The sequence below is a fragment of the Macaca thibetana genome, chromosome X, assembly GCF_024542745.1.
Source record: "Macaca thibetana thibetana isolate TM-01 chromosome X, ASM2454274v1, whole genome shotgun sequence".
NCBI lineage: Eukaryota > Metazoa > Chordata > Mammalia > Primates > Cercopithecidae > Macaca > Macaca thibetana.
This window is the reverse complement of record NC_065598.1, coordinates 113,452,288-113,596,466: the sequence shown is the minus strand read 5'-3', so window position 1 is coordinate 113,596,466 and position 144,179 is coordinate 113,452,288. Positions and strand designations below refer to the sequence as shown.

The following is a 144,179-nucleotide window of genomic DNA, read 5'->3' as shown; positions in this document are numbered from 1 at the left end:
ACAGGCTGGAGTGCAATGGCGTGATCTCAGCTCACTGCAACCTCTGCGTCCCGGGTTCAAGCGATTCTCCTGCCTCAGCCACCCAAGTAGCTGGGACTACAGATGCCTGCCACCATGCCCATCTAAATTTTGTATTTTCAGTAGAGACGGGGTTTCACCATGTTGGCCAGGATGGTTTCGAACTCCTGACCTCAGGTGATTCACCCGCCTCAGCATCCCAGAGTGCTGGGATTACAGGCATGAGTCACCATGCCGGGCTATTTATTTATTTAAGAGATGTGGTGGCAGGGGGGGCCTCCCTATGTTGCCCAGGCTGGTCTTGAACTCTTAGGCTCAAGCAATCCACCCACCTTGGCCTCCCAAAGTGGTGGGGATACAGGCATGAGCCATTGCGCCCAGCCCTGCCCTGGTTGTCTACTTTCATTCAAATGAGCATTATATCTTGAGTTCCTGGTGGAACTCCAGTCACATACGATAATTTTAAAGGTTCCTTGGTCAAATACATGTGGGAAATGCTCCTTAGTGTATTATTCTGTGGAAACTATTTCATCTTCTCAGTTCTTTACTTCATTTTCTGGACTTCCTCCAGCTCAGTGACTTCACGTCATCATTTGCTCTTTCCCTGACTTGTGCATGCAACAAAAAAGATCTCCACCTCGAGGGCTTTGCCATTGCATTGCTTTTACGCTAGTAGTTAGGGAGCAATTTTTAATGTTTCCCTCTTAAAGGGTTTGTTTCTTTTTGTTTGTTTGTTTGTTTTTGCATCTTATCCTTAAGGGCTATTGACTTTGGTTTCATCTTTCTCTTGAAATGGCTGAAAATGTCTCCTGAGCGGGTATATTTTTGACTTCTTTCCCCCTCACAGTACTCCAGGCGAGAAGCTTTCTGAGATTTTCATTTTCCACACTCATGAATGGTAGTCCATTTAAAAACTCTGTGGTGGAGATCATCCTAAATGCTTAGTTCTTTCCCGGTTCCCTCTTCACACAAGGTAAAACTGTACAAAGGCATAATATACATATCTATCATTAAGTATACATCATATTTGTGCATATATATATTTGCTCACTGTGACAGATTTTGAAGTTTATGAATTGGTGTTTGTGAATGAATAAAATATGTTCCATTATGCATTTTTTTTTTTTTTGAGACAGGGTCTCACTCTGTTGTCCAAGCTGGAGTGCAGTGGGGTGATCTCAGCTCACTGCGACCTCAACCTCCCAAGCTCAAGCCATCCTCCCACAACCTCCTGAGTAGCTGGGACTATAGCTGCATGCCACCATGCCCAGCAATTTTTTTTTTTTTTAAATTTCGTAGTGATGGGGTTTCAACATGTTGTTCAGGCTGGTCTCGAACTTCTGGGCTGAAGTGATCTGCCTGCCTTAACCTCCTAAGATGTTGGGATTACAGGTGAAAGCCACGGCACCCAGCCTAAGTATACATTTCATACACACATGCATGTGTGCAAATGTGCATGCATGTATGTGTATACACATACATCCATGTACATTTACATATGAAGTCAGTGTCTGTACTTCCCATTGCTGGTTTTTATACTCTTACTACCTGTATATTTATTCATAAATACTGTACAGTAGCTCCTTTCCCTTTCATTGTTCATCTTGTAAAATGAATATTCTACCACTGCTTCCCCTCCTTTCGCTACTCACTTGATCCTTTGCTGACTGCCACTTGGCCTCTCATAACTGCTTGACAAAAATCTTCTCATCTGAAGTCAGAAGCGTTGGATCACGCCTGTAATCCTAGCACTTTGGAAGACTGAGGTTGGAGGATTGCTTGAGCCCAGGAATTAGAGACCAGCCCTGGCAACATAGCAAGACCATGTGTCTACAAAAAAATAATTTTAAGAAAATTATAAAAATTGAAAAAAAATTAGCTGGGAGTGTGCACCAGTAATCCCAGCTAGTCAGGAGGCTGTGGTGAAAGGATCCTTTGAGCCCAACAGGTTGAGGCTACAGTGAGCTATAATGGTGGCACTGTACTCCAGCCTTGGTGACAGAGTGAGACCCCATCTCTAAACAACAGCAAAAAATCTTCTCATCTGAAAGTCATCACCATACTCAGTAACCTTTCCTTGGTCCTCATTACCTGACTTCTTCATTGTTCCTCCTCCTCTCCTTCTTGGATCTCTTTTGAGATGGAGTCTCACCTGGCCTCCCCAGTTCAAGTGATTCTCCTGCCTCGGCCTCCTGATTACAGGTGTGCACCATCATCCCCAGCTAATTTTTTTTTTTGTATGGGGGTTCACCATGTTGGCCAAGCTGGTCTTGAACTCCTGACCTCAAATGATCTGCCCGCCTCAGCCTCCAAAATTGCTGGGATTACAGGCGTGAGCCACCGCGCCCAGCCCTTCTTGGATCTCTTAATGAAATACTCTTTAATGTTGAAAGGGCTGGCGCCTATGAAGAGGTGAAAGGGTGGGGCTCAGGGCTAATGTCCTGCTTCGCCACTCCGTCTTGACAGGGCTGTTTTCTCTCCCTACCCCCAGCTTCACACAGCCTCATGTACATTTCCAGAGGGATGTTCTGCTGTTTCCTTCAGCTTCACTTGTCTGAAATATAACTCATCATCTTCCACAAAGCCAGTTTCCGTAGCTTCTCTTTTTCTGTCACTAACGTCAGCACCAGACATAAAACCTGAGTCATCTTTGACTCCTCTCTTGACTTCACACCCACGTTCTATCCATCACCTAGTTGTGTTGATTTTTTTAAATGTTTTGAACTTTTGAAATATTTCAAAAACACAGAAAACTACAGAGAATAAATGATTTCATCACTGCTTAGATTTGACAAATCTTTATATTTTGTCATATGGACTTCAGAGTTTTTCAAGAAATAAAACAGTACATTTGAAGTCCCTCTACACCTTTCCTCAATCCTGTCCTCTACTCCCTTAGAAGTTATCACTACCTAAAGTCTATGTACTCCAAAAGCAATGTTATATACTTTTCCTACATATGCATTTATCCCTAAATAATATATAGGCCAGGCACAGTGGCTGATGCTTGTAATCCCAGCACTCTGGGAGGCCAAGGTGGGAGGTTCACTTGAGCCTGGGAGTTTGAGACCAGCCTAGGCAACATGGTGAGGCCCTATCTCTATGAAACATTAAAAAATTAGCAAGGCATGGTGGCATACACCTGTAGTCCCAGCTACTTGGGAGGCTGAGGTGGCAAGATCACTTGACCCCAGGAATTCGAGGCTGCTGTGAGCTACGATCATGCTACTGCACTCCAGCCTGGGTGGCAGAGTGAGACCCTGTCTCAAAAACAAGAATTATCAACAACAGCAACAACAACAACAATATTTTATTATAACAAAAGATTTATTTTAGAGAAAATCAAAATTATGAGAGAAATTATTCTTATTTTTTCATCTAGTTGTCTACATCTATGTAGATGTAGGTCATCTTGTTCCCAAAGATGTAATCTCATCATCATTTGAGTCACATGAATGTCAGGTATAGTTCTCAGGAGTAAACAGAGATATGTGTGTGTGTGTGTGTGTGTGTGTGTGTTTAAGAGATGGGGTCTCACTCTGTTTCCCAGGCGGGAGTGCAGTGACAAGATCATAGTGTATCCAGAGTTGGTTCCTTCTGGTGGGTTCTTGGTCTTGCTGACTTCAAGAATGAAGCCACAGACCTTCGCAGTGAGTGTTACAGCTCTTAAAGGTGGCACGGACCCAAAAAGTGAGCAGCAGCAAGATTTAGAGCAAAAGAACAAAGCTTCCACAGCATGGAAGTGAACCTGAGTGGGTTGCTGCTGCTGGCTGGGTTGGCCAGCTTTTATTCCCTTATTTGTCCATTTTACAGAGCACTGATTGGCCCATTTTACAGAGTGCTGATTGGTGCATTTACTATCCTTTAGCTAGACACAGAGCACTGATTGGTGCATTTTTACAGAGTGCTGATTGGTGCGTTTACAATCCTTTAGCTAGACACAGAGTGCTGATTGATGCATTTACAATCCTCTAGCTAGACACAGAGTGCTGATTGATGTGTTTTTACAGAGTGCTGATTGGTGCATTTACAATCCTCTAGCTAGACACAGAGTGCTGATTGGTGCATTTACAATCCTTTAGCTAGACACAGAGAGCTGATTGGTGCACTTACAATCCTTTAGTTAGACACAGAGTGCTGATTGGTGCATTTTTACAGAGTGCTGATTGGTGCATTTACAATCCTTTAGCTAGATGCAGAGTGCTGGTTGGTGCATTTACAATCCTCTAGCTAGACACAGAGAATTGCTGATTGGTGTGTTTTTACAGAGTGCTGATTAGTGCGTTTACAATCCTTTAGCTAGACACAGAGTGCTGATTGGTGCATTTACAATCCTCTAGCTAGACACAGAGCGCTGATTGGTGCGTTTTTACAGAGTGCTGATTGGTGCGTTTACAATCCTTTAGCTAGACACAGAGTGCTGATTGGTGCATTTGCAATCCTTTAGCTAGACACAGAGCGCTGATTGGTGCGTTTTTACAGAGTGCTGATTAGTGCATTTACAATCCTCTAGCTAGACACAGAGTGCTGATTGGTGCATTTTCACAGGGTGCTGATTGGTGCATTTACAATCCTTTAGCTAGACACAGAGCGCTTATTAGTGCATGTTTACAGAGTGCTGATTGGTGTGTTTCCAATCCTCTAGCTAGACAGAAAAGTTCTCCAAGTCCCCACTCGACCCAGGAAGTCCAGCTGGCTTCACCTCTCAATAGCTCATACTCCTGGGCTCAAGCTACCCTCCCACCTCAGCCTCTCAAGAAGCTGGGAATACAGGCATGTGCCACTGCACCTGGCTAAGAGAGAGCTTCTGAATGTCTTTGCTTATGAATCTAAATGTATAAAGTGAGTAAATATTATGGAGTCCAAATGAGATTTATGTTACTATTGGTAGGGTCATAGGAATATGCTAAAAGAAGGAATTGTAAGGGCTCAGTGCTATTAGGTAATGAAAGAGAGAAACTCACTATGTTGACAAGTGTTTTGAAAAAGATACCCCTTGGTTTGTTCAATAAACCCTACTAGGATAATTTGTTAGCTAACGATTAGGAAAAGGCCTCTTTAATCATTACCCAACCTCCATGCACATTAAAAAGTAAAATAAAGGCTGAGCGTGGTGGCTCATGCTTGTAATCCCAGCACTTTGGGAGGTCGAGGTGGGTGGATCATAAGGTCAGCAGTTCAAGACCAGCCTGGCCAACATAATGAAACTCCGTCTCTACTAAAAATACAAAAAATTAGCCGGGCATGGTGGTACATGGCTGTAATCCTAGCTACTTGGGAGGCTAAGGCAGGAGAATTGCTTGAACCCAGTAAGTGGAGGTTGCAGTGAGCCAAGATCACTCCACTGCACTCCGGCTTGGGCAACAGAGTAAGACTTCGTCTAAAAAAAAATAATAAAATGAAAATATCAATCATACATAGAAAACTGAAATAAATAAACATTTATCCAATCTCTAGGTAAAATTATTCTAAACGTGGGGGGAACAGCAAGAAACTTGATCATACAAAACCTTTGTGTGGCTGGGCACAGTGGCTCATGCCTGTAATTTCAGCACTTTGGGAGGCTGAAGCAGGAGGGCTGATTGAGACCAGGAGTTTGAGACCAGCCTGGGCAACAGAGTGAGATGCTCCATCTCTATTCAAAATATTTTTAAAAAATAGGCCGGGCATGGTGGTTCATGCCTGTAATCCCAGCACTTTGGGAGGCTGAGGCAAACGGATCACCTGAGCTCAGGAACTCAAGACCAGCCTGGCCAGGAGGTCATACACACACACACACACACACACACACACACGCACGCACACACATATACACACATATATATATAATATAAATATATATATTTAAAAGTAAAATAAAACTTCTGTAAAAAAAAAGGATCATGAATTAAAAGATAGACAATAAACTGTGTAAAGGGATAATATATTTATTGTAAGGGGGCTAATGCTGTCTCTGATAATTAAAACAGAAAGACTCCAATAGACCAATGTATATCACATGAAAGATCTCTTCACCAAGAGGGAGATAAAAATAATGAAGATTGGAAAAACTGTTCCGCCTCACTAAAAATCAAAGAAAGGTAAATGAAAATAAATATTACTATCAGTTATTGCCTATCAAATTAGCAAATATTTTTTCTTTTTGAGACAGAGTCTCTCTCTGTCACCCAGGCTTGAGTGCAATGGCACAATCTCAACTCACTGCAGCCTTTGCCTCCTAGGTTCAAGTGATTCTCCTGGCTCAGCCTCCCGAGTAGCTGAGACTATACGTTGTGCCTGCCACCACACCCAGCTAATTTTTGTATTGGGGTTTCACCACGTTGCCCAGGCTGGTCTCGAACTCCTGGCCTCAAGTGATCTGCCCATCTCAGCCTTCCAAAATGCTGGAATTACATGCGTGAGCCACCACACCCGGCCAGCAAACTTTTTTTTAAAGACTATTAGTGAATTAGAAACTTCTGTTCATTTTTGGTGCTTCATTTAGCTAAAGCAATACGATAGCGTAGTGGATGTTTGAAATATTCCTGCACAGCTGACCATAATCTTTTGAATAGCATTTCAATTAGGGTTGCCAGATTTAGCAAATAGGAACATGGATGCTTGGTTAAGTCTGAATTTCAAATAAACAAGAAATAATTTTTTACTATACGTCCCATAAATGTTTGGGATGCACTTATATTAAAAATTATTACTTGTTTATCTGAAATTCAGATTTAACCAGATATCCTGTATTTTATCTGGCAAACTTATTTCCTATATTTGTGGAAATTCCAAGTTTATAATGCTCATATCGAATTCTTAGTGTCCTTTTCAGCTAGCCTGCAAGCATGTGGTCTCGGCTTTGCTTTCAGGAAACTTATATTAGGCAGTGATGATGATGATTAAACCAGGCTCTGCATGGAGCTTCCTTTTGTGCTGACAGAGGTAATGAAAGGAGGGAGCCATCTATTTTGGGTGCTGGCAGCAGTGCCAGTGGGTTTTTTTTAGAGTGGGGTTCAGGGCTACCACATATGTATAAGTCTAGGGAGTGCTATTTACATATCTGTCGCCCAGGCCAGAGTGCAGTGGCGCGATCTCGGCTCATTGCAACCTCTGCCTCCCGGGTTAAAGCAATTCTCCTGCCTCAGTCTCCTGAGTAGCTGGGATTACAGGTGCCTGCCACCATGCCCGGCTAATTTTTTGTATTTTTAGTAGAGATGGGGTTTTACCACATTGGCCAGGCTGGTCTCGATCTCTTGACCTCAGGTGATCTGCCAGCCTCAGCCTCACAAAGTGCTGGGATTACAGGCTATAGTATCTTTTCCATCAGCTTATTCTGTGGCCTGATTTGGGGTATTTCTGGCAGCTTAGCCTTGATTATCCAGTCCCTCCAACAATTCTGTGAAAGACTCAATACCCTTTAGTAAACAACTTCTCTGCTCGGTCTCCCAGAGTCAGCTTCTGTTACTTGTGACTAAAAACCCTAATAGACAATTGTATCAAGAGTCTTAAAAATGTGCAAATCGGCTGGGCACAGTGGCTCCCAACACTTTAGGAGGCCAAGGCCGGTGGATTGCTTGAGCCCAGGAGTTTGAGATTGGCCTGGGCAACATACTGAGACCCTGTCTCTACAAAAAAAAAAATTTTTTTAAAGAAAATTAGCTAGGTATGGTGGTGTGAGTCTATAGTCCCAGCTACTCTGGAGGCTGAGGAAGGAGGATCACTTGAGCCTGGGAGGCAAAGGTTGTAATGAGCCGAGATCATGCTACTGCACTTCAGTCTGGGTGACAGAGCAAGACCCTGTCTCTAAAAAAAAATGTGCAAATCCTTTGAGTCTTCAGTCTTAGATATTTACCTAAGTGTGCACTCTATAGTGCAGACAAAATTTTGTACACAAAGATGTTCATCCAGGTGTTATTTAGTTTCTGAGATGGAGTCTTGCTCTGTCACCCAGACTGGACTGCAGTGGCACAATCTCGGCTCAGTGCAGCCTCCACCTCCCGGGTTCAAACGATTCTCCTGCTTCAGCCTCCCGAGTAGCTGAGATTACAGACACATGCCACCATGCCCAACTAATTTTTGTATTTTTAGTAGAGACAGGGTTTCACCATGTTGGCCAGGCTGGTCTTGAACTCCTGACCTCAAGTGATCCACCCACCTTGGCCTCCCAAAGTAATAGGATTATAGGTGTGAGCCACCGCACCTGGCCCAGGTGTTATTTATTTATTGATTGATTTTTGAAACGGAGTCTCACCCTGTCACCCAGGCTGGAGTGCAGTTGTACAATCTCGGCTCACTGCAACCTCTACCTCCCGGGTTCAAGCAAGTCTCCTGCCTCAGCCTCCTGTGTAGCTGGGATTATAGTCGCATGTCACCATGCCCAGCTATTTTTTGTGTTTTTAGTAGAGACGGGGTTTTGTCATGTTGGCCAGGCTGGTTTCGAACTCCTGACCTCAGGTGATCCGCCCACCTTGGCCTCCCAAAGTGCTGGGATTATAGACATGAGCCACCTCACCTGGCCGGTGTTATTAATAGAAAACTGAAAAACTAGAAATAATTTAAACCTCTAACATTAAGAGAATGGTTGAGTAAATTATGATACAGCTAGATATCAGGAAACTGAATAGTCTTTAAACAGAATCATTAGAGAAGCATTTAAGGATATGGGAAATGCTGTAATATTAAAAGTGGCAATACCAAGATAAAAATTTACTTGTGTCAGCCAGGTGTCGTGGCTCACACCTGTAATCCCAGCACTTTCAGAGGCCGAGGTGGGAGGATTGCTTGAGGCCAAGAGTTTGAGACCAGCCTGGGCAATGTGGAGAAACCCAGTCTTCACCAAATACAAAAATAAGCTGGGTGTGGTGACAAGTGCCTGTGGTCCCAGCTACTCAGGAGACTGAGGTAGGAGGATTGCTTGAGCCCAGGAGGTCAAGGCTGCAGTGAGCCCTGATGATGCCACTGCCCTCCAACCTGGGTGACAGAGTGAGGACTTGCCCCCACCAAAAAAAAAAAATTATATGTATGGTACAATCGCTATTATCCTGGGAAAAAAAAAAAAAAAAAAAAAAGCAGAAAAAAGCCGGGCACGGTGGCTCAAGCCTGTAATCCCAGCACTTTGGGAGGCTGAGACGGGTGGATCACAAGGTCAGGAGATCGAGACCATCCTGGCTAACACGGTGAAACCCCGTCTCTACTAAAAAATACAAAAAACTAGCCGGGCGAGGTGGCGGGCGCCTGTGGTCCCAGCTACTCCGGAGGCTGAGGCAGGAGAATGGCGTGAACCCGGGAGGCGGAGCTTGCAGTGAGCTGAGATCCGGCCACTGCACTCCAGCCTGGGCGACAGAGCCAGACTCAGTCTCAAAAAAAAAAAAAAAAAAAAAAAAAAAGAAAAAAAGCTGGAAGAAAATATGCCAAAAAGGGATTTGGGTCACCAGCTTATTTTTTTTCCTGCCTTTTTATACTTTTAAATTTGTTATACAATGAATAAAAATTACTCTTGTAGTCAGAAAAAGAAGCCTCTTCTCTAATCCTATTGGATGACCTATACTCCACTGGCCAATATTTCTATTGCACAAACAGGCTGGGTGATTTATGTAGGGGTGGGGATTCCAGAAGCATAAGGTTTTAGAGTGATCGCCCAAGTTAGGCCACAGGGGCAGAATAGCAAAAGAGTTTCTAGAGAAATACTGAAATCCCTTTGGGGCAGTCTCATTCTCATTGATTCTATTTTGGTTTTCACTTGCAAAAGAGCCCCTTGATTCCCTTCTGACATCACCTTTGGAAATCTTTCCTGTATAAGGTGGCAAAATCTAGCCAGGCTGATTTAAATATTATAATACGGTTAACAGCTTCAACACAATGATAAAAAGGTCTGTTTCTCAAACAGAGGTAAGTAAACCTGGGGAAGAGAACAGGCTGGGAAAGGGGGTCGTGTGTAAAGCAACAAGGTGCATCTTCCTGGAGTTTCCATTTTACTAGACAATGAGTAATTTTATTATTATTATTATTATTATTATTTTTGAGACAGAGTATCACTGTGTTCCCCAGGCTGGAGTGCAGTGGTGTGATCTTAGCTCACTGCAACCTTCACCTCCTGGGCTTAAGCGATTCACCCACCTTAGCCTCCCGAGTAGCTGGGATTACAGGTGCATGCCACCACACTCAGATAATTTTTGTATTTTTAGTAGAGATGGGGTTTCACTATGCTGGCCAGGATGGTCTCGAATTCCTGACCTTAAGTGATACACCCATCTTGGCCTCCCAAAGTGCTAGGGTTACAGGCATGAGCCACCTTGCCTGGCTGATAATGAGTAATTTTAAATAGTATTTTTATATTAAAACGCATTTGGGTATGTTATGGAGCAGGAAGCAAACTTTGCATGGATTTTTGGAATAATACCTGTGAGTTCAACAAAATTGTGTGCTTACTGCATTCATACATTTGTGCTTTGGGATACTTCTGTGGAAAGATGTGGAAAGTGCAGAAGGGCATCCCTTTGCTTCTTTGTTAGGTAGGCATTTGATTCCTCCCAGTATCTGAATGATTGGGTTATTCCCAGAATATCTCTTTCCAATTGCTCAGGGGACCCCAGGGGGGTTAACTGAGAATAAGATCCGTTTTATTTAACAACTCAAGATTTATTCACCGTGACTAAGTAAATGGGCAGTAATAATTTATTTTTTCCTCTCAAAGCTCATGTAATCCGTTTTTCTCCTTTGCCTACTTGGTTTGTGTCCTAGAGTTTTTGTGCAAGACTGGATGATGTATTTCTATTCAACTTTATTTGATGATGCCAGAATCAAGTGTCATTAGGGAGATCTTTCTTATCAAGGCTTTCCAGATACCATCTATGATTTTAGAGTCACACCTAAATTCTAGCGTGTAGGTGCCTCTTCCCGAATCTCTTAAAAAACTTTTGTCCTTTTGTAATATTTTGTGCCAAACCCTAGTGTGACCTCTGTTCTCCAAAGTGATTGCAGGACATTTCCTTTTCCTTGTTTTTTTTTTTTTTTTTTCTTCAGGCTGGAGTGCAGTGGCACGATCTCGGCTCACTGCAACCTCTGCCTCCCAGGTTCAAACGAGTCTCCTGATTGCAGGACATTTTTGACAAAACTGTGAAATGCTCTGAGATTCTCGAAAGAGAGATGAGTCATGTAATACTCTAACAGAAACAGGGATCCATTTATTCATCCATGATTTCAACAACATTTATTGAATGCCTGCTACATACTAGGCACCGTCCTAGATGCAGGGGATTCAATGATGAGCAAAATCTGACACTATCCCAGCCCTCAAGGAGCTCATATCCAGTACAAGAGATAGGTCTTAAATCAGTTAGCCACAAATGCATGAATAATTATAATCAGAATAACGTAAACAGGACTTCACAGCCACCTCAACTCTACTCTGGTGTATGGACAAGAGTTCTAGAATATTGGATTCTTATTCTCATTTCTTCCTTCTCCCTAGGGAATTATCCATCTGCACTCTCTGTTATGCAACTTTGTAGTACATGCCACCCAGCAGAGTTGGTGGAGTATATTTCCCCATTCCAGGAATTTGGGGCTTGGCCAGGTGTCCTATTTTGACCAATGGGCCAAAGTGGTAGCGTATCAGTTCTGAGCAGAGGCTTTAAGAAGCATCTTGTATTCCTGCTATCCACTAAAAGACAAGCATGCCACAGGTACCTACTTCCTTTTTGGCATGGGTCCTGAAATGAGAGATGGCATGGGTCCTGAAATGGAGCAGACCTGAACTTGAGCCTAAGAAACCAGGCTGGCCAGGCGCAGTGGCTCATGCCTGTAATCCCAGCACTTTGGGAGGCCAAGGCAGGCAGATTGCTTGAGCCCAGAAGTTTGAGACCAGCCTGGGCAACATGGTGAAATCTTGTCTCTACAAAAAAGCAAAATATTAGCCAGGCGTGCTGGTGTGTGCCTTTAGTCCCAGCTACTCAGGAAGCTGAGGTGGGAGCATCACTTGGGAGGCCGAGGCTGCAGTGAGCTGAGATCGCACCACTGCACTTCAGCCTGGGACATAGAGTGAGATCCTGTCTCAAAAAATAAAATTGAAGAAAAGAAAAGAAGAGGGCCGGACGCAGTGGCTCACCCCTGTAATCCCAGCACTTTGGGAGACCGAGGCAGGTGGATCACCTGAGGGCAGGAGTTCAAGACCAGCCTGTCCAACATGGCGAAACCGCATCTCTGGTAAAAATACACAAGATTAGTCTGGTGTGGTGGCAGGTGCCTGTAATCCCAGCTACTCGGGAGGCTGAGGCAGGAGAATCACTTGAACCCCAGAGGCGGAGGTTGCAGTGAGCTGAGTTTGCACCACTGCACTCCAGCCTGAGCAACAGAGGGAGACTCCGTCTCAAAAAACAAACAAAACAAACAAACAAACAAAAACAGTACGAAGAACTCCATATACTCTCTTTACTCAGATTCAGCTATTATTACCATTATGGCTCATTTGAGCATGCTCTCTCTCTCTGTATCCATCTATTTGAGATTAAGTTTCATAATTTATGACCCCTAAAGACTTAAGTCGCCCAGGCTGGTGTGCAGTGGTGCAAACATGGCTCACTGCAGCTTTGACCTCCTGAACTCAAGCGATCCTCCTGCCTGTATATTTTGAAGACTAGCAATATTATTTTACATAACCACAGTACAGTTAACTTCAATTTAATATTGATATAATAATTTTTTCTTATCTACTGTCCATATTTCCATTTTATCAGTTGATCCAATGATGTCCTTTATAGCATCATCTCCCCCCTCCAAGATCCAATCTAGGATCTGGTATGCATTATCTGTCATGTTGCTTTAATCTCCTTAAATCTGGACACATTTCTACAGTCTTTGTCTTTTTGTTGTTGTTGTTTTTTGAAATGGGGTCTTAGCTGGAGTGCAGTGGTGCAATCATGGCTCACTGCAACTTTGACCTCCCAGGTTCAACTGATCCTCCTGCCTCAACATTGTGAGTAGCTGGGACCACAAGTGCGCACCACCATGCCTGGCTAATTTTTAAATTATTTGTAGAAGTCTTGCTATGTTGCCCAGGGTGGTCTCAAACTCCTGGGCTCAAGTAATCCTCCCACCTTGGCCTCCCAAAGTGCTGGGAGTACAACTATGAGCCATCATGCCCGGGCTTTGTCTTTTTTAAAATTTATTTTTAATATTATTATTATTATTATTATTATTATTGTAGATTAGGAATCCTGCTATGTTGTCCAGGCTGCTCCTGAACTCCTGGCCTCAAGTGATCGTCTCGCTTCAGCCTCCCAAAGGGCTAGAATTACAGGCGTAAGGCACTCCACCAGGACAGCTTTGTCTTTTATAACATCACTGTTTTTTAAGAATATAGGCCAGGCACAGTGACTCACGCCTGTAATCCCAGCACTTTGGGAGGCCGAGGTGGATCACCTGAGGTCAGGAGTTCAAGATCCGCCTGGTTAACATGACAAAGCCCCATCTCTACTAAAAATACAAAAATTAGCTGGGCGCGGTGGCGGGTGCCTGTAATCGCAGCTACTCAGGAGGCTGAGGCAGGAGAATCACTTGAACCCAGGAGGCAGAGGTTGCAAGATGGCACCATTGCACTTCAGCCTAGGTGACAGAGTGAGACTCCATCTAAAAAAAAGAGAGAGAGAAAGAGAGATAGAATATAGTCCTCTTTTTTTTTTTTTTTTTAAAAAAAATAGTGTTTCTTACTTGGAGTTTCTTTGGTGTTTCCTCCTGATTAGATTCAGGTGATGCATTCTCAGCTAGAATACTACACAAATGTTTCTGGGTCTTTCTCAGGGTGTCAAACCAGAGGCACATATTATCCATCTGTCCCACTGGTGATATTAATTTCGATCACTTGGTCAAGGTGACGTCCAGTTTCTTGACTGTATAGTTATTCCTTTTGCTATGCAATTAACAAGAAGTCAGTGGGGTAATACCTTTTTTTTTTTTTTTTTTTTGAGACAGAGTTTCGCTCTTGTTGCCCAGGCTGGAGTGCAATGGCGTGATCTCAGCTCATTGCAACCCCTGCCTGCCCAGTTGAAGTGATACTCCTGCCTCAGCCTCCTGAGTAGCTGGGATTACAGGCACCCGCCACCACGCCTGGCCAATTTTTGTATTTTTTAGTAGAGACAGGGTTTCACCATGTTGACCAGGCTGGTCTTGAACTCCTGACCTCAGTTGATCCACCCGCCTCGGCCTCCTAAAGTGCTGGGATTACAGGCGTGAGCCACCATGCCTGGCCAGTGGGGTAATACTTTAAGAACATGCAAATAGCCTACTTCTCATCTAAATCCATTGATGACTCTTGTCGGAACCAATATTTACTATGATGGTTGCAAAATATTGATTTTCCAACTCTAGCGCTTCTTCCACATTCACAATTGAATTCTACTGTAAAGTTCTCTCCCTTCTTCATTTTATTTATTTAGCTATTTTTAAATCTATTATTGGTATGAACTTATATCTTTACTATTTTTTTAACATGTCCTAATTCATTACTGTATTTAATTATTTTGAATCTCAATTTTCCCAGATTTGGCCCATGGTCCCTTCACGGTGGTACCTGTCCTTGTGACATACCACCATCATTTATTTTGAGCACTTCCTTAATTTCTTTTCTTTTTTTTTTTTTTTTTGAGACGGAGTCTCGCTTTGTCGCCCAGGCTGGAGTGCAGTGGCCGGATCTCAGCTCACTGCAAGCTCCGCCTCCCGGGTTCACGCCATTCTCCTGCCTCAGCCTCCCGAGTAGCTGGGACTACAGGTGCCCACCGCCTTGCCCGGCTAGTTTTTTGTATTTTTTAGTAGAGACGGGGTTTCACTGGGTTAGCCAGGATGGTCTCGATCTCCTGACCTCGTGATCCGCCGGTCTCGGCCTCCCAAAGTGCTGGGATTACAGGCTTGAGCCACCGCGCCCGGCCGAGCACTTCCTTAATTTCTGGCATAAAAATATGCTCCAGGCTCACCTTGTGCTTACCTTGCCCAGCCCTGGAATCAGCCATTCTCTAACAAGCTCTGGTACACTAAGATCTTTCAACTCCAGCTTACAGCTGTATCATGACACGGTAGGTCAGCCCTGAAAACACCAAGGCTACGTTTGTGGGATCTTCATGAAAAGCTGTCTTTTGGGTACAGGATATTTTCTGGGAAGTAACGGGAAACAAAATTGGTCAGAAAGTTGGTCAGAGAGCTAGAATTTTCTGTGGCAAGCAAATCGGAATCAGTGAAGGTTCCTGATCAGAATTCTTGACTGGAAATTCTAGTACAAAGAATGGGAAAAGGGTGTGCTCGAAGATTGATTTGGTAGAGACTGGATGTATTAGTTGGGGACATACAGTCTGGAGGAGGCAAGTATATACAGTTGTCCCTCGGTATCCAAAGGGAATTGTTTCCAGGACCCTCATGGGCACCAAAATGCGTGGATGCTCGTGTCTCGTATATAAAATGGTGTAGTATTTGTATAACGTATGTACATCTTCCTGTATATGTATTTTTTCCGAGGCACAGTCTCATTCTATTACCCAAGCTGGAGTGCAGTGGAATGATCTCAGCTCACTGCAACCTCTATCTTCCGGGTTCAAGCACTTCTCCTCCCTCGGCCTTCCAAGTAGCTGGGATCACAGGTGCGTACCACCACGCCCGACTAATTTTTGTATTTTTAGTAGAGACAGGGTTTCAACACGTTGGCCAGGCTGGTCTCAAAGTCCTGGCTTCAAGTGATCTGCCCACCTTGGCCTCCCAGAGTGCTGGGATTACAGGCGTGAGCCACCGGACCCGGCCTTCCTGTATACTTTAAATCATCACTACTTATAATACCTAATACAATGTAAATGCTATGTAGATACACTCTATTGTTAAACATTTGTATTACTTTTTATTATTTATTGTCATTTTTTCCTTTTATTTTAGAATGTTTTTGATCTGAGGTTGGTTTAATCCATGGATGCAGAACCTGAGGATATGGATGGTCAACTGTGCTTGATCTCCTTATATTAATTAAAAAGAAAATTCTGTAAAACACCTCTCTCATAATTCCTATGTATAACATAGGAGCATAACAGCTAAGACAAATGAAACCAACTGAAATCCCAGTTTTATTCTTGTCCATGTAGTATCAATTTCTTCTGCCAACGTTATTTTTTGTGTTTTGCCAGCAAAGAATACAAATAGCTGGTTTGAGCCTCATCTCCTTTCCCTGGCCACCCTCTAGTGGAGGTGAAATGAAATTATACAATGGCCTACACACAGCAAGCCTAGAGGGAAAAAGAAACAGCTATAGGTAAATTAGGTGGTGAAATCACCACAGTTAGAGTTGGAGGGATTGAAATATCTTTGTGTCCAATCCCTTATTTTGCAGATAGGGAAACTGAGGCCCAGGGAGGGGGAAGCTATTTGCCCAAAGTCATAAAGCTAATGGCAGAGCCAGAACACACTCTACTCCCTGATATGCAGCATCATTTTAAAGAAATTTTTAAAAACTTTTCTATTAAAAAGCCCATTTTAATTCATAAGAATTGACTTAATTTTTGTAATATTTTTTCACCTTATATATATTTTATATATAAAGATATTTACATATATTATATATATATATTTCAGAACTTTACTTTCAGGAATAGGGATGGACAGTTAGTAGTTATTTCAAAATATCATACATCTCACTCCATTCCCAATTATTTTCAAAATTGTTGAAAGAAAAAGTGATCAACAAAAAACTGTCATCCAAAGAAATGGAAGTTGAGGGGGATAGACTTGATCCAAATGATGGTTCTGTGACTTCAAATGAATTTTTATGCAGTTCTGAATGTGGGACAGGGTTATAAGAGATAATTGCTTAACGCAGTGGTCCCTAACCTTTTTGGCACCAGGCACCAGTTTTGTGGAAGACAATTCTTCCATGGATGGTAGGGTGGGGTGGGGTGGGGTGGGGAATGATTTTGAGATGAAATTGTTCCACCTCAGATCATCAGGCATTAGATTCTCATAAGGAGTGTGCAACCTAGGTCCCTCAAATGCACAGTTCGCAATAGGGTTAATGCCCCTATGAGAACCTAATTCCACTGTTGATCTGACAGGAGGTAGCGCTCAGGCGGTAAAATGCTCACCAGCCTGCTGCTCACCTCCTGCTGTGCGGTTGGTTCCTAATGGGCCATGGACATTACCAGTCCGTGGCCCAGCAGTTGGGGAGCCCCAGCTTAAGGTCTACAATACACAGGCCCTCTAGGTGTAAATTCAGAAGTTACTGTCCTAAGTAGTGTACACCAGTTTAAATAAAATACCTGAAATGTCTTTTTACCTGCTGATGTGATGGAGCTGGGAGGATTTTGGTACCTTTTTTTTTTTTTTTCTTTTTTTTTTTTGTGAGACAGAGTCGCACTCTGTCGCCCAGGCTTGAGTGCAGTGGCACAATCTCAGCTCACTGCAAGCTCTGCCTCCCAGGTTTACGCCATTCTCTTGCCTCAGCCTTCCGAGTAGCTGGGACTACAGGCGCCCGCCACCACGCCCAGCTAATTTTTTTGTATTTTTTTAGTGGAGACGGGGTTTCACCATGTTAGCCAGGATAGTCTCGATCTCCTGACCTCGTGATCCTCCCGCCTCGGCCTCCCAAACTGCTGGGATTACAGGCGTGAGTCACCATGCCGGGCCGGCCGGTACCTTTTTAATGAATAATGACGACCTTCCAAATGATGTACTGCATTGTTGTTAGTGTATCTGACAGCTATCTTGTTGATTTGCAATTTGGTTTAGCAATATAAGCTGTCATATTGCTTTATGAGGTTTGTATTTAATAACAGCACTAGCAATTTCCAGTTGTGTCCCACTCAATCCTTTTCATACTCAAGATTTTATCCTCAAACTAATCCTGGGAAGGAATTGTCCTCCAACTTCTACCACTCTGGTCCAGGACACTATCATTTCTTGCGTGGATTACTGCCCATTTTCCTAGCTGCTTGCTCAGCCTCTGGTCTTACCCATTCTTGACACCCTCTGCCCACCCCACTCTTCACATGAGAGCAGCCCATTGCTCTCAGAACAATACATGAAGGCTGAGTGTGGTGGCTCACGCCTGTAATAATCCCTGCACTTTGGGAGGCCAAGGCGGGCAGATCGCCTGAGGTCAGGAGTTCGAGACCAGCCTGGCCAACATGGTGAAATCCCGTCTCTACTAAAAATACAAAAATTAGCCGGGTGTGGTGGCGGGAGTCTGTAATCCCAGCTACACGGGAGGCTGAGGCAGGAGAATCGCTTGAACCTGGGAGGCGGAGGTTGCAGTGAGCCGAGATTGTGCCACTGCATTCCAGCCTAGGTGACAGAACGAGACTCCTTCTCAAAAAAAAAAAAAAAAAAAAAAAAAAAAAAAAAAGGAGAACAATGCGTGAAAGCTCAAAGGACCCAGACCCAGCTTACCTTATGCCAGTCCTCCTCGTCCTTCATATTCTACCCCAGTGGTCTTCAACGTTTGTTGCTCAACATAATTCCTGACATGTTTTAAAATTGACATCTAAACTTTTACATCATAAATTAAAATACTGGAGAGAATGCAATTGTGGCATTTTGTAAATATTTTAGAAGAAATCCTACATTACTTTTGGAATCTTACTGCCCTAGGAGTTTTCTTTTTAAAAATAACAACTTCATTAAGATATATTTATCATACCATAGGGCTCATATCATATCAATTTGACAGCATAATTCCTCTAAAAAACATGAAGACAAGCTCCTTAACAGTTGGAGGCTATACATCATTCCCTTTTCTTTTTGAACATGTAAGTCCATTCCTCTTCCTCCACAGATTTTTATTCTAATATTTTGTATTCTGAAAGTGATTATATAGATCATCTTGTCATACTTCCTTGCAGCAAATAATCAGATACACATGTTAAACTTGAAATGATTTTTAATTTTGTCACCACAATGCTCTAAAATGTTAACACTTTTCTTCTGAATTAAAATAGCTTTACAGATGGTTTGTTTATAAGTTATATTATTAGACAATCAACAAAAATGTAACTTTTTTTTTTGAGATGGAGTCTCGCTCTGTTGCCCAGGCTGGAGTGCAGTGACGCGATCTCAGCTCACCGCAACCTCTGCCTCGTAGGTTCAAGCGATCTCCTGCTTTAGCCTCCCAAGTAGCTGGGATTACAGGTGCATATCACCACACCTGGCTAATTTTTGTATTCTTAGTAGAGACAGGGTTTCACCATGTTGGCCAGGCTGGTCTCGAACTGCTGACCTCAAGTGGTCCGCCTGCCTTGGCCTCCCAAAGTGCTGGGATTATAGGCATGAGCCACTGTACCTGGCCACAGCAATTTTAATCAATAATTATTAAGCATGAGGAGTACATTTTTATTGGAAACACAGCTCTAAAGTGTATGGGGCCATTTTTAGTTCATGTTTCTGTGGATTACTTTTACTGCTGGAAGACAGGGTTCGACATCAACTTTGTTCCTATTTTTCTTTTCTTTTATAGATATAAGCATTGAGGAACCTCATTCACAAATTTAAATAGATGAGAATGGAATTTTTTTATAGCAATGCCACCCATTTCTTTGAACCCTTTCCAAGTTACATATAAAAAAGTATTCTATGATCAAAGTTATTTTTAATGATTAGCTGGCAATTAAGTCCTCCTTCAATGTTACTGAAAGCAATGAATTAGAAACCACTTGACTGGGAAAAAGACATGCTATCCCATTATCAGAGTATCACTAATTTTCTCAGCACCAACACCAATATGTTGGATTGTCCTTCTATTTATATCTCTGGAGGTTCTCACACCCTGTGGCAATGCTCCATACTAACTTTTGGGATGGGCGAGAAGTATGGTTTTCTTTATTGACGGTAGAGATAGGCAATCATGAAAGGGGAGGTAGGAAAGATTCTGCAGGTTGCCACTTCGTCAGGCAGATGGATTTTGGGAATCTGAGTACATATGAAAGTGAATGATCTGGAAATTGATTCCTTTAAAACTATCTGTGCCTACATATGCCTTGAAAAATCTTCATACACCCTCAGGGGTACGTATACTTACTTATCTTTAACTACAGCTGCTTCAACCCAGGAGTTCTTGAATTTTAGTGCTCATCAGACTTGCTTGGTGTGTTTCTAAATATGCAAATTCCAGATCAGGCTCCCAGACATTCTGATTCCGGAGGTCTGGGGTGGGGCCCGAGACTTTTTTTTTTTTTTTTGAGACATAGCCTTGCTCTGTCGCTCACGCTGGAGGGCAGTGGCGCGATCTTGGCTCACTGCAACCTCCACCCCACAGATTCAAGTGATTCTCCTGCCTCAGTCTCCTGAGTAGCAGGGACTACAGGCACGTGCCACCACGTCCAGCTAATTTTTTGTATTTTTAGTAAAGACAGGATTTTTTTTTTTTTTTTTTGAGACGGAGTCTCGCTCTGTCACCCAGGCTGGAGTGCAGTGGCGCAATCTCGGTTCATTGCAACCTCTGCCTCCCGGGTTCACACCATTCTCCTGCCTCAGCCTCCCGAGTAGCTGGGACTACAGGTGCCCGCCACCACGCCCGGCTAATTTTTTGTATTTTTAGTAGAGACAGGGTTTCACCATGTTACTCAGGATGGTCTCAATCTCCTGACCTCATGATCCGCCCACCTCAGCCTCTCAAAGTGCTGGGATTACAGGCGTGACTCTAGGGCAAGCCTCTGAATGAGGAGGCTAAGCTGCCTACTTGGTTCTGTGTGGCCACACAGGCCCCAGGGGAATGAACACAATAACAGCTCTTCCTGATTGTTGATTACTGGCCAAATCCATCCCTAAACAATGCCTCCCCTAACACTTCTCCTTCCTCACTTGATACATGGCAGGTTCTCTAAGCTTGCTCACGTGGGTGCTATGATGAGTCCACAGGCCAAAGGAGGGATGTGTGTCTTTTTCAAGAATGTTTTCAGGTAATGGTGAGAGGTGATCAATAAAATTTGCAAGCCATTTGTTAAATACATCCATAATTAAAATCAGTATTACAATGAAGTTATAATAAAGATACAGGTAAAAATTACTAAAAAGTCATCACTTCCTGATTATCATACTATGTTGTACTACCATTTATGATCTTGAGATTATTTATTGTTATCTTTATGGTGCAAATACTATGTAACAGTGCTACAGTGCACCATGTTAGGTGATGTCACATTGTTAGCTTAAAAATTGGCCACCGTGGGAGTATTTATACCATGGAAATTAGCAAATATTACAAATTTGTTTTTTTTTTGGAGGGTGGACTGTGAAACATTTACTAGTACACCACTGGCTGTAGGCCTTGGGCAATTCATGTCCCTACTGTCTGTCTCTTGGCCTTTACCTGAATGAGTTAGCTGCTTAAACTTCTATTCCTAGTTCAGGGATTCTTAGTTGTTGAAAACAGATTCCTGCATCCCTTCTCCAACAGACTATGATTCAGTGCACGTTAAACTAATTCCCAGGTGCTTCTGAGGAAGGCATAGCAGACCACAATTTTAGAAGTCCCCATGGGGTTGAAAGGAGATGACCTGGAAAGAGGAAAAACGAAATATCCTGCTCTTGACATTAGTGCACAAGAGTGAAAGCTTTCATAGAATTGCTTATAAGCTTAAAATAACTCATTTCCCTAATGATGATGCATGGAAGCTTGGCTGACTCAATGGTTTATCTAATGGTTTATTCCACTGATAAGTGAATGACTATGTTAAGGCAAAAACTGACCCAAGGAAGTCAGTTTCCAACATCTCTTCAATTACTCTTTTACATATTGTTGTATGCACTGCAGTAGACTCAATTCAGATCAAATATTTGTTGAACATTACTTACAAGGACCTGTGATTGACTTTCATACATATTCTATGGGTGAAATCAACCATAATAATCAATAAAGTGGAATGATTCTCTTCTGCATCTGCTTCAACTTCATCCCCTGTGAGTTTTGAGGCTTCCCACCACCTTCCACTCATTGCCACCTCTGTCTGTCCCAGCTGCTGCTGCCTCTCCAGTGGTCTGTACCTCTCGCCACCATACCACTTCACCATTCCTGCTCTTGCCACACACAGAGCTTCATTATGACCAAGTGTGCCTTTCTTTTTTGCCTCATGCAAAACTCACTCTAGAGAAGACTGTCCTAATTAAGGACTCTGACTTAACAAGGGTAGGTTCAATTTAAGTTCACTTTGGCCATACTTAAAATAGTTGAGTTTTTTTTTTCCCCCCAGAGACAGAGTCTCACTCTGTCGCCCAGGCTGGAGTGCAGTGGCACCATCTCGGCTCACTGCACCCTCCAGAGGCCTCCTGGGTTCAAGCAATTCTCCTGCCTCAGCCTCCTGAGAAGCTGGGATTGCAGGCGCATGCCACCATGCCCAGCTGATTTTTGTATTTTTAGTAGAGACGGGTTTCACCATGTTGGACCATGGCCAACAGCCAGACTGGTCTCGAACTCATGACTTCAGGTGATCCACCTGCCTCAGCCTCCCAAAGTGCTGGGATTAAGGGTGTAAGCCACAGTGTCCAGCCAATAGTTGAGTTTTACTAATGTTCAACAGGCTTAGAAAACAGATTCAGTTCTAGTTTGCACTGCTTCACTTTGTTTTGTAAACAACTTAGGTTAGTTTAATGGTTCACTGAAAACTTAATATTTGAAATCTGCTCAGAGGTTCAATAGAATAGTATAATTCTTTGTTGCTTCTTGGTCCCTTTTCTGTTTGGTTCTGGTCCTAAGAGAAGCAAAGCACTGACATCTGTTGCAATGTTCTTCCCCCTCTCCAAGTAGGGATGGTGAAAATCTAAGGCATTTCTCCTAGCAATTTTAAATTATGCCTTTGGTCTTCTTATCCAAATAATACACACTGCAATATTTTAAATGTTGGGTACCATCTAGAGGAGACAGTGTATACTGATCCAGTTGATGAACATATTTTGAGAAAAAAAAATCAGGAAAAATGCTTCTCAATATACTGATCTTGTAATTAGATACTGTAGTAGAACTCAAGTCACTGATTGTGCCATTCTGATGCCACAGAAGATCACAAGTTATAATGTCAGCAGGAATTTGAATAAATGAATGAGAAAGTGAGGAAATCCTCAGCTGCACTGTTTCTGAAGGACTGCCGGCAAGCACATAGACCATCAGAGTTAGAAATCTTAGTCCAAAGACTTCATTTTAATAGACTTGCAGAGAACTACTTATATTTCCTGAAGTCACAAGGCCACCACAACCAGGATTACAAATTGGGGTTCCCAATTTCTATGCAGGAACTTCTTGTAATTCATACATTGTTTATTCTTTTTTTCTTTTTTTTTTTTTGAGACAGGGTCTCACTCTGTTGTTCAGGCTAGAGCACAGTGGCGTGAACATGGCTCACTGCAGCCTTGACCCCCTGGGCTCAAGCCATTCTCCTGCTTCAGCCTCCCAATTTGCTGGGACCACAGGCATGTATCACCATGTCTGGTTATTTTTTTTTTCTTTTTTTGTAGAGACGGAGTCTCACCATGTTGCCCAGGCTGGTGCTTACTGTTAAGAGTTCATGCTTTGTACTTTCATTTTAAGGACCACCTTCGATCAATAATTGGAAATTCTGACAAGATATATATTTCTCTATCTCCTATTGTTATTCACAGTAATAAATAACAGGTACAACCTGAATGTTTGATGGATTGCTTAAATTGTGCCCATAGGATGGACACTACCTCAGCCAGGTGTAAGAACGTACCCTCGATGTGATGTAATGAAAAGAGCAATTCACTTCCTGAAAGTCCACAACCCCAGTTGAATCATAAGAAAAACATTAGACAAACCCAACGTGAGGTACATTCAACAAAATACTTGACCAGTACTCCTCAAAACTATCAGGGTCATCAAAAGCATGGAAAGTCTGAGAAGTTGTCATAGCTAAGAGGGGTCTGAGGACACATGATGACCAAATATGGGTAAAAACTAGTGAAATCTGATTCAAAGTGTGGAGTTAATAATAATATACCAATATTGGTTCTTTAATTGAAAAATATAACATGGTATCGTAAGAAAAATAAGGGAATATAACTTCTTGTTTCAAAAGTTAAGTTTATTCACTTTAATAGACTATTGGTTGCTCTAAGATTATATGATAGTGCTTGGCCTACGTTTTTAGCATTAAAATGTCTTCTCTTTTATTGGGGATAGTAGATGATGTCTGTTAAAAATGTTAAAAAATGTCGGTGCCCTATGTCAATCCCTAAAATTCTGTGTGTCCATGAAATCCCTATGTCTAGAAAGTGTTTCTTGCCGGGTGCAGTGGCTAACGCCTGTAATCCCAGCACTTTGGGAGGCTGAGGCAGGTGGATCACCTGAGGTCGGGAGTTCCAGACTAGCCTGACCAACATGGAGAAACCCCACCTCTACTAAAAATACAAAATTAGCTGGGCATAGTGGCGCATACCTGTAATCCCAGCTACTCGGGAGGCTGAGGCAGGAGAATCACTTGAACCCGGGAGGCAGAGGTTGTGGTGAGCCGAGATCACGCCATTACATCCTAGCCTGGGCAACAAGAGCGAAACTCCATCTCAAAAAGAAAACGTTTCCATATATCATATTATGTTTTTTTTTTGGTCTGGGAGAGTACTCAGGGATTTGTGACAGGCAGTAAGAAATGTACATCTGTTGAGTTTACCTACTGGTTAGGCACCAAGCTTTACACATACATGATTTCTTAGCAAATCTTTGCACTTTAAGTTAGGTATTCCCATATTACAGATAAGGAAGTAGTAGTAATGTAGGATAAATAACTTGCCCAAGGAATGTGCTAACGGGAAGGAAGCAAATCCAAGTTTACCTGACTCTAGAACCTGTGCTCCTTTTTTTTTTATAATACCATATCACTTATTATAGAGAATATCTAATGCTCATTTTAAAGAGAAATAGTGTTCAACTTTTTTGTATATACTTTGATGCTACCTTTTCAAATTCAGTGTATTCATATAGCAATAACAAGTGTCGGTATTATGCTTTTTTTTCTTTTTGAGACAGAGTTTCGCTCTTGTTGCCCAGGCTGGAGTGCAATGGCGCGATCTTGATTCACCGCAACCTCCGCCTCCTGGGTCCAAGCGATTGTCCTGCCTCAGCCTCCCGAGTAGCTGGGATTACAGCTGCTCGCCACCACGCCCAGCTAATTTTTTGTATTCTTAGTAGAGATGGGGTTTCACCATGTTGGCCAGGCTGGTCTTGAACTCCTGACCTCAGGTGATCTACCTGCCTCGGCCTCCCAAAGTGCTGGGATTATAGGCATGAGCCACCATGTCCAGCCAGCATTATGCTTTTAAGCTTGCAACCCAACTCGTTTTATCTTTTTGGTCAAGTAACCATACAAAACCTATCAGGAGATAAGTCATATAATAATACCCTGATTATATGCAGTTAAAACAATCAACACCACAGCCGACTACAAGTTCTCAGGCAGAAGTTAGTGAAAGCCAAGCTGCCTCAAAGAGCTGAAGACATCAAGTTTAAAAAAGAAACACTGGATCAATCACAATGCCACCCAGACCTTGAGACTAAACAAACTGTGCCTGGTTTTTAGAAAGCCAATAGCGTAACAATTCAGTAAGGGAGAGTACAAGAGAGTGAGGGGGCCAAAGTAACCAAAGAGAGATGAGGAGAGGGGAGGGGGAAAGGGAGAGGGAGAGAGCACAGTACTGGCAAGAAGAAAGCAACAAACAATATGTAATTTACTAGAAAGCCTAGAACACTCTAAGACCATGCTAATCAACAAGGATATGTCCGTGGCTCCCCAACTTCTCACTTACATGCTGAAAACAAATGCAGTAAAGAACACATAAGCATACAGATGAATTATTAGCAGTGTTCAATTTAAAGCTAGAATTAAAACAATTTTAAAGGCATGTAACTAATGCATTATAATTTAGGGATCTAAAATCTGGTCTTCTGTTGCTAAAATTTAAATGATTAAAACAAGAGTTTATTTTTCTTGCATTCCTTGATTTACTGAAGTCAATTAAAAATAAAGCCATGTTTAAACAAGTGTTGGAGACCAACTTTTAATAATACATATTTAATTTCAGAAACATATGCTAACCATCAACAACATGATCAGGGTTTCATTGCCCCAGATGTTATTTCATTGGTACATTATATTGATATTTACAAAGGCTTTCAAATTCAACAACACAAAACAAAACAGCTTAATTTTTAAAAACTACAATGCTTTAAAAAAATGTAAACAGTTTCATTTTTACATTATTGTAAAAAAGAAGACTCACTCCTTAATGTGGCTTAATTTTTTTTTAAGTGAGCAAAGCCTGGTGCTCATGGATAAAGAATGAAAATAATTCTTTACATAGAAACATTGTGCTCCAGTGTGGCAAAGAAAAAAAATTATATGTACATATATAAAGAAAAGAATCTTAAGCCCACAATTTAGACCACAAAAAAATCTTGTCCCCAAATTGAGAAATTTATAAAAACCATTTACACATGGTTATTGACCTATTGGAAACCTATATAACATTTTCAAAACAATAACTCAGTCAAAAGATACTACTTTTCTTAAAAATGAAATCTTGTGCAAAAAAAAATTGTTTAAGCTAGAAACAAGACTATTCCCCCTAGTAAGAGGCCAAAAGAGCCACTGAAATAATTTAACTCTGTTAGATTTAATGCATGTAACCAAAAGGCACATACACGTGATTAATATATTAATATATTTTCATGCAGAAACTTGTGCATGTTCATAATTATACAACGAAAACACAAACATAACAAAACAATAAAGCCTAATGTTTGGCAATGTTATTCTAGCCATATTCCTTTCTACTCTATCGGCCTGGGGTTTCCTAGATTATTAACACTGCCTCTCAAAAAATATATTATATTTGAACAACTTTCAATAAAAATTTAAAAAGTATGTTAGCTTGGAACACTATATTTTTTCAGTTCTGATACATATAGAAACTTATTGATATGTTTATTTTAAATGCCATTTCAAATTAAGATACATTTTTTCTTTTATTAACAAACACTTTGATTGCTCCAGTGAAGTCAGCAGAGAGAAGAACTTCTGTGTTATCTGTCTTCATAATACCTTAAAAGCATAAAAAATAGTTTTAAGTTGATTTTTAAAGGAATATGAAGCCTGCTGCCACAATTATCACATGCCCATGACCCTCCACCTTCAGGGGAGAATATCATCTCCCGACCTTTTCAGTCTCCTTTTCTGGCTGGCTCCTGTAATTCTTTCATTCTGCTGAATCTCTCCTCTGCTCTGAGACTCACTTCCACTTACCTTGTCTTGGCTGGTCTTTCCCTGGCTTGAGGATATTACAGTCTCCTGGGGCCTGGATGCTTGGACTTATTCCTAGGCAGCCCAGGCATCTAAGTCATCTAATGCTTCATTGCATGGCAAGAAGCTAGTGTGTCATTCAACCTCAGGACTGCAGTGCTGGCAGAATGGGATCAGCTGGGCAAGTCTGTTGCTAACAGGGGTATCTAGCGAGGTTGCCAGTAAGGGTTATTGTATAGCAGACATACTGAAAGTGCCATGAAATGAAGTACACATTTGCTGTGTGAATGCTGACAGCACCTTTTGCCATATGGTCCTTACTGAAAAGCTATATAACTATGCTGAATGGCATAAATGCTTACCTCTTACATTTGCCAGTTGCATAAAAGCATTTAATAAAAAAATTCAGTGTTAACTAACTCTATTATACATAGGTGAAAATTGAGATTTTGAGATTTAAAAAAGAAGAAAATAATCCAAACTTTAACTGGAAAGTTGTGGACAGGATGAGTCACACAAAATGGTTTCCCTTAGATGTGCTAAAAACATATCCTAAGTCTTTGAACATTCCTTTACCACCCTTTTGGCATATCTCATAGCAGTACTGTGCAGTGGTAGTAGCAGCAGCAGCAAAGGACTTAGGAATATGAGAAAGGATAGAGAATAATTCACCATACATATAAAATGCTTTGTAAGACACAATAATAATGAAAATAATAATAATGAAAATGATAACAATAATGCCTACTACATGCGAGGCATTTTGCTAAGCACTTTTACGCATACAAGTATATATATATATTTAGATAGAGCCTCACTCTGTTGTGCAGGCAGGAATGCAGTGGCACCATCGTAGCTCACTTGGAACCTCACACTCCTGGGCTCAAAGGATCCTTCCACCTCAGCCTCCCTACAGGCATGTGCCACTGTGCCCGGCTAATTATTTAATATTTTGTGGAAACAGGGTCTTGCTATGTTGTCCAGGCTGGTTTCAAACTCCTGGCCTCAAGTGATCCTCCCGCCCTGGCCTCCCAAAAGGTTGGGGTTACAGTCATGAGCCACCATGCCCAGCCTATACATGTCATATCTAATTCTTATTGAAACTCTATAAACTAGGTTATCATGATTATTTTACGCATAAGGAAAATTGAGGCTCAAACTGCCAAACACGTCAGGAACAAAGAGAGAGGGCAATTGGATATATTTTGTGATCCTCCATTTCGGGTTTAAGAGAGTTTATTCTTAGACTACACCTACATGGGTACAAAATGACAAACACAAATCTGAGTACAACCCACTAAAATTTGTGCCTCTTAAAAAAGGACCCAGTTAGTTAAGTGAGCCTTGTTAATGTGGTACATTTTTGAGAAGTTAAAAAAAAACCCCTGTACCTTTTGCTTTTCCTCAAATTGTTTTAAAAGCTAGAATTTCCTGTGGAATATGCAGGGGAAGTATATAGAATGTAAAAAGGTAGTACTGGGGAAAAAAGAAAAGAAAAAAAAAAAAAGGCCAGGTGTGATGTCTCATGCCTGTAATCCCAGCACTTGGGCCAAAGTAGAAGGACTAACCTTTTTGAGGCCAGAAGTTTGAGACCAGCCTGCGAAACATAAGGAGAACTCATTTCTACCAAAAAGAAAAAAAAAAAAATTAGCCAGGCATGGTAGTACGTGTAGTACTAGCTACTTGGGATGCTGAGGCAGGAAGATTGCTTGAGCACAGAGTTCAAGGTTGCAGTGAGCTATGACTGTACCACCGCACTCCAGCCAGGGAAACAGAGTGACACCATGTCATTCATTCATTCATTCATTCATAAGTAAAAAAAAAAAAAAAAAAAAAAAAAAAAAACGTAAATGACCTAAGTTAGAAGAGAGAAGCTGGATTTGATTCTGAGAAGGAAAGAAAAAGAAAACAGAAAACAGTTAAACAGGCATTTAGTAAAGGTATAATCATTCTAACTTGGTTTATTTTTGTATCTTGTACTGAAAGAAATGCTAGACTCAAGTTCATCTTTGTTACCAAAATTTTTCTTCACAGACAGAAGGAATAGTGTGTAGTGAGTGGAGTAGATAGTGCAAATAATAGTACAAAAATTACTTGAGATTAAACTATTGATAACTTTTTAGCATTCAAATACGTTAGAAGCACTCTTTGTACATTGTATCTATTCCTGTGGCTTTATGACCTGTTTGTAATCTGTAGCATGAGACAATACAGTCAATAAACTATTATGCAATCAATTTAAAAATTAAAAAAAAAAAAAAAAATATATATATTTTTTGAGTTGGGTGTCCTTCTATGTTGTCTGGGCTGGTCTCGAGCTCCTGAGTTCAAACAATCCTCCTGCCTCAGCCTCCCAAGTACCCGGGATTACAGGTACACACCACAACGCCTGGCATAACTTTTTTTTTTTTAGACAGAGTCTTGCTGTGTCACCTGGACTGGAGTGCAGTGGCGCGATCTCCACCCACTGAAACCTCCACCTTCCCGAGTTCAAGTACTTCTCCTGCCTCAGCCTTCCAGGATTACAGGCATGCACCACCATACCTGGCTACGTTTTGTATTTTTAGTAGAGACAGGGTTTCAACATGTTGGCCAGGCTGGTCTTGAACTCCTGACCTCAAGCAATCTGCTCACCTTGGTCTTCCAAAGTGCTAGGATTATAGGTGTGAGCCACCACACTCAGCCACAACTGGTTTTAATAATACAAACTTGTTTTCACTAATAATTGATCCAAATCTGCATGGTCTTACCATACTCTTAAGGACGAGCAGGACTAGTTACAGATTTTTTTTTTTTTTTTTTGAGATGGAATCTCACCCTGTTGCTAGGCAGGAGTGCAGTGGCGCGATCTCAGCTCACTGCAACCTCCGCCTCCCTGGTTCAAGCGATTCTGCCTCAGCCTCCTGAGTAGCTGGGACTACAGGTGCGCACCACCATGCCCAGCTAATTTGTGCAGTTTAGTAGAGATGGGGTTTCACTACGTTGGCTAGGATGATCTCGAACTCTTGACCTCATGATCCGCCCGCCTTGGTCTCCCAAAGTGCTGGGATTTCAGGCGTGAGCCACCACAGCTGGCCCAGATTTTTATATAACTGATTGGCACTCGATATTACTTGTTGACAGTTTGTTCTCCCTTCCTAATATGAGCACTTTATATAACCGGAATTAATACTCATTCTCAAAGCATATATGCTACAAATGGCAAGAAATTACAAACTTGTAAATAGCCATCTATCTCAAGAAGCTGTTAACTTGTGGCAACTAGAAAAATTAGCTCTGCTTCATTTAATTCATTCAGTCGGCAAATGTTCATTAAGTGCCTACTATATGAAGGTAAGCACTGTGTGAGACACTGGCAATACAGCAATAAATAAGACATGAAAAGTCTCTGTCTTCTAGAGATTACAGACTAGTAGGAGAGAGACAGATAATAAAGAAGTTTTATATTTGTATATATTGTTTGCACTTCTCTAAAGAGAATGGTTACCTATAGTTATGAACATCTAAATTTCTCTTTTTTTTTTTTTTTTTGAGATGGAGTCTCGCTCTGTCACCCAGGCTGGAGTGCAGTGGCGCGATCTTGGCTCACTGCAACCTCCGCCTCCCGGGTTCATGCCATTCTCCTGTCTCAGCCTCCCGAGTAGCTGGGATTACAGGCGACTGCCACCACATCCGGCTAATTTTTGTATTTTTAGTAGAGATGGGGTTTCACCGTGTTAGCCAGGATGGTCTCGATCTCCTGACCTCATGATCTGCCCGCCTTGGCCTTCCAAAGTGCTGGGATTACAGGCGTGAGCCACCGCGCCTGGCCCAAATTTCTCATTTTTAATTCTCAGGTGAATTTAAAACAGGTAAAACTTTGAGGAAATATATTACTGAAAAGTTCAGAAATGGGGGCCGGGCGCGGTGGCTCAAGCCTGTAATCCCAGCACTTTGGGAGGCCGAGATGGGCGGATCACGAGGTCAGGAGATCGAGACCATGCTGGCTAACACGGTGAAACCCCGTCTCTACTAAAAATACAAAAAATTAGCCGGGTGAGGTGGCGGGCGCCTGTAGTCCCAGCTACTTGGGAGGCTGAGGCAGGAGAATGGCGTGAACCCAGGAGGCGGAGCTTGCAGTGAGCTGAGATCCGGCCACTGCACTCCAGCCTGGGCGACAGAGCGAGACTCCGTCTCAAAAAAAAAAAAAAAAAAAAAAAAAAAAAAGAAATGGGTATCTGACAACCATTAAGTTGCAAACAAGAAATATTCTTTGGTGGCTCACACCTGTAATCCCAGTGCTTTGGGAGGCTGAGGTGGGTGGATTGCTTGAGCCTAGAAGTTTGAGACCAGCCTGGGCAACATGGTGAAATTCCATCTCTATAAAAGTTCAAAAAATTAGCCTGGCGTGGTGGCGGGTGCCTGTAGTCCCAGCTACTCAGGAGGCTGAGGCAGGAGAATGGCGTGAACCCAGGAGGCGGAGCTTGCAGTGAGACAAGATCGTACCACTGCACTCCAGCCTGGGCGACAGAGCGAGACTCCGTCACAAAAAAAAAAAAAAATTAGCTGGGCATGGTGGTGTAGGCCTGTAGTCCCAGCTACTCAGGAGGCTGAGGTGGAAGGATCACCTGAGTCCAGGGTGGTTGAGGCTGCAGTGAGCTGTGACTGCATCATTGCATTCCAGCCTGGGTGACAGAGCAAGACTCTGTCTTAAGAAAAAAAAAAAAGGAATATTCTTTATACTAGTGAAAACCTCATTATACTCATATGAGACAAATGAGGTTACTAAATGCTGACTAGAAAAAAATATAGGACAAATAAAGATTTACCAGAATGTGTGAGATCCAAAAAGTCAGCATCTTCACTTTTCTCGTTCCCTTCTGAGTTTTCAGATGGCACATCCAAAGATAACATCAAACTTGGGTTTGGTGCAAAGATGGCTGATGTAACAACTGCATTGTGGGCTGCAGAAAAAATTTACTTCAGGATAACTGACAAATTGGATACCAAGACAAACACGATAGTGTATGTTATATGCCAAATATCCTTAAAAACTAACACAGAAGTAACTAAGAGTGATTTAAAACCCAAAAATTTTTCTAAGAAACATTACATATAAGTTCTGAAATTCCCTGACTTCTCAAATTTTAGACCAAAGTTCTTCCTTAGTACAGATAAAACAAGTAAAGCCAAATGCAAAGCAGTTTATCAGTGTCAAACTGCCTCTCTTAAAATAATGCCTACATGAATTTACTTCTTCTTTTTTTTTTTTTTTTTTTTGAGACGGAGTCTCGCTCTGTCGCCCAGGCTGGAGTGCAGTGGCCGGATCTCAGCTCACTGCAAGCTCCGCCTCCCGGGTTCACGCCATTCTCCTGCCTCAGTCTCCCGAGTAGCTGGGACTACAGGCGCCCGCCACCTCGCCCGGCTAGTTTTTTGTATTTTTTAGTAGAGATGGGGTTTCACCGTGTTAGCCAGGATGGTCTCGATCTCCTGACCTCGTGATCCGCCCGTCTCGGCCTCCCAAAGTGCTGGGATTACAGGCTTGAGCCACCGCGCCCGGCCTACTTCTTCTTTTTTTTTTTAGACGGAGTCTCACTCTACCACCCAGGCTAGAGTGCAGTGGCGCGATCTCGGATCACTGCAACCTTCGCCTCCTGGGTTCCAGCAATTCTACTGCCTCAGCCTCCTGAGTAGCTGGGACTACAGGTGCGTGCCACCACGTCCAGTTACTTTTTTTTTGTATTTTTAGTAGAGACAGGGTTTCACCGTGTTAGCCAGGATGGTCTCGATCTCCTGACCTCGTGATACGCCAGTCTCGGCCTCCCAAAGTGCCAGGATTACAGGCGTGAGCCACTGTGCCCGGCTATGAATTTACTTCTAGCACATACCCACTTTAACTTGATTCTCTTATAAGACACACAAAAGCAAGTATTTACTTACCTTTAATACCTTCCCAGAAGTCATTACGATCTCTCCTGACTGAAGTAAACTTGCTTAGGTCATGGTAAGTACTCCAGATATAAACATACTTATCTTCTGAACCACTAACGAGGTAAGTAAAATCATGGCTGAATTTGGGGAAGAAAGGAAAAGCAAATAAAATGTGTGTGTATATGTTTAACGGTTTCCTTTATCAGTGCTTCCTACTTTGTGATACCTAAAATAACACCTGAAGGAGCTTGTTGAATATGTAGACTCAAAGTCTCACTCTAGATGTTCTAAATGTGTAGGTGTGATGTAGTGGCCTGGCACTTGTATTTGCATCAAAGCTCTAAGTAACTGTGACATTAGTTAATCCATGTTGGGAGGAATGATGATTTAAGGTGTGAAAGACAGGAGCAGAATACTTTACCAATTGAGTTAATTACTGTATAATTCAAGAAAAAAGAACTGGTAAGAAAAGGACTGAAAGAAGAGGGCTAGAAGGAAGAAAAGGTAGCTAACCTTCAGGAGAGTGTCCGGAACCCAAATTAGAAATTTAAATAATAATGATATGTAAAGTTTTGAATACAAGACACTGTGCTGTGGGGTGTTAAAATGCTTTCTTAAGAGTCCTAAAAGGTTCCTTCCTTTCCTAAAAGGTTCAAGGCAATGGGGCGGGGATGGGGGTGGTGGGATGAGCCATAAGCCCCTTCTTAAAAGGGTAAACAAAGGTACAAAAGCAAAAACTCTAGAGATGAGAGTCTTCTAATCCCAGCTCTACAACTATGACTTTAGGCCAATCACTTAACTTTCTGAGTCTTGGTTTCTTCATCTGCAGAATAGGGGCAATTCGAATTCTATATACTAGATAGGTGGACAAGGTAAGTATCGCATGATAAAATACTAGTTGCAAAAGTGAAAAGAACCCCATTAAACATAAGGCATAGACCAATGGAAAAATGGAAGTAGGGGAGAAATGTTCTGATCTCTTTTGGGAATATCTCATTGCCAATTTACCTGAAACTTGCTTTGATCTGGCTGCTGCTATTGACGTAACCCTTATACTTCATGGACAGTGACAAATCTCTCAAATCATATAGTCTGATTCTGGAGTCATTTGAGGTTACCAATATCTAAAAGCAGATCAAATGAAAAGTTAAAAATATCATGTTTTAGTACAAGCTAAGTTACAACCCAAAAGGGTGCTACACACATACAAACAAATATACCTCAAAACCAGAAGAAAAGTGGTATTCCACAAGAAAGAGAATACATTTTTTTTTTGCCAAGATATTAAGAACTTCCAAGAATCTACATATAGTATGGAGAGAGATGGTTTTGAATACTGTAGTACCTTATTTTCTCCAGGTAAAGGCTCAATGCCAGTAATTTTTCTTCCAACCTTGTTACGCCCTCTAGTAGATCGTACATGTATTTGTGTATGGTATTTCAAATGCTAAAAATAAATCATACATTTAACATATTAGAATTAGGAGCATGTGTGGTGGCTTGTATCTGTAATTCTAGCTACTCCGGCGGCTGAGGCACGAGGATTGCTTGAGCCCAAGAGTTCGAGGCTGTAGTGAGCAACAATAATTATACCACTATGCTCTAACTTGGGTGACAGAGTGAGGCTTTGTCTCTATAAAAAAATTCTTTTTGCTTGGGCATGGTGGCTCACGCCTGTAATCCCAGCACGTTGGGAGGCTGAGGCAGGTGAATCACTTGAAGTCAGGAGTTAGAGACCAGCCTGGCCAACATGGTAAAATCCCATCTCTACCAAAAAATACAAAAATTAGCCGAGTGTGGTGGCACATGCCTGTAGTCCCAGCTACTCAGGAGGCTGAGGCACAAGAATCACTTGAATCCAGGAGGCGGAGGTTGTAGTGAGCCGAGATCACTCCACTGCACGCCATCCTGGGCAACAGAGTGAGACTCCATCTCAAAAAAATTTTTTTAAAAATTAGAATGAGAAGACATCTTAAAAGTCATCTGCATCTGTTCCAACTCTTAAGACAGACATGGTATTATTTGTCCCTATTTAGAGAAAATGCAGTTAAAGCCCAGAGGGGATAAACAACTTGTCCAAAACCATGAAAGTGTTTACTAAGTATATAATTATATAATTTACAAAAAACAATCATTTACCTCTGTATCATAGAAAATACATCTGCCATCATATGTCCCAATCACTGCATATTTGCCATTCTGACAGAAGTTTGCAGCTGTGATCAATTTCGTCTGACCATCTACTTCATTCCACAAAGCCACTTTTTTGTCAGGTATGTTCCAAAGGCGGAGCTTTCCATCCAAAGACCCACTTAGAAAATACCTGTCATCCTAAAAAGGTGGCAAAAGAGAAAGCTTTCATTTTACCACATCAAGAAAAAACTCATTAGCAAATCAAATCAGTAAGTCTACTAGAATAGTTTAAAAATGTAGATTTCAGGGCTGGGTGCAGTGGCTCACACCTGTAGTCCTAGCACTTTGGGAGGCCAAGGCAGTGGATCACAAGGTCAAGAGATCGACACTATCCTGGCCAACATGGTGAAATCCTGTCTCTAGTAAAAACATAAAAATTAGCTGGGCATGGTGGTGTGCGGCTGTAGTCCCAGCTACTCGGAAGGCTGAAGCAGGAGAATCGCTTGAACCCGGTAGGCGGAGGTTGCAGTGAGCCAAGATCGCACCACTGTACTCCAGCCTGGCGACAGAGTGAGACTCCGTCTCAAAAAAAAAAAAAAAGATTTCATTTAAAAATTTTTATTCTTTAAGCAAGCATTATTTTATGCACTGAAAGCAGTAACAACAATTAGAAACCTCACTATTCACTTTGAGAAATAAAATTCTAATTATCATATCCTTAAACTGCCCTTTTGCAAGATAGGGATGTTAATAGATAACGTGTTTGAGTGTGTATTAAATGGAAGAAGGTTCTGTGGTCAAGTAAGTTTGAGAAATTCTGGGTTACAGAAAGTTAAACTCGATTCTCAGTTAACCTGCATTTTGAATCTCCAAAGAGAGGATAAAACAGGTAGCATTTTTCAACATATTTAACCACAGACTTTTTTGGGGGGGCGTGTTTAGGGGAGATGCTAGACCTTTCAGGAACATGCTATGAGAAACACTATCCTATATCATACCTTCCTCTGGGATACATGTAACACTTGGATAAAGAGAAATATCAGTTAGTGGCCCCCCAAACCAGTCATTTTTGGAACCCTAGCACCATGCCAACAGAGAATTACTTCATTATTCAAATTCTGCTCTCAGATCAGGGATTCTCAAACTGCAGCAATTTGACCCCAAAGGGGACATCTAGCATTATCTGGAGACATTTTGGTTGTCGAAACTGGTGGGAGGATCAGGATGCTACCAGTATCTAGTGGGGAGAGGCCAGGGATGCTGCTAAATATCCTATAATGCACAGCCTTCTCTCCCCCGTGTAACAAAGAATATCAACAGTACTAGGCTTGAGAAACCTGCCTTAAACTAAATCAGTCCTACCACTAAGCTGGTTTTGTTTTTGGCAACATAAGAATTTTTCTTTCTTTATTTTTATTTTTTGGTGATGGGGTCTCAGTTTGTTGCCCAGGCTGGAGTACAGACGTTCGATCACAGCTTACTGCAGCCTCGATCTCCTGGGCTCAAGTGATCCTCTCACCTCAGCCTCCCAAGTAGTTGGGATCACAGAAGCACACCACCATACCTGGCTAACTTTAAAATTTTTTATAAAAATGGGGTCTCCCTATGTTGCCCAGGCTGGTCTCGAACTCCTGGCCTCAAGTGATCCTCCTGCCTCAAACTCCCAAAGTGCTGGGATTATAGGAGGGAGCCACCATACCCAGCCAAGATGATGATTCTTCTTTTTTTTTTTTCCTTCCCCACCCCCCCGCCCCCGCCCTAAGGGTTTCTGTTCCTTGCCAAAAATTATTATTCTTACCCATCTCTGAAACCTGTCAAAGACAATCTACAAATGATGGACATCTTCATGGCTATGGTATAGTAGGGTCACTCAATGTGTACCAGTAGAAGAGCTGAACAAGTAAAAACTTAGTAATTGTCACATACGTACATCTATGTGTGTGTATCTCCATTTTGTTGTTATTTTTATTTTTTATTTTTGAGATGGAATCTCACTCTGTCACCCAGGCTAGGGTACAGTGGCACAATCTTGGTTCACTGCAACCTCCACCTCCCGGGCTCAAGCAATTCTCCTGCCTCAGCTTCCTGAGTAGCTGGGATTATAGGCATGCACCATGACGGCCGGCTAATTTTTGCATTTTTATTAGAGATGGGTTTTCACCATGTTGGCCAGGCTGGTCTTGAACTCCTGACCTCAGGTGATCTACCCACCTTGGCCTCCCAAAGTGCTGGGATTACAGACATGAGCCACCAAGCCCGGCCCATTTTACTATTTCTTTTCTAACTCTGCTACCTTTCTTCCTTTAACATTATAATAAAAGTCATATTTCCTAAAAAAAAAAAAACCAAAAAAACCCAAGTCATCACTACCCTATTCTTTCCTAGCCCCTTAAAAACACTCCAGGTCAGTACGATTTTTAGAAATAGGGCTTTATAGTTTCCAAAATAAAACCAAATAAAAGCACTATAAAAAAATCATTGGCTGGGCCAGGCGCAGTAGCTCACGTCTGTAATTCCAGCACTTTGTGAGGCCAAGGCAGGCAGATCACTTGAGGTCAGGAGTTAGAGACCAGCCTGGCCAACATGGTGAAACTCCATCTCTACTAAAAATACGAAAATTAGCTGGATGTGGTGGTACATGTCTGTAATCCCAGCTATTTGGGAGGCTGAGGCAGAATTACTTGAACCTGGGAGGTGGAGGTTGCAGTGAGCTGAGATTGTGCCACTGCACTCCAGCCTGGAGACTGTCTCAAAAAAAAAGAAAAAAAAATTCATGGCTGAACAGAAAGTTTAGTAAATAATAAAATACCACATGGAAAACAATCGGATGGGTGCAGTGGCTCATGCTTTTAATCCCAGCACTTTGGGAGGCCGAGGTGGGCAGATCACTTTGAGCCCAGGAGTTTGAGACCAGCCTGGGCAACATGGCAATACCCTGTCTCTACTAAAAATACAAAAATTAGCCAGGAATAGTGCAGGCACAGTGGTGCATGCCTGTAGTCCCAGCTACCTGGGGAGCTGAGGCAGGAGAATCACCTGAGCCAGGGAAGTTGAGGCTGCAGTAAGCCGAGACTGCACTACTGCACTACAGCCTGGGTGACAAAGTGAGATCCTGTCTCAAAAACAAAAAACAAAAAACAAAAAAAAAAAAGAAAGAAAAGAAAAGAAAAACAATGAGAAAGAAAACAATCACAACTAAGTATCTCTTTCCAACCTGATACTTTATAGCTAAAACAGAGTTATGGAAAGATTCATGTATGGAAAGATTTTGCTCACAGTTGCTGATGGGGTAAATCCATCCTTTTGTTGTGTGTATAGGGGACGGGGTGGGGGTGTTATTCAAAAAGAAGACTCTAATGACTTGATCATCAAAACTGGTAAGAATTAACATAGTTTTACTGTTTGTGATAGAGGTGGAGTCTCACTGTGTTGCCCAGGCTGGTCTTGAACTCCTAGCCTCAAGCCATCCTCCCACTTAGCCTCCCAAAGTGCTGGGATTATAGGCGTGAGCCACCAAAATTCTTAACCAGGTCTTCTTCTTTTTTTTTTTTTTTTTGAGACAGTCTCGCTCTATTGCCCAGGCTGGTGCAATCTCGGCTCACTGCAGCCTCTGCCTCCTGGATTCAAGTGATTCTCCTGTCTCAGCCTCCCGAGTAGCTGGGACTACAGGCACCTGCCACCACACCTGTCTAATGTTTGTATTTTTAGTAGAAACAATGTTTCACCATGTTGGCCAGGTTGGTCTCCATCTGTTGACTTCATGATCTGCCTGCCCTGGCATCCCAAAGTGCTGGGATTATAGGCATGAGCCACCGCGCCTGGCCCTTAACCAAGTCTTCAACGGTTTGGAATTATCACTGCTTATGTTATAAGCCTGCTCAGGAAAGGAAAGTATATTGAAAACAAGTCAGTCTTCTCCTTAATTTGGGGGAGATGAAGAAATGTGAATATGATTAAAATGTTACATTAAAAAGATAATGGGTGTTAAACATATAAAGATGAGGACACCACTGGAAATGTAATTATAACACCAACATAGGTAAGGGAAACTTGTTGCTAGGGTCAGCTCAAGTCCTCTGCTTAATTGAGCTAGTGCAGTCAGCACCGACATGTGATTTCCCTTTTGCTTACAGTTGTAAAAATCTGTAACTAATTTAGCCTTAAGCATTTGGTGGCCCTATCCTCTAGGGGCATACAATAGGTCTGCAATTCTATGATAGCAGATTTTTCTCATTTGGCTGAAATCATATGAAATACTTTCTTTCTGGGGGAAAGATATGAAAGGATTTTCTATACTGAAAAGGAATAAAGAAGGGATATCAAGACTAACAATACAAATTCAGTATATCTTGTAATGAATTTTCATCTTTGCCTCTTTCAGTCTTTTTCTCTGTCTCTTCCCTCCCCAATCTCACTATTTCTGTCTAGGTACTTCCCTTTCTCATTTATCCATCTGCTTCCTCTTCTTCCTCCATCTCCAATATCTGTCATCTTTAATAGGATAGTTTATTTCATTTATTTATACCTTGCATGTCTTAATAAAGATTTGAGATATAACATCCCCAGTTTTTCTAATGCAGATCAGCAGAATATTTCCTTTCTCATTTCTAAAGCAAAATGAAACACAAAATTAAATTGCTCATAACTATGTAGCTGTTAATAACTTTTTTCCTGTAGTCCAATTGCCCTCCAGAGAAACCAGGTTCTCTCACCTTCCTTAGAGGTTAACAAAAACATGTATAAATAGTTACTTACTCTTGGATGAAAAGCTATGGCAGTGACAAAATCTATATGTTGAAAACAGCAAAGGCATTCTCTTCGAGAAATGTGCCATAATCTGACTGTTTTATCCATTGAAGAAGAAAGAAGAAAGTAGTTCTACGGAGAAAATGACATTGACTATGTTATCACTATAAGAAAAAGAACCCTATTTATACAATAAAAGTGAACTTTTGGTTTTTGTATTCCAACAGTTTTGTTATTGTTAAATGCAGCACTGGAAAGAACAAAAGATTATCAAATTTACTTGGAAGATCCTATTTTCCCCTAAACAGTTAAATACCGTATTTCATTGATTCTAAAACTTTTTGACATTACCTGTTCTGAAATTCGGATGAATCTTATCAATGTCTAAAGAAATCTGCCAGGCACCAGCAGAGAACTAACGTGTGCCTTGGTTGTTATCACCTGCACATATGGGAACTTAGCTATCAGTATAAGGTATTTATTCATTTTATTGTCACTTCAGTTATTTTCACACTGATAACACTGGTGAATTTTAACTCACATAGATCTCTAATTGTCATTTAAAATGTCTTCAAAAAGATTACCCTATAATGCAGCATGGAAATGAAAAGTTATTGTGCACCTGTCATACTCTAGGCAAGAAAATTAGAGAACAAAAATTGTCAAATCTTTCAGAATAGACCACAGAATGTTCAAGGCTAGAACATGGTAGTGTAACTGACTTAGGCACTGTGATGGCCCCATCGCCCAGGAACCAAACATTTCTGTCAAAAGCTTTCAGCTGGCAGAAGCTCATTAATTCCTAAACATAATCTATTTAAGGAGGAGAACTATGAGTTATACTGAAGGAGAAAACTCAAATGACACCTCTGTATTCTTTGGTGTGCCTAAAGGTGCTAAACAAATCAAGGCAATGATGATATTTATCGCATACTTCTTTTTTTTTTTTTTGAGACTGAGTCTGGCTCTGTCGCCCAGGCTGGAGTGCAGTGGCCGGATCTCAGCTCACTGCAAGCTCCGCCTCCCGGGTTTACGCCATTCTCCTGCCTCAGCCTCCCGAGTAGCTGGGATCACAGGCGCCCGCCACTTCGCCCGGCTAGTTTTTTGTATTTTTTAGTAGAGACGGGGTTTCACCGGGTTAGCCAGGATGGTCTCGATCTCCTGACCTCGTGATCCACCCGTCTCGGCCTCCCAAAGTGCTGGGATTACAGGCTTGAGCCACCGCGCCCAGCCATTTATCGCATACTTCTATGTGTTAAGCATGGTTCTTTGCATAATATAGCAACACTATGAGGTAGGTACACTGCGGTATATCTGTTTTCAAATAGATGGTATACTTTATGATTAAAAGTAAAGAATTAAAAAACAGAATTTGGAAGATTTACAATAATCTTTGAAATATCTAACAACAATCATTTTTATTTTCAAGATCCACTCAGTTCCAGAAAAGTTTTGAAGAGTACATGCAGTTTGCATTATAATTTCCTGTTGATTAATAACTACTGTATAAAAACTTAACCTATGGCACACCATGAACCTATGTTCATTAAAACTGACTTTATTTGGCTGGGCACAGTGGCCCATGTCTGTAATTCCAGCACTTTGGGAGGCTGAGGCAGGTGGATCATTTGAGGTCAGGAGTTCGCGATCAGCCTGGCCACCATGGTGAAATCCCGTCTCTATTAAAAATACAAAAAAATTAGCTGGGCGTGGTGGCCCATGCCTGTAATCCCAGCTACTCGGGGAGGCTGAGGCCAGAGAATCGCTTGAACCTGGGAGATGGATGTTGCAGTGAGCTGAGATCATGCCACTGCACTCCAGCCTTGGGACAGAGCAATACTCCGTCTCAAAAAATCACAAAGCAAAACAAAACAAAAAAACCCCAAAAAACAGAAACTGACTGTATTCAATTCCTGCAATAGTTCTTTGCTTTGAGCATATGAAAGAGGTATGAAGACATCCCTAAAATATTAAGTGAAGGTGCTGAAGACATGTTAAGATTTCTTCCAAATAAGTATTCTTTAAGAAAGGCTTGTTCTTTTATAAGTATTTAATAAGTACTTCTTATTAAATAAATGAAATTAAATAACTTTCTTAAACTAAGCACTGATCTTGGAAGTCAGATAAATTAGATTAAAATCTAAGTTCTACCCATAACTAATTTTGTGATTTTAGATAGGTCACAGGGGCTCAATCTCTTCATCGAGACAAAATCAGATTGTCTACCTCACAGGGTTGTTATTGTAAGAATTAACAGGGTAATTCTTGTTACTGGCACAAAATACATCTTCAACAAATAGAAAACTCACTATACGCACTGTGAAAGACATTAAAGAGAAACAATATCTGGTTTGAGTTGGTGTTAATAATATCTGGTTCCTACCCTGGAGAGGCTTAGAATCTTGTTGCAGAAATTTTGTTGCTTTCCTCTGGATGGAGGTGGGGTGGAGGGATTGGGGTATGAGGATAGACCTTTAGGAACCATTCCTGTATGGGGCAGCACCTCACTGAAATAACTCATCTAGAGACTAGTGCTTCTCAGACTATTTCTGGTGAAGGACTGTTTTTGTTTTTTAAATTTCCAGTGAGTTGTGGACTGAAACTATTTTAAAACACAGAAAACATTTACTAGAAAAATGAAATAAAAATAAAAGGCATATAAAATATAAGCCCCATTTTGTATTATTATACAAAATAGAAGCCCAGGTTTTAAAAGACTAAACAGGTACAAACTTAATGTGAAAACTGCCATAAACACTTCTAAATAGTTTACTCTTGGTTTCTGCACTTATCTCTTCACAGACTGATATTCTATATTCATATTGTCAGGGACCAGGAAGACCAGGTGGTTTATAGGCTAGCACTAGTCCTTAAAAATGCACATTACTCACTTGAGACAATTAGGTAGCTGGATAGATACTAAATCATATTACTGCTGCCTCCTAAGAGATAGAATGGAAATAAAGTATAAAATGGAAAGAAAGTATAAAAAATTCATGATTTCTTAAATCTTTCAATGTGTCCAACATTTGTTATTTTTGTCATCCTGTTTCCTTGTAGTGATTAGCTATTGTGACACTGGAATGGGCTAGAGAGTAATGCTCCAAAGTCATGGGGTTTGAACCTAAACTCCCGTAACTCCCTAGCTATACGCCTTTAGGCATGTTCTTTAACACATATGACCCTTGTTTTTTAAAATCCTTGATAAAGAAATGTCAACAATCTCATAAGGTTGTTTTGAGGGTATGAACAGAGCACATGTAAAGTACTTAACTTTTGTCTGTGTCCCCAGTGGCTAAAATGCTACTTGGCAGATAGTGATGATGATAATGATGATGACTGCTAATATTAATTGGGCATTATTATGTTCTAGGCAAGCGTTTTATATTTACTAACTCAGTTAATCATTATCATCATTGCTAATATTAATTGAGCACTTATTATGTTCTAGGCAAGTGTTTTATATTTACTAGCTCAGTTAATCTTTCCCTATTATAACCCTATGAGGGTTTTTCAAAAATATATTTTATATTTTTTTATATTATATATTTTTATATTTTTATTATGTCTATTTTGCAGATGAGGCATGGTGAGGTTAAATAACTTGCCCAAGGTCACACAACATAAGGGGCAGACTAGGAAGAATATATACCTTGGGAGTCTGGCTCCAGAGGTCATTTCTTAACCAGGTGGTAAAATGATCAACGGATATGTTTTGAGTGAATGAAAAGTACTCGGTACATAGCAGGTATAGTTGCACAGGTTCTCAATTTTTTTTTAACTATTAAATATTTCCTCCATGAAGCAAACAAGGGAATAGTCAGTGAGATAGGAAGTGAATCTAGAACATACAGTGCTCCAAAATCAAGTAGTTCAAGAAAGATCAATAGCATCAAATCATCAAATGCCAGAGAAAGGTTAAGGAGAATGAGTTCAAAGAAAAGGTATTAATTCTGGTAAGAAGGTGGTTATAACAGTTAATTTTATGTATCAACTTAGCTAGTACTAAATTATTTAATTATTAAGCTAGTACTCAATTATTTAATCAAACACCAATCTCGTTGTTGCTGTGAAGGTATTCTGCACATGTAATTAATCCACACTCAGTTGATTTTAAGTAAAGGAGATCACCCTTGACTATGTGGGTGGGCCTCATCCAATCAGTTGAGGTTTCCCAGAGAAGAAATTCTGCTTTAAGACTATAGTATCAGCTCCTTACACACAGAATTAATATATGATTCAAATAAGAATTTCTTACTTTAGACCATGAAAGATCAAGGAGATCAGCAGTATGCCCTTTATATTTGCAAAATGGCCGTTGCCGAAAGGGTGCGTTTTTATCATCAGGGTCTTCATCAGTTCCACTGCATACCTATTCGGATATAAAGATAAACTCTGAAACTGCAATGTAAAATTAGTTTCACATTCTTCCCACCCCATCTGTTCTCTCACCATTTTGTATGATGCCTGCTTGAAATCTTGAGTCACCAAAAGCAAGCTCCCCTTTACGCTGATTTACTAGTTAGTACCTCTTCATCTTCTTGCCCTAACAAACCAGGGTCATCCCTGAAGACATTGTGCTATCACAATCTTTTCCTTCCTTAACAGAGCCCCCACTTTGTCCTTTTTCTAAGCAACTGTTCCTTCAGGAGAGGTGAGGGCCAGTACCGGGGTGAATCATGATTGGTCTAAGTTAATGAAGATTAGCTGATTTCCGTTCCCAGTGATGACTTGTTAGGCCTGTGGTACAATTTCCATTAATTAGACATTGGGCAAAGTTTATGGGGCGGGGATGAGGGGAGGCTTCTAGAGATATTTTCTCACCCTTAAAAAGGGGCATACTAATAGGACTCCTCCTTTCCTGCATCTGAACATTGCTGTCTTCATGTGACAACTAAGACTGTAGCAGCCATCTTAAGACCATGAGCATAAAAAGCCGAATGGAACAAAACAAAGAGTACAAAGCAAGGAGATAGTAGGATGATGCTACTGAGCTGCTGAATTAACCAACCCTGGAACCGCCTTACCTCCAGAGTTGCTTCCTCATTGTTTAAGCCATTTTCAGTTGGATTTCTGTTATTTGAAGTCAAAAGCATACTGACAGAGGTAGGTAGAAAATAATGCTATACATGTGTACTGTGCATCTAGTTACAACATGCTTTCATATTCATTATCTGAATAAATTCTACAACTCTGTGAGGTAGGTGTTAACATTATAAAGATAAAGAAATTAGTATAAACAAACAAACAAAACACAAAAAAAACCCCTGAGGATCAAAGAGGTTAAAATAATATTTTAAAGGCCACACAGCCACCTGTGAACAGCAGAATCAAAGCAGTAATATAAGTCATCTAACTGTACGTCCAAAGTTTGTCCTTCAAATGTTTTACATGACGTAGCATGAGCAAGAACAGAGGGTTAGCTAAGCCTTGCATATTTAGGGAAAGGTAGTTAGGATGATGAGGACAGAGAAAACAGTATATGGAGATGTAGTTGGAAATTAGGGTAGAAAGGTACTTTGAGATCACGTTTAAAAAGGCCTTGGTGGCCGGGCGCGGTGGCTCAAGCCTGTAATCCCAGCACCTTGGGAGGCCGAGACGGGCGGATCACGAGGTCAGGAGATCGAGACCATCCTGGCTAACACGGTGAAACCCCGTCTCTACTAAAAAATACAAAAAAACTAGCCGGGCGAGGTGGCGGGCGCCTGTAGTCCCAGCTACTCGGGAGGCTGAGGCAGGAGAATGGCGTAAACCCAGGAGGCGGAGCTTGTAGTGAGGCGAGATCCGGCCACTGCACTCCAGCCTGGGCAACAGAGCGAGACTCCGTCTCAAAAAAAAAAAAAAAAAAAAGGCCTCGGCCAGGCACGGTGGCTCAGGCCTGTAATCCCAGCATTTTGGGAGGCCGAGACAGGCAGATCACCTGAGGTTGGTAGTTTGAGACCAGCCTGACCAACATGGAGAAACCCCGTCTCTACTGAAAACACAATATTAGCTGGGTATGGTGGCACATGCCTGTAATCCCAGCCACTTGGGAGGCTAAAGCACGAGAATCGCTTGAACCTGGGAGGCGGAGGTTGCTGTGAGCTGAGATTACGCCATTGCACTCCAGCATGGGCAACAAGAACGAAACTCTGTCTCCAAAAATAAATAAATAGATAAATAAATAAAATAATAAAAAGGCCTCAAATTTGTGGCTTAAAAGTTCAGACATGGAGAGCCAACACAGGTTTCTGAAAGGAAAAAAAACACCACCATCTTACCGGTGCTTCAGAAAAAGAACTCTGGGCAGTAACGTAAAAGATGGTTTGGAGAGAGCATGGAGGCAGGAAAAGTAGTGAATAAGTTTAAGTAAGAATAATGAGGGCCTGAATTAGGACAGTGGCATGGGAATAGATTAAAAACTACCACTATTATTCATGTAGAACTTTATAGTTTATAAAAATCTTCACATCAACCATGGAGGTAGACCACCAACACAGACTCCTGTAACCTTTGCCAAGCACTTCTAATGCTAGATGACTACCATCCCCGCCCCCCTCAATTTTGCTACCAGACTAGTGAGCACTGCGGGAGACATACAGCTAAATAGGCTTCCCTCATTACATACAAATCAGATTTGGAGTTTCACTCTTGTTGCCCAGGCTGGCGAGCAATGGCATGATCTTGGCTCAATGCAACCTCTGCCTCCCAGGTTCAAGCCATTCTACTGCCTCAGCTTCCCAAGTAGCTGAGGTAACAGGCACATGCCACCACGCCTGGCTAATTTTTTATATTTTTGGTAGACACAGGGTTTCACCATGTTGGCTAGGCTGGTCTTGAACTCCTGACCTCAGGTGATCCACCCGCCTCGGCCTCCCAAAGTGCTGGGATTACAGGTGTGAGCCACCACGACCAGACTAAAGTTTTGTTGTTTTTTTTTTTTCCAGACGGGGTCTCACTCTGTCGCCCAGGCCCAGGCTGGAGTGCAGCGGTGCGATCTTGGCTAACTGAACCTCCTCACCCCTGGGTTCAAGCGATTCTCCTGTCTCAGCCTCCCGAGTAGCTGGGACTACAGGAGCCCACCACCGTGCCCGGCTAATTTTTGTATTTTTAGTAGAGACGGGGTTTCACCATCTTGGCCAGGCTGGTCTCGAACTCCTGACCTCATGATCCACCCGCCTCGGCCTCCCAAAGTGCTGGGATTACAGGAGTGAGCCACCGCACCCGGCCTAAATTTTTTAAATTATAAAGTAATACATGATCAGCGTAGACAATTCGGAAAACAAAAAACAGAAAAATTAAAATCACCCCAAACCTGCTAACATTTTGTCTCTCTCTTCAACTTTTCATTTTTAAATGTATTTGAAATCATATTAAACATGAAATTTACCAACCTTCCCATTATACCATGAGCATTTTCTGTATTTCATGCTTTGAAAACATTTAGTAGCTGCATAATATGGATGCATCACGATTAATTATTCTTCCTTTGTTGGTCACTTAGATATTTCCAACTTTTCTGCTAGTAAAAACAGTAATTTGGCCAGGCGTGGTGGCTCATGCCTGGGATAATCCCAGCACTTTGGGAGGCTGAGGCAGCCAGATCACCTGAGGTCAGGAGTTGGAGACCAGCCTGGCCAACATGGTGAAACTCCATCTCCACTAAAAATACAAAAATTAGCCGGGCGTGGTGTGCACCTGTAATCCCAGCTACTAGGGAGGCTGAGGCAAGAGAATCACTAGAACCCGAGCCAGACTCCACCTCAAAAACAGAAAACAAACAAACAAACAAATAAAACCCAGCAATTCAATGAATGCCCTGGAACATGAATCTTTATCCATATTTGACTATTTCCTTATTATTATCATTATTATTATTATTATTATTTTGAGACTGAGTCTTGCTCTGTTGCCCAGGCTGGAGTGCAGTGGCACGATCTTGGCTCATTGCAACCTCCGCCTCCTGGGTTCAAGCAATCCTCCTGCCTCAGCCTCCCAAGAATCTGGGATTATAGGCACACGGCACCACGTCTGTCTAATTTTTGTATTTTTAGTAGAGACAGGGTTTCACTATGTTGGCCAGGCTGGTCTTGAACTCCTGATCTCAAGTGATCCACCTGCCTCAGCCTCCCAAAGTGCTGGGATTACAGGCGTGAGCCAGTGCTCCTGGCCTATTTCTTTATCTTTATATTAGGGTTATTACTGGGTCATAAAGTTCAAACCTGAAACTTTTATAGTCTCTGTTTTTTTTTTTAATGTTTAGCGTATTTCCTTAAAGTCTTTTATCTATGAATATTTATAGGGCCAGGCATGGTAGTTTGTCCCTGTAATCCCAGTGCTTTGGGAGGCTGAGGCAGGAGCATTGCTTGAGGCCAGGAGTTTGAGACCAGCCTGGACAACATAGTGAGACTGTCTCTACAAAAATAATAATAATAATAATTTTTTTTTTTGAGATGGAGTCTTGCTCTGTCACTCAGGCTGGAGTGCAGTGGTACAATCTTGGCTCTCTGCAACCTCTGCCTCCTGGGTTCAAGCAATTCTCATCCCTCAGTCTCCTAAGCAGCTGAGATTACAGGTGGCTGTCACCATACCTGGCTACATTTTGTATTTTTAGTAGAGACGGGGTTTCACGATGTTGGCCAGGCTGGTCTTGAACTCCTGATCTCAAGTGATCCACCCACCTAGACTTCCGAAGTGCTAGGATTACAAGTGTAAGCCACCGTGCCTAGCCCAAAAATTATTTTTTAATAAAAAATAGGCCAGGCACGGTGGCTCACGCTTGTAATCCCGGCACTTTGGGAGGCCGAGGTGGGTGGATCACGAAGTCAGGAGAGGGAGACCATCCTGGCTAACATGGTGAAACCCCGTCTCTACTAAAAATACAAAAAAATTAGCCGGGCGTGGTGGCGGGCGCCTGTAGTCCCAGCTACTCGGGAGGCTGAGGCGGGAGAATGACCTGAACCCGGGAGGCGGAGCTTGCAGTGAGCCAAGATTGCGCCACTGCACGTCAGCCTGGGTTACAAAGCAAGACTCCATCTCAAAAAAAGAAAAAAAAAAAAAAAAAGCTTCCTGCCCTCCTGGAGCTTACTTCATGGTGGAGAGGATGTACTGAGATGGCTCGAGCAGTTTCTGTCAATAATATGAACTAATGAGTTAGTTACAGATGTCTGCCCATTTTGCCAGGCGTGGTGGCTTATGCCTGTAATTCCAGCACTTGGGAGGCCGAGGCGGGCGGATCACGAGGTCAGGAGATCGAGAGCATCCTGGCTAACAAGGTGAAATCCTGTCTCTACTAAAAATACAAAAAATTAGCCGGGCGTGGTGGCAGGCGCCTGTAGTCCCAGCTACTCAGGAGGCTGAAGCAGGAGAATGGCGTGAACCCGGGAGGTGGAGCTTGTAGCGTCACTGCACTCCAGCCTGGGGGACAGAGAGAGACCCCGTCTCAAAAAAAAAAAAAAAAAAAAAGTCAGGCATGGTGGTGCTTGCCTATAGCACAAGCTACCCAGGAGACTGAGGTGGGAGGTGCGAGGATTGCTTGAACCCAGAAGTTTGAGGTCACAATGTGCTATGACGGTACCACAGCACTCCAGCATGGGTGACAGAGGGAGATTCTTACCCCTTAAAAAATATATGTATATTTATAGGTGCTTTTTAGTCAAAATTGTGATAATATTGTATCCAATTTTACATTCTGCTTTTTTCACTTTATGTTTTATTGTGACCATTTTTAACATCATTAAATAGTCTTTGAAAACAATTTAAGGACTGCATGTATTTTACTGCATGGGTTATACCAGTTTTTATTTTCCAACTGTTAGAAATTAAAGTTGTTGCCGGGTGTGGTGGCTCACGCCTGCAATCCCAGCACTTTGGGAGGCCGAGGCAGGTGGATCACCTGAGGTCGGGAGTTCAAGACCAGCCTGACCAACATGGAGAAACCCCGTCTCTACTAAAGATACAAAATTAGCCAGGGTGGTGGCGCATGCCTGTAATCCCAGCTACTCGGGAGGCTGAGGCAGGAGAATTGCTTGAACCCGGGAGGCGGAGGTTGTGGTGAGCCGAGATAGCGCCACTGCACTCCAGCCTGCGCAAAAACAGTGAAACTCTGTCTCAAGAAAGAAAGAAATTAAAGTTGTTCAAATTTTAGCTATTATGAGATGAGAATCTTTTTACTTATCTTTCAGAATATCTAATAATTTTTTGGTTTCTTTTTGTTTTTTGTTCCATTTTTTGGTATTTATTTTTTCTTGATTATTCCTTTATGATAAATTATTAAAGGTAGAATTACCAAGTAAAATGTTATATACATATATTTTTCTAGTTTTCTTTCTTTCTTTTTTTTTTTTGAGATAGGGTCTTGTTCTGTTGCCCAGGCTAGAGTGCAGTGGCATGGCTTCGGCTCACTGTAACCTCCGCCTCCTGGGCTCCAGCGATCCTTTCACCCCAGCCTCCTGAGTAGCTGGGACCACAGGCATGTGCCACCACACTCAGCTAATTTTTTGTGTTTGTTTGTAGAGACAGGGTCTCTCTTTGTTGCATGGGCTGGTCTTGAACTCCTGGGCTCAAGTGATCCTCCTGCCTTTGCCTCTCAAAGTGCTGGGATTACAGGGATGAGCCACCATGCCCGGCCATTGTCTATTTTTTATTATGGGCATTTTAAATATATACAAAAGTAGATGGAAGAGTATAATGAACTCCATATAATATAATGAACCCCATGCATCCATCACCTGCTTTGATAATTATCAAAATTTTACCTACTTTATCAATCTTCCCATTTTTGTTTAGTTTTGCTGCAGCATTGAAAGCAAGATCTAGACACTAATAATTTTATCAGTAGACACTTCTATATATACCACCAAATGATAACCCTTCTTTTAAATATGATTACCATGCCATTCTGAGGCCTAAAAAATACCATTTATATCATCTAGTATCTAATCCATACTCAAATTTTCTAATTATCTAAAGATTTTCTTTTTGAGACAGTCTCGCTCTGTTGCCCAGGCTGGAGTGCAGTGGCGCCATCTCAGCTCACTGCAACCTCCGCCTCCCGGGTTCAAGTGATTCTCCTGCCTCAGCCTCTGGAGTAGCTGGGTCTACAGGCACACGCCACCACTCCCAGCTAATTTTTTTGTATTTTTAGTAGAGACGGGGTTTCACCATGTTGGCCAGGCTGGTCTCTAACTCCTGACCTGAGGTGATCCATCTGCCTCGGCCTCCCAAAGTGCTGGGATTACAGGCGTGGGCCACCACACCTGGCCTATCTAAAGATATTATAAAGTTGGGTTGCTATGGAAAATTATAAGGCTTTTGACATTCATTAGCACACACAATATGTAGCAGATATATTGTATTGCTTATTTGGAACACCAGAATGAACAACACATTTCTTAACTTTTTTTTTTGAGATGGAGTCTTGCTCTGTTGTCTAGGTTGGAGTGCAGTGGCACGATCTTGGCTCACTGCAACCTCCACCTCCCAGGTTCAAGTGGTTCTCCTGTCTCAGCCTCCCGAGGAGCTGGGAATACAGGTGCCTGCCACCACACCCGGCTAATTTTTGTATTTTTAGTAGAGACGGGGGTTTCACCTTGTTGGTCAGGCTGGTCTCGAACTCCTGACCTCAGGTGATCTGCCCACCTTGGCCTCCCAAAGTGCTGGGATTACAGGCATAAGCCACCATGCCTGGCCCTCATCATGTAAGGCCTGAAGCTGTAAAACTCCTAGAAGAAAACAGGAAAAAAGCTTCTTGACATTGGCCTTGGCAATGATTTCTTGGATATGACACCACAAGCACCAGCAACAAAAGTAAAAATAGACAAAGGGGACTGTATCAAACTAAAAAGCTTCTGCACAATAAAAGAAACAACCAACAACATGAAAAGGCAACTTACAGAATGGGAGAAAATATTTGCAAACCATATCTAATGAATGGTTAATATCTAAAATATATAAGAAACTCCTACAACTGAATGTCAAAAACCCCAAAATTCAAACAACCCAATTTTTAAAATAGGCAAAGGACCTAAATAGACATTTCTCCAAAGAAGACATACAAATGGCCAATGAGTATATGAAAAGGTGCTCAACATCACCAATTAATCAGGTGATTTGACTTCCAAATCAAAATAGGCAAAGGACCTAAATAGACATTTCTCCAAAGAAGACATACAAATGGCCTAATGAAATTAAGCATCACAAATACTACGTAATGCCACTTATATGATGAACCTAGAAACATCAAACTCATAGAAGCAGAGTAGAACAGTGATTGCGAGGCCCTGGGGCTGGGGAAACAGGTATATGAAAAGGTGCTCACACACAATCACCAATTAATGAGAATAAACTTTTATAGGTAACAAAAAAAACCTTATAAAATTTACTTATTTTAATTTTCTGTCTTATTTCACTAGAATGCATGCTCCATTCTATTTTTGTCTCTTGTTCACGGATATTTTTGTCTCTTTTGTTCACTTACTATATCTCTAGCTCCTAGAACAGTGATTAATAAAAATAGTAGGCACTTAATAAACATCTGTAGACTGAATGAAGACATAGTCCCAGACCTCAAGATGTCAACTACTGGAGCATAATGGTTAAAAACATAAGCTCTAGAGACAGAGCAGGGTTCTAATTCTGATGCTATGACTGTGTGAAATTGTTGAGTTACTTAACAGCTCTAAACCTTCATTTGTAAAGTGAGGTTATGAATAGTACCAAGAAAAATCTGTATCAAATGCTGCGTACCTACATTTCACAAAAATTCTCTCTCACTCCCTTATAGTTAACTTTCTTTACCCAAGTTCTAGATTCTAATGATATACTCTCAGAATTTTTTTTTTTTTTTGAGACAGAGTTTTGCTCTTGTCACCCACGCTGGAGTGCAATGGCATGATCTTGGCTCACTGCAACCTCCGCCTCCCGGGTTCAAGCGATTCTCCTGCCCCAGTCTCCTGAGTAGCTGGGATTATAGGTACATACCACCATGCCCAGCTAATTTTTGCATTTTTAGTAGAGACAGGGTTTCACCATGTTGGCCAAGCTGGTCTTGAATACTTGCCCTCAGGTGATCCGCCTACCTCAGCCTCTCAAAGTGCTAGGATTACAGGCATGAGCCACTGTGCCTGGCCCCAAAAAATTTATTTGAGACAGGGTCTTGCTCTGTTGCCCAGGCTGGACTGCAGTGGTGATCACAGCTCACTATAACCTCAAACTCCTGAGCTCAGGTGATCCTCCTGCCTCAGCCTCCCAAGTAGCTGGGACTACAGGTACATGCCACCACGCTTGGCTTTTTTTTTTTTTTTTAAATGGAGACATAGTCTTGTTACGTTACCCAGGCTAGTCTCAAACTCCTGGACTCAAGCGATCCTCCTGCCTGGGCCTCCCAAAGTGCTGGGATTATAAGCATGAGCCACTGCACCTGGCCTATTCTCAAAAATTTTAAGCAGCAGTTAAATGCTATAACACCTATGCTAATGTTCCCCTAATCATGCACATTAAACATAAATTTGCAAGAAAAACATTAATTTCTAGGTAAATAGCATACTTGCAGCTTCTAGTATCAAAAAGAAATTTTATACTTATTAAAATGGATACAGTATATTCATATTTGCAATCTGACGCAATTATCAATTCTTAGAAACCATGAGGTCTAACAGTCTCTGCAAAAGCCAACTACTAAAAAAATCCCTACTTTATAAATCTCTAAGATAATGGAGTATATTAAACACGTACCTCTACCTCTTCCTGACTTTCTTACATTTGTTGAGCTAATTTTGAAAATCAACAGAAACAGAAAATAGCCAGAATTCTAGGCTTGGCATTACCAATGCATAGGTGAGCGATCTTGGGTACATCCCTCTGTATGTTCAACTGTACAATACTTTTATATATTATATTTCACACAGATGCTAAGACAAAAGACTGAAAAGTACTTCAAAAGAGATGAAAAAGATATCACCATCATAAGAAAAAAAAGAATACACACATCAGGAACATAAATTCCATTGTGTTTACTGTGCCTCACTGTGGCTAGCACTAGGTTAAAAGATAATTCCTGGTGTCAAACTCTAATGGCATATGAAATAGAAGCCTCTTTTAACTGTCCCCAAATAAAATGACAGAAGGGAAACAAACCCCAAATGATCTCTTCCCGAAAACAATGGATATAAATGTTATTTCTCATGTAAAAAGGCTTTGTATTCAATAAAATTTGAGTTACTAAGGTTTGTTTGGGGTTAGATGGATGTACTTAAGGATCTATAAGTAGGATTGCTGAAATAAGCACAATAAAAGATACTACAGATAGTCTCTATTTTTAATAGTAATCAATGCCTGGAAACTGTATGGTAAATTAAACTAATAAAAGCAAGTCTTTTTCCCTAAAGCAAAGCAGTTAAAATTATCACTGCCACATTAGTCAGTGAGGCTTTATGGAGGAAGTGGGCCATGAAGAATGGGCATGCTTTGAATAGAAAGACGATCAAGGCATCCAAATAAGGGGAACAATAGGAATAAAGGTCCACAGGCAGGAATTCAACATGATTACAGGCCTACTACAGTCAGGAACGGAATTAGATTCCAAGGATACTAAAATCTGTGAAGTACAGTTCTTTGCCTTCAATCAGCCCAGAGCCTACCCAGGGAGACTAATAAGAAAGATGTGGTAATATCGGTATAAAAGTACCTATGATGTACTATTAGAATACAAATGAAGAACAATTTTACCTGCTGGATTCAGGGAAAATAATAAGATATTTGAGCTGAATCTTGAAGGATAAGTAGGGCTTTGCCCTGTGAAGGAAACAGAGGGCATCTGTGGCAAAGCAAACAGCAGGGACAGAGACATGAAGGTGAAAGTGTTTAGTGTACAGACCTGTATCAGGCATGGCTGGTAGGATGTACAGGCACTAGGGAATTGGAACTGAGTCAAAAGTTAAGATTAGGCAATATAGGGAAGAATCTTATTGTGAAGGCGATAAAGGGCCGTCAAAAGATTTTAAACCACAAAGCCGGGCGTGGTGGCTCATGCCTGTAATCCCAGCACTTTGGGGGGCCGAGGTGGGAGGATCACTTGAGGTCAGGAGTTTAAGACCAGCCTGGCCAACATGGTGAAACCCTATCTCTACTAAAAACACAAAAATTAGCTGGGTGTGGTGGTGAGTGCCTGTAATCCCAGTTACTTGGGAGGCTGAGGCAGGAGAACCCCTTGAACCGGGGAGGCGGAGCTTGCAAGTGAGCCGAGATCATGCCACTGCACTCCAGCCTTGGCAACAGAGCGAGACTCTGTCTCAAAAAAAAGAAAAAAAAAAAAAATTAAACCACAAAATGGCACAGTTAATTTGTTTCGAAAAACCTGGCTGGCTGGTGGCAGTGTAGAAACTGAATTGGGTAGAGACCAGAGGCAGAAAAAACAATTAGGAGACTATGGCAAGCATTTAAATGAGCGTTAAAGTCCTAGATGATATGTGTGACAATTAGGGATGAGGGGGTAAGTTCCACAGGTATTTGTGAGTGGGGGTAGAGTGGCTAGGAATTTGTTACTAATTTGATATGTGGGTAAGGAAGAAAAAGTAATGGAGTATTTTTGATTGAGTTGAAAAGGTAACTTGTAGATAGATGTTGATGCCACTAAATAAGGTTCAGAAGTGAGGAGAAGCAGGTTTGTGGGTGAATGATGAAAATATTTCAATGAATGATCATAAAGATGACAGATTTGTTTAAAGTAGCAATAATTATATTAAGTTTAAATGGTATAAATGTACCAATTAAAAAACAGAAACTGGCAGAGTGGGTAAAAAAACATGATCTAACTTTATGCTATCTATAAGAAACATTTTAAACATAATGGGATGCCATCATGGCAGACAGGAGACAGGACTAGATTGCAGCTCCTACTCAGATGGACAGAGCAGCATGTGGAGGCTCACACCATGAATTTTAGCTGCAGATCGACTGCAAGAAAGAACCAGGAATCCCAAGAGAACCCACAGACCCTCTGAAGGAAGCAGAATGCTCCTGCAGGACCCAGGAGATACCCCGAATACTGTGAGTGCCCAAACTGCATAACTAGGAAAGGGAGATCCTCCTCTCCTGAACACACACCCCCACTGGGGAAACTGAAGGGCTGTTTGCAGAAGTTTCTGACCTTACCTGGAGCTGAGTCAATTTAGAGAGCCCAGCGAAATATAGAAGTAGAGGAAGCAGCAGGAAAGCCCTGGGAGCTCGCCGGGTCTTCAAGCAGGCCATTCCTGTCTGGCACCACAGGGTTCCTTCGGGAGGGCACCAGAGGAGCAGGGAGGGGAAACACTATAGGGAGAAGGAAGTCTCCAGCTGAACTCTGTAACAATTTGAACTGGCAAGAAGCCTCCTGGCCAGAAGGGGGAGGGCACAAATCTGGTGTGCAGACTCCATAGGTGGGGGAAGAACCAAGCCCTTTTCTTTAGCAGCTGGGAAGTGGGTAGCCTGGGGCAAGTTCTCAGGCCGGATCCCACACTGCCTGGAAACAGACTTGGGGCTGTTGAGGAAGCATGCTGGGAGTAAGACTGGCCCTTCGGTTTGCATGGGGGCTGGGTGAGGCCTGTGACTGCCAGCTTTCCCCCACTTCCCTGACAACCTGCATGACTCAGCAGAGGTGGCCATAATCCTTCTAGGTACGCAACTTCATTGACCTGGGAACATCACATCCATCCCCCACAGCAGCCTCAGCAAAACCCAACCAAGGAGATTCTGAGCTCAGACACACCTAGCCCTGTCCCCACCTGATGGGCCTTCCTTATCCACCCTGGTAGCTGAAGACAAAGGGCATATACTCTTGAGAGTTCTAGGGCCCCACCCCCCGCCATTTCCACTCCATGCTACCATAGCTTGATGCTCTTTGGAAAGCGCCACCTCCCAGCAGGAGGCCAACCAGCACAAAAATAGAACATTAAACCACCAAAGCTAAGAACCCTCACAGAGTCCATTTCACCCCCCTGCCACTTTCACCAGTACAGGTGCTGGTGTCCATGGCTGAGAGACCCATAGACAGTAAACATCACAGGACTCTCTGCAGACAACCTCCAGTACCAGCTCAGAGCTGTGTAGACTTGCTGGGTGGTTAGACCCAGAAGAGACATAACAATAACTGCAGCTCGGCTCACAGGAAGCCACATCCATAGGAAAAGGGGGAGAGTACTGCATCAAGGGAATACCCTGTGGGACAAAAGAATGTGAACAACAGCCTTCAGCCCTAGACTCTGACAGAGCCTACCCAAATGAGAAGGAACCGGAAAACCAACTCTGGTAATATGACAAAACAAGGCTCTTTAACACCTCCCAAAAAATCACACTAGTTCATCAGCAATGGATCCAAACCAATAAGAAATCCCTGATTTAACTGAAAAAGAATTCAGGAGGTTAGTTATTAAGTTAATCAGGGAGGCACCAGAGAAAGGCATAGCCCAATGCAGGGAAATCCAAAAAACAATACAAGAAGTGAAGGGAGAAATATTCAAAGAAATGGACAGCATAAAGAAAAAAACAATAAGAACTTCAGGAAACACTGTATACACTTATAGAAATGCAAAATGCTCTGGAAAGTTTCAGCAATAGAATTGAACAAGTAGAAGAAAGGAATTCAGAGCTCGAAGACAAGGTCTTCAAATTAACCCAATACAACAAAGACAGAAAAAAGAATAAGAGAATATGAACAAAGCCTCTACGAGGTCTGGGATTATGTTAAACAACCAAACCTAAGAATAATTGATGTTTCTGAGGAAGAAGAGATGTCTGAAAGTTTGAAAAACATATTTGGGGGAATAATCAAGGGAAATTTCCCCGGCCTTGCTCGAGACGTAGACATTCAAATACAAGAAGCACAATGAACACCTGGGAAATTCATCACAAAACGATCATCGCCTAGGCACACTGTCATCAGGTTATCTAAAGTTAAGACAAAGGAAAGAATCTTAAGAGCTGTGAGACAAAAGCACCAGGTAATGTATAAAGGAAAACCTATCAGATTAACAGCAGATTTCTCAGCAGAAACCCTACAATCTAGAAGGGATTGGGGCCCTGTCTTCAGCCTCCTCAGACAAAACAATTATCAGCTAAGAATTCTGTATCCAGTAAAACTAAGTATCATATGTGAAGGAAAGATACAGTCGTTTTCAGACAAACAAATGCTGAGAGAATTTGCCACTACCAAGCCACCACTAAAAGAACTGCTAAAAGGAGCTCTAAATCTTGAAACAAATCCTGGAAACACATCAAAACAGAATCTCTTTAAAACGTAAATCACACAGAACCTATAAAACAAAAACAAAAGCAAAAACAAAACAAAACAAAAAAACAAGGTACACAGGAAACAAATAATACTATGAGGTATCTCACATCTCAATACTAACACTGAATGTAAGTGGTCTAAATGCTCCACTTAAAAGATACAGAGACACAGAATGGATAAGAACTCACCAACCATCTGCTGTCTTCAGGAGACATAAGGACTCAAATAAACTTAAAGTAAAGGGGTGGTAAAAGGTGCTTCATGCAAATGGACACCAAAAACGAGCAAGGGTAGCTATTCTTATATCAGACAAAACAAACTTTAAAGCAACAGCATTTAAAAGAGACAAAGAGGAACATGATATAACGGTAAAAGGCCTTGTCCAACAGGAAAATATCACAATCCTAAACATTTATGCACCTAAGACTGGAGCTCCCAAATTTATAAACCAATTACTAACAGACCTAAGAAATGAGATAGACAGCAACACAATAATAGTGGGGGAATTCAATACTCCACTGACAGCACTAGACAGGTCATCAAGGCAGAAAGTCAACAAAGAAACAGTGAATTTACACTATACCTTGGAACAAATAGACTTAACAGATATATATACAGAACATTCCATCCAACTGCAGAATACACATTCTATTCAACAGCACATGGAACTTTCTCCAAGACAGACCATATGACAGGCTATAAAATGAGCCTCAATAAATTTAAGAAAACTGAAATTATATCAAGCACTCAGACTACAGTGGAATACAACTGGAAATCAACTCCGAAAGGAACCTTCGAAACCATGCAAATACATGGAAATAAAATAACCAACTCCTGAATGACCACTGGGTCAAAAATGAAATCAAGATGGAAATTTAAAAATTCTTTGAACTGAATGACAATAATGAAACAACCTATCAAAACCTTTGGGATACAGCAAAGGTGGTGCTAAGAGGAAAGTTCATAGCCCTATAAATGCTTACATCAAAAAGACTCAAAGAGCACAAACTGACATTCTAAGGTCACACCTCAAGGAACTAGAGAAACAAGAACAAATCAAACCCAAAGCCAGCAGAAGAAAGGAAATTACCAAGATCAGAGCAGAATTAAATGAAATTGAAACAAACAAACAAAAAATACAAAAGATAAATGAAACACAAAGCGGGTTCTTTGAAAAAATAAATAAAATTGACAGACTGTTAGCAAGATTAACCAAGAAAATAAGAGAGAAAATACAAATAACCTCATTAAGAAGAGAAACAGGAGATATTATAACTGACATCACTGAAATACAAAAGATCATTCAAGGCTACTATGAACACCTTTATGCACATAAACTAGAAAACCTAGAAGAGATGGATAAATTCCTGGAAAAACACAACCCTCCCAGCTTAAATGAGGAAGAATTAGATACCCTGAACAGACCAATGACAAGCAGCAAGACTGAAATGGTAATTTAAAAATTATCAACAAAAAAAAAGTCCAGGACTGGCCGGGTGCAGTGGATCACGCCTGTAATCCCAGCACTTGGGGAGGCCAAGGCAGGCAGATCACCTGAGGCCAGGAATTCAAGACTAGCATGGCCAACATGTTGAAACCGCATCTCTACTAAAAATACAAAAATTAGCCGGACATGGGGGTGTGCGCCTGTAATCCCAGCTACCAGGAAGGCTGAGGCAGGAGAATCGCTGGAACCCAGGAGGCACAGGCTGCAGTGAGCCGAGATCGCGCCACTGCACTCCAGCCTGGGCGACAAGGTGAGACTCCATCTCAAAAAAAGTCCAGGACCAGATGGATTCACAGCAGAATTCTACCAGACATTCAAAGAAGAATTGGTAACAATTATTTTGACACTATTCCACAAGACAGAAAAAGAGGGAATCCTCCCTAATTTATTCTATGAAGCCAGCATCACCCACTAATACCAAAACCAGGAAAGGACACAACCAAAAAAGAAAACTACAGACCAATATCCCTGATGAACAAAGATGCTAAAATCCTTAACAACACACTAGCTAACCCAAACCAACAACATATTGAAAAGATAGTCCACCAAGATCAAGTGGGTTTTACAGCAGGGATGCAGGGATGGTTTAACATATGCAAGTCAATAAATGTGATACACCACATAAACAGAATTAAAAACAAAAATCACACTATCATCTCAATAGATGCAGAAAAAGCATTCAACAAAATCCAGCATCCTTTATGATTAAAACTCTCAGCAAAATCAGCATACAGGGGACATACCTCAGTGTAATAAAAGCCATCTATGACAAACCCACAGCCAACATAATACTGAATGGGGAAAAATTGAAAGCATTCTCTCTGAGAACTGGAACAAGACAAGGATGCCCACTCTTACCACTCCTCCTCAACATAGTGTTGGAAGTCCTAGCCAGAGCAATCAGAGAAGAGAAAGAAATACAGGGCATCCAAATCGGTAAAGAGAAAGTCAAACTGTCACTATTTGCTGACGATATGATAGTTTACCTCGAAAACCCTAAAGACTCCTCCAGAAAGCTCCTAGAACTGATAAAAGAATTCAACAAAGTTTCCAGATACAAGATTAATGTACACAAATCAGTAGTATACACCAACAGCAACCAAACGAAGAATCAAATCAACAACTCAATCACTTTTATAATAGCTGCAAAAAAAAAAAAAAAAAAAAAAAAAGAATATACCTAACCAAGGAGGTGAAAGACATCTACAAGGAAAACTACAAAAGGCTGCTAAAAGAAATCATAGATGACACAAACAAATGGAAGCACATCCCATGCTCATGGATGGTTAGTCAATATTGTGAAAATGACCATACTTCAGAAAGCAATCTACAAGTTCAATGCAATCCCCATCAAAATACCAACATCATTCTTCACAGAATTAGAAAAAACAATTCTAAAATTCATATGGAACCAAAAAAGAGCCCACATAGCCAAAGCAAGACTAAGCAAAATAACAAATATGGAGGTGTCACACTTCCTGATTTCAAACTATAAGGCCATAGTCACCAAGACAGCATGGTACTGGTATAAACATAGGCACATAGACCAATGGAAAACAATAGAGAACCCAGAAATAAACCCAAATACTTACAGCCAACTGATCTTTGACAAAGCAAACAAAAAAAAATAAAAAGTGGGGAAAGGACACCCTTTTCAACAAATGGTGCTGGGATAATTGGCTAGCCACTAGCCACGTGTATGATAATGAAACTGGATCCTCATCTCTCACCTTATACAAAAATCAACTCAAGAGGGATTAAGGACTCAAATCTAAGACCTGAAAGCATAAAAATTCTAGAAGATAACATTGGAAAAATCCTTCTAGACATTGGCTTAGGCAAGGATTTTATGACCAAGAACCCAAAAGGAAATGCAATAAAAATAAATAGTTGGGACTTAATTAAACTAAAGAGCTTTTGGACAGCAAAAGGAACAGTCAACAGAGTAAACAGACAACCCACAGAGTGGGAGAAAATCTTCACAATCTATATATCCAGCTAAGGACTAACTAATAACCAGAATCAACAACAAACTCAAACAAATCAGTAAGAAAAAAACAGTCCATCAAAAAGTGGGCTATGGACATAAATAGACAATTCTCAAAAAAATATATACAAATGGCCAACAAACATATGAAAAAATGCTCAATATCACTAATAATCAGGGAAATGCAAATCAAAACCACAATGTGATACCACCTTACTCCTGCAAGAATGACCATAATAAAAAATCAAAAACAGATGTTGGTGCGGATGCAGTGGTCAGGGAACACTTCTACACTGCCTGTGGGAATGTAAACTAGTACAGCCACTATGGAAAACAGTGTGGAGATTCCTTAAAGAATTAAAAGTAGAACTACCATTTGATCCATCAATCCCACTATTGGGTATCTACCCAGAGGAAAATAAGTCATTATTGGAAAAAAGATACTTGCACACACACCTTTATAGCAGCACAATTCACAACTGCAAAAACATCGAACCAACCCAAATGCCCATCAATCAACGAGCGGATAAAGAAACTGGTATATATACACGATGGAATACTACTCAGGCATAAAAAGGAATGAATTAACAGAATTTGCAGCAACCTGGATTAGACTGGAGACTATGATTCTGAGAGAAGTAACTCAGGAATGGAAAACCAAACATCGTATGTTCTCACTGATATGTGGGAGCTAAACTATGAGGACGCAAAGAGGTAAGAATGATACAACGGACTTTGGGGACTTGGGAGGAAGAGTGGGAGGGGGGCGAGGAATAAAAGACTACAAATAGGTGCAGCATATACTGCTTGGGTGATGGGTGCACCAAAATCACTAAAGAACTTATGTAACTGAATACCACCTGTATCCCAATAACTTATGGAAAAATTAAAATAAAAAAATATTTCTATGAATGACCATTACCATCTAGCTAACTACTCAAGCCAGATACCTGTGATTTATCCTAGGCTACTCACTTTTACTACCCCAGCTAGTCAGTCACCAAGTCCTACAAATTAGACTTATTTTACATCTCTCAATTCAGCTTATCTTTACAGTTTCTAGATCTTCTGCTATCATAATCATCATATTTGGAAGTAACCATTTCTCTGGGTTAACAGCCTCTTACATGGTCTCCCTGTCTCTAACCTGAAGCCCCCGCCTCGTCTATCCTTCACATTACTACCAGAATACTCTTTCTAAAACAAAAATCTGAACATGGTAATTACGCCTCTAAGTGAAATCCTTCAAAACCCCACCCTGCTCCCAGTAGTTTGCAGGATAAAATTCCAATGTCTTCGTTTAACACAGAAAGTCATTTAAAATCCCACTCCTGCCTACCTCTCCCACCAATCTCACACATGCACCTTTCCCAGCCATGTGTAATTCCTTGTAGTACCTTTAACATACTAGCCTCCATGCCTTTGCACTTGCTATTCCCTGTGTCTGATATGCTCCTTCCTTTCTTCTCTCATATAGCTAAATCCTAGCTCAAATAACAAGCTTCCAGGAAACTATTCCTAATACTGTGATTTATAAGGCTAACCTATTCTTGTGTAGTACCTTCTGTAGAATATCACCATCTAATACTGTAATTGTGAGTTTACCCATTTCACTAGTCCACAAGATCCCTGAGGACAGAATATGTCTCATTTGATTTTATAGCATGTAGCAGTGTCTGCCACATATGGCAGGCACTCAGAAGACATTTGTCGAAGGAGTTTAGTTTTGGACCTATTAGTTGATGTGGCTGAATTACATGTAGGTGGAGAGATCCTATATATTGCTATGTGAAAAGGCAGCAAGCACAATAATGTTCTTGTTTAAAAATCATAAAGTTACTGAAAGTAAACAAAGAATTACAGATCTAAAGTCAGTTCAGAACTAGAAGTGCATAAATATGTCTATTGAAAATGGCCAAGAACAGACCCTGATAAACAGTAAATGTAAGGAGGTGGAAGAAGAAACAGTGGGAGTATAAAAGAATACGGGAAAACAGAACCATGGAGAGCCACGAGAAGGGGAAAAGGTAGTGTCAAATATTGGAGCCAATGAAATCTCAGGAAAATACTGTTGCGCAGGTAGACATTTTAGGTTCTCTTGTTTATATCACCCTTACCTAATGCAATACACAAAAAGCACAGGTGACAACTTAGTACAATATTGTATATTCTGCTTTTTTAGGTTTAAAATTGGTTATATTTAACCTTCCAGCTCTAAAACCAAATGAAAATCATTAAGATACCTTATCTGAAACTGTTATAAAGTGTTTATTAAACTAAGGAGATTAGAAAATTAAAATACTTAAATATCTTTTTTCTTTCCTTAATTATCTCTTATTTGGGTATCTACTATCATTATTTAAAAAATATCTAACATGGATTTGAGGGGAGGGGCTTTTGTATTATTTAAGTTTACATTAGTGGTATAGTACCCTGAGGAATAGTATTCACTGTCTGGCAACATTTAAACATCAAAAATTTTCATTTGCTAATTGATTCTAATTGAAGAAACTCCTGTTTGTAATGATACATCTTAATTTTAATTAAGTGTCTTCATGCAACTGTAATTTCTGATACATAAAAATACTTTATGGTAAACAAATTAAATCATACCATTTCACATAGTAACCATAAAACAATAAGCATACCCCCGTATCTGTATCCGATTTTGATGAACTTAGACTTTCCTGAGAGGGTGATGGAGACACACGTCCTAAAAACAACATAATAATTATAAAAAAGGGATGTATGTACACACACAGACCCACCAAAATACAACATTCAGAAGTAATGACACAGCAATGTCTAATAGTTAGAGAATATAGTATTCTAGAAAAACACTAACAATTGAGGCATAACCCGATAAGAGCCAAAATATTTGTTTTAATCATTTTTACATAAAAACTTCATAAAATGGCTTAACCATTTCCCTACTTTAGTAAACAAAATACCATTAAATCCTCAGTATTCAAATAGAACACATTCTTATTAATCGTGACAAGTAGCAAGAGGAACAATAAAGGAGCAGAAAGAGTCAGGGCTGCAGTTAGTCTCAAGGGCCACTGAAAATAGTCTTTTCGCTTAAGGCAGGGCAGTAAAAGAAATGACAAACAGCGAGGACTAGAAAAACTCACCATATAGTAAACACAGTTTAATTTCTTGTCAAATTATTGTCATCTTCAACTAAGTATTGAAACATAATGCAAGCAATACTCACAGGATGTACTCAAGTATATGAGGCCTAGCTTGCCAGTTTAGTGAATCTCCCTAGACTTCTATGTTCCTCAAATTGGTGCTTTGACTATTCACTCTCACCCATGGCCACCTTTTTTCTCCTTCCTCCTATGCTTTACTTCTTGTTTGCAGCCTTACTTGATGGCAGGGAGGGTGTGGAAAAAACTTATTACACAGTTAAATAGTTATTAGAGAAGAATCCCATAAACTTAAAAGCCCAAATTTACATCAACTCTACATACATGTACATAGTTGAAATCAGTGTGAACATAATGTTCTGAGGCTTCTCTTTTCAACATTTTTTTCATATATCCCTTGATGTATTGACAATTCACATTCATTTTCCATGACTCTTTCCTTAATCTTTTTTACTTACTGGAGAGAGAGATATATATATGATTTTCATTCTTTTTCTAGTTAATTAGCAATTCTATTTTAACCTAGGATAGAACTGAAGGTTGCCAGAGGAAACCAAATAACATGTTCTCAATAGTTGATGAAATTAACTACACACTACACCTGGAAAGGGATAAATCAAAAGCTTTGTGGCAGCTCTTTTCATTGGGTTTAGAGACTTTTTACCACTGACGTCTGTCTTACTTTCAAGTTTTTGGCTATTATCATAAATAGTGGTTGCTGCAAATGACTGCCAGAAAAGTAGGGCATCAGTATACCTAAAATGTAAAAACTTCAGGTTTCTGTAGATTTTTAAATACATGAAAAATACCTTCAGTATTGTATTTCATTCGCATATTGTTGAAATAGTCAAAAGCATTTTTTAAAGCCCATATTCTCACTACATTGTCTTGTCCAGCTGAGGCAAGTAATCGGCCACAGTGAGAAAATTTCATGGTCCAAACAGCTCCCTATGAAAACAAAAGAAGGTTCAAAGTTAATACTTTACAACTTTAGAGACTTTACTTTTGGCCGGGCACGGTGGCTCACATCTGTAATCTCAGCACTTTGGGAGGCTGAGGCAGGTGGATCACCTAAGGTCAGGAGTTCGAGACCATTCTGGCCAACATGGTAAAACCCCATCTCTACTAAAAATACAAAAATTAGCTAGGCATGTGGTGGGCACCTATAATCCCAGCCACTTGGGAGGCTAAGGCAGGAGGATCACTTGAACCTGGGAGGTGAAGGGTGCAGTGAGCTGAGACCGTGCCATTGCACTCCAGCCTGGGCAACAAAAGCGCAACTCCATTTAAAAATAATAATAAATAAAATAAAATTTAGAGACAAGACTTTAAAGCCAAAGTTTAAAATTATGCCAAATAATGTATACTAAAATAATCCTCACGTTGCTAACACTACTTAAGTCCAAAAGTTCAATGGTGCTTTAATACCACAAAAGTAGACTTTCAGAAGAAAGGTAGGGTAAGATAGTTGTGGTGTTCCATAATCCAAACTAACAACTTCAAGAACTCAAACCCTGTCCACATATTAACAGAAATGGGAGTTCTAAAGTGGTCAGAAATCTTCATTGGAAAAGCACAAATCCTAGTTGGGGATCTCAGTCCCCTAGCTGAACGTAAAGACGGGTGGCAGAGCCCTCAGCATAGCACTAACAACTGAGCAGGATTGAGGAAGACTAAAGCCCACCTTGGCAGTGACCCTCATAGCACCAGGTACTTAGAAGTATTACAGTTTTGGAATGGGCTGGGCATGGTGGCACGTGCTTGCAATCCCAGCACTTTGGGAGGTCCAGGTGGGTGGATCACTTGAGTTCAGGAGTTCGAGACTAGCCTGGGCAACATGGTGAAACCCCATCTCTACAAAAACCACAAAAAATTAGCCAGGCATGGTGGTGCGCACCTGTGGTCCCAGCTACTCAGGAGGCTGAGGAGGGAGGACTGCTTGAGCTCAGGAGGCAGAGGCTGCAGTAAGCAGAGATCCCGCCCCTGCACTCCAGCTGGGTGACAGAGCAAGACTTTGCCACAAAAAGGAAAAAAAAAAGGTAGTAGTATTAGAATGGTGCATCCTACTTTTTTCTCTAGAAACAAGGTTTCAAAGTATATGGCCAGAATCTCTAGACACTGAAAACAGTAGGAAAGTATGTGTGTGTGGTGGGGGTAGAGGAGAAGGGAGAAAGAACACGAACCTCTTAAGTTGGAAAGACCAAATATTATTACAAGAAATACTATTATATACACATTCAGATGTATCAAAAAGATTATGCCACAGCCCATTTATTGAAATAACCATTCACTTCTACAAAATTCAAGTGTATTAAAAATGAGTCATTTGGAGCCTACTACAATGAGATTTTATTTAAAACAGGAAACAAGGAGTCAATACAGTACTAGGAAATTTATCAATTTCCTTAAGGAAAATACTAAAATCAACTCAAACATTTTATCTGTAGATTGTAAGCATCAAAATTTAAATTTGAATTTGGTTGCCATCCAATATATTTATGGTTGCTTCCTTCCAGTTAAGCCAACTTTTAGACTTAAAATGTAAACAAATTCCCTAATCAAGGGTACAACATTATTCAGTTCTAAATTTTATCACTGCCTTCCTTGTGTTCCTAGCATTTTCAGGGGTTAACTGCAATACAGTTTGTGCAATTGCATCTACATTGGTACTTTTGAACTCTAAAGGAGCACTTGAACTTTTACCTCTCTCCTTGTTTTAGCTGAATATCTCACTTTACAACATATATTGAGCTTCTGATGTATTTTGTAAATTATTTAAAATATGGTTGGGAACATTTTAAACATTTTTCAAAGTTACAGACCACCCTCTAATTTAACTGCTTTAAAGTTTGGTGCCTTTGCATAGGTTTCTTAGTGATACAGGCTGAGAGTTTACTTATTCAATAACTCATTTTTTTCTTTTTCTTTTCTTTTTTCTTTTTTTTTCGAGACGGAGTCTTTTACTCTGTAGCCCAGGCTGCAGTGCAGTGGTACGATCTCGACTCACCACAACCTCTGCCTCCCGGATTCAAGCAATTCTCCTGCCTCAGCCTCTCAAGTAGCTGGGATTACAGGCACCCACCACCATGCTCGGCTAATTTTTATATTTTTCATAGAGACAGGGTTTCGTCATATTGGTCAGGCTGTCTCGAACTCCTGAACTCAAGTGATTCGCCTGTCTTGGCCTCCCAAAGTGCTGGGATTACAGGCGTGAGCCACCACACCTGGCCGATAAGTCACTTCTGGAATACTTCAGAGACAGACTCTGTATTACCTATTCATTAAATCATGTTAACATAAATTCACCGTTCTTGAGTCAGGCTAGCAAAGTTACATACATAGAGATAGTTTTGTAGAAGCCAAAGTATTTCTCTTAACAAAAACAGTATCAATCCTAAAAAATGAAAAAGTTGCTTACCATATGTTCACCACTAAGATCTTGCACCACTTTGATCTGATCAAAATCATAAGGTCCTTTGAAACCGTGTGCTGCTTTGAATTTAACTGGTCTTGTGTATGGCATTCCTTCATCATCACTTGATGAAGGATCATCTTGATCAGTATGAAACACTGAACAGAAAAGCAATAGAAATCACTACTAGCTAATATAGATATTGCTACTATCATAGTTTCATATTTCCTGCATACCAAGAAAATTCATTAAATGGAGGAGCAAAATTTATTTATTATGTAACATACTGGTTAAAAACATGGAGTCTAATGCCAGACTGCCAGGTTCAAATCCAGCTCTGTCATTTATTATCTGTGTGACCACAGGCAAGTTACTCAACTTTGGATGCCTCTTAGTTTTCTCATCTATCAAATGGGGATATGATGGTACTTACCTCATAGGGTTTCTATGGGATTAAATGAATTAATACAGGTAAAAGTGCTTAGTACAGTCCCAGGCACTGAATAAGTACTATGTAAGTTTCATTAAATAAAACAAATGAGTACAATAATGACAAAGGCATAGGAGGTCAAGATATTTGCAAATTTAGAAAATTTACCTAATTAAAAAAAATTTATTTATTTATTTTTATACAGACGGGGGTCTCACTATGTTGCCCAAGCTGGTCTCCAACTCCTGGGCTTAAGTGATCCTCCTGCCTTAGCCTTCCAAAGTGTTGGGATTACAGATATGAGCCACCATATCCAGACCTACCTAATTTTGAAAATACAGTTATTCCCCAGTATCCATGGCAAGACCTGCTATGGGTATCAAAATCTGCAAATGCTCAAATCCCTTAACATAAAATGGCACGGTATTTGCATATAACCTATGCACATCCTTTCATGTACTTTCTTTCTTTTTTAAAGACAGGGTTTCAGGTTGGAGCGCAGTGGTGCAATCATAGGTCACTACAGCCCTGAACTCTTGGGCTCAAGCAATCCTATTCCTCAGCCTTCTGAGTAGCTGGGACTGTAGGCACACTTCACTACACCAAGCTAATTTTTATTTTTTAGTAGAGACAGGGTCTCACTATGTTTGACCAGGCTAGTCTCAAACTCCTGGCCTCAAGCAGTTCTCCTGTCTTGGCCTCTCAAAGTACTGGGATTATAGGCATGAGCCACCAGGCCTCGCCCTACTGTATACTTTAATCTCTAGATTACTTATAATATCTACTGCAACATAAATGCTATATAAATAGTTGTTATTTTTTCTATTGTTTTATTTTTTACGTTTTATTTATTTATTTATTTTTATTTTATATATATTTTTATTTTAAAAATAAAAATATTTTAAATTTTTTTATATTTTATTTTAATAAATTTTTATTTATTTATTATTTATTTATTTATTTTGTATTGTTATTTTTTATGTTTTTTAATATTTTTCTATCTGTGGTTGTTTGAATCCCTCCATGTGGAACCCATGGATACAGAGAACTGGCAGTATTTGTAAAAACCAAATAGTTGGCCAACTGCGGTGGCTCACGCTTGTAATCCCAGAGCTTTGAGAGGCTGAGGCAGGCAGATCACCTGAGGTCATGAGTTCAAGACCAGCTTGGGCAATATGGTAAAACCCTGTCTCTACTAAAAATACAAAAATTAGCCAGGTGTGGTGGCAGGTGCCAGTAATCCCAGCTACTCAGAGGCTGAGGCAGGATAATTGCTTGAACCCAGGAGGCAGAGTTTGAAGTGAGCCAAGATCATGCCACTGCACTCCAGCCTGGGTGACAGAGCGAGACTCCATCTCCAAAAAAAAAAAAAAGAAAAAAAAAAAGAAAAAATTAGCATTGGCCGGGCGTGGTGGCTCATGCCTGTAATTCCAGCACGTTGGGAGGTAGAAGTGGGCGGATCACCTGAGGTCAGGAGTTCGAAACCAGCCTGGTCAACATGGCGAAACCCCGTCTCTGCTAAAAATACAAAAATCAGCCAGGTGTGGTGGTGTGTGCCTATAATCCCAGCTACTTGGTAAGCTGAGGCAGGAAAATGGCTTAAACCCAGGAGACAGAGGTTGCAGTGAGCCAAGATCATGCCATTCCACTCCAGTCTGGGTGACAGAGCGAGACTGTTTCAAAAAAAAAAAAACCCAAAACCAAATAGCCTTAAAAAACTAACTTATGGCTGGGGGCAGTGGCTCACGCCTGTAATCCCAACATTTTGGGAGGCCAAGGTGGGCAGATCACGAGGTCATGAGATGGAGACCATCCTGGCTAACACGGTGAAACCCCATCTCTACTAAAAACACAAAAAATTAGCTGGGCATGGTGGCGGGCACCTGTACTCCCAGCTACTTGGGAGGCTGAGGCAGGAGAATGGTGTGAACCTGGGAGGCGGAGCTTGCAGTGAGCTGAGATCATGCCACTGCGCTCCAGCCTGGGCGAAAGAGTGAGACTCCATCTCAAAAAACAAAAAAAAAAACAAAAAAAACCCAAAAAAACCCTAATTTATAACTGATTATTTAACACTCAACCCTTTCAGACTGTCAAAGTCACAAAATATGTATAAATTCATTTTTCTTCAAACTCATAAAATTAAGTGATAGAGTACCTTATTTATTGAAATACTAAGATGTCAGCTATAAACGTTTATTATTTTAAATAGAATGCTTCTTATAAACTACAGGCTAAATTTAGACGATTACAAATTAATTGAATGTTCAGTTGAAATGTTCTGTTTTAACTCACCTTCATCTCTAACACTTTTAACTTTATTTATAGCACGTTCACCATATTCCTCAGCAAGGTGCTTTGCTCTCTTTACTGATTTTCCAAGAAACTTCTTTAGTTGAGTCCTTAACAAAAATGAAAAAAGTATCAACTCAGTTAACTGTAAAAGTTCAACAATTTGCAGACAAATGTATTAGCTGTGACTGATAAAGTACACTACTTTGAAATAACCTTTTTTAAACATAAATAATAGGTGTTTGAGTTCCAAATGCCTTATTCTATGGAATAAACATATTCAAGTCAATATGGCAAAGGAAACATACACCCTTTCCCCCAATTTACCATATTCATATATTCTAGAGCTTTGGTTTTCAATGGTGAATAAAATTGATTGGCAGAGGTAGTGTGGAGAGGGGAGTGTTTAAAGTGTAGGTACCTGGGCTCCATCCCCAGATAATCCAATTTAGAGAGTCTGGGGGTGAGGCCATGAATCTGAGGTGAGAACTGCTTTGAGAAGACTGTTTTAGCGAGCTGTTCTTAAAAACACATTTTACTAGTAAAGAGTAAAGAGATATTTCCTTACAAAATAGAATGCTTTGGTAGCTGAAGATGGTCTCTTTCAGTTTGGGTAAGTGTATGTAATAAAATTAGGCTGAGCTTTCCTGGTAGGTATTCCCAAACATGAGGTAATGTAAGTATGCATCTCAAGCTTCCATAAATAGAATTTATTTATTGCATTTTCAATTAGCTAAGTCTCAGGTTTCATATATTAAGATTATAAAAAGCAGAGCACAGTACATGAGGGACAGTATTTTTAAAAGTTGTTAAGTTATATACACAGAGAAGTTCAATGTAACCCTGTTTAGAATAGTCAAAAAGTGGAAATAAACTAAATTTTCTGTCAATCGAGGAATAGATAAATAAGTGCTGGTAGGAAATACAAGAAAATGAATGAGCAAACCTCAGCTTTTTAAATGTGCCAAGCTCTTATAGTAACCTCAGGGGCTTTGCATGTGTGGTTATTTCCGCCTGGAACACCTCTCCCTTGGCTAATACCCACTCACTTTTTAGGTCTCAGATCAAACAGCTCTCTCAAAATGGTCTTTTTAACTTTAGACGGAGTTTTTGTTATATAGTCCCCGTTTATCCAAAGTTTCACTTTACATGGTTTCGGTTACCCCAGTCAACCATGGTCCAAAAATATTAAATGGAAAATCCCAGAAATAAAACCATTTGTAAGTTTTAAATTGTGTGCCATTCTGAGTAGCATGATGAAATCTCACACCATCCTGCTCCATCCTACCTGGGATGTGAATCATCCCTCTGTCCAGTGTTTCCACGCTGTAGACGATACCCACTCATTACTTAGCAGCCTTCCTGGTTATCAGATCGAAAAAACATAGTAGCAAAGTCTGGTACTATCTGTGATTTCAGGTATCCACTGGGGATCTTGGAACATATACCCCATGGATAAGAGGGAACTACTGTAATACTTCTACAGGACCTGGAGCTTTACTTTTATAGCAGTCACTACAAATGTATCTAGATTTATCTGTGCAATTATATGTTTAATGCCTATTTCTCCCATTTAACAGAAGTTCTATGAAGGCAGAGACCACGAATGTCTTTTTCTTTCAAATTTTTTAAATTGAGACAGAGTCTTGCTCTGCTGCCCAGGCTACAGTGCAGTGGTATGATTTCGGCTCATTGCAGCCTTGACCTCCCAGGTTCAATGGACCCATCTGCCTCTGCCTCCTGAGTTGCTGGGACTACAGGTGCATACCACCATGCCTGGCTAATTTTTGTATTTTTTATAGAGACGGGGTCTTGCTGTGTTGCCCAGGCTGGTCTTGAACTCCTGGACTCAAATGATCCACCCGCCTCGGCCTCCCAAAGTGCTGGGATAACAAGCATGAGCCATTGCACCCATCCTGAATGTCTTTTTTTTTTTTTTTGAGACAGAATTTCACTCTTGTTGCCCAGGCTGGAGTGCAATGGTATGATCTCAGCTCACTGCAATCTCTGCCTCCCGGGTTTAAGCAATGCTTCTGCCTCGGCCTCCTGAGTAGCTAGGATTACAGGTGCCCACCACCACACCCAGCTATTTTTTTGTATTTTTAGTAGAGACTGGCTTTCACCACGTTGGCCAGGCTAGTCTTGAACTTCTGACCTCAGGTGATCCACCCACCTCGGCCTCCCAAAGTTCTGGATTACAGGTGTGAGCCACCATGCCCGGCCTCTTAATGTCTTAACTGTTATATCCCAAGCACTTAACTCTCATATCTGGCTCTCAGAAAGACTGCAATATATATATTATTAGTGCTGATATAAAGACATGTCTATGATATATCTGATTTTCTTAACAAAACAAAACAAAACAAAACAGCAAGTTGACAAATTATAGACATAGAGTAGTAGCCCTGCTTTTATGAGAAACAAAAAATTCTATGGAGAATACACTATGCTATTAAAACTGATTTCTGGGTCTGAGATTATCAGAAACTTTCATTTTCTATTTTACATATTTCTGTATTTCTTTTGATAACCAGAAAACATAGATGATAAACCATTTTTAAAACCATTATAAGGTCTCTGCTACCTGTAACTCTGAAGCTGTATTTTCTGGATAAGTTTACTACCACTTTAAAAGCCAAGAAAACAGACATTTTAATTTTTTCAGATGAGAACAGTTCTAAAATATCTACTTTTATGCCTTCTTAAATGGCACTTTATGTTCCCTAAATTTCATTCCTTGATGGATAAGATCATTGCTACCATCATTTTGGTTCTTTAATACATTCAGAGCCTTTCTAATGCATTGCAGGTGGGCCATACTATTGGTTCCCCACTCAGCCTTCAAGGCAACAGGGCAGGGCCGAGGGAAGCCTGGGCCAATCTTCTCTGGCCATCAGCTACCTTATCAGCTTACCCCAGCATTCAGTGCAAATACTATTATGTTCTTTGTGTGTCATGGCATGATAAAAGGTTGAAAAGCACTGTGATATGATGATTGTGCTATATTATGAGTTCTTTTTTTGTTGGGGGGGGGGCAAGGTCTTGCTCTGTCACCCAGGCTGAAGTGCAGTGGTGTGATCACGGCTCACTGCAGCCTCGACCCCTCAGGCTCAAGCAATTCTCCCATCTCAGCCTCCTGAGTAGCTGAGACCACATGTGTGTGCCACCATGCCCGGCTAATTTTTAAAATTTTTTTGTAAAGAGTGAGTCCACCTATGTTGCTCAGGCTGCTCTCAAACTCCTGGGTTCAAGTGATCTTCCTACTGTGGTATCCCAAAATGCTGGGATTACAGGCGTGAGCCACGGCACCCACCTATATTATGAGTTATTTTATCATTTTTCTGATTATCTGACATTCTTATGTGTCAACTTACCTGTTGTCACAGTTCGATGCTTCTATTTTGCAGTAAGCTCAGACACTTGACCAGAGTTTTTAAAAAATGATGTAAGAAATAAGCATAATGGCTTTGAATAAACCTGAGGAACTTTTCTCTTAGAAAAATAATGAGCTTTAGTGCATGGACTATGTGACATCTCTTCTGGATGTTTATCTGTCTCTGAATAATTGTAGTAATTCCTTATTCTCAGGTTCCTGATAACTGCAACTACTAGATGGCCAAGTTCCAAATATCTAAGGTGCTACCATATGCCTGCATTTTAGGTACATGTTTCCTAAAAATTCTTTATTTGATACACACTAGGAAAATGCTTTGATACACACTAGGAAAAGGACTCAAGTGGAGAATTCCCTTTGGACCTTAGAGTTAATTATTATCAATTTAGAGACTTGTGTATAATCAAACAAAATGTATAGGCCCACCATTGATCTAGAAGTTTGTAGGGGAAACAGAAGGATGGCATAATCAGAATCCTTTTGCAACATACCCTTTGATTGTTTAACGTGTATTTGTCTGAAAACAGTTTAACTGAAAACAGTTTAAGACAATATATTGTAAAGGGAAAAAGTAAGTTATAGACTACAGGTATTCCCAAAATTGAGAAAAGAAAGAAAATTGCTATAGACTGTAGTAGTCAGGAAGAATCTCATTATAGTTGGGTTTAGAAAGACAAATAGGATTGCAGAGATGAAGAGAAAGGGAAAAGACAACTTCAAGGACAATCATGTTCTTCTACTAACACTTTTGGTACCTACCTACCAGTAGAAAAACACAGGTATGGTGCAACACTTACTGGTCATTTTCTGTGTGTCAGATGCTTTATTATTATTACCAGCGAGGGACAGGGAGGAGTGGTGGTGGGTAGACATAAAAACAATATGGAGTACAATTTAAAATAGTATGGTAGTTCTCATATTTTTTTAAATAAAAACTTGAAATGAAGAAAAGGGATGTACTGTAACTCACGTTTTCTGTTTTAACCTTCCACCATCAGTATCTGTTGGCTGAGACTGTAACTTCTCTTCATCATCTGACTGTGCCGCGTCATTACTGTAAGAAGGGGAAGTTGTTTTAAAATAAACCATTTCTTCTATTCTTCTTAAAAATCTCTGTTTATACTTACTATATAACCAGTTAATCAGAATAAGAAAAACTATGCTAATAAGCTTTACATAAATTTATTTATTTATTTAGGAGATGGGAGTCTCGCTCTGTCGCTCAGGCTGGAGTGCAGTGGCACAATCTTGGCTCACTGCAACCTCCGCCTCCCCGGTTCAAGTAATTCTCCTGCCTCAACCTCCTGAGTACTTGGGACTATATGTGCACACTGCCATGTCTGGTTAATTTTTTGTATTTTAGTAGAGACAGGGTTTCACCATGTTGCCCAGGCTGGTGTTGAACTCCTGAGCTCAGGCAATCCACCTGCCTTGGCCTCCTAAAGTGCTAGAATTACAGGTGTGAGCCACTGTGCTCAGCCCATATAATTTAATTTAAATGATGGACCTGACAACTTACAGGCTTCAGAAATTGAAGAAAAGAATCTTTAAGCAAGGTGCAATGTATAACATATAAATGAATACAATTCAGCAATTTGTGAAAAACCTACTACAAACAAGGCTTTTTGCTTGGCAAAATGTGCTGTAGTGAAATAATAAAGTAACTTGTAGGTATCTTCCTCCCCACTCATTAAGTACATCCTGCATTACATTTAATAAAATAGCTCCTGCTTTTACAGAAATGATTCCTTAGATCTACATACATCTCGCAGTAAAGTCACTCATCTCACTTTAAAGCCATTTTCTGATCCTACAAAAACAGTACAAATATTTAAACCATTTTATGACCCTTAAAGCAAAGTTTCAGAAGACTAAGTGTTCATTCTACATAGTTTTTTAGCCTCAATTTTTTTTTGTTATTTTTATTTATTTATTTTTGTGGAGATGAGGTCTCACTATGTTGCCCAGGCCCCTCTAACTCCTGAATTCAAGTGCTGCCTCAGCCTCCCAAAGTGCTGGGATTACAGGCATGTAATCCCTCACTGTTTTTATATTGTCCTAAGTATAATTTAAATAATTAAAAAAGAGAAACTAAGTGCTATGGGATTTAATATTTATACTATTCCCCCAAGTAACTGTACAGTCATAATGAAGAGCAAAGTTAAAGAATACCTACCTTATCTAACTCTATTTTAATTCCAGAATAAAGAAAAACACTGAATGAAACCAAATTAGGGATTGTCATAGTTCATTAACAGAGAAATCTTAACAACTCTGAAATACTATTAATGACAAATAACAACGTTAGGCCACACCTTACATATTCTTTTGTCCTTCTCATGATGTGTAGAGTGAGAGGATTAATGCCTGTTGGTAGTTTCTCTTCTGCAAGACTCAAAGGTATTTCTTCTCCAGTATCCAGGTTCTTAATCATTACACTGGCTAAAATTTCCTGAGGTTAAAAAGAACAATCACACCAAGATGACCTGCAATTTAATTATCTTTTTGAGTCTACAAAATCCCCTAAAATTTAAGCTAAAGGCTTTTTAGATACATTCAATACTGCACACAATAATTTCTAACATTTTTATTGAGATACAATTCACATGCCACAAAATGCACTCATTTAAAGCATATAATTCAATGGTTTTTAGTATATTCACAGAGTTGTACAGCTATCGCCACTAAGTCAGAATATTTTCTGCACCCCAAAAGGAAATTCCCTACCCATTAGCAGTCACACCTCATTTCCCTTTCTTCCTAGCCCCTGGCAAATACTAATCTACTTTCTGTCTCTATAGATTTGCCTATTCTGGACATTTCATATAAATCAAATCCTGTAATATATGGCCTTTTACATCTGGTTTCTTTAACTAAACATGATGTTTTCAAGGTTTATCCATGTTGTAGCATGTATCAGTACTTTATTCCTTCATTCCTTTTAATTGCTAAAAAATACAACATGGTATGAATATACCACATTTTATTTATCCATCCAATCAGTGATGAACATTTGGGTTGTTTCCAGTTTTTGGCTGTTATGAATAAGGATGCTATGAATATTTGTGTACGTTTTTTGTGTGAACATATGTTTTCGTTTCTCATTGGTATATACAAAGGAATGGAACTGCTGGGTCATGGTAACACTATGTTTAACATTTTGAGGAACTGCCAAACTGTCTTCCAAAGTACAATATTTTAAAAAATGTATTGTTTTAAAGAAACATAAACTAAGATTTTGCTGTAAAATTTAATTCTGAATAAGTTGGCGAATACATGCATACTAAGTTTTAATTGTAAGAAACCATTAAAATAATAAAATTTATGTTGGTATAACATGTATTTATAATATCAAGTTCTTTTATTATTATTATCATTAAAAATTTTTTTTCTTGAGACTGAGTCTTGCTCTGTTGCCCAGGCTGGAGTGCGGTGGTGCGATCTCGGCTCACTGCAACCTCTGCCTCCTGGGTTCAAGTGATTCTCCTGCCTCAGCCTCTGGGTAACTGGGATTACAGATGCGCACCACCATGCCTGTCTAATTTTTGTATTTTTAGTAGAGACGGGGTTTTGCCATGTTGGCCAGGCTGGGTCTCGAACTCCTGACCTCAAGTGACCCACCCGCCTTGGCCTCCCAAAGTGCTGCGATTACAGGAGTGAGCCACCACACCTGGCCTCAATATCAAGTTCTTTTAAAGCCCACTTTCTATAAAATATAAACCTTGCTTTCAATATATTTATTCCACTATGCAATTGAGTGAAAGGGGAAGTTTAAATCAGAGATGCAACATCCAGCATATCAACAAAACAAAGACAATCTTCAATTTTCAGTTTTTCCTTTTTTTTTTTTTTTTGCGTAACAGCAATAAACTTAAAAAAAAAATAAATTGTGGTAAATTACACATAACATAAAATTTACAATTTTAACCATTTCTAAATGTACAGTTCTGGGTCATTAAGTACATTCACATTGTTATGCACCCATCATTACCATCCATCTCCAGAAGGTTTTCATCTTCCCATTATGTTTTTTGTACTTTATGTTTTAAGAACAAGAACAAAAAAATCTATTTCTACCTCATCAGTAAGCTCTCTCCCAGAGTTGGATCTAGGTCTCTGAGGGCCCATCACTTCACCTGCTACAGTCTGCTCATCAGGTGCTTTTCCATTTTCCTGGAAATATAATTTTATAAACAGAAATTAGACTGAATCAATTTCTATAAATGTTCAATTATTACCACACCATAATTCTAAAGAATTTCATAATTCAAATAATGGAGTCTGCTGAAAATCTAAATGGAACATTACATTTCAGTCCTTCATTTTTCCCAGCATGCTGAAAAACATTAGGAACCAAAACTATTGCTGCTCATGAAATAATGTCTTAGTATTCTTGAAAACAAATAAATGTTCTATTTGAACCTAGCCAAAAAGCATTTCTCTACTAAGACTGCTATTAATCTGGACTGTATGTGGCTACCTCAAAGGTAGGGGTCAGAAAACTTCTCTCTATAAAGAGCCATATTATAAATATTTAAGGCATTTTTGTTCATATAGAGTCTCTGTTGCATATTCTTCTTCTTAAACAACCTTTAAAAATGTAAAGAACATTCTTAGCTTGGGGATCCTACCAAAGCAGGCCACTACTGACCCCTGCTCTAAGGCTACAACAAGACTATAGTGTCATATGTTGTAGTCTGGTAGCCCGGCCCACCATAGCTACCATGTAAGTAGCTCTGAGTCCCAGAATCTGGCTGTGGTAAAATTAACGTTATCAAGTCTTTTGTGTAGCCCACTTCCTAGCATATAAAGTTTTTTTATGATTAGGAAAAGGAAATTATAAAAAAAAGTCTTCAATTCTGACCAATACAGGACAAATATAGACTATAGTTGGCGTTTATTAGTACCAACAATATTACAAATAGTAGCATCGTCGTTTTTCAAATACCTATTACCTGCTAGCATCTGTCGTTTTTTGAATACCTATTACCTGCTAGATACTTGGCATATTTTAGCTCATTTCAAACCCTCAAGGAAGGATTTTTCCTCCATTTTATTGATGGGGCATCTGAGATCCAGATGCCAAACAGCTTGGTAGGCTCACCCAGTTAGTGTGTAGCAGAGCTGATCAAGGGAAGTAAGGGGGTCAGGTTTGGAGGACAAAGAAATATTTGGCCTGCAGAATATAGAACGCTCCATAATCAACAAACCAGCCACTTGCAGGCAGCTGATAAAGCCTATATGAAATAGTACACTAATTCACCAACCTGGGCAGTAACTATTTTATCTCCACTGGTAGCACTTGCCAAATCAAGAGAAGGCTGAGAATCCTTGACCGTACTCTCTGAAGCCATGCTTGTAGTTAGGAGAGAATCAGACGTAATATTCTCTTTGGGAACTGCAATGATAATAATAACAATAACAACCCTTTTTGTTTGATTCTTATAACAACCCTGTGAGGAAAGTGGTTTGATTACTCTCATTTCCTATACAGGGAAACCATGGTTCAAACAAGTTATTTAATTTCCTCAAGACTATACAGCTCATACAAAAAAAAAAAGATGCAGGACTTGAATTCAGACTTTAGGTCTCCAAATCCCATGTTTTTTTCACATGCCACTCTCTCTCAGATGGCAACAGATTCGAAAGTTTGAAGTCTGCTGAAGTGTTCAATTATAGTAAAGTAACTTTCACCAATGTAAACATTTTTACATTTTGTCTATTACTAAAGAAATAATTTTAATAACTTGGTTGCCAGTGAGTTTTATAAAGTGAAATAAAAGCAGAAAGGTAAACAGTTTCAACTCCAAAATTTCACCACAAAGGGTTATTGCTCTCTCTCTTTTTTTGAGACAAGATTTCACTCTGATCACCCAGGCTGCAGTGCAATGGCATGACCCTGGCTCTCTGCAGTCTTTGCCTCCCAGGCCCAAGCAATTCTCCTGCCTCAGCCTCCCAAGTAGCTGGGATTACAGGCGCGTGCCACCATGGCCAGCTAATTTTTGTATTATTTTTGTTGTTGTTCAGATGGGGTTTCGCCATGTTGCCCAGGCTGGTCTTGAACTGAGCTCAAGTGATCCGCCCGCCTCGGCCTCCCAAAGTGCTGGGAGTACAGGCGTGAGCCACTGTGCCCAACCAACAGAGTGATTTCTCAATTAATACTTGCCATCTAGATCAGGAGTTTTCAAAGTCTCAAATTCCAATTCGCTTTTCCTTTTTCTTGGTGGTGGAGCAGGTCGAGATGGAGGTGGGGGTCTAGGAGGTGGGAAATTAGTTGGAGGAGGTGGGCGTGCTGGAACAGGCTTCTTTGTACTAGCCACTATATCAGGCTCTGGAGTAAGGTGTCTCGGGGGTTTGGCAGGGGCCACTTCTTCCACAGCAGCAAAATCTTTAGTAGATAAGGAGTCTGAGGACACAGGTCCTAGAACATCACTTCCTTTGACTTCCACTGCTTCCTTGTTCAATACTTCTGCTTCAGTTTCAAGCACATTAAGCTGCTCAGTTGAACTTGTTTGAGTTAACTTTGTGGTTTCATCTACTGGTTTCTCACAGGTTTCATCCGAAGGAAAGCATTTTTTAAATTCTAATTCAGTCTCTTCAAATGTATTCTGACTCTCTGCCTTTTGGGATTCTTCCTGCAGTACTTGATCTATGGCTAACAGTCCGGGTATATTGCTCAGATCTGTTCTAGCCACAACAGGACTGGCAGTAGCTTGATCAGAGAGTTCTTTTCCTTTGGAATCCAAAGAGTCATCTTCAAGCTGTAGTACTTTCTGACTCTCCTCAATAATACTTTCAATAATCTGATGAAAGGGTTAAAAGTAGTTTTTTAAAATGAAGCTATTTATAAGAACATAATAACAGCTAATCATTTACACAGTACTTAGTAAGTGCCAGGCAATGTTCTTAATACTTTACATATTTTAATCTTTACGACAATCTTAAGAGATTCTACTTCTACTGTCACCCTTTTATAAATGAGGGAACTAATCAAATGATTTGTCCAAGGTCACAAAGCTAGTAAGTGATAAAGCAGGTATAAACCCAGGGAGTTTGATTCCAGCATCTATACTCTTAACCCTCATAATAGGGAATTTGTGTTAACACTTAGGTACAAAAGGTCAAATAACCCTATTTATAGGGTTATTTTAATCAAGTTGTGATTGATTTTAATCAAGGGTGATTTTAATAAAGTTCAATCCTAAACTTACATTAAGACTCAATATCCTGATTCATTTACATATTTATGCCAAACTTGTTGTAATACCAGCCTACTGGTTTGAGCCCACTTAGCAAAACCATGATAATCCAAATCCCCAGGAGAAGAATTCAAGTTGTTTAGCTCTGAACTCAAGCTTATGACCCAAAAACCAGCAGATGCAGGGAGATTAACATTCTTAAACAGACTACACCTAAACTCTACTATTTGGACTGATGGCAAGATCATGGAAAGAGTTCACCTTGTCTTTTCCCTTCCTTTCTTTCTTTTTCTTTTTTGAAATGGAGTCTCACTCTGTCACCCAGGCTGGAGTGCAGTGGCACGATCTCGGCTCACTGCAACCTCCGCCTCACAGGTTCAAGCAATTCTCCTGCCTCAGCCTCTTGAGTAGCTGGGATTACAGGTGTGTGCCCCATGCTGGGCTAATTGTTGTATTTTTAGTAGAGACAGGGTTTCACCATGTTGGCCAGGCTGGTCTTGAACTCCTGACCTCATGAGATCCACCCGCCTCGGCCTCCTGATTACAGGCATGAGTCACTGCACCCGGGCCCCTTTCTTTCTTATATGTAGCTTAAAATATAAACAGGCTTTCTATTGTCTTCTACCAACATTTAGAAGAACAGAAAATATATTTTCTCCCCAGTCCTGTCATTACTAACATTAAATCTCCCAGATCAGTTATCCCACCACCATGCCCAACCATGAACAACTTCTGCTTTCTCAATTCCTTGGCTTCAGAAAGTTAATGGAATGTATCACAGAACCATCCTAATCTGGTTTACTACAATTTCATGCTAACTTGAACTGGATATTACTGCTGCTCAGTAATATTCATCCCGGATTTCTTAGCATGTTCTATATGTTAGTTTTTCTCAATCTTCAAATTGTTAACCTTAGAAATTACCTTGCTTTCACCAGAACTAACCAGAGTCCAACCAATTTGTCAATTAGGTGGTTACTGAGCACGGAGAACCTCAATGATAACAGTGATAACAGAAGTCATATTCCAGTGGATTTGAGAATGAATAAGAGGTGAAGATATAGAGACATTAGCACGGTCTGAGTTTTCAAAAAGCTTAGCTATAAATGCAAAAAGATTTCAATAAAGTGTCCCAGCACTTTTATAACCTGAAGGGAAGGAACCACTGGAAAAGAAGATAACAGAGCAATGTTCTGGAAAAGAAAGGAATGAAGGCCTACTGTGTATTAGACCTAGTATACAAATTCTCATTTAATTGCCATATAGACCTTTGGGTTAGGTAGCTGGATTACCTCCCTCCTAGAAAAGCAGGACTCTGAGGTAAAGGCTTTAAGAAATTTGCCAGTCCCACAATTAGTAAGCTACAAAGCCAAAACTGAAATCCAGATCTTTCTTAAACGTCCAGTGATCTTTGTATTATACCACACTACTTTGGACAGAAAACAAGAATACTAGATCATCAGTGATGGATGACATGAAAAAGAGGTAAGAAATGACAATAAATATGTCGGTAAAAGAAGTGAAAGATGATACAAAGGAATGGATTCAGGCTTTTTAGCCTCTAATATTTACGTGGAGTAGGAAACAAGGTTATCTCCTGAAAATGAGGGGGATGTGAGTGGGTACAGTGAGCATGAGGTGAGTATAAAGGTTTGAAATAATCATTACGCATAATGGAAATGTCTGTGTCACAAGAGGGGTCAAAATGAGGTTGAAACCCCTGTCTTCCCCAATCCCTTATCTGAGAATAATCTCTCCCTCCTCTGCACTTCTATTACTATTCTTACTGTTCAGTATAGTATGAACTATAATACAAATACAGAGCTGTATATGGGCTAGCTCTATTTATTTTCTCTACACCAGATAATTAGTACCTGGAGAGCAAGGTCCGTGTTTTCTGCCTCTTGATATGCCTCATGACACCTTCTTATAGTGCCTAGCCCTGGCATTTCTTTTCTGGATTTTAGGAAATAGTGAAAAGAGAAAGACTAAGAGAACAGTGAGAACCAAGACATACACAGAGATGATTATGCTAAAGCATTGTTTGCTTCAAAAAGCTCACTGTGTCCAGGCACAGTGGTTTAAGCTTGTAAACCCAGCACTTTGGGAGGCTGAGGTGGGCGGATCACCTGAGGTCAGGAGTTCGAAATCAGCCTGGCCAATATGGTGAAACCCCGTCTCTACTAAAAATACAAAATAAATAAATAAATAAATAAAAATTAAAAATTAGCCTGGCATGGTGGTGTGTGGCTGTAATCCCAGCTACTTGGGAGGCTGAGGCAGAAGAATTGCTTGAATCCAGGAGGTGGAGGTTGCAGTGAGCTGAGATCACACCACTGCACTCCAACCTGGGCAACAGAGCGAGACTCAAGTCTCAAAAAAAATAAAAAGCAGTTTAGTATGACATAAGGCATTCCTATAACCTGGCCCTAACTTTGCTCTCTAGGCTCATCCTCAAAAGTTCTGCACATTCCCCACCTCCATGCCTTCAGTAATGCCTTTTCTCTCCTATCTTAGCCAGTCCAAATGTTTTTTTTTGAGACGGAGCAGGATAACTGATCTGGGAGATTTAATGTTAGTAATGACAGGACTGGGGAGAAAATATATTTTCTGTTCTTCTAAATGTTGGTAGAAGACAACAGAAAGCCTGTTTATATTTTAAGCTACATATAAGAAAGAAAGGGGCCCGGGTGCAGTGACTCATGCCTGTAATCAGGAGGCCGAGGCGGGTGGATCTCATGAGGTCAGGAGTTCAAGACCAGCCTGGCCAACATGGTGAAACCCTGTCTCTACTAAAAATACAACAATTAGCCCAGCATGGGGCACACACCTGTAATCCCAGCTACTCAAGAGGCTGAGGCAGGAGAATTGCTTGAACCTGTGAGGCGGAGGTTGCAGTGAGCCGAGATCGTGCCACTGCACTCCAGCCTGGGTGACAGAGTGAGACTCCATTTCAAAAAAGAAAAAGAAAGAAAGGAAGGGAAAAGACAAGGTGAACTCTTTCCATGGTCTTGCCATCAGTCCAAATAGTAGAGTTTAGGTGTAGTCTGTTTAAGAATGTTAATCTCCCTGCATCTGCTGGTTTTTGGGTCATAAGCTTGAGTTCAGAGCTAAACAACTTGAATTAATCTTCTAAACTCTCCTTAAAATCATCTTTTTCCCCATTAACTATAGATAGTTACGCATTTGTAATTTATCCTAAGAAAAACATTCTTTAAAAAGATAAGAAAAGCAATAGTGGAAAAAACAGGAATATTTTAAGTTTCAACAATAAAAATGGCTAGATACATTGTAATCCATTTACTTGATGGAAACTGATGCATCTGAGTACAGAAATAATATAGAAGTATGAGGAAAATCTAAAAATGGTAAAAGACAGAATATAAAATTCTACCTACACTACAATTAGGCAGAAAAAATGTACGCTAATGGGTGAGAACCAGAAGGAAATGCTGAAAAATCAAGACACCTGTGTGTTATAGTAGAGAATTGTAGGCAATTTCCTTTTTTAAAAAAATGGTTCAATTCCCATTATGTACACTGCTATGTAATCCACCATTTGTCCCAAAAGGGAACATTTTTCCTTTAAAGAAAAAAGTATGATCAATATTAAAATATGTGGTCCAGCTGGGCACAGTGTTGCACACCTATAATCCCAGCACTTTGGGAGGCTGAGGTGGGTGGATTGCGTGAGCTCAGAATTTCGAGACCAGCCTGGGTAACATGGCAAAACCTTGTCTCTACAAAATATACAAAAATTATCCAGGCGTGGTGGCACACACCTGTGGTCCCAGCTATTCGAAAGGCCGAGGTGGGAGGATCACTTGAGCCTGGGAGGTGGAGGCTACAGTGAGCCATGATCGTGCCACTGCACTCTAGCTTGGGCGACAGAACAAAAAAAGAAACAAACAAAACAAAAAACAAACAAACAAAAAAACCCCAAAAAATGTAGTCCATTAAATTTCTAAATTCCATAAGGATAGAAGAGTGGTTTTCCATTAGGGGTTATTTTGTTCCATACCCCTCCCAGACATCTGAAGATATATTTGGTTGTCATAATTGGGAATTGGGGATGCTATTGGCATCTAGTAAATAGAAGTTAGGGATATTGCTAAAACATCTTACAATGCACACAACAGGCCCTCCCCTACCCTCTATTAGCCCAAAATGTCGAGTGCCACTACTGGAGAAACTCTGGGGTGAAGAATGTGTCATTTTGTTAGCCTCTGGAAACCCACTGGCTAGAAGATTGCCTAGGGCACAGAAAACACTTAAAACTTGTATAAATGAATAAAAACACACCATCCTGTCTTTCGAGTTTTATGTTAATACTGTGAACTGCACATTTTCAAAAGATTGATCTTGTGCTCAGTCTCTTCTAGTAAACCAACCTTTGAAGCTTCATAGCATCAGTTTTTTAAAAGGTACCAAAGGTACTATCAGAGTAAGGACTTCTCATAACTTCTGATTACTAAAGACATCAGAATGTTGCTGCACTGAGCTTTTCAATACCTGTAACTCCTGGTAGTAACCTCAAGAATAGTTAGGACTTATTCTGATAAAAATACAAGAATAAAAAATAAAAGCATTTTATAAAATACTGTTTCAAGGATAAATTACCAATTAGAATATGAAAAGGACTTCTAAAAAGACTGAAATGTCTTCAACCACAAATGTGACAGATTCATGAAACATTTACTGAACATCAATCATGTACAGAGCGCTGTCCTAAAAGAATATAAAAACTGTTTGAAATATACCATATAAATATGATGTCTGTTATAAACTAATATTGACATTGTATCTTTCCAACCTTTTTAGACACATCTTGTTTCAATTCTTGTACAGGGGACTCATTTCCAACTTTGCATGCAGTGTTCTCTGTTTCCTGTTTGAAAAAGAAAAGAAATAGAGACCAAATTATGATATTTTTTTTAAAAATATGCTTTAAAGGGATACAAATGAGAAAATGTAGCATTAATAAATCAAAGGTCCTTAAAGGGCTTCAAAGGTCCTTAAAGGGCTTGGATTTCTTCTTCCTCTTCTTTTTTTTTTTTTTTTTTTTGAGACAGAGCTTCACTCTGTTGCCCAGGCTGGAGTGCAGCGGCACAATCTTGGCTCACTGCAACCTCTGCTTCCCAGGTTCAAGTGATTCTCCTGCCTTAGCCTCCCGAGTAGCTGGGATTATAGGCGCGTGCCACCACACTTGGCTAATTTTTGTATTTTTAGTAGAAACAGAGTTTCACCTTGTTGGCCAGGCTGGTCTCGAACTCCTAACTTCATGTGATCTACCCGCCTCAGTCTCCCAAAGTGCTGGGATTACAGGTGTGAGCCACTGTGCCCAGCCTAAAGGGCTTAGATTTCCGAATACTGATAGATGCCCAGAAATTTTATGCCATGGTACAATGTAATTTGCATAAGAAAGTTACCCATCAGCAATATTCTATTATTCTGCAGTAGGATTTACCTTTAAATGTGAAAACTTGCTCAACTTTTTAACATTAAAAAACTGTAATGGAAGATAAGAACTTCTAAGTACTTTTATAGCTAAAAAGGATTAAGGATTTAAGCAAGGGGTTGAATAAAAATTGTTATTTTTCCCAAAGCATTGCTCCATAAATATGCACAAATACAAAAGTATATAACACAGAAAACCACATTCAGGGAATAGTTTTCTTAAAATTCTACATGCTTTAGATAAAAGAAATAAAGACTTAACCAGAAGTTAAACGAAGCCCCTAAGTATGAAAAAAGATGAAAAAAATTAAACCCACCAAAAATACATATATATCTACGTATACATTTATATACACATACGTACATATATATATATATTTGGGAGGTTAGAAATGGATACTGCATTTCTGCTGGAAAAAATTAGGGTAAAATAAGACAATCACATATTTGCAAATCTCAATACAATACTCCTCTCAATCTTAAGTAAGTACAGCAATTTGAATGCTACTCGATACTGAGAAAAAAAATCATAATTATTTGTGTACATCACAGAGTTTGTTAGACGAAGGTCACTATAACCATTTTAGATAAGGGACTCAAGGCACACTAATTATTTAGGTGGCACTTATACACGTATCAGGATATGATCACAATAGGCTCAATAATAAAATTACTCCAGAGATTATTAAAATGTTAAAGATTTAACGTGCCAGTGAAATTTCTGTAGGACCTGCAATATCTTCGAGCATTGAATTCCTCCCCCAGAATTTGGGGAATACTACCAATGTTACACAGATTCTTCTAGAAAAAAATTGTTTCATGGACTCTTAAGTGTTAGATAAAATCCAAACAGTACGAAGGCCCATGAAGGCCTAAACATGACATAGCCTCTGCCTACATTTTTGATATCTTCTACACTCATCTCCCTCTCATACCACTCCCTCACAATTACACTCTGGCCAATAGGATGGTTCCTTGCCATTAGGGTCACAGCTCAAGTGCTATTTTATCAGAAAATACTTTCCTGACCATCTCAAAATAGCCTTATCTGACCCCTTAACTTTCTATCACATTATCCTATTTTTTCCTTTTTTTTTTTTTTTAAAAAAAAAACCTTTAAGTTCAGGGGTACATGTGCAGATTTGTTACATAGGTAAACTTGTGTCACGGGGTTTTGTTGTACAGATTATTTCATCACCCAGGTATTAAGCCTAGTACTCATTGGTCATTTTTCCTGATCCCCTCTCTCCTTCCACCCTTCACCCTGATAGGCCCCAACATGTGTTGTTCCCCTCTATGTGTTCATGTGTCCACATCATTTTGCTCCCACTTATAAGTGAGAACAGGCAGTATTTGGTTTTCTGTTCCTGCATTAGTTTGCTAAGGATGATGGCCTCCAGCTCCATCCATGTCCCTGCAAAGGACATGATCTCATTCTTTTTTATGGCTGCATAGTATTCCATAGTGTATATGTACCACATTTTCTTTACCCAGTCTATCATTGATGGGCATTTAGGTTGATTCCATGTCTTTGCTATTGTGAATAGTGCTGCAATGAACATTTGTGTGCATGTGTCTTTATAATAGAATGATGTATATTCCTTTGGGTATATACCCAGTAATTGGATTGAAGAGAGGATATCAAACTATCCCTGTTGGCAGACAACATGATCTTATATCTAGATAACCTATAGTCTCAGCCCAAAAGATTCTTAAGCTGATAAACAACTTCAACAAAGTCTCAGGATACAAAATCAATGTGCAAAAATCACTAGCATTACTACACACTAATAACAGTCAAGCCAAGAGCCAAATCAGGAATAAACTCCCACCATTCACAATTGCCACAAAAAGAATAAAATACCTAGGAATACAGCTAACTAGGGAGGTGAAAGAACTACAAACCACTGCTCAAAGAAACTAGAGATGACACAAACAAATGGAAAAACATTCCATGCTCATGGACAGGAAGAATCAATATCGTTAAAATGGCCACACTGCCCGAGGCAATTTATAGATTTAATGCCATTACTATTAAACCACCATTGAGATTCTTCACAGAACTAGAAAATTTTATTTTAGAATTCATAGGGAACCAAAAAAGAGCCTGAATAGCCAAGGCAAATCCTAAGCAAAAAGAACAAAGCTCGAGGCATCACGCTACCCGACTTCAAACTATGCTACAGGGCTACAGTTACCAAACAGCATCGTACTGGTACAAAAACAGACACATAGACCAGTAGAACAGAATAGAGAATACAGAAATAAGACTGCAGATCTACAACTATCTGACCTTCGACAAACCTGATGAAAACAAAGAATGGGGAAAGGCTTCCCTATTCAATAAATGGTGCTGGGAAAACATCATCCTATATTCCTTCACTGCACTTCTCATTCAAAATGACCTTATTTACTTGCTTATTTTCTGTCTCTTCCCTGTCCCCCTAGAATGTAAGTTCCGTGAGAGCATGGACCTTGTTTGTTCTATCTACAGTTTGTTCAGTACCTAAAACAGTGTCCAACACTAAATAATCATTTGCTGAATAAATGTTGAATGATGCATGCTCTGTTTTTTCTTCAGTTAATACATACATCTTAAGTTTACATAGGCTTTAATTGGATCCTGGTTTTATGTGAAAGAAGGCCAGGCACGGGCTGAGACCTGGAGTTTAAGACCAGCCTGGGCAACATAGTGAGACTTCGCCTTTAAAAAAAAAAAAAATTAGCCAAGCATGGTGGTATGTGCCTGCAGTCCCAGCTACTCTGGAGGTTGTTGTGGGAGGATTACTTGAGCCTAGAAGCCTGAGGCTGCAGTGAGCTATGATAATGCCACTGCATTCCAGCCTGGGCAAGAGAGCGAGACCCTGTCTCTAAAAAAACAAACAAACAAACAAACAAACAAAAAAAACAAAAAAAAAAAAAGAAAGAAAAAGAAAAAAAAAAAAATCTAACCAAGACCAACTGGTAAGACGACCTTGACAAGGTGGAGAGAGAATACTTGGAAGCTGATCACTATTAAGAGAATACTTGGTCCAGCCTGGGACAGAGCAAGACTCTGTCTCAAAAAAAAAAAAAAAAAAAAAAAAAAAAAAAAAGAAATACTTGGAAGCTGATCACCATTAAGAATAGTTGATGCTCTCAGCAGAACAGGGTCCACAGGAAAAAATAAAAAATAAGTAACAGTTGATGCAAAATAACCTTCAACTGTCCCACTATTTTTATCCAATTATTTTCTAATAACTGTTTATCAGTAGGAAAATCAGAAGCATTGTACGACATAATTCTGTGGATATTTTCCCTAAATTAAGCTACATAAAATTACACATTAATAATCTTTGGACCTCAATTTGATTAACTGATTGATTTTTAGAGGCAGGGTCTCGCAGTTGCCCAGGCTAGAATGCAGCGATCCTCCCACCTTAGCATCCCAAAGTGTTGGGATTACAGGCGTGAGTCACTGCACTCGGCCTATGTGTCACTGCACTCGGCCTAATTTGTTTCAATTATTTACTTAAAAAGATTAACATTCCTACACTAGCCAAAACTGCCAAGCAGTGATTAGACTTCTATTTTATTTGGCTTTAACAAAACTCTCTTGGAGTCTGAACTTTTAAAAGATAGTAACTCCTAAGGTACTCTGCTGTTTTAAGTCACAAGTTTAAAGGAGTGATATGGCACCTACCAGAGGGCCTGATCTCCAGAGAAGACTTCTTAATAAAATCAGACTTAGGATATATAGTCAACTATGATTCTCTCTCAGTGATGTATAAGGTCCAGGTCCTTCTAACACCTTGATCAGGCTTTTGGGACAAAGGAATGCAAGCCAAGCATGTGTCCATAGACAACCAACGCCAACTTAGCTATACTTGAGACAGTCCATTACCTACTTCTGGTGATGTTCTGACCCATTATTAAATGCAGTACTTACTAAATCCCAGCTTCCCCACTATTAGGCAATTTCTCTAACTCCTATCTATCACAGTATCAAAAATTTGCTTCCTTAAAAGGTATGGTAGCTTATTCAATTTTCAGCAATTCACATCACAGTTACCTCCATCTGTGTTGGATATTATAGAGCTGTCTATAACCCCCCTGCAGTATTTGGTTATAAGATTTCAGCTTTTTAATTTTAATAAGCACACCCAACAAACTATTTGTATGAAAGTGATCTACACTCACAGAAATCTTATTACCTACTAAAGAACATTAAGCTAAAAACATTAATTATAGAAAAATTCAGGTAACTTGTAATTTTTAGTAGTAAGGGAAGGGAAGCTACTAAAGTGAAATTTGTTTTAAAAAAGAAAAACTTAGAAATGTGACTTCCACTCTTTTTTTGCTGAGAAAATTGTTTTAAAAAGTAACCCTTAAATCACTGTCATATCCATACATCCATTCCTTTCAATGCTGTTTCCTTTGTCGGAGTCTCATGTCTTGACATTTTAACTGCCTCTTGACAGCTTTCTTTGCACCGAAGTCTTTTTCCTCCAAACTTTCTTCTACCCTTCCACCAGTTTTCTTAATTCCCCAGCCAAACAAAACAAAACAAACAAAACAACAACAACAAAAAACCTTGGGCAGCACAGCTGTAAGACATATAAAAATTGACTTTTTAAATATCCCACTTTAGGCCTGGCACAGTGACTCATTCATGTAATCCCAATGCTTTGGGAGGCCAAGGGAGGGGGATGGCTTGAGGCCAGGAGTTTCAGACCAGTCTGGACAACCTAGCAGGACCCTGTCTCTAAAAAATAAAAATAAAATAAAATAGCTGGGTGTGGGGTTTGAGTCTGTAGTCCTAACTACTTGGGAATCTCAGGTGGGAGGAGTCATTGAGACCAGGAGTTCAAGGTTATAGTGAGCTGTGATTGTGCCACTGCATTCTAGCCTGGGTGACAGAGTGAGACCTTCAAAAACCAAAAATATCCTAGTCAGGCCCAGTGGCTCACGCCTGTAATCCCAGCACTTTGGGATGTCGAGATGGGCAGATCACTTGAGGTCATTTGAGACCAGTGTGGCCAACATGGCGAAATTCCGTCTCTACCAAAAATACAAAAATTGGCTGGGCGTGGTGGCTGGCACCTATAATCCCAGCTACTCGGGAAGCTGAGGCAGGAGAACTGATCGAACCCAGGAGGCAGAGGTTGCAGTGAGCCAAGACTCCATCACTGTACTCCAGCCTGGGTGACAGAGTGAGACTCCATCAAAAAAAAAAAAAAAACAGAAAGAAAAAAGAAAGAAAAGAAAGAAACCCAAAAATATCCTGCTTCAAAATTGTAAAGATCAGAGTTCTTTTCTAAATTTTTTTTTAACTTGAGACAGAGTCTCACTCTATCACCCAGGGTGGAGTACAGTGGCGCAATCTTGACTCACTGCAACCTCAGCCTCTCAGGTCCAAGTGATTCTCCTGCCTCAGTCTCCCAAGTAGCTGGGATTACAGGCGTGTGGCACCACGCGTGGCTAATTTTTGTATTTTTAGTAAAGATGGAGTTTCACCATGTTGGCCAGGTGGTCTCTAACTCCTGACCTCAGGTGATCTGCCCGTCTCAGCCTCCCAAAGTGCTGGGATTACAAGTGTGAGCCACTGCGCCCGGCCTCTTTCCTAAATTATAATTTAATTTTTAATTGACACATTATATGATACATATTTATAGGGTACAATGTGATGTTTCAGTGCATGTATACATAGTATTATGATCAAATCAGGTAAACTGACATTCAAGGCTCATCACAATCTGGCCTCAATTTACTTTTCCAATACTCTACTGCTAAAACTTTTACACTGGTCACACTAGTCTTTCAATGCTCCTAGTAAATCCCATGCTTTTGCATATTAATTAGTCCCTACTATTTCCTAACTACAATGCTTTCCCAATTTTTCTCTATCTACCTATGCAAACCTCTCCCAATTTTCAAAGCTCAGCGAAAGTTCTATTTCCTCCCTGAAACTTTTCTCTGCTATTCCAGGTAACAGTGCTCTCACCGTCAACTCTATCTTCCTCTCGTTCCTCCAAACCCCTTGTGGCAGTTAACACATCTATTCTATTTTACAAACATCAAGACCTCATAAATTGCCCTTTTGTATAAATGTCTCTTCCATCAGACTGTAAAATCACCAACAATCAGAACTATATCAAGCCTTCTTTTATATTATGGTATTAATAAATGTATTGTTATTCATAATATGCACTCAATAGCCTCAGTACATGTTTATCATAGAATACTACTCGGCAATAAAAAGAAACAAACCATTGATACAGACAACAACTTGGATGGATCGTGACCCTTTCAACCAATCCCATAAGGTTACATAGTATACAATTCCATTTATGGAACATTCCTCAAGTGACAAAATTATAGAGACAGAAAACAGATTTAGGGATGATATGGGGAAGGTGGTGGATGTGGTTACAAAGGGGTAGTACAAGGGAGATTTTTTTTTTTTTTTTTTTTTTTTGGTAAAAGTTTCTTTTTTCTTTTCTTTTTTTTTTCTTTTCTCTTTTTTTTTTTAAATTTATTTATTATTATTATACTTTAAGTTCTAGGGTACATGTGCATAACGTGCAGGTTTGTTACATATGTATACTTGCGCCATGTTGGTGTGCTGCACCCATCAACTTGTCATTTACATCAGGTATAACTCCCAATGCAATCCCTCCCCCCTCCCCCACCCCATGACAGGCCCCTGTGTGTGATGTTCCCCTTCCTGAGTCCAAGTGATCTCATTGTTCAGTTCCCACCTATGAGTGAGAACATGCGGTGTTTGGTTTTCTGTTCTTGTGATAGATTGCTAAGAATGATGGTTTCCAGCTGCATCCATGTCCCTACAAAGGACACAAACTCATCCTTTTTGATGGCTGCATAGTATTCCATGGTGTATATGTGCCACATTTTCTCAATCCAATCTGTCACTGATGGACATTTGTGATGATGAAATAGTTCTGCATCTTCATTGTGTTGGTTATACAAACATACACATATCATAAATTGGCGCAGAACTATACACTCACATTGCACCAATGTTAAATTCCTCATTTTAAAATTGTACTATAATTAAGCTATAACCACTGGCGAAATGGTGAAGAATATACAGGACCTTTCTGCATTATCTTTAAAGCTTCCTGTGAATCTATAATTATTTCAAAATAAAAAGTTAAAAAAATGAATATCCAACTTCATATTTATTTACTAAATATGTATACTTGTTATCTAATTTCATTCAAGTTAAGGACAATCTATAATTACTGGGTTAAAGTAAATTCTCCAAATCTATTTGTTATAATATAAAAATATCTTAGAGCTAAATGGCTTTTAAGACCTACAAGCAAAAACAGTAATTGCTTCTGGATATGAAGTTTGAGAGGTGGGGAAAGCTACATTTTCAACCATATACCTTTTGTCCTGAGTAAATTTCAACCCTACACATGTTATTACTTTTAAAGACTGTTTTTATTAAATATTAATACAAAATAATTTTTATTTAACATAAGAAAAGCGTTATGATATAACCTTTCTTAAGCACTCAATTTAAGAAAAAGAACATTATTATTAGTTTTTAAGTCTCTTGTGTATCCTTCTCCATTTCCACTACAATGTCTCCCCCTCAGAGAATGACCAATACCCTAAATACTGTATTTCTCATTCCCTGGTAATTTTTCACAGTTTTACCATGTTTTTATATCTAAACAATCTATTCTCTAAACAATATATTCTTTAGTTTGGCACGCTTTTGAACTTAATATAAATGGAAAGTTACTATATATGTTTTTCTATAAGTAGTTACCCCCCACTCAACACTCTAGTGCTGAAATTCATCCATGTCATTGTATATAACTAATTCATTCATTTCTACTACTGTAGAATATTTCATATAAATATATCATAATTTATCAAAGAGACTGGTATCCAATGTGTATAAATAGAAGGTCGGTATACTGGAACTGAAAAATCTACAGCATGTTTGGGATTACACATACATACAAATACACATATACATAAAAAATATATACTCTATCTGATATAAATAATTCTGTTTCATGATATCTTATACTTAAAATGGCTCTGAGTGGCATAATATCTCAACACCAAACTCCTCTGCCTGAATATAAGCTGAGATTGATTTTTATGTATAGTGATGGTACATGGGCCCACAAGAAGTATACATGTATTTCAGTTACTGTACATTTTTTGTCACGCAAGTATTAATGTTTTGCTTTTTTGTGAGGTGGAGTCTCGCTCTGTCGCCCAGACTGGAGTGCAGTGGCATGATCTCAGCTCACTGCAGCCTCCATCTCCTGGGTTCAAGCAATTCTCCTGCCTCAGTCTCCCAAGTAGCTGGGACTACAGGTCTGCGCCACCACACCTGGATAATTTTTGCATTTGTTTTTTTAGTAGAGATGGGGTTTCACCATGTTGGCCAGGCTGGTGTCAAACTCCTGACCTCAACTGATCTGCCCACCTCAGCCTCCCAATGTGTTGAGATTACAGGTGTGAACCACCATGCCTGGCCGAGTATTACTTTTTCAACACACATACACACACACACACACACACACACACACACACTCTCACACGTTCTTTTATTCTAGACATCATAAAACAAGTAAAAATTAGTAGAAATCTAAAAAATACTCACAGTTCCTTCCTTACAGCATAATATTTAGTTAGGTATTTCTAGAGTACCTATTTATACCAAGTAGGACATAATGACAATATTACTGAACAAAAAATAAGTAAAAAAAAAGCAAAAGCAAGAAAATGAAGAATTACATAAAAACACAAATAAAAAGTATACAATTTCTAAAAACATAACTTTCAGAAAGCACAACTTACCTTGAATGTTGAAAGCCCAACTTTTCCTGGAGACCTGTTCAGAAATAAAAGTAAGGAGGTGTTGAATAGAGGAGATGAGAAGAGAAATACTTCTACACACTTATTACAGACAAGTCCACATTTAAAAAGTGTGTATATATTTTGTGATTGAAAAGTCTTATGTGCATACAGAAAATGTGGAAAACAAAAAGTGGAGAAGAGGCTGGGCGCGGTGGCTCATGCCTGTAATCGCAGCACTTTGGGAGGCTGAGCCGGGCGGATCACCTGAGGTCAGGAGTTCAAGATCAGCCTGAATATGGCAAAACCTCACCTCCACAAAAAATACAAAAATTAGCCGGGCGTGGTGGTACGTGCCTATAATCCCAGCTACTTGGGAGGCTGAGGCAGGAGAATCACTTGAACCGGGAGGTGGAGGTTTCAGTGAGCCGAGATCATGCCACTGCACCCCAGTCCTGGTGACAGAGCGAGACTCCATCTCAAAAAGAAAAAGAAAAAAAAAAGTGGAGAAGACCAGTCTGGTCAACCGAATGAGACCCTGTCTCTACAAATAATTTAAAAATTATCCAGGTGTGGTGGCTACTGCCTGTAGACCCAGCTACCTGGGAGGCTAAGGCACGAGGATTGCTGTAGCCCAGGAGTTCAAGAATGCAGTGAGCCATGATTGTGCCACTGCACTCCAGCTTGGGGGAGAGAGCAAGATCCCATCTCTTTAAAAAAAAAAAAAAAAAAAAAAGAGAAGAAAATTACCGTGATTCATACATAATCTTATCACCTAGAGATTTCAGTATCTTTTGTCTTCATATGTATATATACTTGTATATGACATAACACTACAACAAATACCTTTATAAACGAAAATTTGTACACCTCCATAATACATTTCCTTAAAATAAGTTTATCTAGCAGTGGGATTAGAGGTCAGAAGTATACAAACTTTCCAGAAATTTGAGAAACTTTCAAACTGCCAACCATAACAGCTGTACCTGTTTACACTCCTACTGCTCTATGAATGCCTATTTCTTAATACCCTCGCCAAAAATGAATGTTGTTTTAAACTTTTTCTTACCAAGTTGACAGGCAAAAGTATATCTCATTGGTGTTTTAATGTGTACTTTGATTTCCAGTGTGGATGAAAATTTTCATATGTATTAGACATTTATATCGCTTTTGAAGACAGATACCCATTTTTGTTCTGTTTTTACTTTTTCTTTTTTTTTAAAGACAGAGTCTCGCTGTTGCCCAGACTAGAGTGCAGTGGTGTGATCTTGGCTCATTGCAGCCTCGACCTCCAGGTCTCAAACGATCCTCCAGCCTCAGTTTTCTGAGTAGCTGGGACTACAGGCATGTGCCACCACACCCAGCTAATATTTTGTATTTTTTTTTTTTTGTAGAGACGTGTCTCACTATGTTGCCCAGGCTGGTCTTGAACTCCTGGGCTCAAGCAATCCTCTCATTTCAGTCTCTCAAAGTACTGAGATTACAGGAACGAACCACTGTGTACTGCTCTCTGCTCATTTTTCTACTGGAGCAAGACTGTTCTTAAACAGACTACTCTGGATGTAATGTATATTTTTTTGAGACAGGGTCTCACTCTGTTACTCAGGCTTGAGTGCACTGACACCATCACGGCTCACTGCAGCCTCAACCTCCTGGGCTCAAGCAATCCTCCCACCTCAGTCTCCCAAGTACTGGGACTACAGGCATGTGCCACCATGCCCAGCTGATTTCTCCACTTTTGTATAGAGACGGGGTTTGCCATATTGCTCAGAGTGGTCTCGAACTCCTGGGCTCAAGCAATCCACCCGCCTCAGCCTCCCAAATTGCTGAGATTACAGGAGGGAGCCACCATGCCCAGCCTGGATGTAATAATTTTTAAAAGTAACTTTTCACCATTTCACCCCTTCCCCCACATTATTTTTTTGAATAGGAACAGTCTGATATCTGCTTCAAAGCATAAGGCTACTTAGTTATACCTTGGGGTTATGCAATAAGAAAGTTTTAAATAATTAATATGCCGTTCCTAATTTTTTGGGTAAAATCTAATGATTACATGATGCAAATTTGAATTGAAAGGCACCTTCAAGATGATCTAATCACACAGCCTCTTTTTACAGATCAAGAAACTGAGATTCCAAGAGATTAAGTGACTTTTCCTGAAAGTCATATTTTGTAGCACAAGCAAGAGAAGCAATGAGTCCTACTAACATGTTTTTATATGCCAAATTGGGTAATGACATTTGGTAGAGAAATCCTTGACCTCTAATAAAAACTTAAGTTTGTTAAAAAAATTACTTTTGAGTAACAAAAAATTAATCCCTTTATTCAACAAACATTTACAGGCTAGGTGCAGTGGCTCATACCTGTAATCCCAGCACTTTGGGAGGCCAAGGCGGGAGAATCGCTTGATCTCAGGAGTTTGAGACCAGCCTGGGCAATATAGTGACACCCCATCTCTACAAAATAAAAATAAACCAGTCAGGCATGGGGTTGCACACCTGTACTCTTAGCTACTTGGGAGGCTGATGTAGGAGGATCACTTGAGCCCAGAAGCCATGAGCCATGATTGTGCTACTGCACTCTACCCTGGGTGAGAGAGACCTTCTCTCAAAACAAAAAACAAAACCAGACACCCAAAGCTGACATTTATGAGTTACCTACTATGTAACAAGACTAGAGATACAAAGATAAATGAGATACAATTCTAGTTTGGGGGAGGGGGTTAAATTTGTTTAGAAAACAAAAAAAGTAGTTGTCATAAAATAGCACCCATTTAATTACAATGTCTGGTCAATATAAATATGTGTTAACAAAGAACAATTTTCAGAAATGAAAACATATATTGCTAATTATTTGGGTCCCCTGACAAACTTACACTGCAATTTATCAAAATCCTGTTTATCTAGAGTTGATTAGTTAGGACTGAAGCTAATCCATACTCAAAAAAAGAAAGAAGATTCCACACAAATCGATGTCTTAAATAACACAAGTGCAATCAAAACAACAACAACAATTAAAAAGCAAAAATGAAAAACCGTTTTTTTTTTTTTTTTAAGACGGGATCTCACTTTGTTGCCCAGGCTGGTCTTGAATTCCTAGCTTCAAGCGATCCTCCCACCTCAGCCTCCCAAAGTGCTGGGATAACAGGGGTGAGCTACTGCACCTAGCCTGAAAAACCTTTAAGGGGCACAGATTTCCATGTGGTACAAATTCAGAATGCCAATCACCTGCAACAAAGGCATAAAGGCAAGAAGGGTAAGATATTTTAAAATTAAGCCCCATATGAGGTAGAGAAGGGAAGAAACTTGACCTTTCCAGCAACCTTCACACCTTGAGATATCTGAACAGGTTTTTTAGCTGTCTGTCAAAAACAAACAAACAAAAAAAAAAACAAAAAAAAAAACCAGGAAGCCACATTTATTTCTTGTGTGTCACTGGTTTCAAAAACAGTACTCTCTGGCTGTTGATTCAAAGGATCAAAGTTATTGGTTAATTACTGACACACATGGAAATACTCTGGATTGGTTCTGGTAGGGCTTTACATATAACTGTGTACAAACTATACAGAGTTACTTATTATTTCCTTTTGAGAGACAAGGAGACAGTAAAATATAGACTTTTGAGCAGATGAACCTTGCTTCAATATTGTTTCTACTATTTATCCTATGTGTGATCAAATCATTTCTCCAAGCCTCGATCTCATCCTCTGCAAAAGGGGGTAAAACCATTTATTTCATAGAACTGCTATGAGGATGAAGTGAGTGAGTACATGGGGCACACATGATAGTGTAGTCTCTTCAGCAGCTCTGAAATGCTCCAAGTTTCTCAAAGGCACTTTGGCAGTCTGTCAGTAGTGGGGAGCCTGAAACCAATTTCTGGAATACAGCAAAGGTCCCCCACAGCCTGTCAAGTTCTAGCACATTTAACAACAGGGAACATGAAAAAGCCATATCATATTGAGCTGGTGATTAAAATGGGATCCTGCTTGCAACTGGGTGACATCACTAAATAAAAAACTAGTAACAAAAGACACTCATGTTTGAGGTATATTTAAAATGTTACAAAGTTGTTAAGACCTTGGTAGGTAGGAACATTTCAAACTACTACAATTTCAAGTCTATTAAGCCTAAAACTGTCTTTAACAGGGTAGTCTGTGAGAGTAGAATTCTTTTGTGACAAATTTCTAAATCCATTTATAAAACATTAATGCCTAGTAAAAAGTGAAGGCATATTTATAACTTGTAAAGTTGGCTAAAATGATTTGTATCATGTGCCAAGATGAAAAAAAACCAATTCATTTCACCCTAAGAAGCAATAAAAAACATTAGTATTACCACACAAAACTTCCCTAATAGGGGCCTTGTAAAAATAATAAAGCACCGCATATTCTCACTCATAAGTGGGAGCTGAACAATGAGAACATATGGGCATAGGGAGGGGAACATCACACACTGGGGCCTGTCGGGGGGTGGGGGGCAAGGGGAGGGATAGCATTAGGAGAAATACCTAATGTAGGTGATGGATTGATGGATGCAGCAAACCACCATGGCACATGTATATCTACGTAACAAACCTGCAAGTTCTGCACATGTATCCCAGAACTTAAAGTATAATGAAAAAATAATAATAATAAAACAATGGCCATCATTTATTAAGCATTTGCCAAAAACTGTAACACTTGACGTGTTTTAGCTTCTTTGGTCCTCACAGTCCTCCTATTAGGTGGTTATATTACTTTCTCTATTTTACAGAACAAAAAACTGGCTTGAGTCAGATTAGGTCATTTACATTGTACAGCTAGTAAACAGTAGGGCCAGAATTTGACCCTAGGTAGCCTGACTCCAGAGCCCATTCTCTCAACCACTTTACAATATTGCCTCCTTTCTGGGTAAGGACTTAGAAGAAGATAATTATGAAAACACTGTAACTGGAGCTGTGTATGAGCACCAAAGTAAAGGCAATTAGCGCTGCTTCTTGAATTGAACTAAACTGATTAAGTCAAAGGCTCTGAATCCTGACCTGCCTTTAACAACTACAACTAACACCTAATTGCCTTGGCACTGTTAGGGAATGAAATAATGAAATGTTCCACATGTAAAATTTCCAGAGAGATGAAGCTTTTGAGTGCCAAATTTTTGATAATATAACTATTTTTGAATTTAAAATCTCAAAAGCAGCTTGTAAATAAGTACATGAGTAGGCTAAACCTTATAGTTTCAGTACTCTTTCCCTGAAAATATCTTCTTAAACAAAGGATATACAATTTTCCTTCTTAATTATCACACTCAAATACTACACTATATATTTTGATACACTTTAGGGACACTAAAGTGCAGATTTATTTGCCTTCAAGGACCCTAGGTTACCATGCCCGGAATGTCTGTGTTTTATAGTTTTATATTTCCTTCCTCACTTTAAGTGGTAACTTCTTTTGTTGTTGTTGTTTTGTTTTTTGAGACAGAGTTTTGCTCTTGTTGACCAGGCTGGAGTGCAGCGGCATGATCTAGGCTCACTGCAACCCCCACCTCCCAGGTTCAAGCTATTCTCCTGCCTCAGACTTCCAGGTAGCTGGGATTACAGGCATGCGCCACCACCCTGGCTAATTTTGTATTTTTAGTAGAGACGGGGTTTCTCCATGTTGGTCAGGCTGGTCTCAAACTCCTGACCTCAGACGATCTGCCTTCCTCAGCCTCTCCAAGTGCTGGGATTACAGGCATGAGCCACCGCACCCAGCCGATAAACAGTTGCTTATTACAGTCAACCATGCGCCTGCATTTAAAAGCTTTCTTCCCAACATCCTTCTCACTTGTGCTTCTAATCTGCATTGAGCTGGGAAATCAGATTTCCTTAATATGAAATTGTATGGTGAAGGGAGAATCTAGGGATCCTAAGGGTCTCCCCATGAGACTTTATATACATAACCTTATTTTGTGTGGCACTGTTTTTTAATTGAACTGTTCAGAGGCTTTTAAAATGCTTACTTCTTGTTTTCAGCTGTATCTTGAGAACTGTCATTACCACAGAGGTGGCCACCAGATAAGTGAGGTGTTATTAATCTTCAGTATCCTTAGACAACTCAATAATTCTCTGTAAATAAGTCTCTAATGTCAAAGTAGAGACAATAACAGTAGACTATTTCAGTGTTTATGTGCCTAAAGAAAACAACTATTCATGTTCAAGTTTGGGGATGGGAGGCAGAAATGGGGAACTAGATGTCAAGAAAATTAAGTTCTACTCTTAGCTCTCTCATTAACTAGCATAAATATCTTAAGCAAGGGATTTTAGAGTTCCTATAATTTCAGGGAATTTTGTCTTAAGACCCTTCATTAGTTTGAGAGTGAAGATATAATTTGTACCATGATTAATGATCTAAATATTATATCCTCTAATTTCCCTTAAAGTTGAAATATATAAAACATGGATATAATCTGACATACATGTACATACCCAGAAATGCTACATCTAGTTAACTAGAAAAATATTTTTTTTCTCCAGTGATAGTAGGGAGCTAAAAAAAAGAGAAATAGAAAAATATTTCTTCAAAATATTCTGTAGATACTAAATGGGGTAAATTAGATTTATCCTTTTTACATATTAAGGTAATTTTTCCCAGAGAAAGTTCAAATATCTACATAAAATAACATTATTAAACCACACATACATGGAAAATTTTTCAGAAAACTCTGAAGTTACACGTAGACATATTTGAGTACTGGTGGTATGTACCACTTTAAAGAAAACCTGACAAACCAAAATGAGAGCTTCAAAAGTTCACTTTTCCTTTCCAAAGCTTTCATCATAGGGCACCTTTAAATCAAATATTTCTGATGCATTTACTATCTGATCAATAAATATTTAAAAAACAAATATGCTTCTTACAAAGTTGAACAAAAATATAACTTTCAAGGGCTAGGCTTCCTTGCTCACCTAACAGCAGACACAAAACAAAACTCAAACTTCCAACATATTAATACTAATTACAAATATGGTAAATCTTTAAATCAAGCAAATTAATATATTTTTCACTTTACATACTGATCTTTTTTTGTGGTGAGAACATTCAAATTTTACTCTCTCAGCAATTTTGAAACATAATTATTATAGTCATCATGCTGTGCAATAGTTCTCCAGAACTTATTCCTCCTGTCTAACTAAAACTTTGTACCCTTTGACCAATATTTTCCCATTCCCCAGCTGCTCCCTACTCCCCCAACCCCTGGCAACCACCATTCTACTCTCTGCTTCTATGAGTTCATCATTTTTACATTCCATATATAAGTGAGATTATACAGTAGCAATCTTCCTATGCCTGGTTTATTTCACTTAACATAATGTCTTCTAGGTTTATCCATATTGCCACATATAACACGATTCCGTTCTTATGTTGGCCATTTGTCTGTATGTCTTCCTTTGAGAAATGTCTGTTCAGGTCCTCTGCCCATTTTTAAATTGGGTTGTTTTCTGGCTACTGAGTTATCTGAATTCCTTACATTCTGTGGGTATTAATCCCTTATCAGATGTATGGTGTGTTAGTCCATTTGCATTGCTATAAATAAATACCTAAGGCTGAGTAATTTATTAAAAAAAAAAAAAAAAAAAAAAGAGGTTTAGGCCGGGCACAGTGGCTCATGCCTGTAATCCCAGCACTTTGGGAGGCTGGGGCGGGTGGATCACGAGGTCAGGAGATCGAGACCATCCTGGCCAATATGGTGAAAACTCGTCTCTACTAAAAATACAAAAATTAGCTGGGTATGGTGCTGCATGCCTGTAATCCCAGCTACTCGGGAAGGCTGAGGCAGGAGAATCCCTTGAACCAGGAAGTTGGAGGTTTTAGTGAGCCGAGATTGCACCCCCGCACTCCAGCCTGGCGACAGAGCGAGACTCCGTCTAAAAAAAAAAAAAAAAAGAGGTTTATTATTTTAACTCATGGTTTTGCAGGCTGTACAAGAAGAGTGGTACCAGCATCTGCTCCTGGTGAGGGCCTCAGGAAGCTTCCAATCGTGGTATGCAAAGGGGTGCATCACATAGCAAGACAGGAAGAAAGTGGAGGAGGAGATGCCACACACTTTTAAACAACCAGATCTTGCGTGAACTCAGGCCAAGAAGCCATTCATTGTGAGGACAGCACCAAGACATTCATGAGGGATCTGCCCTATGACTGAAACACCTCCCACCAGGCCCACCTCCAATACTGAAGGTCACATTTCAACATGAGAATTGGAGGGGACAAAACATCTAAACCATATCATATGCTTTGCAAATATTTTCTCCCAATCTGTAGGTTGTCTTTTCACTGTTGTTTCCTTTGCTGTGCAATTTTATCAGACCAATTTTAGTCTGACACAATCTCATTTGTGTATTTTTGCTTTTGTTGCCTATGCTTTTGGGGTTAAATCTAAAAAATCATTGTCTAATGTCAAAAACAGCAAATTTTTGATTTTGCAACATAGTTTCTGAAATTGAAGACAGTGTCTATCAATGCAGGAACTGAATTTAAACATAAAAAGCAGCACTGAAACAGCTTCAAAATAAATTCTGATTCAAATAAGTACTGATATTCTACTAAAAAACCCACATGGCTTACAGATCAAATACTAAAATTTAGTGTGTTTTCCACTTAGGTTTTGAATATAAAGATAATTTTAAGATTAGTACTTCAGCAACTTTCAATATAAATAGAACATTTTAATGTATTATATCCTGTTTTCTATTAGAAAGTTATTTTCGGCTGGGCGCAGTGGCTCACGCCTGTAATCCCAGCACTTTGGGAGGCCGAGGTGGGCGGATCACGAGGTCAGATCGAGACCATCCTGGCTAACATGGTGAAACCCCGTCTCCACTAAAAATACAAAAAATTAGCCGCGCGTGGTGGTGGGTGCCCGTAGTCCCAGCTACTCGGGAGGCTGAGGCAGGAGAATGGCGTGAACCTGGGAGGCAGAGCTTGCAGTGAGCCGAGATCGCACCACTGCACTCCAGCCTGGGCGACAGAGCAAGACTCTGTCTCAAAAAAAAAAAAAAAAAAAAGAAAGAAAGAAAATTATTTTCATACACTAGCTAACATTTAGTTTATATTAACAAAGCTCATGTCTGAATATGAAATAGTTTATCACATGCTTTCTCCAGTCCCTATTCATTTAGCATTTTAATTATAGAAATTTTTTTGGCCAGGCATGGTGGCTCATGCCTGTAATCCCAGCACTTCGGGAGGCCGAGGCGGGCGGATCATCTGAGGTCAGGAGTTTGAGACCAGCCTGGGCAATGTGGCAAAATTCCATCTCTGCCAAAAAAAAAAAAAAAAAAAAAATATTAGCCAGGCGTGGTGGTGCACACCTGTAGTCCCAGCATACTCAGGAGGTTGAGGCAGAAGAATCACTTGAACCAGGAGGCAGAGGTTGCAATGAGCTGAGATCACGCCACTGCATTCCAGCCTGGGCAACAGAGCAAGACTCCATCTCAAAAAAAAAAAAAATTAGATATATTATATATATATAAAGTCACTATTTCAAAAAATGTACATGACTTTAAAACACTGTTCTGGTGATTAAATAAATACCAATTTGACAGAAAATATATTACAGCAGTCTATTTTTAAAAAGATTTCGATACAATATAACAACTGTGGTTTTTCTATCACAGTTATTCAAAGTGAGCACATTACCTACTGATGTTACCTAGTGTTAAAGAAATTCACAGTAATCCTTTTTAAAATCCTAAAAGGATTTTTAAAAAATCAGTCAGAAGGCAAGAGTACTTTTTTTTTTGGTATCTGAAGGAAACTTAAGAATCATTTAGACCAACTGTCTCATTTTACATGTGAGGGAAATGATGCCATGGGTTAAATTAATCCATTAATTCAACATTTACTGATTGTTTCCATGTACCAGGCATGGTCCCAGGTATTGGGTATAAAGTAGTGAACAAAACAGACATGGTCCCTGCCATCTTAGAACTTATGCTAAGACCTAGTGAAGACTAGGACCCAAGTTTCTTTGCTGCTTCTAATAACCCATGCAGCCTCTCTACACTAGTAAGTCTAATGTCCCTTATGGTTTCACATAGGTAGGTAGCCAGTCAAGTGAAACTATGGCCCTTTAGTAAGGCCTTAATTTATCTAGAAGTACCACCACAAATTTCTCAGGGAAAGCCTGGGGGTCCCAGAGACTGAAAGGACAACATGACATCAATCTGAAAGTACAAGAGCTATAATTTTAGCTACACAATAAAACAAAAGAGCGGAAACAGGAGACCTGAGTTTTAGTCCCAAATCTGCCAGTACAAATCTATGTGACAATAAATATTTAGGGGGAGTTTTTCCAACATTTACGTATGGCTATTTCAAATATATACAAAATTGAAAGAATAATATTATAAACCCAAATGTACATGTTGATCATGTTCAACAATGATCAATATCAGTACTCCTCTTCCACCCCTCAGCCAGATTATTTTGAAGCAAATCCCAGAAACCATTTCATTTTTAACCATAAATATTTCAGTACGCATCTAAAAAGGACAAAGATTTCTTTTTAAAACATAACCACAACACTATTATAAAATTTAACAATTCCTTATTATATATTATATTAAGAGATTATATATATTATATATAACATGCTGTTATATAACATTCAGACTTCCCAGACTGCCCAAATTTTTTTACATTTGGCTTATGTCAATCAAATAAGATCCGTATATTACAATCAGTTGATATGTCTCTTTCAATAAATCAGCAGGTTCCCCTTCAATCTCTCTTATTTCTTGCAATTCATGTGTTAAAGAAAGTAGGTTGTTCATCCTGTAGAATTTCTCATGTCTGAATTTTGTTGATTACATCTCCATGGTGACATGTCAGAAGAAATATATTTTTTTAAAACATGCATGAGAGATTGGAAGGATGGAATGGGCAGAAATCCAAGAAAAATTGCAAAAACCTGTAAGAACATTATCAGAAAGGCTGGCACTCAGAATGTGCTAAGATTTAAAAAAATACTGGAGACAAAGATTTTCTTTAATTTATACTCAGAACAAGCACAACAAATATAAAGTGCAGGTCTACTTATATATTGATAAGTATACATTATTATAATGTAAAAGGCTATCTCCACTTTTTTATTCTATTAAGATTACTGATAGTCAAACCAGAAAGGGAAAAACAAATTGTAGAATGAGGAAACTGAATCCCAAAGCATTCAAGGAAATAAAAGTACCTAACTATTAATATTATAGGTGACTTCCATTCTACTCTCCCAAATTATGTCCGAGTGTATCTGAGAATTTACAGAGCTCAATTTCCATCTAAAATCTTTGAAGAATCAGGGGAATGGAAGGGGATGATGTAAAGAAAACACTAACAGTCAACTCTGTAAAGCAGGTAGATGCCTAGATGCCACCAACTACAGACAGATTGATTTGATGTCAATTCCAAACAAATTTCTTAAGCACTGTTTAATTGTTTAAGAGCCCTATGCAAGGGGAAAAGATACTCATTAAGAGTCAGCAAGCATTCACGGAAGCCAATCATGCAAGATTAACCTAATTTCCTTTTTTGATAGGGTTACCAGCCTAGAATAAAAGGGAATATTGTATACACACAAAAATCTGGTTTTAAGCACTAAATTTTCTACCCTACCTGATGTTGTTACTAATGTCTTAGATGAGAACACTGACGGCATATCTACTAGATTTACAGATAACACAAAGTTGGGAGAGACAGGTAATATACTGGCTGACAGGACCCCAAAATACTCCCTTTTTTTTTGGAGACAGGGTCTTGCTCTGCTGCCCAGGCTGGAGTGCAGTGGCACGATCATGGTTCACTGCAGCCTCGACCTCCCAGGCTCAAGCAGTCCTTCCGCCTCAGCCTCCCAAAGTGCTGGGATTACAGGTATGAGCCACTGCAACCAGCAACCAAAATATTTCAATGGGCTAGAACAATGGGTCACATCTTAACAGTATGAAATGCAGTAGGGATAAATGTAAAATGCATGATGGGAGACACATGGCTTAACAGCAAATCATGTGAAAACACTTGGGTATTTTGGTTGATTGCTCAGACAAAGACTGTGATATGGCTGCCAAAACTACTATGTTTTTAGGCTGAATTATCAGAACTATCATGTCCAGAGCAAGGGGAATGGTAAATTCTATTCTACTTCTTACTGATAAAAGCACACTTAGGAACATCATATACTTTTTGAGATTCATTTTAAAAGGAACACTGATGAAATAGAACATATTCAAAAGAGAAATCGATTTGGTGAATGTTCTAGAAACTGAGTGGAATGATATAAAGAACTATCTAGAAACTGAGTGGAATGATATAAAGAACTAAGGATGGCTAACCAGAAGAAGATAAGGAAGAAAAGTAGTTGTTTTCAAATGTTTGAAGCATCATGCAGCAGAACTAGGACTAAGGGTAGAAATTACAAAGAGATAGGCTTTTGTTCAACCTAACAATCTCAGTACCAACTTGAGTTTACAAAAAGCAATGAGCTGCCTCCTTGATAAAGTATTAAAACAGAAACTCAATGATGTCTCAATAGGGATATTGCAGAAGGCTGGAACAGACAATCTCTGTGGTCTTGTTTCTATTTCTAAAGTCACAATCTCTTTAAACCTCAGTTTCCACACCTGTAAAATGAAGGAGTTGTATTAGTTGAGCCTTTAGGTCCCTTCTTTCAGTCAACAAATCCTTATTGGTTATCTATCATGTGCCAGGCACTTTCGGGCATTGAAATATAAAGGGTGAGAAAGATCCAGCCCTTGCCCACAGAAAGGTCATAATCTGATAAGCTGAGGAAAATATAACAGATAATTTCAATATAAGGTAACAATTGCAATGAGAGACACAAGCACATGATAACCTTGAAATACAGAGGAGGGGCACCTAAGTGTGTATGTAAGTGGGGGAAGAGGACATATTTGGATAGGCTTTCTGGAATAGACCCTCCAGCTATTTCTACAAGACAAAATTATATAAGACTATAGAAGTTCTTTAAAACACTAAATAAATTTACACTAAACACTAACTTCAGCTTATTGCTCTCAACTGGCACTTGCTAAAGATGAATTTTTCTGCTTACTGATGGATATTGTAGACTGCTGTAATAATTTTTACAAAGGAGGAGTTAGAAATCTAACTTTTAAAAATTAATTTAAAAAAAACAGATTTCTGATTTTTTGTTCTAGGAATCCTAAAGTTTATGCCTAGCTCATTTGAATTAATCACTTAATGCATGCTCTAGCTGGTGTTTTTCTTTCCTTTAATTTGGTGTATAATATATCTGAACAATCAGTAATCTTTCCAAGTAAAGACAAAAACTGAAGATTCACCACTGTAGACATCAAATAATAAAAATGAAATTTTCACAAACCAAAGAGTTTAATTATGTTAGATGTATTACAGCAGACAAGTAATCATTCTAGAATCTATTAATTGCTCGATATAATCTTTAGCCAACTGGTAAAATTTCAGAATGCCTTTTGACCTTACTTTTTGGATTTTGGATTTATTTTAGAAAGTATATACAGTTAAATGTTGCACATAGGCTAATTTTCTTATTGAAGTCTCTGTTTTAACTTATCTTTTAAAATGTTACTCTGTATTTGATATGTGCAATGTGTACATGTAATTATGAAGCATAAAAAAATACATCTTGTCACTCACCACATTAACTGAGAATTAGCATTAATACCAGTGCAGCTACTATGTGCTTTATTCCATCTGCCTGCTGCTCCCTTAGAGGTAACCACTATCCCAGATTTCACTTATTGTTCCCTTAATTTTTTGTTTTCAAAAATAGTTTCATCATACATGCACGTATCCCTAAACAATATATTGTTACATTTTTCTATTTTTTTTCTTTTTTCCCTTTTTTTTTGAGATGGAGTTTCACTCTTATTGCCCAGGCTGGAGTACAATGGTGTGATCTTGGCTCACTGCAACCTCCACCTCCTGGGTTCAAGCGATTCTCATGCCTCAGCCTCCCAAGCAGCTGGGATTGCAGGTGCCTGCCACCACGCCCGGCTAACTTCTGTATTTTTTAGTAGAGATGGGGTTTCGCCATGCTGACCAGACTGGTCTTGAACTCCTGACTTCAGGTGATCTGTCTGCCTCTCTGCCTCCGAAAGTGCTGGGATTATAGGTGCGAGCCACATTTTACTATTTTTGAGCTTTGAGCACTGACGCATTTTCCAAAAAAAAAAAAAAAAGTGTTAGACACTAAAATAAACACCATTGCACCAAAAAAAACCTTAGTATTCCCGTGACAGTAAAGGTTACTCTTGTCATCGCATGGTGTATTTAAATCTCACAACTGTGCCTATATCTACTAGTCTCCTCCCTCTTCCCCACCTAGGGTTGCCAGATTTAGCAATTAAAAATATAGGATGCCCAGTTCAATTCCAATTTCAGATAAACAATGAACACATTTTTAGTATGTTTATCTGAAATTGGAATTGAACTGAGTGTCTTGTACTTTATCCAGCAACTCTACCCCACCCCCAAGTGAATTAGGTGGATAATTAATCCTACATTCTATTAGTGTGTGATAAAGGGACAAAGCAGGAAGAATTGCATGGCCAATGCCATTGTATAAATATTCATCTGATTTTTTAATAGTGTTCACTGAATGGGGAAAAAATTTGCACATGTGTCTATTCAGTCAGAGCTCTTCCAGACTGTGCATGCACTGAATAGGCTTAAATGCAAATACTGTATGTATGGTATTATGTACATTTATCAAAAATGCTCAGCAAAAAGCAGGAAGGTGTATAAACAGCTTCATTATTTTTGGCTTAGATTGCCCCACAAAACCAAGATGGCTACTGTAACACATTGACAAAATCTCTAGATACGTGAATTGACTTATAATCACTGAAACTGTTCTCAGTCAACATGTTCAAAATGAGGTCAACCTGTACATGTCAAATAACCATCAACAGCCAACTTTCTAGATAAATATCAATTAAAATTATTTTGTCATTAAAAAGGGATTGTTATTACATATACAAAGTCACTTTAGAACGGTCTCCTCACTTTACAAAAAGGGTAGTAGAAATATTTCAGTTATATTATTTCTATATCAATCTAAAATCTGATGAGTCTTCTGTAACACGAAGTAGAATTTGCTTCTCAATTCTGTCAATGCATAATCTCACAATTTTCCCACAACTGAAGCACTAATAACTCCTAGATTTGAATGGCAATCAATACAAGTATGTATTAAGAACCCATATAGATTAGATTCCCCAAACAGAAGCTACTTGCACTGTCTTGCCTGGCTTACTGCAAAACTCATATTTTGAAATCAGCTACTGACATGGCCGACTATAGTAGGAATCTAACTTGGTTTTTCATAGCTTCTGCAAGTGGTTTTTCTCTGGGCAATTACTGGTTTTTCTCCAGGCAATTATAGGAACACCTTTTCCAATTTTAAACTCAGATCTTCAGCCCTCATGTGGTATGGCCTTAAGGTAATCAGGACTTAAAATAATGGTGTAAGTGCTTAGGCGTAGTTTTTTTTTTTTTTTTTTTTTTTTTTTTTTTTTTTTTTTTTTTTTTGAGACAAGGTCTCTGTTGCCCAGACTGTAGCGCAGTGTGGCATGATCTCAGGTCATTGCAACCTTCGCCTCTCAGGCTCAAGTGATCCTCCCACCTCAGCCTCCAGAGTAGCTGGGACTACAGGTGTGCACCACCACATATGGCTAATTTTTATTATTATTTCTTTTTTTGAAGAGACGGGGTTTCGCCACAGTGCCCAGGCTGTTCTTGAACTCTTGGGCTCAAGAAATCTGTCTACCTTGGCCTCCCTGCCTGACTCGGATTACGTGCATGAGCCATTGTGCCCAGCCAAGTTGGCTTTTTAAAAATAACTTTAAATTTCTGTGGTTTCAAAGAACCAGAGACCATAAACCATCCTACAGTTAGTTTCTCACTCATTAGCTATAGATAGATTCTTCTGCCTCTTGGGCTTGGTGTTTTTCTATTCCCTACCTGAAGATTATCTAAAAACAAACACACAAACCATTCTGCGAATAGGAAGGAATCAGTGTGTAGACTAAACCTACATTTGCCACCTGCTTCATATTCAACTAAACAACTAGGAACTCAAAGAACCACCTCCTAAAGTACAAAAAGGAAATATGAGAGCAATCTCACACTTACCATTATTTTCAGACTTTTCATTATACTCAATGAAAAGAATATACCAGAACAATTGAACATACAGAAAAAAATTGACTAACAAGGTCTCTTTTTCTTTTCCTGTCAGTAAAAAGACTCACTTTTTCTTCAGGCCCTGAGGAAAAAAAGGTGGTTGGCTCTGCAGAAGCCTTTTGTCAGGTTGCAAAATTCCTAACAGACTCCTAAAGAGGTAAAAAGGAGCAATGACATGGAAGGAGGGAGTATAAAGTGAGTCAGCTAGAATAAAGCTGGTTGCTTGGGAAACACTTTTCTTACATGAAAGTGACTACAAAAGGTTCACCAGGAAATTACCCTACAGCTTGATTTTGTTTTTATCCCCCTCTATCCTTTGTTATAAGGGAAACACAAAAGTAAGATGAGCTTAAGCAGTGCACCAAGGAACTGAATCAAGCAGAGCAAAGAATAGCTTGCCTGTACAAAGAAGGTGCTAGGATTCTAAGGTCCTTGAGGTGAACAGGGTATGAGCATAGATAAGGACTTAGCCAGTCATTAAAGTAAGCAACTAATTAAAGAGTTTTGATTTCTAAAGCCCAGCAAGTTGAAACAGTAAGATTTGATAGCAAACTAAGATCAACACTGAAGTGCTAAGTCTGAACAGGGAATCGGGTATCTGGTGCTCAGAAAACATTTAACAAGAACTCTTTCTTGGGCCCACTGAGGCCAGGCAGAAAAACGACGACAACAAAAAATGAAGCAAAAAACAAAAATAAAAACAAACAAAACTAACCCTAGGTTGAACCAAAAATTAAAAACACTTCAAGTTTAGAGAACAAGAGACTGTTCTGCTTTGTTCTTAAATCTTGCTCTAAGTGCACAGCTTTTAAATTTTGGTATGTAATACTGTACGCTGGAGTTGAAATGTATATAAGCACCTTCAACCTAAAGACAGTACTACTCAAACTGAAGAAATGGCATCTAAGAGAAAAATCATCTGCTGGCTTTTCAAACCCAAATCATTTGTAACAGTATCACTCTCATTCTCACAGTCCTATTTTAAGTTGACTACTAATATTTTAAGTTGACTATTACCAAAAGTGATAATCCCAACTAAACCTGAAAAGTCTAAAAACAGCAGTAAAAAAAAAAGTGCTAGGCAATCATAAATTAGTCTGATTTTCCTAGTACATCCCAAAATGTCATGTAACTAGGCAGTAGAAAATAGAAATCACTCGAATTTTCTTGGATACAAAGCAATACTAGTTTATTGACAACATTCACAAAAAGCTGAGAATATAGTTATGACAATTATCTAATAGAAAATTAACTGAATCTTCAAGATGTGAATTGTTACTTTTATTACCTTTTGAAAGGACATTTAAATTTTAAATACTATGAAAGCGTAGAATATATCTAAAATTAACTAATAATTATTTTATCAATGATATTAATAGAAACAGATAGAAAATTTGGCACAATGGCCCTATGTTTTTTGAAAGGTTTTGTGGCAATATTTGTAAATGATCTTTAATGAAATCAAAGGAAACTTTGTTGTGAAATATACATCTCTTCACATACAAGGTAATTACAAAACTTCAAGTGGACCTTTTCACAACTATATCTTATCTAAAATGACAACCTGATTTTTCAAAAATGATATATGTAGGGCAGATTTATGCCATATTCCTAAAGGAACAGCTTGATAATGTATTTACTTACATAAAGAGAAAACCATTTTCTTGGGCCTACTCAAGAATTCCAAAATAAAAACATTCTATTCTGCACATTCACAACCATTCAATAAATACCTACATTAAAACAATAACACCAAGGTAAGGCAGTTATATCACAATGTCCCAATTTGTTAAAGTAGGTTAGAATAAATCTATTAATGACTTAAAGTAATTTCCAGTAAAATCGAGACAGAAACAGATAACTAAATTTATGCCTGCCTAGAAAAATCAATATCTAATTCAATCATGCTAGATCACTGTTACTTTTAAAAAAGTAAACGAGATGTTGGGCTACAGGCTGTATTATAGAAGCTTTATCAAGTTAAAGTGCTAAAATTTTTTTTGTTTTGTTTTGAGACAGAGTCTCACTCTGTCGCACAGGCTGGAGTGCAGTGGTGTGATCTTGGCTCACTGCAACCTCTGCCTCCCGGGTTCAAGGGATTCTCCTGCATCAGTCTACCGAGTAGCTGGAGGAGCTCCTCTGTGCCACCATCCCCGGCTTTTTGTATTTTTAGTAGAGACAGAATTTCACCATGTTGGCCAGGCTGATCTGGAATTCCTAACCTCAAGTGATCCACCTGCCTCGGTCTCCCAAAGTGCTGGGATTACAGGCATGATACACCATGACTGGCCATATTAATATGATTTTGTAAGTTACCTAAAACATTAAATGGAGTACTAATCTGTGTGGTGTGGTGGTTTTTCCTTTTTTGTTTGTTTGTTTTAGATGGAGTCTTGCTCTGTAGCCAGGCTGGAGTGCAGTGGCGCGATCGAGGCTCACTGCAATCTCCACCTCCCGGGTTCAAGTGATTCCCCTGCCTCAGCTTCCCAAATAGCTAGGACTACAGGCATGCACCATTATGCCCAGCTAATTTTAAAAAACTTTTTGTAGAGATGAGGTCTTGCTACATTGCCCAGGCTGGTCTCAAACTCCTGGCTTCAAGTGATCCCTCCACCTCAGCCTCTCATGGCACTGGGATTACAGCCATGAGCTTCTGTACCTGGCCAATCCTTATTTTGAGCAAAACAGGTAAACATATTTATAATTTAAAACTATTTTAGTTATACGAATTCTGAGGTTTTTAAGAGTTAAAAAAGTACGTCAAATAAATATAAAAAAAGAAAGACATATGGCTTTTAAAAAATAAAGACCCATAAAACTATTCAGTCTTTACTGTTCTCTTCCTGTTTATCCAAGGGCTACAAAAGCAAGATAACACTTCCTATTAGTTTTCTAAACAGCTTTCTCAAATTAAAATGAATTAATCTAAAGTCCATTCTTTCTATAAACTATAGACATCATTGTTGTTAAAAGCTTGCTTATTTGGTAGCTGCTGATGATTAAGATACTTTTAAGTCATTTTAGCTAGTTTCTGACTACAGGTGTTCACCCCCATGCCCAGCTAAATTTTGTATTTTTAGGTTTCACCATGTTGGCTACAATGGTCTTGATCTCCTGACCTCATGATCTGCCCGCCTTGGCCTCCCAAAGTGCTGGAATTACAGGCATGAGCCACCGTGCCCGGCCGTGTGTGTTTTAAGAGTCAGGGTCTCACTCTGTTGCCCAGGCTGGAATGCAGTGGCACGATTATGGCTCACTATAGCCTTGAATTCTTGGGCTCAAGTAACCCCCCTCTACGCCCACCTAGCTGGGACTACAGGCAAATACCACCATGCCTGGTTAAGTTAAAAAAAAAAAAATGTTAGAGACAGGGTCTCACTATGTTGGCCAGCGTGGTCTCAAGTACCTGGCCTTAAGGAGTCTTCCTGCCTCAGCCTCCTGGGTAGCTGGGATTACACGCATGAGCCACCACACCTGGTGGGGTACTTATTTTAAAAAGTAAATGCCAGTAACTTCTAAATAAAAATTAGCATTCTAAAGCACCTATCACGAGCCCCCCTTTTTAAAAATTTAAATTGATAAATTCTATTAGTGAACTGATTACACAGACTTCAAGATTTCTTGTTTTTCTTCTTCTGAGTTCACTGCTCATCACCAAAAATGAGCAGAGGAACAAAACTCAAACCAAACTATTTATTTTTTAAAATTAAAGAAAACTTACTGTTATTATCTTTGATAAAAGTTTTGATGGGAAAGTTGTAAACTAATGACAGAACTGAGACTGTCGTGTAACTGGTAGCTTTTAATTATTCGTGTTTTCCTGCAATACCATGAATAACAGAAACTCAAATATATTTCAGTAAAATTTGCTATTATTTTCTAAATTTAATTTCTATGCTTTATGTACTTGAATTTCTACTTCTATATTCTTTTTCTAATGAAATGTATATCAGGCCAGGCGCAGTGGCTCATGCCTGTAATCCCAGCACTTCGGGAGGCCGAGGAGGGAGGATCACGAGGTCAAGAGATCGAGACCATCCTGGCCAACATGGTGAAACACCGTCTCTACTAAAAATACAAAAATTAGCTGGGCATGGTGGCACACCAGCTACTCGGGAGGCTGAGGCAGGAGAATCACTTGAACCCGGGAGGCGGAGGTTGCAGTGAGCCAAGATCGTGCCACTGCACTCCAGCCTGGCAACAGAGCGAGACTCTGTCTCAAAAAAAAAAAAAAAAAAAAGAAAGAAATATATATCAATTACTTGATATATATATTCTACAAAAATCTTCAATTATCTAGAATGTTTACCTACAGAACACACTACGTAGGTCAAGTTCAAGCCCTTTACTATTTATTATTAAAAATTATTCAATCTTATTTATATCTTAAATAGTAATTACTAATCATTTAATTTTTTTGTAATTACCCAGCTATTAGGAATACATTTTTCCCATTAGTTTGAAAGCCAATAGAGGTTTGATTAGGTAGAAAATGTTAATAACTACACTCTTTGTGACTACTACAAAACACATTTGAAGGGAAAGGGAAAAAGAAACATTTGTGTTTCTAGTTAGAGGCTTGCGGCCAAAAAATGAATCAGTTACACTAAAATAAAAACAAAACACAATACAGTACTGTGGCCTAACTAAGCAACTGACAACAATCTATAAAACAATTATAGTTAAAAAAAAAAAAAATCTGGGATTAAGACTTTTTGACATGGCACAGAAACCCAAATCAGCAATGGCTCACATCCTGAGGGGGTTTCCCTTAGGAACAAAGAACATAACCCTTTGAAATGCAGTGAACAGTGCCTGGGATTCCAGCTCTTTCAGAAGCAAGGTCATTTTCTGACCTGGCTACCATACCGTAATCAATTATGTCAAAGCTTAAAATGAAGGGCATAAAAATACTGCTTTTTATTGTTTGAAACAGTAACTTTTTAAAAGAACTTTGAAAACAGACGCCCACCGTTAGTTAGCGTTATGGCGTTATCGTTCTTTGCATGTAACATGTAGCACTATAATATTTCTTTCTTACTGTGAACACATTCATTCCTGAAAAAAAGTTGGTAACAAGGAACTGATAGGAATGCAGGATAACTGGCAACACCTCCCAAGGTTTCACTTGTTAACATTTAATATTTACTGGGTATAGGATGTCCCCAAGTTATGAAGATCCTATACATCCAAAGCACTCTCCTTGCCTCAGCTTCCTTACCTACCTCCTCTTATAGGAACTGGTACCTGTGTGTAGTTAGGGGTAACTGCAGATTGGAGAGAACCAGGAAGTTCAAAAGCAGAAGAAGTTGTGAAGAGCAGTAGATACCACAGAGCATGCTTACTCACCACCCTGTTCCCCAACTAAACCTTGTGTGCGCTAGTACACATAACTGTGGACTATGCTGGGAAATAAGGCAAAGGTTAAAAGTCAACAGCTAAGGGCTATGATCTGGGACATAATAGGCACAGTAACATGCACTTAAAGGAAAAAGAACTGATCTCAATCATTAACCTTAACCCTTAAGCCAAGCTAATAAAGATAAAATACCGATTGCAAAATACAGACAAACCTACTTGCTTTCACTCACAAAGCTACTAGTTTTATCAAGCTACCTGTTCATTTTGCTCACCTATCTTTAACTAATCCAAAGACTAAGCCCCACCTGTAACACTAAACAATCTTTATCAACTTGTCCACCATATCCAATGTAACCAATTTTTTCCTTACTCCTTCCAAAAGTTTCCCACCCTTTATATTTCTTCCATCACTGCCCTTCTCAGTTTTAAGGGACAAGTAGTAGTTATACTAGGAAATTTCTGTACTAATGACGTTAAGTAAGCTAGGAAAGAAAAAGCTGGCAGTGAAAGGGGTGGAGTTGGGGCTGAGTGAAATGTTCAATCCACCTGCCATTTTAGTTTGGCATGGATAGGTAATATATTTTAAAAGACAGATTTAAAAAAAAATTCAATTTTTAACAGTACTGCTAATAACCAGAAAGATGATTCCCTCAGTCTTCCAATTTCGATGAATACTTTCAGGCACAGAATTAAGAGGACTGTGGATATTAAGTTCATCCACAGCTATTCTTACCAGTTCAAGAACAATGTCAGAAAGAATACTCTCACCTCTTCTCTTGAGCTTGCTTAGTAATCAGGATGCTTGCTTCTGAGACAGTGAGTTTGCATATAGCACTGCATACTGTTTATATGTTCTCTAGAAAGTTTGATTTGTGGTTCATAAGAATGCCCACGATTCAATGAGTTTTGTACTGGAATAGTCTATTACAATTAGTAGCAGCCAAGTAGGTTTTATACAGATATAGATAGCTTATTACAGGTATGGCTTGTTCTGTATAGGATACCTATTAGAAAATACCATTCAATGTATACCTATGTAGCAAAACTGCACGTTCTGCACATGTACCCCAGAACTTAAAGTATAATAATAAAAAAAAACCATTCAAGTTTTCCCTTAGAAGTTTCAAAAAATCTTATATTTCATCCTCAGAGTTTTTTAAAAACTGACTCCTCCTTTGAAAAAGTTTAAAGATCAGGACTCTGGAGAAAGTGAAACTGCTCTAAAGTCTATTTGTACAATTAAAGATTTCCTTGAAGCATTATCATAATTTATAGTTTTATTGTTTTTGCTTTTATTTTAAAGAGACAGAGTCTGGCTCTGTTGCCCAGGCCAGAGTACAGTAGCGTGATTGTAGCTCACTGCAACCTTGACCTCTCGGGCTCAAGCGATCCTCCTGCCTCAATCTCCCAAACAGCTAGGACTACAGCCATGCACCATCATGCCCTACTACAACTTTTAAAAACTTTGTAGAGATGAGGTCTTGCTACATTGCCCAGGCTGGTCTCAAACTCCTGGCTTCAAGTGATCCCTCCACCTCAGCCTTTCATGGCACTGGGATTACAGCCATGAGCTTCTGTACCTGGCCAATCCTTATTTTGAGCAAAACAGGTAAACATATTTATAATTTAAAACTATTTTAGTTACATGAATTCTGAGGTTTTTAAGAGTTAAAAAAGTATGTCAAATAAATATTTAAAAAATGAAAGACATATGGCTTTTAAAAAATAAAGACCCATACAACTAGTCAGTCTTTACTGTTCTCTTCCTGTTTATTCAAGGGCTACAAAAGCAAGATAACACTTCCTATTAGTTTTCTAAACAGCTTTCTCAAATTAAAATGAATTAATCTAAAGGCTAAACATTCTTTCTACAACCTACAGAAATCATTTTTGTTAAAAGCTGGGTTATTTGGTAGCTGCTAATGATCAAGATGCTTTTAAGTCATTTTAGCTAGTTTGTGATGATACTGAGTCTAAAATCACATTTGCAAATATATTTTGTAAATGGTCACCCTCGATCTGGAAATCAATTCTACCTGTTATTATAAAGGGATGGCTACTGGATGCAGTGATGCAATGCATTCAATCTTCAGGGCAATGACTAACACTGGATTGAGAAAATTAGTATGAAGAAATTGCTGCCTAAACATGTTTTTGTTAAACTGTATATGTTGAAAATGTTTAAAAAGGTTTGGAGACAAAAAGGTTTTGTGGACTTAAAAAACAACTGACTCTGATGGAATGCCAAATTGTGAACTGCCAGACAGTTGCCGCTGGTAATAGAACTCTAAGACCTGAAGCGCTCTGGCAGAACCTGATTATATGGTAATCCTAGTATCTGAGAGAAGGCAAAAGAGCTAGAAGAATAACTGATAGAGTGGTTGCTATAGTAACCAAGATAAATTTGTATACTGACTGAGGAAAAACACTGGGGTTGCCATCAGGTATGAGGCCCACATTATGTCGTAGGTGCTTTTTCCTCGGTTTTGAATCATGAGATGACAGACTAACACAAAGACTGCTGAGTTTGAAATAAGGGAATAGAAAGAGTTTCACTCTGAAGAGTAGCTGGTTAGCTGAATAATATCCAACAGTGAGAGGGGAACAGACCTTGTGAAAGTTTGTAGATATTAGCCTAACTATGGATAGAAATGAGAAACATAGGTTATTTATCAATTCAAGCTAAATATCAGTAGGACATCATAAAGTACCTACAATTTTTGTTACTTTAACTTTGATTTGAGGTATTTCTTATAGGTTATTAATCTCTTAGAGAAGGGGTTATTTAATTCATGCTGTGAACATGTTTATCAAAATGATGGGATTTGTCGTATCTCAGTTATCCATGCCCCAGGAAGCAGCACTGTAACTTGGTCTCTATACCTACTGCTGGGGCTACCTTTACCTCCTCCACCTCCATCACCACAACCCGCATGATCTCTTTATACTCCCTTCCTTCACCTCTAATACTACCCCAGGAAGTAACTACCAAAATTGCAGAGTATGAGGAAGAAACAAACAGCCTCTTAAAGGTGCTTCCCTGGCAAATTCACCTGATTCTGTCAAAGTCTTAATGAACTGAAGAGTACAAACACATGTCTTTGGTAATGTAAAGGTTATACAGTAAGTCTAAAATACCAGTAATTAGAAATTATTTTCTGTTTAAGACCACCACTGTACTTCACATCCTAAAACTATTTAGGTTTTTAATATTTTTTAAAATCAAAGGCCAGGCGCAGTGGTGCATACCTGTAATCTCAGCACTTTGGGAGGTCGAGGCTGGGTCAATCAGTTGAGCCCAGGAGTTTGAGACTAGCCTGGGCAACATGGTGAAACCTCATCTCTACAGAAAAAAAAAAAAAAATATATATATATATATATATATATAATTAGCCAGGCGTGGTGGTGCACATCTGTGGTCCCAGCTACTTGGGAGGTTGAGGTGGGAGGATCACCTGAGCCTGGGGAGGTTGAGGCTGCAGTAAGCTGAGATTGCACCATTGCACTCTAGCCTGGGTGACAGAGTGAGACCCGTCTCAAAAAGCAAAAAAAGAAAACAAATTTTATCTGTCCTATCTTATGAAGTAGATTATCACAAGAAGAGAATAAAATTTTCAATTTACAGGAGTTCATACAGATTCAACTTGAGCCCCCAAATTGCCATGCCACTATGGACTATCCTACCCCCATGAGTTATCAATTGACAGTTGGAAGTCACTAAATATAACTTGTTTGTTTATTTATTTATTTATTTATTTATTTAATTTTTTTGAGACGGAGTCTTGCTCTGTTGCCCAGGCTGGAGTGCAGCGGCACAACCACGGCTCACTGCAACCTCCGCCTCCTGGGTTCAAGCGATTCTCCTGAATCAGCCTCCCAAGTAGCTGGGTGTGTGCTACCATGCTCAGCTAATTTTTGTATTTTTAGTAGAGATGGGGTCTGACCACGTTGGCCAGGCTGGTCTCGAACTCCTAACCTAAGGTGATCCATCTACCTCAGCCTCCCAAAGTGCTGAGATTACAGGCGTGAAAAATGGTGCCTGGCCGTATGTCACTAAATTTAGAACTTGAATTTACTAATTAACATGTAGAGGGTTTTTTTTTTTCTCACTTCAATATGATGTTACATGAGTGTGATAAATATATTGGTAAATATATTTCTATCATTTCACAAAACCTTCAGTAATCAAATTTGTGATCAAATGTCAACTCATCAACAAACAGCCATTTTTAAGGAAATTTTCCTAAAGTAATAAATATTGCACAGATATTTTTAAAATTAAAATTTGTATCAATTTTCAATTCAGTGTTTCTGACACCTAAGTAAAGTGAGAAGCTGAGTTTTCAACAAAGGCAGCTACACACCTTTTTGTTTTTCAGACCTAACAATTATTCAGGACAGTTTGGTCTCAGTTCCCATGACTTAACATTTTATCATTATTCCAACCTGAATGTGATAGACTGCAGTTAATACTAACTAAACGCCTAAGAATAAAATAATACAAATAATCACTGTTCTTAGACAAGCTATTTTGCCATTGTTTTTCACCCTGGCTTGGAGAAAACTAGTAGGCAAAACTTAGGATTCTACAACAGTTCAAGGCCTCTGATAGGCAAGGTATGAAGAAACAGTCAAGTAAATCATCTTAAGAGCCCAGCTAATAGGGTAAGTGCCAGAAACCGATGGCAGGAATACCCAGCAATACTTTCCCTCCGTCCACAGGCATGGTAGCATGGTATAAGTAAGGCATCAAGAGACCTGGGCGCTAGTTCCAAGTCTGCCCTTATTAGCAATGTGTCACTTCCCCTCTCAGATCTAAATTTCACTTTCAGTTAAAAGGGAAGGCTGGGCTAAAATGATCTCCAGTCCCTTCCTACTCTAAAAATGTTATGATTCTATCCTTCTTCCAAGGCCTCAAAAATATTTTGGCTGCCACTAAAAAAAAAAAGAGTGCTGAAAATGTTACATTTATTTTTACAACATGTTCTCAGTGCCAGCCTCTAGTATGTGTAAGTATAAACCACATGAGCTAGCAGGGGCATTCATCTCATATATAATTTACCCAGTGAATACTTAATTTCAAATTTATGGGTCTTGAACTATGTACCAAACACCATTAAGTTAAACTAAAAGGTTAAAAAAAAAATCACAGAAAGATTTAGCAACAATAAAAGCTTATCAATACAAGCACACTATTAAACCTCAATATAAAGACATTTAGAGTTGGAAGGGTTCTCAAGAGTGTAATCCCCTCAATTTAAAGACGAGGAAATAAATGACTCACAGTCCAGCGCTCTTTTCTAGTATACCACACAGTTCCTCCTCTCTTTCCTGCTCTATCAAAAGACAGCCCGGTAGCAGAAAGAACGCCAGACAGTCAAACTGATCAGGTTCTAGACCTAGCTCCACCATTAATTTGCTGTGGCAGCTTTTACAAGTTCCTTTCTCTCTCTAGGTTTCAGTTTTCACAACATTTTACACGAAGGAGTTTAACTAGATAGATGTCCCTTCTAGCTGCAACAGAGTATGATCTTGCAAAATTCCTATCTGACAAAACGAAAACACACTTTGCTGAAAGAAAGTGGAATTTCTTGCCAAGAGAACAAAAAAGTTTGGGCTGCTGGTTTTAAAGATGTATCAGTTAAATTCAGCAACTTGGTCCTAAAGCATTTTACTCCAGAATCTACCAGGGGAGGATCTCTCTCCACCTCTCTGTCCCTGCTCTCACTGCCCTCCACAGAAAAAAAAAAAAAAAATACTGGACTAGGAGTCTGAAGAGCTGGTTTCAAATCCCAGTTCTGCCACTTAAAAGCTCTCTCCTAGGACAATTCACTTAACCGTCTCTGAGTCTAAGGTTCCTAGGCCAGGCGCAGCACAGTACTGGGAGGCTGAGGCGGGCAGATCACGAAGTCAGGAGTTCAAGACCAGCCTGAACAACATGGTGAAACCCTGTCTCTACCAAAAATTAGCTGGGCGTGGTGGCACACAACCTGTAATCCCAGCTACTCAGGAGGCTGAGGCAGGAGAATCTCTGGAACCCGGGAAGGGAAGGTTGCAGTGAGCAGAGATCACGCCACTGCACTCCAGCCTGGGTGACAGAGCGAGACTCCGTCTCAAAAAAAAAAAAAAAAAAGTTCCTCATACGTAAAAATGAAGGTAAAAATGAAGATAAAAATGAGAAAACCTGGGCCTGGCGAGAAGGCTCATGCCTGATAGTAATCCCAGCACCGTGGAAGGCTGAGGTGGGAGGACTGCTTGAAGCCAGGAGTTTGAGACCAGCCTGGGCAACATAGCAAGACCCCATCTCTAAAAAAGCCTTTAGCTGAGCAGGGTGATATGCACCTGTGGGAAGATAACTTGAGCTTAGGAGTTTGAGGCAGCAGTGAGCCATGATCTCGCCACCTCTCCATCCTGGGCAACAGAGTGAGACCCTGTCTTGAAAAAGAAAAAAAAAAAAGAAAAAGAAAAAAGAAAATAATAAAGAAACCCTGACCTAAAATATCAATAAAAAAGCATTATAAATATGGTATATATTGCAAAGCTGGGCAAGTGAAGATGATCTGCCACTGTGGAAAAGTAGGCTATATTGGAATTAAAAGTCTAAAAAAACCGGGCTGATTCTTATTAAATTTGCTTTCAAAGAGTAGATTAATAAAGCCGAAGACATCATTGGAAGGAAAATGCAAGACATAAATTAATTTTAGGAAACAGCCTGTGTATTAGGAATGTGCTAATTAACAAAACACAAGATAAGTCTCCACTGCCTATTCAGTTTACTACAATTTGTTGACATAGTCTGTGTACTCCCAAACACACAACAGCAAGGAACATTTCTGAAGTGCCCAAATTCAGTCTATTAACCTTAGAAATTGTATAGTTTGCCACTACAGATCATATCAAGGAACAGAACATGTTTCTGATGACCAGTATCTAGTTACGCAATCTGTCTCCACAAATCAAGATTTCTCACTACATTTCCAGGTTGTAAGTTGCCCACCCAGATCTCCTCATAGTGTCTTATGCAAATGATACAACCTTTCACAAAGGACAGAGGAACATGTAAATGATGCTAACCTTTTTCTGCCCTCTCAGTGCTGCCAGTTCTTTTCAGATGCAATTCTCCAGATTAGTCTATTCTCTTTCCAATCCTCTAATACAGAAAGGAGCCCTGAAATCCACAAACTGACCCTGTAGTTTTATCCATAGAGCTCAACACACTTAGTAATTGGGCAGGTTAAAGTTAAAATTAGAAAGCTGAGTTCCGAGAAACTTTTTTAGTCTTCACCTAATATCAGAGGATCAAAGTGCTTGAGAAGCTATATTATCTCATGAGGGAAGAAGTGACTCTATCAATTCTGTCAAAATGACTCATCCGGTTTAGATAAGTAAAATAGCTCCAAGTTCTATATATCTCCCAAAGTAAGCTCTGTGTAAAGTTAACAAATATGCCAATGCCAAGAAAGGAAGGAGACGAGCACGAACACTTTGAATGCTTTCTCTGTGCCCAGGTACTGGACTAGACAGTTTACACAGGTCCTGACATAACTTGCGTCCTTTGAAATTAAACTTACTCAATGGAAAGAAACAATATCCACAGAGTAGTTCTAAACTGACCATCTCATAAACTGATGATTTCCCTCCCCCACCCCAATACACACACACAAAAGTACCAAAGGACTTGGTCTCTCATTTAATCTGAATTGTCAGTTCATTACTGTGAAGGGAAAACCACACACACAAAAAATTAAATTTCACGGAAATCCAATACATTTCAAAACCCAAATGTATTTCCTATCCTCTGCACTTAGCTCTAAACTTGTCTCAGATATTGAACTTGAAGGAGATTCGGTGCCATCTCAAGATTGGCCATTGCCACCCCAAAATCCCACAACAGTGACATGAAGGTTGTTGGAAAGACACATATCTGAAATCTACCAAAGTACATTGCTTTCTGATTTTATTACTGTAACTTTTTGGTGTATATTGTGTATAAACACACATTAGTTTTTAGAATGACTTCTAGCATGCATGGCTAACTATACTTGCATCACAGGGGGTATTTCTCCCATGGAGTAAGTATGAGAATTGAAGGCAGTGAACTTCTGGAACCATATTAGTCCTTTATACTAACATACAAATTTTACCAATCATCAAGTTCGTACAGCATGAAAATATATTTCACTGCCTCTACTTCCACGTACATTCATAGGGGAGTTCGGCGAAATTGCTTTAAAGCACTACTCCAACTTTGAAAAGTGGAGAAGTGGGTAAGTAAATACAAGTCCTAGTCAAGCGAGCATTCCAACTACTGTACTTCCTATTCAGAATCACCCATATTAATCACCACTAAAACATCGTGCAGAATTAGATAAAGAACACAAAGCTGGGGCTCTCCTTCCAATCACCAGATTACTCAGCACTTGTTTGTCCCTCTGCAGTCAGTTGTGCACATTTCTTCTGTCTGGCCATCCTTTTAGACCGCATTCTTCCTAATAGGGACCGTGTATTCGATTTCCTTTAACTCATGACAAGGTGTTATTTTAATAAAACACTGTTGATCTAGAGTACATTCGCTAGAGGACTTTCTTAAGCAAATACCCAACCTTCCCCCCCGCTCATTTTCGCTGTGTGCAAGAAAAAGAGGACGGCAAATAGGGGAGAGTTACAGCCACCTCTGAAGTGAATAGGTAAGTTAGCGGTAAACGGGAGGATAAAAAACTACGTTACATTTCTCCTGTTACTGCTCCTTTAATCTACGGTCTCCGAGGCCAAAACGGATGTTTGAAAGGTAAGCTCAGAACCCCCCAGATACAAATCTCCGACTCTCAGGCACGTAAGCTGTTCCCCCTCACAGAAGGCTGGATCAGAAGAGAAACGGGCTCCGAGAGAGACCCTGGGACCGTTCAGTAGGGAAACGGCCGGGAGGCGGCCCGAGGTGGGCGACTCCCCCTTCTCCGCGTCACCCCACCCTAAGAAGCCCCAGGTCTGGGTTCTGAAGTGCTCCAGGGAAACGGAGAGGAACAGCGGTGGCGGACACAGCGGGACCTGGGAGGGGTGTAGGGGGAAGGCACAGGAGATGCGGGGGGCCTGGGATGCCCGGCTTCCTGGCCACAGCTGCAGTTACTTACCCCACGGGGTAGCCGCCCCCTAAGTGCACATCTTCAGGGGCATCATAGAATTCCTCGGTGTCGCTTTCCGACGCCATTTATAGGACACACCCGCGGGTGAGGGGGCCGGCGCCGCCTGGAGGAAGGGTGACTCTTGTCTCCTCCTCGTCGACCTCCACCCGGGCGAGACTGGGGAAGTGGGTCCCGGGCGAGGCTGAGGGAGCAGACGATCTGAAGAGAGGAGACTGTTAAGGAAAGGTGGCCGCCCTCAGTTGCCGGGCTTCGGGAATGACCGGCAAAGCGGCCGCCTGAAGAGGCGGCGGTGGGTCCACCGACTGTTGCTGCCACCGCTCCCAGTGATAGGTGTATAAGGAGCGCAAAAGAGGCGGTGGCTCTTCGCAGTGGGGGAGGAAGGGCGCGCCAGCGACAGCGGCTCCAGTTTCTCCCGCAGCAGCAATTTACAGCAGCTGGAAGAGCTAGTTGCCCGCAAAATACCGACGCGCACCTACCCTCGCGAGATTTCGGGAGGGGCGGTAACACGTGGGCGGGGCGAAGAGGTGGCGGGGGCGGTTCCAGAGAGGCAGCGCTCTGATTACTTCTGCCTGGGAAGCCTATCAAAACGGCGCAAGCGCGTTGAGGGCGTTCGGTGAGGACCGGAAGTAGCCGAGAAGGGAGGGGTTGAGCCTCCCGAAGGGAGGAGTCGAGCACCGTGGTGCCCGGGATTTGAGAGCGCGCGCCCGACGTAGGTGGGGTCAGTCAGAACGCCTTACTCCCTAACTGCAGTTCCAAAGAGACGCGTTTTGAGAGGGATGATTTTGGGTCGGTCTTTTTCTTGTAAAGAAGTGCTCTCGGGAAACGTTGGTGTGGACATTTTGGCGTATATTTACGATGTCTTACTATCCAAGCCCGGAATGTCCCACCCTAGGGCGTCGGCAGGTCCACCATCTCTGGCGTTACTAGAACAACTTGCCCTTATTGACTACGAGATCTTTAATTGAGATCCCTAGATACGATCCTGCCGGCCAGAGGGTGGGGTCCTTGAGATATACCCGGGGAGTGTGCCAATTCCATGGAGTAATGATGGATTTATTGCTGGAGCTGAGCCAGTATAAGGCCTCCGGTTACTTTTTCTCCGCACATGTCTGTCGCTGCCGACACGATGTGAGAGAAGTTCTTACTGCCCAAGATGTGCGTCAGCTAAATGGTAAATATTTATTGAGCGGATATCATTGCAAGCCTACGAGCTAATGGCTTAATTCTGATCCTCAACTGCCCAGCGTCCGGTGATAAAAATAGAAAGGTACTTTTTAAAAAACCGAAATGTTCTTAAACCACGGGTCATTGACCATCAAGGTGATAACATTGACTTTCAATATGATCACACAGCATATTTGTTTCTCCAACTGACGTCATGATAGGCATTTTGAGCTGTTCGAGCAGCCTCAATTACTACTCAAGAAAAGGCTGGATTGGAGCCAGGGGTATGGCCTCAGAGAGGCTGGAAAGGGGCTCTAGACTTTGTCAAGCAATCAGGGCAAGGTCTGCTGTGGTCTGGTGGACTTCGGTAAAAACCAAATGTCATATACTGTATATTCTGTAATACCCCAGGGAGTTTAGGGAAAACACTGCATAATCAAATATATTAATATTTTTGCAGCAAGATACATGATTGTTCGTACGGGATAAATAAATACAAGTAAATAACCTCATTCAGTTTGAGTCAGACGCTTCTGCCAGATAAGTTTAGGACAGACTTATTTGACTGTCAAATAAATTACTTATAAAACCCCAGAAACTTGGTTTCCAGAGCTTTTGGGGCTTCAGAATTGGAGACAAGGGATTTGTGGATCGTTGTGAGGGTATGACTTTTGTCAAACCTAAAAATTATTAGGTTTTATGTGTCTTAAACATGTTAATTAACTTTCTAGATATAAAAATGTAACTCAAAGTACTAACTTTTAAAAACGTTTTGCTAAGATAGGTTTTTTTGTTTTCTTTTTGGATTATGGAAAGATGCAAGATATAAGGTAGGGAAAGATATATTTATGGAAAGATGTAACTACCTGAATGTATTCTCTTCCTAGTTATCTAATAGTGAATTTATGGCTTCCAAAAAAAAAGTTAGTTTTCTCTATATGATAGAGGTGTTAGTTCCAGGCGCGGTGGCTCACGCCCGTAACCCCTGCACATTGGGAGGCCAAGGCAGGCGGATTTCTTGAGCCCAAGAGTTTCAGACCAGCCTGGGCAACATGGTGAAACCCCGTCTCTACAAAAACTTCAAAATTTAGCTGGGTGTGCTGGCATGTGCCTATGGTCCCAACTACTGTGGAAGCTGAGGTGGGAGAATCGCTTGAGCCCAGGAGGTTGAGGCTGCAGTGAGCTGAGATAACACCACTGCACTCCAGACTGGGCAACAGAGCCACACCCTGTCTCACAAAAAAAAAAAAAAAAAAAAAAAAAAAAAAAAAAGAAAAAAATCCGTGTATGGAAACCCGTCACTCAGTCCAGTAAACATACACAATTTGGTGTCATGCGGTGTTCTAGATGCTAAGGACAATTCATAGATTAAAAAGACAACTAGATCTGGCGCGGTGGCTCACACCTGTAATCCCAGCACTTTGGGAGGCCGAGATGCGTGGACATGCGTGGATCACTTGAGGTCAGGAGTTTGAGACCAGCCTGGCCAACCTGGCAAAATCCTGTCTCTACTAAAAATACAAAAGTTAGCCAGACATGGTGGCACTTGCCTGTTGTCCCAGCTACTCGGGAGGCTGAGGTAGGAGAATCGCTTGAACCCGGGAGGCGGAGGTTGCAGTGAGTTGAGATCGCGCCACTGCATTCCAGTCTGGGCGACAGAGTGAGACCCTGTCTCAAAAACAACAGCAACAGTAACAAAGACAAAACAGAAAAAGATAACTTAAGTTTCTACCTACAAGGAGCTAATAATCTAGCAGTGGAGACAAATACGGAGTCCTAGTTTGGTGGTTTTTTTTGTTTTTTGGTTTTTTTTTTCAATATACCGTATCTTGGACATTTTAAGCTGCCTTAAACATTATACTTAGAAAAAGGTAAAACGAATAGGAATGATAAACTGGTAACATTTTTAGAGCTTTTAAAGTTGTCTGTTTAAATGCTTTTATCAATTGCATGAGAAAGCCAATTGCTAGAATGAATTGCTGGAAACATTAAAACACATATAAATACTGCCCATCATCACTTTTAAAAATGTAAAAGATGTGTTTATTTCGCCTGAAATATCAGTTCTTGAGTTTTAAAGCAGCAGATTTTAAGTATCATCCAAGGCAGTGGTTTTGAAGCTTTTCTCTGTATTAGAAATGGAACCTTAATCGAACTTAATTTTATGCAAAAGTCCATGTAGTATACAAAATAAAAACTGCTGTATTTGAAACAGGGTTTCAAAGTTGAGGTCCCTGTCTGTTTGACCTTCCTTGAATCTCCAGAGACTGTCCTAAGGCCCGATAAAAAAAAAAAAAAGAACAAATGAAAAACTATTGGTCCAAAGCAGAGGTTGGCAAATTATGGTCCACTGGACAAATCTGTCCCACTCTCTGTTTTTGTAAATAGCATGTTGTTGGAACACAGCCAGGACTATTTGTTTGTGTATTGCGTATGGCCGCTATCATGGCAGAGTTGAGTAGCTGGGACAGAGACTGTGTGACCCACAAAGCCTAAAATATTTACTATCAGGCCTTTTTTACAGAAAAATTTGCAGATCCTTGGTTCATAAGATACTATTTTCTAGGATACCTCAGAACTAAAAATACCCTCAAATTAAATGGTTTCAGCAGATCATATGATGCTGCAAAATCATGTGTGTAGATAAGAATAAAACCTTTCCTCCCTAGCTCATTCCCAATGACTATTAAAATTTCATAGATCTAAGGGTAAGGTGGGTTTAAGGAAAATTTTTATGCTTAACTAAATTGCTTATCTGCATAGCAAGTACTCTACTCTCCAAAGACTAGATGTCACAGCCACTGTATGGAACAACTTATCTGTGAGATGTTCATTCTCTCCTCTTGGCAAGAATAATACAAACTGGCAACATCCTTGAGGCCAATTTTGCCTCAACCCCAAGGGTAACAAGTCACTCAGAACATCAGTGTTCCAAGTACATCCTAATGCATGTAGCCTTTTGTTACAAACAAGAGCTAAAGTGATAACTCAGGAAAAATATTTTTTTATTTACAGTGTTAGGTGATATGAGACATAATGTTGACAGCAAAGGATTTAATATTACTCACTATGTTGCCCAGGCTGGTCTTGAACTCTTAGCCTCAAGTGATCCTCTTGCCTTGGCCTCCCAAAGTGTTGGGATTACAGGCATGAGCCACTGTACCTGGTCTACAACCTGCAACCCTTCTGATACCTACTTCCACAAGCAAATTTCAGGTCTTTTTCAAAATAAAGTGCCATCTTTATTGTAGCATTTATGTATTTCCTAATCATTTTACATGTGTAAAACTGTACTGCCATTTTTATTAGGTTCATATCTTTTTGTGTATATATCACTGATGAAATTTTTGAATGTTGTGCCCCTACCCCATTTTCCCCATAAGCCTTGTGGTTTTTATTGAACAATTTTGCATAGCAGAGTGATTTTTAGGAATGCCCATGCCCCTTTATAGCAGAACTGACTGTAGTCCAGATGTGGTAGCTTCAGGCATGGCTGGATCCAGGGCCCAAGATATATCAATATGCTCTCTCTTTCTGTCCATCTGCCTCTTCTTGTGCTTTGGCTTCAATTTTCCTACTGCAAACAACTTCCTTCTTGTAGTTAGTGAAGATGGCTGCAAGGAACTTTAGCTTATAATGTCTTAATAACTCTCAGTCCCAAAGGAAGTGAGACTTTCTCTGTCAGTGTTTATATATTAAATCTCAGAGAGGATGTTGATTGGTCTTAGGAGGCCCATTTAGCTAGGAGCATACAGAACTCTCCTTTGTTCAGGCCTGGGTCAGCTGATTCCTTGCCACTCGCCAAATCAGGAGAGACTACTGTGGTTATCTTCCTTACTAGGACTGCATAGAATATTCAGTGGATGTGCTTTCAAGGAAAGGATACTAGCAAAACAAACAAGCAAAAGGATACTAGCAGACAGTAGCAACATGTTTATATAAGTTATTAAGGGGTAAGTCTATATACATTGACATGAAAAGAGCTCATAAAGTGTTAAATGAAAACAGATGTTACAGAATACTGTGTATAGAATAATCCCATTCATGTCAATCATTTATCTATGCACATGTGTATACCTCTGTGTATGGAGAATTCTGGAAAAATATTCACAAAGGATTTACAGCGAGCATCTTTTGTTGCTGACTAAAATAATAACAATAATAAGAGGTTTGTGCCTTATTTGTGCCTTTGTGTAATGATTTTCTACAACGAATATGTATTACTTTGTTTAAATAAGAGGGAATTATTAAAAGAAAACATATAACCTATCATATACAAGGTAGATTTACATACAAAATTAAGATCTAAAATTCATTTCCAACATAGTGCATAACTATGAGTCCTGGGCCTAATGTAGGTAAAACAGTTTCTGGAACACTTCAATAAATACCACCAAGAAGCTGAACTTTGAAAAATACCCACAAAGCAAATCTTGAAATGCAATTAGTCTACCAGTAGAAAGTCATATTTTCTGCACTGCAAGCCTGACACATAAAGAGAATAAGTAATGGCAATTTCTAAAGCAACTAGAAATGGGGAATCTGTGAAACAGATGTGGAGTTTTTGGAGCAAGGTTGGAGGTATACTTCTAACAATATGGACTAAGCATAATTTTATTTTTCAAAACATTAAGTATATATGTCATGATCTAAAGAGAAATAAATAAGGACATAATGAACTTTATCCTTCAAAAAATTATTCTGGGTCACAAACTTGAGAAGATATCTTTTGTCCACCACCCATGGCATCTTTATTTTTTTTAAATGTTTGAAACTCAATCTAACAGCAAATATTTATATAGAAATATCAATCACCAGGCTAATATACACATACACACACACACTCAACAGTAACAACTAGAATTTTCTGGTGCTATAGACAGTTTGTGTTATCTCAAAATTCATTCATATGTTGAAATCTAATCCCCAATGTGATGGTATCTGGAAGTGGGAAGGAACTTTAAAGGTCATTAGTTCAAGCCTCATATCTCATAGATGAATTCCTTCTACAAACTTCACCAATAAATGGTCATTCAAGGACATGGAGTTTAGTATTTATCCAATCAATTTTTTGGTAACCTCTAATGTTAGCAGATTTCTTCATTTCCTTTGGCCCAAATTTACATTTCTATAATTTTCATCCACTGGTTATGATTCTGGTTACTAAGTCCATACAAAAACCTTTCATCTTTTCAAACATGGTTATCAATTCTCTGTAGTATGTTTATCTTGGGAATATATACTGATACGTTTACCTGAATGTGTTCAGAGACAGATAAATGGGAATTTTGACTACACAATTAAGGTGGTGCATTAAATAAATATGCAATAATATGTGTAGATACTATACATGTCCACCGTATGTGTACAGTTTCTGTTTAATGGTATCTTCTCTATGTGTAGCTAGTAATAATTTTTTTTTGTTTGTTTCTTTTGTTGTTGTTGTTTTTTGAGATGGAGTTTCGCTCTTGTTGCCCAGGCTGGAGTGCAATGGTGCGATCTTGGCTCACCGCAACCTTCGCTGCCCAGGTTCAAGCGATTCTCCTGCGTCAGCCTCCCGAGTAGCTGGGATTACAGGCATGCGCCACCATGCCTGCCTAATTTTTGTATTATTAGTAGAGAGGGGGTTTCACCATGTTGGCCAGGCTGCTCTCGAACTCCTGACCTCGTGATCTGCCCACCTCAGCCTCCCAAAGTGCTGGGATTACAGGCGTGAGCCACCATGCCCGGCCAATTATATGTTACATAACAATAGTTCTTCATACTTTCTAAGACACTTTCATCTATTATTTAATGATAATATAATCACTATCATTAAATTAGTGCTTACTAGGTAACAGGAACCACATTAAGTACTCTGCATATATTATTTCACTTAATTCATACACTATATGAAGAAGATGCTACTATTATCCTCATTTTACGGGTAGGGAAATTCAGGTTTAGAAGAGTTAAGTAATTTGCCCTGTGTTTCACAGCTAGTTTTTAGTGGTTAGGATTTGAGCCCAAGGCCTGCTGAATTCAGAGCCTGAACTCTTAAGCACTTTAAGGGTAGGAAAGATCATATTATCACCTTTACTTTACAAACGTGAAAACTGAGATGTTGAAAGTGGTGACATGCCTCAGGTTACACTTTGATTTGATTTGATTATTTTATTTTTTCATTACTTTTCCAGAGTTTGGAGTTTTATTAGCCTGCAACAAATGAAGCATGTTAATGAGTGAAGTATCTAAAATAATAATATTGCAACAAGTAAAAAAGCAATTGTTTGATTTTTTTTTTCATTTTTTATGGTATGCTTTATCTAACTGGGTACATCTCAACATTGGGGGGTTGTGGTAGGCATTATTCTAGGATGGCCCCCAGGATTCTCAGCCCCTGGTGTACACACATCTCCCAGTTATTCAGTCCCAAACTAATCTAGATGCTGTTGTGAAGAGATTTGTCAGATGTGATTCAAGTTCCAAATCAGTTGACTTTAAGATTAGGTAGATTAGGCTGGGCATGGTGGCTCACGCCTGTAATCCCAGCATTTTGGGAGGCTGAGGCAGGCGGATCACGAGGTCAGGAGTTCGAGACCAGCCTGACCAACATGGTGAAACCCTGTCTCTACTAAAAATACAAAAATTAGCCGGGCATCATGGCGCATGCCTGTAATCCCAGCTACTCAGGAGGCTGAGGCAGGAGAATCGCTTGAACATGGGAGGCAGAGGTTGCAGTGAGCCGAGATCGCACTCCAACCTGGGTGACAGAGTGAGACTCTGTCTCAAAAAAAGAAAGAAAGAAAAAAAGATTAGGCAGATTATATAGGTGGATCTGGCCTAATTACATGAGTTCTTTAGAAGCAGAGAGATTTTTTTTTCTGGCTGATGGGGAAGAGGAAGTCAGAAAAATGCACTCTGGGTGGCCTAGATGAAAACAAACATCTATACTGTGCACTGCCTCTGAGGGCCATGCGGTGTGGATTGTGGGTGGCCTCTAAGAGCTGAGAGTGAATCCACAGCTAATAGTCAGCAAGGAAATGGGAACCTCAGTCCTGTGGCTGCAGGGAACTGAAGTCTGCCAACAGCCAGCAGGAGCTTGGGAGAGGACCCCAAGATCCAGATGTGAATGCAGCCTGGCTGACACCTTGGTTTCAGCCTTGTGAGACCCTGAGCAGAGAGCCCAGTCACACTGTCCTCAGATTTCTGGCTTACAGAACTGTGAGCTAATAAACTGGCATTGTTTTAAGCCACTAACCTTGTGGTAATTTGTTATGAAGCAATAGAAAACTACTACAGGGATAAATATCCTTATCCTCTCTCCTGGTTAAGAACCACAGATCTAGGTAGGTCATGATAAAAGCACATGTAAATACATCAACATGGACTGTTTGCTTTCTGAAGTCCTTGAGTGCCCTTAGGAATAAATGTAACACTGGAGTGAACATTACGGTGTGTTTCTCTTAAGAGAAAAACATCAAATTCCAAAAAAATAACCTAACATGCATTTAAGATATGAAAGAAATGTTTAGCATCATATACACTACACATACACTGTACCCCAAATCCAACCCCATTTACAAAATGTTCCCCAGAACCCCAGCAATCCTCCTACACATGTGATGTTAGGGACTGCCTGATCCCTGCTTCTGTGGTCTTTCCCATTGGGTGAATCTGCTTGCCTTTAGAACTTGTGCTCAGTTCCAATGTCAATCTTTATTTTTTTCATTCCAAATACTTTTAGATTTTAAGGTATAATTGCCAAATAAAAATTGTATATATTTATGGTATACAATCTGATGTTTTAAATATATATACACACATTGTGAAATGATTAACTCAAGGTAATTAACACATCCATTACCTCACATATGTATCACTATTTTGTGGTGAGAACATTTAAAATCTACTTTTAGCAATTTTCTTTTTTCATACCTTAGACTTTCAAATGATGTATTCGTGTGTGTGTGTGTGTTATTATGCCGAACACTTGCTGAACTCTTTCAGACTGAAAACTCACACCTTTCAAATCAGGCAAATTCTACATCATTTGTTTGCTAATTTCCTGCTTCCTATTTTTTCTCTCTTCTCTTTTCTGTAACTTATATTAGGCATGGGTCTCATTTTCCATGTTTATTTTCACTTTTTCTTTTTTTAACTTTAAGCTCAGGGGTACAAGTGTGGGTTTGTTACATAGGTAAACTTGTGTCATAGGGGTTTGTTGTACAGATTTTTTCATCATCCAGGTATTAAGCCTAGTACCCACTAGTTGTTTTTTCTGATCCTCTCCTTCCTCCAAACCTTCTCCCTCCAATAGGTCCCAGTGTGTGTTGTTCACCTTTGTGTCCATGTGTCCTCATCATTTAGCTCCCACTTATAGGTGAGAACATGTGGTATTTGGTTTTCTGTTCCTTAGTTTGCTAAGGATAATGGCCTCCAACTCCATCTGTGTCCCTGCAAAGGACATGATCTCATTAATTTTTTATGGCTGCAAGCAATTTTCAAGTATATAATACATTATTATTAACCATAGTCTCCATGCTGTGCAATAGATTTCCAGAACTTATTTCTCCTGTCTAACTAAAACTTTTTATCTTTTGACCAATATCTTCCCATTTCCTGGCTGTGGCCCCTTACTTCCCCTAGGCCCTGGCAACCGCCACTCTACTCTCTGTCTCTATGAGTTTGACATTTTAGATTTCACATGTAAGTGATATCATGCAGTAGTTGCTTTCTGTGCCTGACTTATTTAACTTAGCGTAATGTACTCCAGGTTCATCTGTGTTGTCACAAATGACTGTATTTCCTTCTTTTTAAAGGCTGAATAGTATTCCTCAGTGTTAATCTTACTACTGATCTTCCAGTGTCATTGTCTGGTGTCACTATGGTTGCATGATCATTAATCACTTCAACAGAATTAACAACAGATTAAGGGCTTACTACATGCCAGGTATTGTACTACATATTGGGTTAACAGTGGTATGGCCCAGTCCTTGACTGAGCTTTTCATCTCCATTGTCTAAGCCTGGAATCTGACACATGATCCATATCATCTGGGGATGGGGCTCCCATTAGTCATTGGCCAGTCCCTGAAAAATGAAACCCCTAACTTTTCACTTATGGTTTTTTGCCTATGTTCCTCACCTTTGAAGCCAAATCTCCAGCATATCAGCCTGCTGTGACTATAGTCTTCCTTGTTTCCTGGCCAGTACTAAGTCTGGACTTGAAACCTAGCTTGCCCTGCTGGACTTTTTGCCTTCTTCTGTCATCCTGTCCACCTTTACACACTGCCCACCTAAGTCACAGTGGCTGGCTGGTATGGTTGGGAATATCTATTCCTTTAGACCTGCCATATACCTCTTCAAGTTGGGAATAGTAGACATAATTTTAGTTTTTCAGATTTTCTGACAAAGTTTTATACCCAAAATGATCATTTTTTTGAAGAGTAAACAACTTGTGGCCAGGTGCGGTGATTCATGCCAGTAATCCCAGTACTTTGGGAGGCCAAGGCAGGCAGATCACTTGAGTTCGAGACCAGCCTGGCCAATATGCTGAAACCCTGTCTCTACTAAAAATACAAAAATTAGCCAGGCATGGTGGCACACACCTCTAGTTCCAGCTTCTAGCTACTTGGGAGGCTGAGGCAGGAGAATCACTTGAACTCGGGAGATAATGGTTGCAGTGAGCCGAGATCGCACCACTGTACTCCAGCCTGGGCAACAGAGCAAGACTCCATTTCAAAACACAACACAACACAACACAACAAAAGAGCAGACAACTTGTTTAAAAATGAACCATGGATCTGGCCTCAGTCTTGGGCAAAAGTCTGAAAGTCATGACCTAAGAAGAGGGATAGGGGTAAAAGGGGAATAATAATTTAGTCTGTACCTATGATCTACCTTGTATTTTACAAGTTATCTCAGTCATTTTGTGTCCAGAATTGGCGGGTTCTTGGTCTCACTGACTTCAAGAATGAAGCCGCGGACCCTCCCGGTGAGTGTTACAGTTCTTAAAGATGGTGTGTCCAGAGTTTGTTCCCTTCTGATGTTCGGACGTGTTTGGAGTTTCTTCCTTCTGGTGGGTTCATAGTCTCACTGGCTTCAGGAGTGAAGCTGCAGACCTTCGCGGTGAGTGTTACAACTCTTAAGGCCACACGTCTGGAGTTGTTCATTCCTCCCGGTGGATTCGTGGTCTTGCTGGCCTCAGGAGTGAAGCTGCAGACCTTACCGGTGAGTGTTACAGCTCTTAAAGGCAGCGTGGCTGGAGATTGTTGGTTCTTCCCAGTAGGTTCATGGTCTTGCTGGCTTCAGGACTGAAGCTGCAGACCTTCGCAGTGAATGTAACAGGGTGGACCCAAACAGTGAGCAGCAGCAAGATTTATTGCAAAGAGCAAAAGAACAAAGCTGGAAGGGGACCCAAGCCAGTTACCACTGACTGGTTCCCACAGCGGTGCTTTTGTTCCCTTATCTGACCCCACCCACATCCTGCTGATTGGTTCATTTTACGGAGAGCTGATTGGTCCAGTTTACAGAGAGCTGATTGGTCCGTTTTGACAGAGTGCTGATTGGTGCATTTACAATCCCTGAGCTAGACACAGAGTGCTGATTGGTGTATTTACAATCCTCTAGCTAGACAAAAGTTCTCCAAGTCCCCACTAGGTTAGCTAGATAGGGAGTACTGATTGGTGTATTTACAAACCCAGAGCTAGACACAGAGTACTGATTGGTGCATTTGCAATCCCTTAGCTAGACATAAATGTTCTCCAAGTCCCCACTAGACTCAGGAGCCCAGCTGGCTTCACCTAGTGGATTCCGTGCCAGGGCCCTGGGTGGAACTGCCTGCCAGTCCCATGCCATGCACCCGCACTCCTCAGCCCACGGGCAGTTGACCAGACCGGGTGTGGCAGAGCAGGGAGCAGCACTCGTCAGGGAGGCTCAGGCCGCGTGGGGGCGTGGGGGCGTGGGGGGTTGGGGGGGGTGGGGGGGGTTGGGGGGGTGGGGGGTGGGGGGGGGGGGGGGGGGGGGGGGGGGGGGGGTGGGGGGGGTGGGGGGTGGGGGGGGGGGGGGGGGGGGGGGGGGGGGGGGGGGGGGGGGGGGGGGGGGGGGGGGGGGGGGGGGGGGGGGGTTGGGGCATGGCAGACTGCAGGTCCTGAGCCCTGCCCCATGGGGAGGTGGCTGAGGCCTGGCAAGAACTGGAGGGCAGTGCTGGCAGGCCGGCACTGCTGGGGAACCCAGCACACTCACCCTCTGCAGCTGCTGGCCCAGGTGCTAAGCCCGGCACTGCCCACGGCCAGTGGTGCCGGCCTGCTGCTCTGAGTGCTGGGCCCACTGAGCCCACGCCCACGCCTGCTGGAACTCACGCTGGCCTGTGAGCCCCCTGCCAAGCCCTGGTTCCCGCCAGCGCCTCTCCCTCCACACCTCCCCGCAAGCAGAGGGAGCCAGCTCCAGCCTTGGCCAGCCCAGAGAGGGGTTCCCACAGTGCAGCGGTGAGCCGAAGCACTCCTCAAGCGCAGCCAGAGTGGACCCCAAGGCTGAGGAGGCGTGGAGAACGAGGGCTGCTAGCACATTGTCGCCTCTCAATTTAATTCTCAAACCTTTCTCCACTGTATTTTTATTTTCATTGTGTAGGTAGGAATCTAAAGCACAGTGGCAGGGTCAAAATTTGACTTACGTGAGTCCTGAGCCTTAAGTGCATGCTTTTCCTGGTATTCCACACCAAATGCACACCTTTATCTCTATTTTTCCTTTTGGAAATTGCAGAATGGCTGAGCTAGGAGTTAGAATTAACAGAGCTCACCTACTGGATGCTGCTTCCGATTCTGAAAAAAAGTCTGCATTGACCATACATAATTTCAGTTCTAGTATTCTGAAACAACCCATGAGGCCTATTCAAGCAATTAACTCATTATCCCTTGCTCTTTTAAAGGCTGACGTCATGGCTGGGTACCTTGACTGTGGTCAGTCCAGGATTCTCGTGTGAGCTAATGAAGGGTTGGCATTAGCCTAATTAATTCAGTAGACAGAGTGAAGATGATAATTAAATGTGGCCTGAATCTGAAGATTTGTATATTTCGCTAATTTTGGAGAACTGTCAGCCATTAACTGTTCAATATTGCCTTTCTCCTATTCTGCTTAATATTTTCTTCTAGAGCTCACATTAGATGCACAGTGCTCCTTCTTTTTATAGCCCCCATATGCTTTAACCTGTCTTTTGTATTTATTTATTTATTTATTTATTTATTTATTTATTTATTTGTTTAGAGACGGAGTCTTGCTCTGTCTCCCAGGCTGGAGTGCAGTGGCATGAACTCGGCTCACTGCAAGCTCCGCCTCCCAGGTTCACGCCATTCTCCTGCCTCAGCCTCCCCAGCAGCTGGGACTACAGGCGCCTGCCACCACGCCTGGCTATTTTTTTTTGTATTTTTAGTGGAGACGGGGTTTCAACGTGTTAGCCAGGATGGTCTCGATCTGACCTCGTGATCCACCCGCCTTGGCCTCCCAAAGTGCTGGGATTACAGGCATGAGCCACCGGGCCCAGCCGTTTTGTATTTTTAAAATGTGTGCTATGATCTTCATTTGTGAACATATATTCATTGGAACTTTCTCTTTGGAAATTCTTTGAGGCCTAGGTTTAAAGTGTATTCTTCCAGAGAATAGTTGCACTTAACCCTGCTAGTAACTGGTGAATACTATCAATCCAGAATGATTTTAGGCCTAATTTCCAGTGTGAAATGTATTGATCATACAGATAATGTGGAAGTTGAACCTAGACCTACCTGAGTACAAGTTTGGGGTTATGAAGCTTTCAAAGACTTTTTTTTTCCCCCATTTTTTTTCCTATACTTCACAGAGCTAAAACCGAGGCAGGCCCATACCTCTACCATCTGCCTCTGAGTGGTAGTTTTACCCCCTGTTCATCCATTACCATTTGGGGGTCTGACTTTAACCAGAGAAGAAAGGGGATGGTGTGTGTCTGATCCAATTTATAATCTTGCTTGGGCCCTGGGAGTTGTCTCCTTTGCCCCATACACTTAAGTGATCCATTAAAACTACTTTCTAGGGGCCAGGCATGGTGGCTCATGCCCATAATCCCAGCACTTTGGGAGGCCGAGGCAGGTGGATCACCTGAGATCAGGAGTTCGAGACCAGCCTGGCCAACATCGTGAAACCTCGTCTCTACTAAAAATACAAAAATTAGCCAGGCGTGGTGGGGCATGCCTATAATTCCAGCTACTCGGGAGGCAGAGACAAGAGAATTGCTTGAACCCGGGAAGTGGAGGTTGCAGTGAGCTGAGATCACGCCACTGCACTCCAGCCTGGGTGACAGAGTGAGTGAGACTCCATCTCAAAAAAATAAAAAACCAAAAAAAACAAAAAACAAAGAACAAACATACAAAAAAACCCTGCTCTCTAGGGTTGCTAGGAACCAGTAGCTATCCAAAGGGAAATGCCAGATTCATAGCTTCCTTTTCCTTCTGGATTAATCCTAACATATCTTTACTGGCTCTTATTCTCGCCATCTCAATTATCAGTCATGCATTTAAAAGGATATATTCTGTCTATTCATCTATCTACCATCTATAATTTATCATCATTTTAAGATGTGCTATGCTGGGTGATATTTCTTTGGCTATCTCTTCTGCCATATAACCTCAGTTAAATTCTATTCCACAGAAAGATGGGGATTTGGATAGGTTGGATTAAGCTCTGATGGAGTTGTCATGGAGGCAGTCTTTTAGGCAGAAACTAAAACTGTATACAAGTTCTGCTTTTGGGGCTGTATTGATTAGGCTATTACATAGTTGTTGCAGTGGATATGTTGTTATAGTGTTGTATTAGTCCGTTCTCACACTGCTATAAAGAAATATCCGAGACTGGGTAATTTATAAAGAAAAGAAGTTTAATTGGCTCACAATTCCACGGGCTGTACAGGAAACATGCTGGCCAGCAGCTTCTGGGGAGGCTTCAGGAAACTTACCATGATGGTGGAAGGTGAAGGGACAGCCAGCACTTCACATGGCTGGAGCAAGAGGAAGAGTGAGAGTGGGGGGAGATGCTACACACTTTTAAATAACCAGATCTCTTGAGAACTCTATCACGAGAATAGCACTAGGAGGACAGTGCTAAACCATTCATGAGAAACCACCCCCGTGATCCAATCACCTCCCACCAGGCAACACTTCCAGGACTGAGGATAACATTTCAACATGAGATTTGAGTGGGGACACAGATCCAAACTATATCAAGTATCTTTGAAAATAATGGTATTTGAAGTCCTGGATCAGATAGTGTGCCATAGCTACTTCTACTAGCAGCAAGTCCTTGAAGAGGCCAGTTACTTTCTGGGCTGGATAACTGCAGAAAGTGGATCAAACACTGTTTGGGTAAAAGGCGAGAGTTCATTTTTTTCCAAGAGAGTGTGAGGCTATCTAGTCTGCCCAGGAAGGATAGAGTTTCAATCCATTTGAACTGAGCTACTTTATGATTGAGGATCCACAACTTTTGTCTAAAAAGGAGTCTGAACCTATGAATTATGTTGTCTTAAATAAATAAATAAATACATTTTTAAAAGGGGTCATTGATTTCTTTGATTGAAATCTAAGTTTTCTTCCTTTGAGTCTACATTTGTTAGTGGACAGCCATTCAATGAGGGATGAAAGTCAATGAGGCCAGTAACAGAAACCAGTTTCCCCTTGTCATATATCATAGGTAGGAAACCTGAAGTCTAGACCATGTATCATATCAGCCCTGGGAAAGACTTTCGACTCTATCAATCTCTGAGGATGCCCATTGTGAATCCAAAAGTCATTCTGTATATTAGGGGGTTGAAGGCAAGAAGTGATTAACTAGTAATACCCTGAGCCGGTGCTCCCCCAGGAGTAAGGGTTGGGATGGTAGTGGAGGAATGTTCATGGTTTTATTCAGGAAGTGTTTTGTTATGGACCTGTGTAGTGAAGGAAATGGGAAAATTTGTTTTCAGCTTAGACTCCAAACCAGGAGTGGCTTTAAAAAAAAAAAAAAAAGAAAAAAAGCAGAAGGGATTTAAAATGCACCTCCCATTGTCTCACCTTGAAGAATGCTGATTTTAAAAATGATAGAATACAACAGCTTCAGAGAACACAGATTGCTGGCTAGACCAGGGATTCTCGACCCCCATCCCCCATCCACAAACTTGGGTCTTGACAAAATCTCATGTATCCTGAGCAGAAAGCACATGTCACTTGAAAAAGTTCCTCAGATAATTTTCATATATCCCCTTCCCTTCCAGCCAACCCCCACTTTTGGAACTGTTGGGTTAGACATTGCCTGAAAGTATTGCAAATTCCTATTAACTAGTACAACAGGTAGCCAGCCATTTGCAGAGCACATCAGAAGAAAATAAAGGTTAACATAGGAATAAATTGATTTTTGATACTTAGAGCAAGTGCATGGGATTCCTAGTAAGCACCCTGAAGCAAGAATTGGTTCCCCTACATCAGTCAGCATTGGGATGACTACTTGGGAGACATAGGGAATGATTCCCAGAATCTGAGAGGAAAATGTATGCAGAGTCTGCTCCTGAGAAAAGAGGATCTGGAGATTGATATCAAAACCCACCACAGACCCTTATAGTTTGCTTTATTAAAATACATGTAGTAAGTAAACAAGTAATGTGTATCTGTGTGTGTGCATGAACAAGTATATAGTTCTTGTTGTTAGAGTTCACTTTCCGTTACTCTCTCTCTCTCTCTCTGAGACGAAGTCTTGCTCTGTCGCCCAGCCTGGAGCACTGTGGCGCAATCTCGGCTCACTGCAACCTCTGCGTCCTGGATTGAAGCAATTATCCTGCCTCAGCCTCCCTGGTAGCTGGGACTACAGTCGCGTGCCACCATGCCCAGCCAGTTTCAGCTACTCTTAACAGATATCTCTGCTGACTTCGTAAAGTCTCAAGTTAAAGAATTTTCCATACATCACACACTGTTATGGGTGCATTGCCTGCTGACCACAGTCAAGATCCTGATGCCTAAAGTGAACAAAGCTACCTAAGCAGCATCTCTTATTGCAGTGGTTTTCAAACTATACACTCAACTGGAGAGCCTGTTAGAATACACATTCTGGGACTTCACTCCAGATCTGTTGAATTCTGATCTCTGGGAGATCCCCAAAATCAGCATTTATTTATTTATTTATTTATTTAGAGATGGAGTCTTGCTCTGTCGCCCAGGCTGGAGTGCAGTGGCACGATCTTGGCTCACTGCAAGCTCTGCCTCCTGGGTTTATGCCATTCTCCTGCCTCGGCCTCCTGAGTAGCTGGGACTACAGGCGCCTGCCACCACACCTGGATAATTTTTTGTATTTTTAGTGGAGACGGGGTTTCACCATGTTAGCCAG

The 144,179-nt window shown here is 40.1% G+C and overlaps 1 protein-coding gene across 2 annotated transcripts; it reads right to left on the bottom strand.

Annotated features, from left to right (window-relative positions):
* Positions 1–25,990: 25,990 nt before the first annotated feature.
* WDR44 (WD repeat domain 44) lies at positions 25,991–127,227 on the bottom strand. 2 transcript variants are annotated; one of them, XM_050776086.1, is made up of 21 exons: positions 126,652–127,227; positions 98,310–98,402; positions 95,950–95,983; positions 86,474–86,548; positions 80,628–81,264; positions 79,729–79,859; positions 78,539–78,634; positions 76,777–76,913; positions 75,432–75,515; positions 71,071–71,177; positions 68,355–68,506; positions 65,746–65,884; positions 64,433–64,497; positions 44,305–44,418; positions 40,056–40,178; positions 35,307–35,498; positions 34,513–34,614; positions 34,176–34,291; positions 33,177–33,304; positions 32,066–32,200; positions 25,991–27,059 (listed from the first exon to the last, which is right to left on the bottom strand). In XM_050776086.1, the coding sequence occupies exons 1-21, from the start codon at positions 126,726–126,728 to the stop codon at positions 26,965–26,967; spliced, it is 2,832 nt and encodes a 943-aa protein (XP_050632043.1). In that variant the 5' UTR covers positions 126,729–127,227; the 3' UTR covers positions 25,991–26,964. The 2 variants fall into 2 exon arrangements, with proteins under 2 accessions (XP_050632043.1, XP_050632044.1); XM_050776087.1 differs by lacking the exon at positions 98,310–98,402.
* Between the last annotated feature and the right edge of the window lie 16,952 nt (positions 127,228–144,179).

Coding starts and splice junctions, on each gene's coding strand:
- WDR44 (XM_050776086.1), bottom strand. CDS start 126,728: ATGGCGTCGGAAAGCGACACCGAGGAATTCTATGATGCCCCTGAAGAT. Junction 75,516..76,776: donor AGGACAAAAGAATATGTAAG/GTGTGGCCTAAC, acceptor CCCTTCTTACAG/TAATGACGCGGCACAGTCAG. Junction 44,419..64,432: donor AATCGGATACAGATACGGGG/GTATGCTTATTG, acceptor ATATCCGAATAG/GTATGCAGTGGAACTGATGA.